Below are 144,179 nucleotides of genomic sequence, written 5' to 3'. Positions count from 1 at the left end.
CCCCAATTAAAATATCGGAAATTTATCCAATTTATAAGCTTTGAATTTCCCTCTTTATAGGAGTCCAGGGACCTAAGCACTTATTTTCTTTGGGTGTTATTTTAAACAACATATTTTTGGGTTGATACCTCACTCCCAAATTCTGTGTCCATGTATAATTTTACAGTAGTTGTAGGAACCTATGAATTGGTACCTCTTGGCCCTCCAGTGAGAGCTAGGTCAGATTAATCATGGAATTATTATTATGTCATGCATTCTAACAATCTGCCTCTGGAAGAAAGTCATGTCTGCTGCAGTACAATTATCTAAGACTGATAATACAGACCAAAGTCATCATAATAAAATTTATTTGGCATAGATCTTCACCGTCACAGTTCCAACCTAACATCCCACTTAGTAGGCACATGGGATTCTACTTAGCAGGACTACATTTTCTACCAATATAAAGGAAAGGGTCCTTAATGGATGCATTATATTCAACGTAATATAATCCTTTTAGCAAGAGAAGACCCTGGAGGTTGCTTGATGGAGATAGATCTATACCATGAGTACCACGCCTCCATCTGTTGGAGAGGGACCAGATTTAGTGGTGGTGCTTAGCAAAACCAAAGACCTATCCATGATCAGGGCATAAGTAACTCCATTTTCTAATTTCTCCACATTGAAAGTCCTTGTCAAATATCTGTGAGGTCTGGATGAGAAACTGAAATGGAGATGACAATCAGTAGTGAGCAGCAGCACCATCCTTCATGCACATCATAGGACAGGTGAGGCTGAAACCCACTGAAAGTGTGCAGAAATTTCTTTTGGTCTGAAATGTTCTGCCTATCCCTTGACCCTCTCCTGTTTCTCTTGAATCCTTTATGCATCCCTTGTTGATGTCTATGGTACACCCTACTTTCGTCAACTACCAGCCTCATCCAGGATCCTCTCTCAGAAGATGCCATTGCATATTTGAGAAAAATTTGAGGTCATCAGACATGGCTACCTCAGCCTCTTATGGACCCACCTCTAATTTCCCAGTGTCCTATTTTTACTCCTTTTGAAGCCCATCTGTATTCTGGATCCCAGAAATTCCTTAGCATTTTGAAATCTTCAATCTCTTCTCCTTGATTCTCCCTGTTTGTCTCTCTCTCTCTCTGTCTCTCTCTCTCTCTCACACACACACACACACAGAGAGAGAGAGAGAGAGAGAGAGAGAGAGAGAGAGAGAGAGAGAGTGAGAGAGAGAGAGAAGCAATTGCGGTTTTGTCTCTAAGTCTCCTATGACAACACAATATTAACTAGAAGAAGATACAAAAGTAAAGCAGCAATCCAGATTGGGTAGACCTCATTAAGGAGGGAATACAGAAAATAATAAATTTTAACATTATTGATGTATAATTTATATATTGTTAATTACATCCATTTAAAGAGTACAATTCAATGAGTCTTGAGAAACATATGTATTGTGAAATCACCACCACAATCACGACATAGAACATTTCCAAAATACCCCAAAATTCATGTACCCCTATGTCATTCATTCCTCCCTTTATTCCTGGCCACAGGCAGCTACTGATCTGCTTTTTGCTGTTACAGATTTGTTTGCTGTTTCTAGAATTTTATATTAATGCAAGCATACAGTATGTGCTTCTTTGTATCTGGCTCCTTTCAGTTAGCACAATCACTTTGAGATTCATTCATATTAATGTGTATATTAGTAATTCATTCCTTTTAATGGCTGAACAATATTCTATTGCATAGCTTTGCCACAATTTGTTTATTTATTCACCTATTGATGAACATTTTTGTGATTTCCAGTTTAGAGCTATTTCGAATAAACTGCCATAATCATTATGCTGATACTTTGCGTGGGCATATATTTTCACTCTTTAGGGTAAATATCTAGGAGTGGAATGGCTGGTGGTATGGTAGGTACACTATATTACCTTTTTAAGAAACTGACAGTTTCTTACAGTTCCACCGGCAGTGTGTGAGAGTTCTGCGTGTTCCATATCCTTGAATATTTAATATTACAAGTTTTATAATTTCAGAGAGTCTAACATTTAATATTACAAGGTTTTATAATTTCAGATGCGGTAGCATCTCATTGTGCAATAATTTGCATTTCCCAGGTGATTTTTGACCATAATTTCATCTGCTGATTGCCATTCTTTTGTGGAGTGTGTGGGCAAACCTTTTGCTCATTTAAAAAAAAAAAAATAGGCTGTCTTATTATTGAGTTGTAAGAATTCTTCATATATTTTGAATACAATTATGTTGTTAAATGCCTGCATCGAAAATAATTTCATTTTGTGACTTACCTTTTCATTTCTTAATGGTATCTTTGGAAGAGAAAAGCTTTAAATTTTGACAAATTCCACTTGTCTTTTTTTCAATGGTTTAACCTTTTTATGTACTATCTGAGTAATCTTTGCCTGCCTCAAGGTCCTGGAGATTTTCGATTTTCTCCTATGCAGCCTTCTTCTTCTTCTTTTTTTTTTTTTTTTTTTTTTTTTTTTTTTTTGTAGTTTTAGCTTCCATATTTAGATCTATGGTACAAAGTGATTCCAAAATAATATTTTATGATTACAAAGTTAGCAAAAAATATTCTGGGAAAAAACACTGAGAGACTCACCATTAATTTTTTAATGTTTGTGCTTCTATTTCTTGTTTAGTTTAGTTTTGTCTTGGAGAAGATGTGAAAGTAAAGAAGAGGTTAGGTTAAATATACGGTGTAAGCACTTTGGGTTTGTTTGTTTGTTTGTTTTTTGAGACTGGGTCTGGTTCTGTCACCCAGCCTGGAGTGTACTGGCAAAATCTCAGCTCACTGCAACCTCTGGCTCCTGGGCTTGAGTAATCCTACCACTTCAATTTCCCAGGTAGTTGGGACCACAGGGGTTTGTCACCATGCCTGGCTAATATTTTGTATTTTTGGTAGAGATGTGGTTTCATCATGCTGTCTAGGCTGGCCTTGAACTCCTGAGGTCAAGGAATCTGCCCACCCTGGCCTCCCTTGGCTGGGATTATAGGCGTGAACCACCGCACCCGGCCTGGTTTTATTGAAATTTTATTTTACATGATTTTTATAAGCAGTTTTTTATATCCTAGCATATGCTGAGAACATTGTCCCACAACCTCTCATATTTTTGAAACTATAATTTGAAATAGATACAGAAAATACCATCTTATTAACATGCAAAAATGTATTTAACCAGTCCCCTTCTTTGGTGTTTATCTTGTTTCTAGTTGTTTGCTATTATAAACAATGTTTCTCTGAAAATCCTTAGATGTAATTCTTGGTTCTCTGGTTATTCTCTTAGGTTAAATTATTATATGGTACTTTTACTGGCATAAAGAATGAGAACATTCTGAAAGTTTTTTATTTATATTTCTAGAAAGAATGTACCAATTTACAGACCTCCCATTAGTTTGTGAAAGCACCACAGCACCCTCCCCAACTGTGGGCATTGCCTTTGGTTTTCATCTTAGCAATTGTGTTAACAGAAATTAATAAATCATTCTTGTTGTCATTTGTATTTCCTTGACTTTCATGAGCCTGAATATTTTTTCTCATATGCTTTTTGATGATGTTTCTTCTTTGCGGATTACTTGTTCAAGTCCTTAGTCTATTTTTTTCTAATAAGATTTGTTTTTATTGAGATTTTTGTTTTATAAGAGCTTTTTATATATGAACCAATATTAATCTATTAACATATGCTAACCTACTTTCGCCAAAGGCATTTCTAATACTTTTTGTCCATTTGTCATTTAATTTCATGTATACGATTTCTTTCTCATTTATTTATTTATTTTTAGATAAATGGTATTGTGTATATTTGAGATTTATTACATGATGTTATGGGATACAAATAGATAGTAAAATTACTACCATGGTGAAGCAAGTTAACATTATCTATTAAAGATCATCTGACATAGTTAATTTTGAAAGTGTGTGACAAGAGCAGCTAAAAACTACTTATTTAACAAAAATCCCTAATACAATAAAATTTTATTAACTATAATCCTCATGTTGTACATTAGATCTCTAGACTTATTCATCCTATGTATCTGCTACTTGGTGTCCTTTGACCTACATCTCTGTATATTTGATACAGAGAGAATTCTTTTAAGATTGCTCATATGAGTGAGATCATGCAATATTTTTCTTTGTGACTGGCTTATTTCATTTAGCATAATGACTTCCAGGTCCATCTATATTGTGGCAAATGGCAGAATATCCTTCTTTTTAAAGACTGAATAAAATAATAATATTCTTTTTAAAGTCTTACTCACATATATATATATATATATGTGAGTGTATATATATAGCAGAATATTTACAAATGGTAAAAAACTAGTATATATGTGTGTATATGTATATATGTACATATACATATCTATACATGTACATATACACAATAGACACACATATATATTTTAAAAACTGTGTTATATACACATACACGTATTTTAATATATATTAATTTCTCCAAGAACCTTCATACACTGTATAATTTTTTTAGCATTATTATTATACTTTATGTTCTAGGGTACATGTGCACAACGTGCAGGTTTGTTACATATGTATGCATGTGCCATGTTGGTGTGCTACACCCATCAACTCATCATTTACATTAGATATATCTCCTATTGCTATCCCTCCCCCCTCGCCCCACCCCACAACAGGTCCCGGTGTGTGATGTTCCCCTTACTGTGTCCAAGTGATCTCATTGTTCAATTCCCACCTATGAGTGAGAACATGCGGTGTTTGGTTTTCTGTTCTTGCGATAGTTTGCTGAGAATGACAGTCTCCAACTGCATCCATGTCCCTACAAAGGACACAAACTCATCCTTTTTTATGGCTGCATAGTATTCCATGGTGTATATGTGCCACATTTTCTTAATCCAGTCTGTCATTGATGGACATTTGGGTTGGTTCCAAGTCTTTGCTATTGTGAATAGTGCTGCAATAAACATACACACATATGTGTCTTTATAGCAGCATGATTTATAATCCTTTGAGTATATACCCAGTAATGGGATGGCTGGGTCAAATAGTATTTCTAGTTCTAGATCCTTGAGGAATCGCCACACTGTCTTCCATAATGGTTGAACTAGTTTACAGTCCCACCAACAGTGTAAAAGTGTTCCTATCTCTCCACATCCTCTCCAGCACCTGTTGCTTCCTGAGTTTTTAATGATTGCCATTCTAACTGGTGTGAGATGGTATCTCATTGTGGTTTCATTGCATTTCTCTGATGGCTAGTGATGATGAGCATTTTTTCATGTGTCTGTTGGCTGCATAAATGTCTTCTTTTGAGAAGTGTCTGTTCATGTCCTTTGCCCACTTTTTGATGGGGTTGTTTGATTTTTTCTTGTAAATTTGTTTGAGTTTTTTGTAGGTTCTAGATATTAGCCCTTTGTCAGATGAGTAGATTGCAAAAATTTTCTCCCATTCTGTAGGTTGCATGTTCATTCTGATGGTAGCTTTTTTTTTTTTTTTTTTTTTTTTTTTTTTTTTGCTGTGTAGAAGCTCTTTAGTTTAATTAGATCCCATTTGTCAATTTTGGCTTTTGTTGCCATTGCTTTTGGTGTTTTAGACATGAAGTCCTTGCCCATGACTGTGTCCTGAATGGTATTGCCTAGGTTTTCTTACAGGGTTTTTATGGTTTTAGGTCTAACATCTATCCATCTTGAATTAATTTTTGTATAAGGAATAAGGAAGGGATCCAGTTTCAGCTTTCTACTTATGGTCAGCCAGTTTTCCCAGCAGCATTTATTAAATAGGGAATCCTTTCCCCATTTCTTGTTTGTGTCAGGTTTGTCAAAGATCAGATGGTTGTAGATGTGAGGTATTATTTCTGAGGGCTCTATTCTGTTCCATTGGTCTATATATCTGTTTTGGTACCAGTACCATGCTGTTTTGGTTACTGTAGCTTTGTAGTATAGTTTGAAGTCAGGTAGCATGATGCCTCCAGCTTTGTTCTTTTGACTTAGGATTGTCTTGGCAATGTGGGCTTTTTTTGGTTCTATATGAACTTTAAAGCAGTTTTTTCCAGTTCTGTGAAGACAGTCATTTGTAGCTTAATGGGGATGGCATTGAATCTATAAATTACCTTGGGCTGTATGGACATTTTCACGATATTGATTCTTCCTATCCATGAGCATGGTATGTTCTTCCATTTGTTTGTCTCCTCTTTGATTTCACTGAGCAGTGGTTTGTAGTTCTCCTTGAAGAGGTCCTTTACATCCCTTGTAAGTTGGATTCCTAGGTATTTTATTCTCTTTGAAGCAATTGTGAATGGAAGTTCATTCCTGAATTGGCTCTCTGTTTGTCTGTTACTGGTGTATAAGAATGCTTGTGATTTTTGTGCATTAATTTTGTATTCTGAGGCTTTGCTGAAGTTGCTTATCAGCTTAAGGAGATTTTGGGCTGAGATGATGGGGTTTTCTAAATAGACATTAATGTCATCTGCAAACAGGAACAATTTGACTTCTTCTTTTCCTAATTGAATACCATTTATTTCTTTCTCTTGCCTGATTGCCCTGGCCAGAACTTCCAACACTATGTTGAATAGGAGTGGTGAGAGAGGGCATCCCTGTCTTGTGCCTGTTTTTAAGGGGAATGCTTCCAGTTTTTGCCCATTCAGGATGATATTGGCTGTGGGTTTGTCATAAATAGCTCTTATTATTTTGAGATACGTTCCATCAATACCCAATTTATTGAGAGTTTTTAGCACGAAGGGCTGTTGAATTTTGTCAAAGGCCTTTTTCGCATCTATTGAGATAATCATGTGGTTTTTGTCTTTGGTTCTGTTTATATGCTGGATTACATTTATTGGTTTGCATATGTTGAACCAACCTTGCATCCCAGGGATGAAGCCCACTTGATCATGGTGGATAAGCTTTCTGATGTGCTGCTAGATTTGGTTTGCCAGTATTTTATTGAGGATTTTTGCATCAATGTTCATCAAGGATATTGGTGTAAAATTCTCTTTTTTTGTTGTGTCTCTGCCACGCTTTGGTATCAGGATGATGTTAGCCTCATAAAAAGAGTTAGGGAGGATTCCCTCTTTTTCTGTCGATTGGAATAGCTTCAGAAGGAATGGTACCAGCTCCTCCTTGTACCTCTGGTAGAATTCAGCTGTGAATCCATCTGGTCCTGGACTTTTTTTGGTTGGTAGGCTCTTAATTATTGCCTCAATTTCAGAGCCTGTTATTGGTCTATTCAGGGATTCAACTTCTTCCTGGTTTAGTCTTGGGAGAGTGTATGTGTCCAGGAATTTATCCATTTCTTCTAAGTTTTCAAGTTTATTTGAGTAGAGGTGTTTATAGTATTCTCTGATGGTAGTTTGTGTTTCTGTGGGGTCAGTGGTGATATCCCCTTTATCATTTTTTTATTGCATCTATTCGATTCTTCTTCTTTTCTCCTTTATTAGTCTTGCCAGCAGTCTATCAATTTTGTTAATCTTTTCAAAAAACTAGTTTCTGGATTCATTGATTTTTTGAAGGGTTTTTTGTGTCTCTATGTCCTTCAATTCTGCTCTGATCTCAGTTACTTCTTGCCTTCTGCTAGTTTTTGAATGTGTTTGCTCTTGTTTCTCTAGTTCTTTTAATTGTGATGTTAGGGTGTCCATTTTAGATCTTTTCTGCTTTCTCTTGTGAGCATTTAGTGCTATAAATTTCCCTCTACACACTGCTTTAAATGGGTCCCAGAGATTCTGGTATGTTGTATTTTTTTTCTCATTGGTTTCAAAGAACATCTTTATTTCTGCCTTCATTTCGTTATGTACCCAGTAGTCATTCAAGAGCAGGTTGTTCACTTTCCATGTAGTTGAGTGGTTTTGATTGAGTTTCTTAGTCCTGAGTTCTAGTTTGATTGCACTGTGGTCTGAGAGACAGTTTGTTATAATTTCTGTTCTTTTACATTTGCTGAAGAGTGCTTTACTTCCAACTATGTGGTCAATTTTGGTATAAGTGTGATGTGGTGTTGAGAAGAATGTATATTCTGTTGATTTGAGGTGGAAAGTTCTGTAGATGTCTATTAGGTCCGCTTGGTGCAGAGTTGAGTTCAATTCCTGGATATCCTTGTTAACTTTCTGTCTTGTTGATCTGTCTAATGTCGACAGTGGGGTGTTAAAGTCTCCCACTATTATTGTGTGGGAGTCTGAGTCTCTTTGTAAGTCTCTAAGGACTTGTTTTATGAATCTGGGTGCTCCTGTATTGGGTGCATATATATTTAGGATAGTTAGCTCTTCCTCTTGAATTGATCCCTTTACCATTATGTAATGGCCTTCTTTGTCTCTTTGATCTTTGTTGGTTTAAAGTCTGTTTTATTAGAGACTAGGATTGCAACCCCTGCCTTTTTTTGTTCTCCATTTGCTTGGTAGATCATCCTCCATCCCTTTATTTTGAGCCTATGTGTGTCTCTGCATGTGAGATGGGTCTCCCAAATACAGCAAACTAATGGGTCTTGACTCTTTATGCAATTTGCCAGTCTGTGTCTTTTAATTGGACCATTTTGCCCATTTACATTTAAGGTTAATATTGTTATGTGTGAACTTGATCCTGTCATTATGATGTTAGCTGGTTATTTTGCTTGTTAGTTGATGCAGTTTCTTCCTAGCATCGATGGTCTTTATATTTTGGCATGTTTTTACAATGGCTGGAACCTGTTGTTCCTTTCCAGGTATAGTGCTTCCTTCAGGAGCTCTTGTAGGGCAGGCCTGGTGGTGACAAAATCTCTAAGCATTTGCTTGTCTGTAAAGGACTTTATTTCTTCTTCACTTATGAAAGTTAGTTTGGCTGGATATGAAATTCTGGGTTGAAAATTCTTTTCTTTAAGAATGTTGAATATTGGCCCCCACTCTCTTCTGGCTTGTAGAGTTTCTGCTGAGAGATCTGCTGTTAGTCTGATGGGCTTCCCTTTGTGAGTAACGCGACCTTTCTCTCTGGCTGCCCTTAACATTTTTTCCTTTGTTTCAACTTTGGTGGATCTGACAATTATGTGTCTTGGAGTTGCTCTTCTCAAGGAGTATCTTTGTGGCGTCCTCTGTATTTCCTGAATTTGAATGTTGGCCTGCCTTGCTAGGTTGGGAAAGTTCTCCTGGATGATATCTTGTAGAGTGTTTTCCAACTTGGTTCCATTCTCCCCGTCACTTTCAGGTACACCAATCAGAAGTAGATTTGGTCTTTTCACATAATCCCATATTTCTTGGAGGCTTTGTTCATTTCTTTTTACTCTTTTTTCTCTAAACTTCTCTTCTTGCTTCATTTCATTCATTTGATCTTCAATCTCTGATGCTCTTTCTTTCAGTTGATTGAGTCGGTTACTGAATCTTGTGCATTTGTCACGTAGTTCTCGTGTCATTGTTTTTCATCTCTATCAAGTCATTTATGGACTTTTCTGCATTGGTTATTCTAGTTATCCATTCATCAAATCTTTTTTCAAGGTTTTTAGTTTCTTTGCGCTGGGTTCATAGTTCCTCCTCTAGCTGTGAGAAGTTTGATCGACTAAAGCCTTCTTCTCTCAGTTCTCAAAGTCATTCTCCATCCAGCTTTGTTCCGTTGCTGGTGAGGAGCTGCGTTCCTTTGGAGTGGGAGAGGTGCTCTGATTTTTTGTATTTTGAGCTTTTCTGCCCTGCTTTTTCCCCATCTTTGTGGTTTTATCTGCCTTTGGTCTTTGATGATGGTGATGTACTGATGGGGTTTTGGTGTGGATGTCCTTTCTGTTTGTTAGTTTTCCTTCTAACTGTCAGGACCCTCAGCTGCAGGTCTGTTGGAGTTTGCTTGAGGTCCACTCCAGTTAGGCTACTCCCAGTTAGGCTCTCCAGTTAGGCTACTTGGGGATCAGGGACCACTTGAGCAGACAGTCTGTCAGTTCTCAGATCTCAACCCCCGTCCTGGGAGAATCACTACTCTCTTCAAAGCTGTCAGACAGGGACATTTACATCCGCAGAGGTTTCTGCTGCTTTTTGGTTAGCTATGTCCTGTCCCTAGGGGTGGAGTCTACAGAGGCAGGCAGGCCTCCTTGAGCTGTGGTCGGCTCCACCCAGTTCGAGCTTCCTGGCTGCTTTGTTTAACTACTTAAGCCTCAGCAATGGCAGGTGCCCCTCCCCCAGCCTTGCTGTCTCCTTGCAGTTGGATCTCAGACTGCTGTGCTAGCAATGAGGGAGGCTCTGTGGGCATGGCACCCTCCAAGCCAGGCGTGGGATATAATCTCTTGGTGTGCTGCTTGCTAAGACCCTTGGTAAAGCGCAGTATTAGGGTGGGAGTTACCTGATTTTCCAGGTGTTGTGTGTCATGGTTTCCCTTGACTAGGAAAAGGAATTTCCTTCCCCCTTGCGCTTCCTGGGTGAGGTGATGCCTCGCCCTGCTTCGGCTCTCACTCATTGGGCTGCACCCACTATCTTGCACTGACTGTCCAACACACCCCAGTGAGATGAACCTGGTACCTCAGTTGGAAATGCAGAAATCACCCATCTTCTGTGTCACTCACGCTGGGAGCTGGAGGCTAGAGCTGTTCTTATTTGGCCATCTTGGCGCCAACCCACTGTATAATATTTCTAACCTGCAGAGGTTTTAGATTTGTACAAAGTCAAATCTACTAAATTCTTGCATTATATTGTCCACACTTCAATAACATAGATGTTTAGATATACAGCAAACTAATATTTCTTTTTGATTTTTTTTTTTACATTGTAATGCTCTAACCCATGTATGATTTATTTTGGTATGAGGGAAGAAGGAATGTGTCTTAATTGTAGTTCTTTCAAAGCAGAGCCCAAGGCAAAGTTTGCATGTTCAAGGTTTGAGGAGAGAGGAATCCCAGGGCATTAAGAGTGAGAGAAAAAGGAAAGTGAGGAAGGGAAGGAGGAGACAAAAATCAAAGATGGCATGTCATTACTGAGAGGGCCACAGCTTAGCAGGAAACAAAGCTATGGCAGGATGTCAACAGAGGCTGATAGAACCAAAGCATGAGTCCAGTGGCACAGAGAGGGAATGAGGAGTGAGGAATCTGTCATCAACTCTCTCTTGCAATGGTTAAAGTTTGCACTTCTGAGCTGTGTTTCCTGAGCACTCCAAGCAGCTGCTAAGAAAGTTTGGGTTCCATGGACTCAGCTGGGTCACCTCTGGGTTCTAAAACTGCTGTGGCTCCCACTGTGACAGACAGGAGCAATGGAGGATGTGCCCAGGAGGCAAGAGACAGGGGCTGTTAGGAGGTGAACAACAGCAGCAGACACCCTTAGGGGTGGAGCCTGGCAATCCAGGTAGGCTTCTGTACTTAGGCTACTGGGGATGTAACTTTCATTGCCATTTATCCTATAATGAATAATCAACCCTTTCTTTACCAATTTGAATTCCAACTTTGCCATATTCTAAGTTCTTAATTATATTAGGGTTTATTTCTGATTCTATCTATGAATGTACAAATGTATAGTTACAACACTTTTTAGCTCTCTGGTGGTACAATTTCCCTCATTCATTTTTTCAAAGCGTTTTCTCAGCTATTTTCATAAAATCATGTGTGTAGGTAAAGTTATAATAATTTTAACTAGTTTTATAAAACAATTGAGGATCTGCATATAAATCACATTGAATTAATATATCTCTTCATGGATTATCAACATCTATAATACTGCGCTATGTTTTACTTTTCATGAATACAGCAGAAGTTTCCATTTATTTAAGTTTTTTGAGGTCTCTCAGTAAAATTCTCCAACCATTTTTTATGTAGCTTCTGCAAAATTTTATTAAATTTATCCCTAAATATTTTAAATTACCTTACTCTGGTGAACATGACTTTTTTTTCATTGTGCTTTCTAATTGATAATTTATTGCATGCAGTAAACTTTTTTATATTAATTTTATAACCAACCATCTTCCTCAACTTTCTAATTAGTTCAAATAATTTTTTAGTTTATTCTCATTGGTTTTCTAGGCAGATAATCGAATTGTCTGTAAAGAATGATCATTTTTCTTTCTTCTCCAATAGTAACATTTCTTATTTTTTTCTGCCACTTTTCATTGGCTGTAACTTTAGAATATTATTAAACAAATAATTGTGATAACTGTAATCTTTATCTTGCTCCTACCTTTAATAAGAATGCTTCCGCCATTTTACTTTTACGTACGATGTTGGCTGTTGGTTTCAGAGAGAAATCTTAAATCCTATCAAGATAATGCATTTCTATTACTAGATCACAAAGAGTTTTTTCAATTGATCATCAACATTCAATTTATATTTCTTGTCTTGATTAGACCTACCAGAACACTGTGTGTTTTACTGTGAAAAGGATGTTCATGTTTTTAATCCAATGTTTTTAACTGGACTCTGGCCTGCCGCTTAGGACTCAGCTGCTTCTCCGGAGAGGGAGGTTTTGCTCTACCCTGCTACACAGGACACTAAACCCCCCTGCTTTGGGTCAGGCAGGCCATCTACAGTCTGACATTGCTCTTTCCGATGAGCTATTAAGCACCCACACAACGTCTCAATTTGTGTTGCCTCAAAGTTATGGTCTCCAAACCGACATTGCTTACCAGCATAGCAGGGTCACCTATTTACACTCAGGCTTAGAGTATTTTTTATGTGTTTGTTCCTTAGTTAGTTAAGGGGACACAATGACATTGATTTATATCTATGATCCGTGCTAGCTGTTTCTCTCCTCTTCAATCTTTGGACACTGGTGATTCCAGCCTCAACATCTCCCAATGATTAGCTTACTTGGCTTTTTTTTTAATCTTGATATAAAAACTCTGTGGATTCTCATACTTCCTTAATATAAAATATGATTTCTGTTTCACAATCTAGTTTAGCTGATTTCATGTATTGTGGAAATTTCTTTTTTATTTTCTGACAGTCAGAAACACATTTTCCCTCAAGGAAGTGAGTAGGTACAGGGGACTCCATGGAGCCGTTCGAATTCTCAACTGTGTTTATACCTTCTGAGGTGCCTCTCCCCATTCCCAAAGTAGCCAGTCTACCTCTTTATCAATTTCCTTATTTCATTCCCACCATCAACCCCCTCTTTCAGCAAATGAAACTTGCCTCCTACTTCATTGAGAACACCAAGGTGAGAATTCCCATTCCTAAAATCTACGACTAATTCTGGAGTCCTCCCTCCACTGTCCCTAGTTGACACCCTTCCCTACAGTTTCATGCAAAAAAGATTCACCTTTCAAGACAAGACCAACTCCTTCATCCATCTTCACCCATTCCATCATCTCTGTATCATCCACCTCTGCTGTATTAGCAACCTCTCCCTCTTTGCAGGCTTGGAAACTTCACCTTCCTTTAAGTCTTCAATCTAGATTTAAATCTCTGTATCTTCTCCCTACTTTCTCTCTCTCTTTCCAGTCATAAATGTGGAAACCCAGCAGTCCCTTTGCTGGCTCATCTTCCCCTGACTCCATCTTAAATGTTGACACCCTCTCTTGACTCCAGGGTTTTACTTTTAGCACTGTTTTTATTTCATGACACATTGAGTGAGATTTCTCCCAGGTAATCGCATTCACTCCCTGAACTTCTACTTGTCTATGTGCTGCTGACTCCAGTGTTCTCATTTCTATTTCAAAACTCACTCTTAAATCTCACACTGTTTATTGGACCACCTCAAAACGACATAGACAAAACCCCATGATCAGAGTCCTCCCTCCTCCACCAAATCTGCCCTTCTACCATCTCTCTTATTGCCATGCGTGATATCACTGTCCACCCAGTCACTCAAACCAGAGTGGGAGCCACCCCAGTCTCTCCCTCTCCCGCACATCCAGTCAATGCCTCCATTCAGCCTGTCTTTGCTCCTTGAATTCTCCTGTGCCATTCTTCTCTCTCCCACAGTCCCTGCCGCAGCTCTGACCCTAAGCATTTCTCTTGGAACTCCTGGTATAGCCTCTCTACTCTGAATGTTTTTCTCTTTTATGAACCAAGCTTTTTCTGACCTCTGGGTTTTCTTTCCCACATACTGCCCACTGTTCTCTCTCCTTAAAACACTTGTCTGCCCTGATCTTGACCTTGTCAAACATTCCTGAACATAATCATCAACTGAGACCTTCTTTTAAAAAAAAAAAAAAGAAAAGAAAAAAAAGTAGTTCTATTTAAATCACTTCTGTACTTAAAACCTTCTAACAGCCCTCCATTGCCCTTGAGATACAGTTTAATCTCCTTAGTATGGCATACGGATTCTCTGCTCTAGACCTTTCCCTCGCCAAACTTCTGCCCACGTCCTGTGTTCTTGTCACAGAAAATTTCTCATATCACCCCATCTCTGTCATCCACATTGCTATTCTATGTTATTGTGAATGTATCTTTACCTAATTTTTTTTTTTACTGGTAGTGCTTCTACAACCTCCTCCCCTACCTAAGTATCTAGCAAACTGTCTGTTTATGTTTTTTAAATGATCCCAAAAATCACCTACTACTTCTTTTTTGCACTCTGGCATAGACTTATGTCACAGCCTTTTTAATGGCCAGATCTGTCTTCGGATCTGTGTGTCTCCCTGTAAATAATAGTACACAAGCTTGTTATGGCCATTTCCTCATTTCTTTATCCAAAACTACATTTCTTTATTGAAAAACCATTTTTAAGCACTCCGTTAAGCATTATGAACACAAAGATTAATAATAATATAATCTAAGCTCCCAATGAATACACACACAGCGAAAGGCAGAGAGACAAATATACACAGGTAACACAGCAAATACCCTGATAGTGATATTCACCATCTTTTTATCTTAGGGGCACAGAGAAAGAATATCTAATTCCGTTAGTATTGCAAGAGTCTCAAAGTGTGCGTGACACATTTGCTTGGTAAATATGTATAGTTTATTGAGGGCATCATAGTTTGTTGGGAAAGAGAGAAGGAGTGAGCAGCCAGCTCATGTAATGTCCCAAAGGAAGCTCCCCGTGGACTCAATCCATTTTCTCTCCAATCTGTATCTTCATCTTCACTCAATTTTGCATCTGGATCATCCATCCCTCTGTAACACAAGGGGCCCAAGGCAATTGTCAAGGGGGAGAACAGCTAATCTATGCTCTGCCAGTAAGTCTCTGGAAGTTCCTGCCAGCCTCTGCGTCTGCCTGGAGCTCACACCCCTGGCTTGCAATTGCAGCCAGCAGATGTATGTTAAGAAACAACTAACCAAGCCATGGCCTTCAGCCACATGGTGGAGCGCGGTGTGGTAACAACACCCACTGTCCATCTCTGTAAGTATCTGTAATCCCAAAAATTATGGAGCCAAGATGATTCAAGATGTTCTCTGGACCATGAGCACCTGAGGAAACTATAAACACATAGTCCTCAACCCCTTTGAGCCCCAAATGCTTCATCTGTCAAATGAGGATAATAACCTTCTCAAAGTGCTGCTGTCCAGAACAATGTGATCAAAAATGCCTCACTTAGTATCTACCACAAAATAATTGTAGCTTCTTTTCATTGAAGGCATACTCCATGCTGTAAGAAGAAATGTAAGACATACTTCCCTTACGTGGGTTTGATTTTGGGGTTTTACTGTTCCACTTCTGTTTCAATGATGCCTATGACTTCTACCTTCCCTTTGCTTAACACTTGTATTCTCTTCAAGACACACTGAATATTGAATTCAAGGGGGCCATAATTATCACCATCACTTACAGTTCTTTGTGATCTTACCAATGAATCTAGAAGGGGATTCAGGTTGGATTGATGGCCTGAGCCGGCTGGAGTTTGCTGTGACTGGATTCACTCCTGATGCTCTAAATTCGCATCTGAACACTTCATATTGCCTTAATCCACATGCTTCACTTGGGATTCTACTCAGCTGTCCTTACCACAAATGACCCTGGTTTGTTCAAATATAACACCAGCATTGAGAAGAAGGTGACTGGCGTGATTTTGTCCCTTATTAAAAATGATTCACATCTTCCTTTGTAAGATGAGGCAAAAAGCAAAGACACAAAGTAAAATTGGAAAAGAAGGGGAAACTGAAAATGGAAAGTCAACATGGCAAGAAAGCGGGAGATGTAGTCACTGTTAGTCTCTACAGGATACGACCTAGGGGACAGTTCCTCCACCTCAACCACAAATAGAATATGACAATTCATCTCCTCAAACATACCAGAGGACTGCTGCCTCCAGCAGGAACTGGATTCCCCACAAAACTCTAAGACACTAGCAATCAACTCATTTTCTGGGCTACTTTTAACAAATCATTGAATTAATTTCCTTTCTAGTTCTTTATGAGAAAACTAAATTACAAATATCACCAAAATGTTCTTTCCCCACTGGCAAATTCCCCTGAGTTTAGTGCTTGAGTTTCTATGACTCCATTTGGAGTAGGTTTTAGGAGACATGCATTTTATTTGTAAAGGAAATATTCAGTACCAAAGTACTGTACTCTCTGTAGGCCAAATATAATCTTTTTCTTTCTTTCTTTCTTGAGTTCCTTCTCTACTCTTCTATTCACCCTCTGATTTAATGCTACCACTTTCCAGACAGCATTTTTCATCTTCAGAAACATTTACAGACTTTTCAAAATAAATGTCAGTCCCTGAAATGCAAACCCTGGGACTCAGATGGGCCACTTGGGGGTAACTCCTCTGCATCGTACAGAAATCCAAAATTTTACAAGCAGCCTCTGGTTATAGTCTTCCCTGAGCCTGGGTCCAGCCCCTGCCCCACCTTATCCCAGGTCCCTGTCTTAGTCATCTACTCAGGCAGCTATAACAAGATACCATAATCTGTGTGGCTCAATGACAGAAATTAATTTTCTCACAGTTCTGGAGGCTACAAGTCTAAGATCAAGGTTCTGGCCAGTTTGATTTCTGGTGAGGGCTCTCCTCCTGGCCGGCTTGCACACCATGTCCTCACATGGTAGGGAAACAGGGAGAGCAAGCTCTGGTGTGTCTTCCAATAAGCATGCTGGCCCCATCAGGGATGCCTCCTTATGGCCTTATTTAACCTTAATTATATCCCCACCCCAAATATAGTCATCTTGGGGGTTAGGGCTTCAACATATGAATTGTGGGAGGGATGCAATTTAGTTCATAGCACTTTCCCAGGAAACAAAGTCAAATGAACACAAACACAGCGGATGTGTATTTCAGTCAATTACACAGTACCAGAAATGAGCTATGAAAAAGGTTTATCAAGTTATATCATCCACCACTACTGCTACCACTCAGCAAGGCTGACAACACTTCTCTTGTATTTCAAAGCACTTTAGGGGAGTTATTTTGCTAGGCTGACTCTAACTCCACAACCTTGTCACCTGACACTGCCTGAGAACCTTCATAATAGGCTAGATGTGCTCCTTCTGCCGACAACACACTCTTCCCTCTCCACTGGAACAGCTGAAAACCTCTTCACTAGTCTAGCATCTGTCCTTGGGTGCCTTCCTTTGTCTCTCTTCTCCAGGGGCCTTGTGCATGCCACGCTTCTTTCTCTCAGGCTGAAGTCCCCCTTTCCTCTGTTGCAACCTTTTTAGGTGGTGGAGACCATCTTATTACCCCGCACAGTGCTAGCCAAGAGCTGGCTACCGGGTCCTCTGCAAATCACTGCTCCTCAGCCCTTCAGCTCTGTGTAACACATCCACAACCAGCTTTTCCTGGCATGGTGACAGACTTGCCATACCTCTGTGTGGTCTGCCTTGCAGGCAATGCTCTACTAGGCTCTGGTTTAAGAGGGTTTCTCCATCCCAGTGTGATTTTTCACATCCATTGCTATGGGAGAGTGACAGTAGCTGGTGTGGATACAGGCAGTACCACGGGAGGCCTGCAAACTCCCCTTCGTTTCCACACCTCCTGTCTGCCTGGGCAGAGGCTGCAGGGAGTGGAGAACATCCCAACCAGCGGAGATGTGATTAGGTGACGAGGGAGCCTGGTTGTCACTCACTGCCTCTCCCAAGCTTAAGGAAACTGTCAGCTGAAGCTTTCCCTTGGGGCCTGGAGTGGAGTCACTCACAGGGTAAACACTGTTATCAGTCTTTTTCACTATAACTCTGTGGACCCCTCACACACACACACACAGTGGAGGATATAAAACCAAACTGAGAATATGGTGGCTGGAATGTGTCGGGTCCCCGTCAGACAGCTCTCTAAGAAAAGCAGAGAGGAAAAAGAAAGAAAATATGGGACTTCTAATGAAGAGGTGCTTTAATTCTTCTTACTGCTTCTATAATACACACACATATGCATGCACTCACATGCACATACACACACACATCTGTCTATACCACCAAATTTGTTTCATATATTTTCTTCCTTTCTTCTTCTTTCTCTCTCTCTGTGTTTCTATTTCTCTGCCCCTTCCTTCATTCCTTCCTTCCTTCCTTCCTTCCTTCCCTCCCTCCCTCTCTCCCTTTCCTCCCTCCCTCCCTCCCTCCCCTCCTTCCTTCCTTCCTTCCTTCCTTCCTTCCTTCCTTCCTTCCTTCCTTCCTTCCCTCCTCTATTCCTTTCTCCCTTTCTTCCTCCTTCCCTTTCTCCATTCCTTCTTTCCTTTATTTTATGGCCTCAGCCCAATCACCAAATGTTTGTTCTACATGCTATAAACTACTTGTTTTGCATAATTTTTACTAAAGTTATACTCATGGAAAATCTAAGTATTGCACCAAGAATAAAGATGCAATCTTAAGGAAACACTAAGTGGGCACTTTCCTAAGTTCTATGTTTTGTTTCTTTTAAAAGCTGTACATTCTTTTTTAAACCAAGTCTACAGTGTAGGCACACAGTTTAATGGGCTCGAAGTCAGTGTGTCTGGGCTGAATTCCCAGTTCCAGCACTTCTAGATGTGACCTTGAACCAGTCACTTAAGTTCTCAAAGACTTCACTTCTTCACCTCTAAAAATAGTAATAATAACATAAGCTAGCTCATTAAGTTATTGTGAGAAGAAAATTCACCAAAACATGTAAGGCACATATAACAAAGTGGCCTTTAGTAAGTGTTCAACAAATATGATCTATTGCTGTGATATTAGTCTTACATTTGTATTGAATATATATTATATGCCTAAAACCAGGCAGGTGAGGTGTATGAAAATAAGCTAGTTATTGTTGACTTTTTACCAAATTGGTTGACCCAAGGGAGTGTTTTGGAGTGATGTGCACCACACTGCTGGACACCCATGGGCTTCCCAGTGGTGTGGCATGTGATACCAAAGTCTGAGAGCCACCATTGTCATGACCGGTGTCTGCCATTTTGAGCATCTTGGCTTTCTTCCCATTGAATTTCAGACTCCTCATGAAAAACTAGTAGATGATACAAGTTATCTACCAGGGCAAGAATCTTTCTTCATGAAAATTGTGCTTATAAAAACAGTGTGAGGTGCTTATAAAAATACTGGACTTTAACGTATTCACACCTTTCCATTATTCTCAAGGGCAGCCTTTACTCCTTTCTTCTTTTCACACTGCAGCCAGACGGCAGATAATTTCACCAGGACTCCTCAAGGCATAGCCCCTTTTTGCACGGATTTAAATACAATGGGAAAGCAGTAAATTCCTGTGGAGTGAAACCACCAGGCTAACAGGCCCACTGAGGGAACAAACTTTCAAACCAACCAGGGAATTATTATTTCTGTCTTGACACTGTTCTGGGCAGAAGGCTTGCTGCTATCACACACTCTTTCTATGGTAGATGTCCAATTGTACTCCCTCAGTGTCTAGAGACTGCCCCACTATACAGCAGGACATCCTGCTTGGGCAGCATCTGGGCCCTGGCCTGGTTCTTCTCGGGAAAATTTCCACCAGCACATCAGCTACCTCCTCGGTGATGTACAGCCCCATCAGCACCACTGCTCACCCAGGGACAGGCCATCAGTCTCCCAAGGGTATAACAAAATGAAAAGTAGCTTCTCATGCCAAATAGGAGTGGGACTCTTGGCCAAAGGCTCATGTTATGTCAAAATCAGGTTTAATAGAGAGGCTCTACAAGCAGTTACCCTTCCTCCCCTCTTACATCAGCCAAGTTCTGCATATTCACAGAGCACTGCAACATCAGTTATTTCATCTGATCATCTCAACCACCATGTATATTAAGTAAGATATGTGTATCAATAACAATGATAGTGATAATAATTGTAACAAATAATAAAAAACTTTACTGGGAGCTTACTCCATGCCAGTTACATGCCAAATACTTTGTATGGATTACTCCATTGTCATAACAACTGTATGATTATCCCTGTGGAAAGATGAGGAAACCAAAGCTCAAAGAGATTAACTTGTGCCCATTTTACAGATGAGCACTCCAATGACTAACCTGGCAAGTGGTATTCTCAGGTCAAGAACCAAGCTCCTCAAGGCCCTTTCTAAGGACCATGATTTTTGATTTTTTTTTTTTTTTTTTGGCATCTTCAAGTCACCTGGGGAGTCTGAGGCCAGTTTGGTGCAGCTTTCAGGGTTCACTGTCCCAACCTCAAAGAGGTCAGTAACAGTGGTCAATCAGCTGCACCCATAGGCCAATATTGCTGCACAGACACAAACACATCTCATAACCAAAGCAAAGGACATGATCCCTGCTGGAAATGACTAATAGGGATCTTTTGCCTCTGAGGCAAAAGCTGGAATCTACAACCAGTTAGCGCCAGTTTCACTGGCATGCTCTGTCTACATAATACAGACTATGGCATTTGGCAATGGCTCTTAAATTTGGCACACTCCACATTCCTCCTGGACCCACAAGATAACATAACCAAATGTTTTCTGATGCTGTAAGAAATGAGTATTTTGCAGGTAGGAGGAAATGCAAACATGCCCCCTACAGGAGGCTCACTCCTTCCAATCCCAAGGGCAAAATGGCTCACTTCCTTTTGACCCTTTCAAAGGTTAAATGTGAGCAAGGGCCCAGATAAATAGTCACAATGCAAACAAAGTCATGTAAATAAATGCATCTCTCATCTATGCAGGCTGGTGATGCCAAATATGCCATCTGCATAATTTCTCATGATGAGCTGGATTTTTTTTTTCCTGCATGTCCCAAGCAATGAGAATATGACCATGTTTGTGCAGACCAAGGCATGCATCATTTGACATGAAATATTTTTAAAATTTCAGATCCACAGGCAATCAGTGGCATTTGTGCTTTTCTAAGTTAGGTTAAAGATGGAAGAAAGAGAGAATCTCACAAGAAAGTAATAGGGCATGTGTTCAGGGCCTGGGAGGGTACTTGCAATGTATTGTGATTTGGAGTTGGTTCTAGTTGTATCTGTAATCTGAACACCCTCACCTTGCCTGTTTATTCATATTCATTTAGCAAAGGCATTATTAACATGATTTATTCCTGCAGTTCCTAGTAGATCCAAGATGGGATCCAGGCATCTGGGTCATTTTTCAAACAAAACAAAATGAAGCTTCTAGGTTAAGCAACAGCAAACATTTTCTGCAAAGAGCCAGATATTTTTCATGTTATGGGTTATGTAGTTTCTGTTGCAAAGACTTGCCTCTGCTATTGCAGCACAAAAGCAGCCCTAGACAATATGAGAACAAGAGGGTATGTCTGTGTTTTGATAAAGTTTTATTATTATGAAATCAAGCAGTGCACTGAATTTGGCTTGTGGGCTGTAGTTTTCTGATTCCTGTTCTAGATGACCCTTATTATCACTAACTGTGCTTGAGATCTGCTTGTCCAGAAAATATTGTGACTTTGGAGAGTGCTTCACAGGTGCCACTCTCTATGGTGGAAAAAGGGGTTGCTTTTGCTTTTGGAACTTTTTCTCAATCAATATAATAACACTGCTTTTCCCCATCCATGCAATAGGATAGAAAACTACATATTTTTAAATCATTCCTTCAATGCAATTGATGTATGCTTACATTGAATCCGTTCAAATACTTTTCACAGATGCATAACGTAAGCATCAATCTTTTTGGAAGTAGAATTTTACCAGATATACAGTCTAAACAAAAAAAAATCAATCTAATTATAGTCTAAGTTTTTCTGAAATCAGGAAAAAATGAATATTTCTGTTGGTTACTAGATGTATCATTGTATTTCAGGGTCTGACATAGAAAAAAGGTGTACATATATATGTGTATATATGTGTATATATATGTGTATATATATCTGAATATATATAGGTATATGTATATATATGAAGAAAGTTCTTAAATATCAAGAGTAGGCCTATGCTCTTAATTTTATTATATTATTATATTTGATAGATTTTTAAAAAATCAATTCTTGACTATAAACTCTGAATTCTAGGATTCTGAAAAACACTTAGCACTTATTAAAGGGTAAGTTCACTTCAACAAATATTTATGAAATAACAATTTTGGGTCTACTATTTCAATTCTTGAGTGGCAAAATTGTATAAGAGAAATAAGAAAATACCTATAGCAGAAGTGAAAAATACCATAATAAGATCTCACAGCTATAGGAGCAATTCTTCTTGAGTGGAAGTAGGGTAGAGGAAATGGAAGGAAAAGAAAGTGTCATGGGAGCTCAGGAAGAACCACGGAGAACGGGTGGCATTTGAGCTGGGCACTGAAGGATGAGTAGGAGATCGGCATGCAGAGAAGGGGCAAAGGAGAGAGTGTTCTAGCAAGGGCACAGAGGTAGGAATAGCACTGTATGTTTAAGGAGTGATGTCTAGGCTAGTCAGACTTTAGTGCAAGGTGCCTGAGAACAGTGGAAGAAAGGCAGAAGACGCAGCCAGAGCCTGGAGTCACATGGTGAAGCACTGTTGGTCACACTAAAGCTTTGGGATTTCTCTTTTTTTTTTTTTTTTTTTTTTTTTTTTGACACGGGTCTCACTCTGCGACCCAGGCTGGAGTACAGTGGTTCGATCTTCGCTCACTGCAACCTCTGCCTCCTGGGTTCAAGCGATTCTCCTGCCTCAGCCTCCCAAGTAGCTGATATTACAGGCATCCACCAACGTGCCCTGCTAATTTTTGTATATTTTGTAGAGACGGGGTTTCACCATGTTGGCCAGGCTGGTCTCAAACCCCTGGCCTCAAGTGATTGTTCCTCCTCAGCCTCCCAAAATGTTGAGATTACAGACCTGAGTCACCATGCCCAGCTAAAACTTCGAAATTTATTTTAAAAGGCTGAGGGAAGCTATTTAGGTTTCAAAGCAAGGAGCTGACTTGATCTTAGATGAGTTTAGAAAGCTGATAGCGGGCTGAGTCAGAGTGGGCCTTAAACCTGCCCAAATGTTCACAATTTGCCCCCAAAACAGGAGTGGTTCAACCTTACCCTAGGAAGCTAAACAAACTCCCCAAATGCCGGGATCCAGGAAGAATACAGGGAGAAGGCCCCCCACACCTTATCACCGCACACTGTCTAAGAGAAAGCTGGGTGCACACCCAGGCCCAGGGCCAGGCTCTGTTCCCTCTCTCAAGAACAGCATGGACATGGATGGAGAGAAAAATGTTGCAGGGCAAGGAAAACAAACACACTGACCAACCAGTCTTTTCAATAGCCTGAGAAACAAGCTTTTAAAACACAAGACTCTGCTAGTAGCAAAACAGCTGCTACGGCCATCACACACTCTCAATGCAAAGCCACTCCAAGCTACCTCTGCAGATGTGCACAGTTTACAGCTGAATATGCATTTACACCACCGTTGCTTCCTCAGGCAGGAGGAACTGGACTTGCTGCCTACCTTTGGCTCCACTGTTTTTCAACATTTTGTTTTAAACATCCTCATTAACAGAAGATGCACAGAGTTGTTGCGTGATGTGAACATTTTACTGTCCAGTCGTATCTTAATAAATGCTTTTGCTTCCTTGCAGATCTGCCCTGCCCATGTTTGACACCTGAGTCCGAAGCTGGCACCTCATCCATTTCCTAGCCCTGCCTTTTTGCTTCCCGGGCTCCCTTTCCAGTGCCACCGTCGCCCTCTTTGCACTTCCCTCGCACTTCATCTCAGAAGCAGACTTCAAGGAGATCAAAAGAGGCTGCTCCTCAAGGAAGAGCAGGGGTCCTGCGGCTAGAAAGCAGGGGGCAGGTGAGCAGGTCTCTCCCACACAGGAGCCAGCACACCCGGGGCAGGCAGGCAGGCACTTAATAAGGGCTTTGAAATGGATTCTTTCAATAAGCACGTATAGACCATTTTCTGCACATCCTACGAAGTCCTAGTAAGGCACAGCCACGATAAGAATTTGCTCTATGGTGTTGACTGCGATAGCGTGGAAACGAAGAGGAGGATCATGTGGCTCTCCTTTTAGGAAACCAAATTTCTAAAACTATGCAAGAAGAAGAATAGAATCCTTCCAGGCCCATTTACCAAGAGGGAGACCTTCCTCTCTGCCGATGGTCCGGAGGGTCACCCTGGGTCTCAGCAGAGGAAAAGCCGTAGGCCCTGGGCCGGAGTGCATGTCTGCTAGTCTAAGGGGAGAGGAGAGGACCAGAAGCACCAGAGCACGTGATTTATTTCTGGTCATAAAGGAATCAATTACTGTACTAGGAGAAAGCAGCAATTTTTTTTTCTACTCTGCTTTTGCAATCATCTTTCTTCTCCGTTTTTATTTCATTCTCATTTAGCTATAACTGAGGAGTACTCGGTTCACTCTTCCCCATTCATTTTCCATCATGTCATTTTATTTTACATTGAGAACCCATATCCTTGTTTACATGTAAATAACTCACTGTTATTCATGCTTATTTAAAAACAAATAAAAAGAGACCACTAATTATCAAAATTGTTTGAAATATACCATTTTTGGCAAAAGATCCCTTATTACTATGGATCACTTTTCATTATTTAAACATGGTTTTTTGCTCTTTTTCTCTCAGGGATTGAATTTAAAGAACTGAGCTTTGGAATAGCTAAAGAAAGACTGAAAACTCTTTGGGTATAAATCAGAGGAAACTACTAAAATGCTAAGTATCATGTTGTCGTCTACTATTGCTTTTTGGTAATGGAAATACAGCTTGGTACGCTCCTCAGAAGAACATCCTTATATTTTTAAATTGCAAGTGTTCAATTATGTGCAAGGGTCAGAGCAAAACTGATGTGAAGGAGCTCAATTTTAAAATCCCTTTAAAAATCTGGACAAAGGATGACATAGTATTAAACTAAAATGTTTAAAAACAAAAAGTATTATGCGTGCCCCATGGTGGAAGATCAGATTTTTATTAATGCAAGTTTTAAATGCTGATTAATCCTCTTGAGAGTCAGTTTCCCAAAGCATTGGATTGTATTCAAGTCATTTTCAAAACGGCACATCACTTCCAATATTCTGAATATTAATTGAACAACATTATAACTAAGGATACAAAGCAAGATTTAAAACGTGATTACAGCTGCCAGTGCTTACATCTAAATAAGTCATTGGAAATTCAAGCATTAAAGAGAAAAATGTTGTAAATCGGTCTTAGCAGAACAGTGAAGCTCTCTCTCTTAGCCGTTTTAAAAAATAAATCTGATGCTTTAGGACCCAAGAGAGCTTCAGCTATGACTTGGCCTTGTATTTACATGGGCAATTTCTGATCAGAATTCAGAAATCAAAGGTAGATTTTTTTAGTTGTGATTCGACACCGCATCAAGGACATTTTCTTGGGGAAGAAGGAGAGGAAGAGCCAGAGAATATTATCCAGTTGATAGAATCTTCACATTTCCTTATTTTCTATTTCTATTTCAGTCTCTGTCCACACTTAAAAATCAAAGAATTAGCCTGACTTAATCAAACAAAATATTACTGTGTTTTCAGAACAACTTATTCAGCTCATAGTCAAGCAACTACAAGTAACTAATGACTTATTTTTACAATAATCAATTTTTGTCTAAATTCAACTTCTTTTATCTCTCAAATCTAGTTTGGGGATTGATAAAATCCTCATCTCTCCACCAGATGCAATATAAAATACTGGCTTCTATTATAACCATGGGGAATTTTAGTTTCGTTTTGTTTCTTTAAATGGTTGCTGTGCATTTGAGTGATAGCTCTTTGTTCGAAAAGATGCAAAAGCCACTCTCACATCTAAGTCTAATGAGATAAATGGCATTATGAAGGGAATATTAAAAATTTACAGCCCTTTTTACTAAGTTTATTTGTCAGCCGTACATGCTGAATATTGCATAGCACACCCACACCTCCCCCCCCACACGCACACACAAGCATACAGTCCTAACGATGAAAAAGATATGAGGAGATAATGATGCAATCATAACACGTCTGATGGAGTTTGCATATCTTGGTTGCTGTTTGGCATGTTATTTAATTGTATGGCGCCAAACTGGCAGAATCACACAATATGTTAGTGTAAAGGGTCCACAGTTTAAAGGGAAAATCTAGGAGTGTTGACTATACACTGTCTAATTATACAACCTTACTGTCCCAGAATGTGATTTCAGAAACCATTTCTGACATATGGGAAAAGGGTAGAACAGCTGGTCATTAAGGTTTTCTCAAGACTATTTAGCAACACACTTGAATGTAATTAAAGTGAGACACTAAATACTGCACTTGTGGTACAATGTATTTTTAATTTTTATGGCATGTGGTAAAAGTAAATAGATGCAAAGCATTCAAGTTTCTCCATTCGGCATCCAACTTGTCAAAGACACACTGTCTGGCTGATTCCAAGCAGGGTCCTGGTGTTAGTCATAGACATCCATTTGGGGTGTTTAAGACTGTCTTTAAGGGACTGAATTTGGCAATACACAGATGAAATGTCAATTTGGGACCCTCAGACAAAGCACGAGGTGAAATTCATTCGTTCATTCATTCATTCATCCAACACAGCTGGGATTATTTTAAGTGGGCATTATTTCTGCCCTCGAGTTGCTTGCTGCTTACATTGCTTAAAAAGTGTGATAGATGCTCATTAAAGGGTGCTATGACAGCACCAAGAAGGAGTCTGGCCCACACTGAAGGCCTCCCCTGAATAAGAATTATTTTAGTCAGCCAAAAAATGGTGACAGTCAGGAGTAAGAAGTACGAATGAGGGCAGAAAATAGTCCAAGCAGAAGGAGCAGCTAAAGCAAAGCCTTGGAGACAAAAAGGAATATAATATGAATAAAATCTTGACCTTTATTGAACAATTTATAATGTTCTGGCACTAGGGTAAGGCCTTGACATATATTGTCTCATTTAATCCTTACAACAACCCTATGTGGTAAGTACTATTATTTTACTTTACAAATGAGGAAACTAACAGGCTAGTTTGTGGCAAAGGAATTAGCAGGTAACTGAACCACAGTTCAGGCCCAGGTTTGTGTGAGTTCCAAGTCAATATCTTTTCTCCAAAAGCCCCTTCCCAATTGACATATGTGTATACTGCATGTGTATTTAGCTTTCAAAGAAGTTAGAGTGTAAATACATTCATTCTTATAAAAACCCTATGATTAAGAGAATGAAAAGACAAGCTGCAGACTGGGAGAAAATATCTGCAAATCACATATCTGACAAACGATTTGTATCCAGAATATATAGAGAACTCTCTAAACTCAACAGAAAAAAAATCAGCCAATTAAGTAAATGAGCAAAAGATACACGATGGCAGATAACCAAATGAAAAAATGCTCAACATCATTAGCTATTAGGGAAATGCAAATTATACCACAGTGAAATACCAATACCTGTGTTATAATGGCTACAATAAAAATAATGACAATGCCAAGTGCTAGCAAGGATGTACAGCAACTGGAACTTTCACACATTGCTGGTGGGAGTGCAACATTGTACTGTCACTGTGGAGAGTGTTGGCAGTTTCTTAAAACGTTAAACATACACTCACCATATGACCCAGCAAACTCACTCCTAGGTATTTAAAATAGAGAAATAAAAACTTATGTTCACATAAAAACCTGTATGTAAGTATATAGAATAACATTATTTATAATCTTCAAAACCTAGAAACAATCCAAATGTTCACCAGCCAGTGAACCAATAAACTGGAATACTGCTCAACCATGCAAAAGAATGAATTACTGGTAAAAACTACATAGATGAATCTCGAAGACATTATGCTAAATGAAAGAAGCCAGTCTTAAAAATGTTACACACCGTGTGAAATCCTCAAAAAGGAAACCTCTATTAGAGGGATAGCTGCCATAGGTTAGGGTAGGCGGAATGGTTTGACTTATAAAGGGCAGTACGAGATAATTTTTCTGGGGTGAGGGAAATGTTCTGTATCCTGATGATGGTGGTAATTACATGAACATATACATTTTTAAGACTCATAGAACTACACATCAGAAAATGCTAATTTTACTGTATACAAATTAAAAATAAAAGTAAAACACCTTATGAAGTAGGAGTTTTAGTCTGGGTTCCCCAAAATAAATCCTGAGATAAAAATATTAAGTGCTAGAAATTTATTTTTTAGGTGAACTCAGGAATCAAAAGTGAAGAAATGGGAACAAAGTGAAAAAAGCGAGACAAAGAAAGGAGAAAAGCCAATAGAGCTGCCTTAATGGGTGGCTGCTGTGGGCAATTTGAGCTTCATTGTGCTGAGAATCCTCTAAGAAGCCATGTGAAATATGTCTCAGAATCATTCCACCTGGTCGCAAGTTAAGTCCCCCTTATCTCCATCTTCCTTTTGGTTGAGGGTTGCCCCTAGGAGCATAAACTCTTATGCTTCTAAGTTTTGCAAATGCCCTGGAGAGTTCTTATGCCAACAAGCAGACAGACCCAGGCCCTTGAAGTGGGAAGATGTCAACTGTCTATTGTAGCTCTAGCGAATTCAGGTGGGCTAAGGGATACAGGAACACCATTACTAGCATCTGCCAATGAGATATTAGTAATGGCTGCTCTACACAGATGGTTCTGCAATTAAGTGCAGGGAAATTTACCAAACAATGAAAAGAAATGTATGCAATGTTAACAACAAAACTTCTAGTCATCAGGGAAAATGCTTGCAAAATGCTAGGTATCATACTAGATTTGCCAGACTTCATATACGGCCATAGAATACTTCCCCAATGGCCTTATGAGGTAAACATCATTATCCCCAATTTACAAGTAAGGAAACTGAAGCTCTAGGCAGTTAAGTGGCTTTCCCAGGCATACAAACACACACAATACTAAGAGGTCATAAGATCAAGTCTGCCCAAAATAGAAGCCCATAGTCTTTCCCATCATGCTAGGCTAGTGCCTTCCCTGATTCATGTTGCCACATAGCATCACAGAAGGCACAGTAATTCTGAGGAAGTAGTGTACAGAATGGGGCAATCATGAATTGTGATAAAAAGCCAGACCTAAGTTACTCCAGGGCTGAGGTCTTGCTTATGAGAATATCTGAGTCTTCTTTTTCTGGCTGTCTATGGGCATTTTATTACTCATTAGGATCTCTAATAGATTGTGGCCGAGAAAAACAAAAAGAGAGAGAGATGAGACTCAAACCAATATACTTTATACCTTACACAAATGTGTAGAAAACATTGAAACTTTGGATGATAAGAAATTGAAAATTGGCCTTGGATAATAATTATTTTTACTGCTGCTGCCTTCTCCAGCTGATTTCTAGCTATGACAATTGATCTTGTAGCTTCAGCCTCCTTGACACTGCTGTTGGAACTATACCTTTTATTTTCTTAATTGCTTCTTAATGGGTACTCCTTCATCCCTGAAGATGACTTTGCTGACAAAAGGACATGAACTTGGAGTTGTTTTCCACAGTAGGAAGAATAATATTACAGGGAGCCATCCACATTCCCTCACTCTCTCCCAGTCTCTATTGTTATCATAGTGGCTGGACACAGTTAGAGGATATAGACTTTTGGCCAAAGAACAAAGAAACACTAACTGACCCACGTGGGCATTGAACCCCTGACCTCATTAGCATTGTTTTCTCACCACCTTGGCTAACAGACAGCCCAATTATGAACACTGAATCAAAGAGGGAAGTCACCTCTTCACCTAGAGCCAAGAAAAGCCTACAACTGCTGGTTTATTAAAAAGAGAACGTTTCTCCAGTCAAATAATCACAGAATGGACATCCACAAGAGATTTCTTGAAATTGTCCCTTCCTTGAATGGCTCAGTTTAACAAGAATTGTTGACAATGTAGTCTAGTATGGAAGGCAATGAAGGCTTTGAGAGCATCACTCCAAGACAACGAATGTGCTGAAGTGTACTGGAGTATACTTTCTTACAAAGATGCCAAAGACACATGCCCTGTTGAATCTTCTGCAGTTGTGATCCCCATTCCTAGCTCCCTCTTTGAATCCCTTCCACACTGTAAGTCCTGACACTTGAAGCTCTGTCTGGGAACAGAATTATTCTTTGGAGTGTCTACTGAGGGATCTATGGCAGACAAACTTCAACAACGAGTTTGACAATGGAAATTACTCTTGTTATTCTATGAAAACACAGACATTCCTCAAAGTGGTTCTTAAAACTTCCTTGTTCTGAAAGAGAAGAGATTTGTATGATTTATGTTTGGGGGTACATAAGCATATGTGTCTATGTAATTGTTTAGGAATTTTTAAAATATAAGCTGAATTACATCTAAATAGTTCTTTTTTTTTTTTTTTTCATATAAACTGAAGTTATTTCATTGAGCTCTTGTGATGCAATGACTGAATTGGTCAATTAAGATGTGATGCTAGTAAAGCCCAAAATAATGGCATGACTCTTAGACCAGTTATAGCCATGGGCCACAACCCTAGCTAGGGCCAACCAGCTCACACATGGTGTGATTTACATAATGAGGACAAGGAGAGAAAGCGCATGGACGGTTCATTGCAGAAACATCGTCTCTACTGGGAAAAAGAAAAAAAAAGGCCAATTCTGATGGCATTGGTTTAGCTTTATACTATGCTCATATGTTAAGGGCAGCACTAATTAATGAATGAGAAAACGCATGCCCAGAAGCTAGATTTGGCCCATACAAAGGTGAATCACAGTTCCAGATTCCAGACTGCAGCTGTATTTCAGAATATGGTTTACTCTGTAGAGTATATGTTGACCCTATGTATTTAGCTGCTAATGCTTTCTTCCCCTCTCCTCAACATGAGACAATAATTAAACTTCCCCCATGTCCCACCTGCCAAGCATACACATAAAATTTACAGCCATCACAAAGCCAAAGTCATGAGTTGATCCTGACCCAATTTCGTAGGCATTACTATTATCTCAAAATCCCATTCTCCTCTACTTCCAGGTGCAAGGAAAATTACACAGCTCTGCCCTTTGAAGTTAAGTGTGTCCACTGTAAGTAGCTTGGGCCAATGAAATGTGAGCAGAAGCATTCAAAACATTCAAGTCCTTATATTCAACTCTCTCGATTTTGTGGTGGCAAACCTGGGCCTCCTGTTGAGATGTGAGTACTAGGAGTGCTGGTCCCTAGTCATCCTGGGATCCTGAGTGACAACAATATAGAGCAAAGATGGCCCTGACCCTATACTACCATTTCGATGTTAGGATGGGCAAGAAATCAGCCTTTGTGTTTTAAGCCACTGAGAGTTTGGGGTTGTTCCCAAAGGCTAGCCCAGTTGCCTCACGAAAGAAGAAAGCACTTCAACCTCTCAGTCATTCAGACAGTGGAGATCAGGTGCCTGAAGTCTTGGGAAGAGTTCTGGGAACCTAAATGCTCACTAAGGATCTCCATTCAATACTGGCCCTGATATATGACTAGTTTTATGCCTCAGTTTTCCCTTACCATCAGCCCCTCTGATTGGGGATTTGACATTATTCACACCTAGCTTTCTCCAGCCCTGCCATAACAGCAATATCAATATAGTTTTGGGTATCTCCTGCCTGTCACCTGTACTCGGATTCCATCCCCTGGCATGAATTTAGACCCCATCTCAGTCTCTCCTGGTTTGCAAGCTCCCTTCAGATCTTCCCTGTGCTGCCCTCATAGCATGCAACCACAGGCTCCTCACTCCCTGTCTGCCTTCCCACTTCAGGGCTTGGTAGTCCGGTTGTTGATGCATCTCATGCAGAGCCCACTTGAGTTTTGAAGACAATTGCTTTTGCCATGTCCCAGGATATGGTTAAGTTATATGTATGAGCCCAGGCGAACCTGAGAAGGATGAAGTTCCAGAACTAATTCCACTTCTACAGTAGAGTGGGTAGGGAGCAGAGTCTACAACAGGTCTGAAGGAAGTCTAATCCAACAGGTGGCATGTGGACTTAGGTGGAAATTAGAAAAATGATTGGTGTCAAACACAATGTGGCATAAAAAGGGAAGTTTTAGCAGGAAACTAAATTGAGGTCAATACCAGGAGGCGCAGAGAAGCAGCCAACGTCAGAGAAGTGTGCAAGGCAGCACAAACCCTCAAATGGATAGATGTTGGAGTACCAGTTGCATTTCTGAGATAGCTAATAAGACTGGATCCAGCTCTCAGACCCAAAGCAAATGCGAGCACATGGCTCAGAAACAAGGCCAAGGTCAACAATTCAGCTTTCTAGACCAAGGTTTGGGGGATTGGAATAACAAAAGACTGTGCTGTCATTCCTTAAATTGTTCATGGGCAAACAATGTTTGTCCTGGAGTTTGGGAGAGGATGTGCCTATGCATAGGGGTTAAGGACGCTTGACATAAGACAAAGAGGCTGAGAACCAAGCAGGACCTAAGAGACGTCAGAAGTGAAGCACATTTGCAGCATGGTCAGGCCACTGTGAAAAGCAAAGGCTCAAAATTTCCAGATTGAAACAATCTGATGTGAAAACTAACAATTCAAACTCTTGCACAGATGTTGACAAGGCTTTCAATCAATGGAACCTTTCTGGATTGGTAGAGGGGGTGCCAAGTGTGGACTTTAGCATATCCTGAACCCCCAGGGTATATACATGGGGTAGTGCTACTAGCTTAGAAAATTGGGGTGGAGGGATGAAGAGAGAGTACCAGTCTCTATTAGCTCTGTCTGCCAGTGTTCAACAAGAACTCGCCGTCTGCCACCAAAAATATAGGAAGATTTGGATCTTTTCCTTAAGGAGCCCTTATTTTTAGTACCAAAGCAGTAAATACAGTACTGTGAAAGCATTATTAAACAATTGGTACTTTAGTGTCAACTTGCATTGATGTGCCTCTAGATACCACAGGATTGCAGAGAAGAGAGAAAGGAATGCTAGAAAAAAACGAAGAAGTCTTCACAAGAAGGCAGATTTTGCATAGGCCTCAAGGAAGGGTAGAAATTGGATAGAGCAAAAGGAAGGGTATATTCGACAAGAGAAACAGCACAAGTAAGGTCCTAGAAGTCAGGTGTGCTAGACAAGCAGGAGGCCAGCCAGGTGGAGAGAACAGGGGTGTTGATCAGTAAAAATAAGGTGGGGCAGGTGGGCCATCCAGAAAGTAGCAACACTTGCCAGGCAGAGTAGTTTAAACTTGCTAGGGTAGAAATTAGAAAGCCACAGAACAATTCACACAGAAGACAGCGGTCTCAAAGCAAAGGAAGTGGTTGAAAAGCAGGGGGCCTAGGTTAAAATCTGGGGAGACCTTGGGCAAGTAACCACACTGCTCCAAGAGCTTGCCAAGGGGCAATAGGATGAAGAAATAAACTCTCGATGAATGTGCAATTTCAACTTCAACAGACACTAGCCCCAAAACGGTGTGAAACAACCCCACCCTGGATTGAGAACAAACCTTGGTTTTTAGCATTTGAAACCACTGTCTTTCATACTTGAAAGCATCAGGGCCTTCATAGAAATCAACACTTCTTGACTAGCCCTCTCTAGCACCTCCATTACATCATCGCCCCTCTCGAATACGTAGGTATCTCCTGTCACCCTGCGCACTGATGCCATTCCATGGAGTGAGCAGAGTGACTGTGTCCTGAAATCGCGTCAGTGATAGGCTGGACACAGACACTTCCACCTCATCGACCAAAGATTCCTGTTCCTGGCCACCTACACAAATCACCTTCCCCTGCTAGTTTGGAGCCACAGGACAAACCAGGTCCTCCTTCTCCTTCCTGTTTTCAAAGGCCAGGCAGGAGAGATTGAAACCTGCCTGGTGGACCAGAGTTTAGCAGGACCCTGGGAACCTTCTGAGAGGGAATCCTCCTAAGTTCGTGTTTGTTGACTTAAGAGTCCACAGTCTCTAAGATATACAGATCTAAGTTCTGAAAGTCACTAACACTTTATGTGATAGACATCATGTAATTCGGTTTAAAATGAAAGTGGAAAAATCCGTCAGTTGCTTGACTATTTCATTTTTACCAACTTACAAACATCGGAACATTTGGGGAAATGCTTTTAACCCAAATGTCTTTGGCATCGTGCTGACTCACAGTCACACTTGGTGGCTACTTTTGATAATTTGGGGGTCACCTCACAGAATGATATTGCACTTTACAGGTATTGTGTTTTTTACCAAGCGAAAGTTTGTGGCAACTCTTTGTTCAGCAAGTCTATTGGCACCATTTTTTTTTTGAGCATGTGCTCACTTTGTGTCTTTGTGTAGTTTTGGTAATTCTTGCAGTGTTTCAAATGTATTATTATTGTATCTGTTATGGTGATCTGTGATCAGAGATCATTGTTATTATTATCATTGTTTTGGAGTACTAAGAACTGGGCCAATACAAGATGGGAAACTTAATCAATATATGCTGTGTGTGTTCTGATTGCTCCACTGATGGGCTGTTCCTCATCTGTCTTCCTCTCCTTGTACTTCCTTGTTTTAGGAGACACAATAGTATTGAAATTAGGGCAGTTAACAACACCACAATGGCCTCTAAGTGTTGAAGTAAAAGAAAGAGTTGCACATCTCTCACTTTAAATCAAAAGCCAGAAATGATGAAGCTTCATGAAGAAGGCATGTCAAAAACCAACATAGGCCCAAAGCAGGGCCTCTTGCACCAAACAGTTAAGTTGTGAATGCAAAGGAAAAATTCTCGGAGGAAATTAAAAGTGCTACTCCAGTGAACACAAGAATGATAAGAAAGCAAAACAACCTGATTGCTGGGATGGAGAAAGTTTGAGTGGTCTGGATAGAAGAACAAACCAGCCACAACATTCCCTTAAGCCAAAACCTGATTAAGAGCAAGGCCCTAACTCTCTTCAATTCTATGAAGGCTGAGACAGGTGAGGAAGCTGCAGAAGAAAAGTTGGAAACTAGCAGAGATTGGTTCATGACATTAAGGAAAGAAGCCATCACTGTAACATAAAAGTGCAAGGCGAAGCAGCAAATGCTGATGGAGAAGCTGCAGCAAGTTATCCAGAAGATCTAGTTAAGATTGACTCCAATTTTGACAGAGTTTCTACTATAGATAAAATGCTATCAAACAGCATCACACACTACACAGAAATCTTTCATGAAAGGAACAGTTTACTAATGGAGCAAACTTCATTGTTTTCTTATTTTTTTAATTTTCCACAGCCACCCCCACCTTCAGCAACCACCCCCCTGGATCAGTCAGCAGCCAACATTGAGGCAAGACCCTCCACCAGCAAAAATATAACAACTCACTGGAGACTCAGATGATTGTTAGCATGTTTAGCAATGAAGTATTTTTAATTAAGGCATGTACATCTTTTAGACATATTGCTATCTCACACTTAATAGGATACAATATAGTGGAAATATAACTCATATATACTGGGAAACCAAAAAAAAAATGTGTAACGTGCTTTACTGCAGTGGTCTTGAGTCAAATGTGCAATTATCTCCAAGGTAAGCCTGTACATTAGTAAGAGGGGGCACCGGCACCATTCAAAAACTCAGCGCCAGCTGTCCTCTATTGACCAGAGTTGATAGTAAGAGTTGCTGTTACAAAACTGGGCTCCTTTATAGCTGTGGAGATGATAGGATGGCTGTAAAACAGAAGTCAGGTGATGGCAAGTCACAATCAGAAGCAAGCTGGGTGCAATAAGAGTATAAGCATCAAGATCAGCAAGGGAAGCAGGACTGAGGGCCACGGAGATGGTTCATAGAACTTAGCGTTCTAGGAGCAAACTATAAAAATATATACAGCCAACAAGGGTTCTGTGTAGTTTATATGACCAAAAGAAAATCAAGGATGGAGGAGGAAGGGATTGAGGGAAGCTGCCCCAGTAAGTTATGACTCCTTGCCCAGTTTCTGGATCTGAGGCCATCACCTGAAGGAAAAGTCAGGTCCCATGAGGAAGGACCCTGCAATACCATGGCAAAAATTTACAGTAATAATTCCCCCAAACCCTTCCTTAAAACCACATGTGTGGCTACTTGTTCAGGTAACCACACATTAGGCAAAGGGGGATATTTGAGAACTGTCAGATATTTGAGAACTTTCAGATATGTGAGAACTGTCAGATACGAGGTCTGAGGTGCCCAAAAAGGAACTGGGGGTCCAAAATGTCATTGTGGACCCTTTTAGAACAGGAGCATAAAGAGACAATGTAGCGAATGGAGCCCTAGCCCAGGGCTGGCTCACAGTGAGTCCACTGGGTCAACGGATCCACTCTGTGGTCATTTCCTTGTCTGCTCGTGGTGCAGCTGGAATGGACATACTTGGTAGCTGAAACTGACATGCTTGGTAGGTTCCTTGGTCTGTGGAGTATGAGCTATTGTAGTGTAAGCGCTAACTGAGGGCAGAGGTGTTGCTAGTAAGGGAAAATATGAATGGGTCGTAGAGGAAGGAGATGATGAACACCAGTTGTAGCCTCAATACCAGTTCTTGCAGTGGGAACTGCAGTTAATTTTCCCAAGGAGACCATTCAAAATCCTGGAGGGACTATTTCCAGAGTGGGCAAATTTATCAGACAAATGAAACATATCTGAGTGGCTCAAGGGGTGTACTATACAGTGTTTACCATGAAGTGTACTCAGAACTGCACACACATACGCACATACTCCTTAAAGACCAAGACACTTATTCCCCTCCATTAGTTCACAGGTGAGTTCCTTTCTGGGGATTGCCCTCAACTGAAGACAGCAGCCTCACCAAGGTTATACTGCCTTCCCCGGAGCAGCTCTTCATCTATTGCCAAGAGCTACCTTCATGACTGGCTCAGGCTGAACACCCCTGCCTCACTCGGAGCCAGGAAGCATAAAATTCCAGGGCACTCTTGTCTCAATTTGGGACAACTCCAAAGAGCCATCCTAACTCTAGAGTTCACTGTGAGATTGGCCAAGCCTCTGTTAAAATTGTATCACAGTTCAACTATTGCCTCTGCCCAATCCTGCTTCCCTTGGTCCCTTCTGACAGCATTCCCCAATAAGCCACATGCAGACAAATGCCCATCTCAAAGTTTGTTTCCCAGAGAACCTCCCCTAAAAGAGTTAGGGGCCAAGTATCAGAGATCCGGGCAAATATGAAATATCTGAACAATCAGAGGACAGGGTCTATAGCTGGTTCTGGGCTGCCCAAATAGTGCTATACATCGTGCCATCCATCTTCAGAAGCAGATCAACCCGCCTTTGCCCAGGGCCAGAGGTAGCCCTGAAGTGTGGGTGGGCCTGACCTAACCACATGAAAATCATGTAGATTCTCCAGTGATTCCCAGTAATGTCCAAGGACACACAATAATATCCGATGATGACCCCATAGCATCACACAGGCAAGGCCCCAAGGAATCCATGTGTAACTCTTTGAACCAGAGTTGTGGGATTTTTCTCAAATGGAGAGGACTCCTGTGATTAATTTCTTGGGAGCTTTGGAGGCAGCCCTAAAAGTCAAAGCACCCAACGCAGGCTTGCAATCAGCCATTCAGAGGCATTAGTAAAGCAGGGTCCCTCTCATCTAGGAGAGTCCCAACAAGCACACCTGGATACAGAATAGCAGCGCTTCCCCACAGGTGGATCACAACCCGCCCACGTGAATGGGTTACAGATGTGCACCGGGAGATACTGTTCTCTTAGTCTGCAGAGCAGGGACACAGGGCCTGGAGTAGCCAGAGAACCCTGCAGTGGAATCAATCTCTTCCAAACCTTCTCAGAAAGTACCCCTAAAGAAGCAAGATCTGATGCTGCTTGCCCAGTGAAAAACTTGGCAAAGCATCAAGTAGAAGAATGAAGGGTATATAAGAGATCAATTTGTGAATTCTCTGGATTTTATATAGATTTCTCCCAAATAATTCTCCATAGAGCTTTATGATTTTTCTATCCTGTGGTCCTAGGGACCAATTAAATTGGCCATCAAATCTTATTATAAAAAAAATTCACCTGAAAGGATGTCACCTGGGGAAGCATATACCCTTGAAAAGGAAGTGCTGAGTCTATTTCAAACCAAACTCAGGCAGGCTTCTGCCTTCCTGAGGTGAAGGCTGCGTGGATATTACCCAAGAAGTGAGAAAATAATTCTTTCTCACACTACTTATCCTTTAAGGCATAACCAACATACTTTTGAATTTTCCCAGGCATTCTTCTTCCCACTTTGCTTAATGGCACCATATGGTTTCATGTCAGAAAGAAGTACCAGTTATCTTCTTTCTCTTTATCTGCTGCAGGGCAGTGTCTGGTAGCATTGTCTATCCAGGTAGAGAGCCTCAAGGAGACTCGGGCGGGGGTGTGCGTGGGAGACATTGCCTTTGGCAGGAAGCCATGCTTCCTAGGTGCCCATGTACCTGGGCTTTCCACCATGGCCTTGACCAGGCCACTTGACATGGTCCTCGGAGAGATTCAGCTGGGAAACGTGGAAGTGATGGTTGTTTAGGGTGAGCTACTTTGACACTCAAAGAGAAAAGAAGCCCTGTAATTACCAAGAGCTGCTGTTGTGACTGGCTTACACTGAATGACCCCAGCTCACCCCCCAAACCCGGGAAGTTTCTCAGTTCTTTTGTGTGATAGGTTTTCTCCTGTGTTTGAGTCAGAAGAAAATTCAGGCTCCAAAGAAAAGTTACAGCAGCTCCTCCAGGCTCACCAGCTTGGCTTTGAGTGCAAAGCAGAAACTGTTTAAGATTTGCACCTCAAAGAAAGTACCAAGTATTTGTCCTGGTATCCTGTTGCTGGGTGTTAGGCTGAACAGAGAATGGGATGTTAAAGGTTTTTGTGTTTACCACCTCCTGGATTTTTTATGACAACTTTACATAGTCTTCCCCAGTTACTGAACTCATACAGATCAGAGCAAGGTCTCTTTGCTTCCAGTTTTCTCCTCCTTTACAACAGCAAACAGATTCTCCTGAGACTGGAAACATTTGTTTTCTCAGCCCACTAACTCCAACTACAGTACATTTCCTCCTTATCATCACTATTTAGTCTGTAATTATTCCAGTCTACTAACTCCCATAGAGGTTGGGGAGAGCCGTGGCTAAATTGCATAAATCACTGATTTTGGGTCCTTCATTGTCACTAATAAACTCAGGACATGGCAGTTACTAGAGGCCCAGTGCCTCAAATTCAGCGTACGTTTATGCTTACAACCTGGGGAAGGAAAAAGAAGCTGCTGGCAAGGACCTGCCATGAAGGTCAGAGGTTGCATTTAACTGCATTGTGATTGCAGAGTCTATTTGTTCTCTTGTCTGAACTTGTTAATAACAGGCTAATTTGGTTAAGTTATGAGAATGGCATCTAAAACAGTACATAAATGAAATTCTAATCAAGTCCAAACCCACCCATTCCCGAAACTTCAGACCACTATATCTCAAGCTACTCTGATGTTTGACTCTACTGGGAATGGAAGGTAATCAACCTAAAATACAATTACTAAAAACATCCCATCCTGAAATATTTTCACTTAACCTCACATACCAGAGGTATCTTCCATTGAAAGGCCAGTGAACATCAGCAAATGGAGGTGGCATGGGTGATGGGGAAGACCTTCGGAGTATGTCCTCAGTCTCAACCAGAAATCACACTGGTTTGCAAACCTGCACTAATTTCTAGGGCTGGCTAAACTGTCTAATTAGATGTGCACATGTAGGGGCACTGGAGGGAGCAGTCATCTTCCTCACCAGCTAGTCAAGACCCCAAAATTACACCAAAGTTCTGGAAATACAGAGAACAAAAATATCAAGAGCTGCATAACCCCACTGATGTTCTAGAATTATTTATCATTCTGAAAACTCTGCATTTCTCATTTCTCTTCTGTGTCTTAAGTGGACCCATGCATTACAAATCTAGTTGCTGTAGATGGTAAGAAATGGTGTGTAGCAAGCGAGGATGGGGCTGTGACTTGGCTGTGACTTGGCTTTCCTAAGGTGGGTAATCCACCTTAGGAAAAAGCTGGCCTATGGAAAAAGCCCCTGCAGGGCTCCATGGAAGTAATTTACATATGCTCTTTAGAAGTGCCCCTCTCTTCCTAGCCTTTGGGGATGTCACAGATGGCAAACAAAGAAGGCTCACTGAACCCCAACATCTGGTCAAAAGTTTCTACCTGAAGAAGGAGAGTTAAATCCCTTATTTGAGTGGTTACATACCATTCCTGGATCCTCCATCCCCTCTGCTTCAACAACAATTATCTTGAAGTTTTAGACAGATTTTGAAAACATTTGAAACTCAAGACTAGCAGTCTCAGGATAACATACTTCTTAACACAGAGATTTACATGTTGGAAGAAAGTCAATAAGAGAATCAACTTTGGGGGAGGAGGAAAGGAAATTTAATGAAGAGAAAAGGAGGTAGGTGACTAAATAGTTCAAGTCAGACTTGTATTTTATTTCCTATCCTGTACCATTTCTAAACTAATATTTTTATACTTTGGGTCTATCAATAAGAACTGGTTAAAAAAAATAAGGAGGGAGGGAGCCTTAAATAAATGGTAACACTAATAGAGACCCAGGGACACAGCCTTCTCTGAAATGCACAGCTTGCTGCTCCACATATAGTATCTTGAAAAATCTTTACTGCCTTCAAAGATACAGCCCTTGGCACCCAGCACTATGCCTCCAAGTTTAGAATGTGGACCTCCATATTTATGTTCCCCAGATGGTGGAATTTGTAAATGCACCATGGGGTGCTATTGAAATTAATAATTTAATTCATTTCAGTGATTGTGCCTTGATTGCTAGTCATTATGGCAATAGCAGTTAGCAGAGTCTCCCGGTACTGGGATGTAGCTGAAGGGTAATATCAGGGAGAGCAATTCCTCTGTCATCCGATTTCAAATGCAGTCAATCCCTTCTGAATGGGGAATAGCCAAAAGTTTCTGGAATGAAAATGAAGGCAGCATCAACATAGATGAAGGTGGCTTCAATTTATGTGATTTCAAAAGTTTGAAATCAATCCTCTAAGGAACACTGGAATGATTTGTGATTGTTTTCGCTTGCAGAAGAAAAAGATAAGAGGAAACCCAATCACCACCTCCAAATACACAAATCTTTCACTCTGTGTCTGTGAAGAATCTGTATCCAAATAATTGAAAATTAACTGCACTTTTATTTTATATTCCCACTTGTCTGCTTATCAAGGGAATATACTGGCAGCTGGACTAAATGACTTTTAAGTCCCTTCCAGAGATTCTCAGAGATTCCCTCAGCCTATGACTGGGGGGACAGTGGGGAAGTAGTGACTGTGCATTTTCTCAAGGGAAGAATTTGCTTCTCTCAGCCTAATGATCTGGAAGCCCAAATGTGCAAGAGGGAAAATTATTGGGCACTGGCACACATAAGTATGGCCAATGTGAAAGAACCTGCTGGAATTTTTCACTCAGGAGGCTGTAACTGCCTTGGATTTACACCGTGCCTTTTCTTCTCTATGAAGCCTAAACCATTTTTCATATTTCCCTCATAATCCTCAAACTTTTTCTTTATCACAGAAGGCCTGATTTATAGATTCTCAATCAATAGCTAAAGAAACTAATATATGAATAGTAAAATAATCCAAAAGAAGTTAGAAGTAGTTTCCTTTCCCCTGACTCCCAGGCCTTTGCTCCATCCACTACCTTTCCCGTTTGGGATACACCATTTCAATCAACCCCCACAGCCTGAATGAGCAAGAAAAGAATCAGAATGCTTTCCCACATCATTATGGACTGAATGTTTGTGACCACCTCTCACTCCTGCTTAAATTTATATGTTGAAGGCCTAACTCCTATCATGGCTGTATTGAAGATGGGGCCTCTGAGAAAGTAATTAAGATTAAATAAGGTCATAAAGGCACAACCCCAATCTGATAGAATTAGTATCTTTATTATAAGAAGAGACATGATATTTCTCTTTCTCTCTCTCTTTCTCTCTCTCCTCTCTCTCTCTCTATCTCTTTTTCTCTGCCATGTGAGGAAGAGCACCCTCACCAAAAAACAATCCTGCAAGACATTTAATCTTGGACTTCTAACTTCTAGAACAATCAGTTGAGCCACCCAATTTATGGCATTTTTGTTATGGCAGCCTGAGCAAATTAATACAGATTTTAACATCAGAAGTGGGGTGCTACTGTAACAAATACCTGAAAATGTATGTGGAAGTGGCTTCGGGCCTGGGTGATGGGAAAAGGCTAGAAGAGTTTTGAGGTACATGCTAGAATCAACCTAGATTGCCTTGAAGGGATTTTTGGTAGAAATATGAAAGTTAAAGCCAATTCTGGTATGGGCTCAGTAAGAAAAGACAGGAGGTACAGAGACAGCCTCTATCATCTTATGGAATATGATAAACAGACCATTAGAAACATGGATGTTAAAGGCCATTCTGGTAAGGTCTTAGATGAAAATGAAGAGCAGGTTATTGAAAACTAGAAGAAATGTGATCCTTGTTATAAGGTGGCAAAGAACTTGGCTGAATTGTGTTCTAATGTTTTGTGGAAGATAAAACTTGCCAGCAACAAAATTAAATATTTAGCTAAGGACATTTCCAAGCAAAGTGTTGAAGGAGCAGCTTGGGTTTTCCTTATCACTTATAGTAAAATGTGAGAGGAGAAAGAAAAATTGAAGGAATTGTTAAGCAAAAAATGAACCAGAATTTGAAGATTTGGAAAATTCTCAGCTTATATACATTGAAAAAAATAAAAGGAGAAAGCTTGTTCTGAAGAGAACACTAGAAGTGTGACTGAACAATTGTTTAATAAGAGATTAGTATGGGTGTAAACCACGAATTCGATCAGCCACCTCAGCAAACCCAGGAATAGAGATGGGATTATACCAGCAGAAACTCTGCCAGCTGGACTAAAAGATTAAAGAGGATGGAAAAAATGGTAGGAGATGAAAGAAACTGCCAGACTTCTGGGATTCTACAGGGCTGGACAATAGAGTTATCTGGCCAATAATATGCTTTATTCTTCAAGAAAAGGAAAGAATGATCCCAAAGGAAATTCAGAGATCATCAGGGCTGACACTTCCAGCACAGGCCCAGTGGGGCCTCTTCAGTTTTGGGGAACCAGGTTGCACTGTCAAGAGCCACAGGTGCAGGGCCATGGTCTGGTGCTATGAGGGCGAGGCTGCCTCCATGGAGCTAAAGGGTACCCTATAATTATGTTGGGTGATGCTGTTGCCCCAACAGACCTGGAGGGCTGAGCATTGAACCAAAGACTGTTCCTGAGCCTTAACATCTAATGAAATTTGCCTTGCTAGGTTGTCAACTTACTTGGGAGCCATCACCACTTTCTTCTTCCTGATTTCTTCCTTTTGGGATGGGAATGTCTATTCTGTGCTCTTCCACCATCGTATTATGGAAGCACATAATTCATCTGGCTTCACAGGCTCAGAACTGGATAGAAATTTTGACTTAGGATGAATCATAACTTGAGTCTCACTCATCTGATCTAGATGAAGTTTAGATAAGACTTTGGACTAGAATCAATGCTGGAATGGGTTAAGACTTTTAGGGGTGCTGGGATGGAATGAATATATTTTGCATGTGAGAAGGACATGAATTTGGGTGGGGCCAGAGAGCAAATTTTGTGAACTGAATGTTTCTGTCCCTCCCAAATTCATATGTTGAAGCCATAACCCCCAGTGTGGCTGTATTTGGAGGTGAGACATTTAAGGAAGTAATTAAGGTTAAATGAAATCTTAAGGGTGGAGTCCTGATCCAATAGGATTAGGGTTCTTATAAGACCATATACCAGAGAGCAACATCCTTACACACGCATGCACACAAACAAATCCACCCCAATGAAAGGCCAGGTGAGGACATAGGGAAAAAGAAGCTATCTCCAAGCCAGGAAGAGAACCCTGACCAGAAACTGAGTCAGCCAGAACCTTAATCTTGCACTTCCAGCCTCCAGAACTGTGAGAACACAAATCTCTATTGTTTAGGCCTCCCAGTTTATGGTATTTTGTTATAGCAGCCAGAGCTGACTGAAACACACACCCTTCCCATCAGTACTAATCCTGCACAAGCCTCCACACTCAGATTCTGCTGCCACTGCAGAGAGTGAAAGGGACAGTTTGGAAACTGAGGTGGAGCCAAGACACATACAGTCACTCCTAACCAGAGGGCTGGGACTTGGCAGCCAAATAAAGACCAGATCACTTCTCTCTTTTGCTTCCCTCTCCAGTCTAGTGTGGATCAAGGAGCTCTCAGGGTGGAATCAGGATAAAGAAGCGTTAACTACCTTTTTGTTCCAATCTGGTTTCAAGGAAAACTTTAAAAAGACTGTGGATTTGGAAGAGTGGCAACAAAAATGTGCCCTAGTCTTGTGTTTTAGGGGCTTCACAGTAAATGTCCCTGATGAACTAAGTACATGGTAGTTACAAGAGAGATGCCTTCAGTCATTGTGCTAAGTGATTAAGGTGAACACTATATGAAAGAAATGCCCAGGATTCCCTCTTAATCCCTCTAAGTACCTCACCTCTTGCTTTCCTGGCAGTTTGTACTTCTGGAGTAGTGCTTCTCACACTCGCCTCTCTGTGTAGTCTGCAGGCTCTGAGAAAGTGTGCCCCACTCACCTTCAGTGCTATCCCCATGACACCAGCATGGGGGATTCACATGGGGAAGAGGCTCACTAAATGTTACTAAATTATATTCGTCTGATTGGTCAAAGTAAGAGATATCGCCACTTTGGGAGGCCGAGACGGGCGGATCACGAGGCCACACTTCGAGAACTGTCATCATAAAGAACAGAACATAAGACAGAATTGGGCCGGGCGCGGTGGCTGAAGCCTGTAATCCCAGCACTTTGGGAGGCCGAGACGGGAGGATCACGAGGTCAGGAGATCGAGACCATCCTGACTAACACGGTGAAACCCCGTCTCTGCTAAAAAATACAAAAAACTAGCCGGGCGAGGTGGCAGGCACCTGTAGTCCCAGCTACTCGGGAGGCTGAGGCAGGAGAATGGCATAAACCCGGGAGGCGGAGCTTGCAGTGAGCTGAGATTGTGCCACTGCACTCCAGCCTGGGCGACAGAGCCAGATCCCATCTCAAAAAAAAAAAAAAAAAAAAAAAAAAAGATATCACTAGAACTGAATAGAACTTGTTCATCAAAAAAAAGAGGCATGAAGAGCCAAATCCCCCTAAGATATTTCAGTGGTCCCAGACCCTTTCCTATGTGACAAGACAGTGACGTTCAGGTGGCATTTCTCTCAGAAATGCAGGGTGTCCTCTACTCTCAACATCGAGGGTCTTGCAGGATGGGTGGGGACTTTGAGCCACTGCCTTTTCCCTCTTCTTCTTTGCTCTCATGCAGTTGTTATTGTTGCTGCTGGCGTTTCACAAATCATCACTTATTCTTGAAAATGCCTTCCTGTGGGCCAGCAAAATATGTAGCAGAGAGAGCCTTGGACTAAAAGTTAAGTGAATTAGGTCTTAATCCCAGTACTTTCCCAAACTCTCTGTGTGAACTTGGGCAGATCTTTAGATGCCCTTGGTCCCAGCTTCCTCTTTAAGGGTGGCATGATGGAAGGGGAGTGGATTTGTGGATAGAACAAACATGAGTTTAAATGCCAGACTTTCCTGTTATAAGGTATGTGGCCCTAGGCAAGTGACTTCACTCTCTTAGCCTCAATTTCTTCATTTCTACATAAGGATAATACATGTCCTACTATATAGTGTTGAATAGAGCTTTAAATATGCTCGTGTATGCCAAACACTTCGCAGAACACCTGGCACAAAGCAGGCATCCAAATATGCTATTTGCTTCACTCTTCCATAAAATGGGGCTTAATCCTCTGCTCTTCATACAGTTGTTTAAAGGATCAAATGAGATTGTAGGTGATAAAGATCCCTGAAAACTGCAAAATACTACACACTTGTAAAGTAGTTACATGGAATTAAGAGAAACAGAACATAAATGACTAGCTTCTCTTGGATTATCCTCCAATATCCAAAGAAAATTGCCCAATATTTTCAAAGTATTTAAAAAACAATTTTAAAGAAGGAAACGAACATGAATTGCTTTATAATAGAAGCCATGGTGGGGGTTGGGGGAAGGAGGAAATGAAACTTCAAGTGTAGTAGGCTATGGGCTGATGATAGAAGTGGCTCTGAGTCATACCTATGTCCTGGTCCATCAGCAAAGTTTCATTCAACCCTAAACTAAAAGTATCAGAAGAAAAAGACTGGTCCAATTACCATTTTGGTCTGTCTTTGGTGTTTCATGTTCACTGGAAAATCTGAAGATGGATAATGGCTAAGTGTTTTTGTCGTGGCCTCGTGCTGAGTGTACCTGGCATAGCAGAACACCTTGGTCCTCCTGTATTCATAGGACAGCACTTTCCAAACTGGTGTGTGGAATGCTATTCCACAGAATGTTACAGGGCTCTGCAGTCCAGTAAGTTCAGCAAAATCTTTATTCTACTCTCAGACAGTCACAGGTCATATGCATAAAGTAAAGGTCCTGAGAAGTCCTAAAGACAGGTATATTTGTATAACCCAGAATTTCCCAAACTAATTAGATTGAAAGACTTTCCCCCTTCCTTCAGTCTACAAAGTCATAATTAATATCAGTTAGAACAACATTCTCTAGAAACACAAATACAAGAAAAGATTTGTCTGCCCACCTGTTCTACTGTGCCGGGACCACAGTCCATATGCAAGCAGAGCATGGTTGGAAGGCAACATCAGCTTCAGGACTTTTGCTAGATAATTGTGCTTATTCCTGCATCAGTGTGGTGAGCTTGGGATGACACTTTGAGGAGCTGAGATCATAAATGCCATTTCAATGTAGCAAATATTCACCACCATGAGCCCCCGCAGAAAGTCTTGAGCAAGGGAGCCCTATATAACCTCATACAGTACCAGAGCACATTCCTTTCCTGGGTTTAGACATCATGATTCCCCATAACAATGGGAGGCTGAGGAGGGGGAGGAAACAAAGGTACTTCCGTCATTCCAGAATGAAACAACAAATGCATCAAAAATCAATTCAAATCACTTGTTCTCCCTCCCCTTCTCAAAACCATTCCAGATCAAAATGTTGGTAAGCCTGCCATTGAGAGAAATCTGGCATCTTCAAGGTGGTTACACAGTTTTCTGAATTCACTCTCTAAACATGGTTCTAGCTTAAAGGGCAAAAGCTTAAATTGAGCAGGAAAAAATCACGCAGGATAACCAGGCACATGTTTTACATCCTCTTTTCCCAGCACCCTGCCGGGGCACACACACACACACACACACACACACACACACACACACGCTCTTATTCTTCTATTTATTTTCCTCCACTATTCATATTCATTGGCATCATCCTTTCCTCCCAGTGATGATCTACTCCATTGTCTTTTTGCCGCATAATTCAATTCAAGACAATTGTTTCTTATCCACTGTGTGCCAGGCACTGAGCTTAGAGTCATCCGTTCTCGGAGTCATCTTGGAGCAGAGTCATCTTGGACACCGCCCCCTTCTGCACAGTGTCTAACTGGTCACAAACTCCTATCAATGCCACTGCCTCTGGTCCAAACTCCTATCAATTCTGCCTCTGAAATTTCACCCAAATATTACCAGATCTCTTTCCTTACTACTCTCTCCTTATTTCTCACCCAGAAAATTGCAGCAGCCCAATGTGTCTCCTTGTCTTCAGCGTCTATCCATTTCCAAACTAGGCCAGACATAAATCTGATCATGAACTCATCATGCAAATATCTTCAATGGCTCTGCATTTTCTACGGAAAATAATCCCAACTTTAGACAGTGGTCTAAGGGGTCCTTCAGAGTCTAGCCCCCAGTTACCTGTAAAATTCCAAGTTTCCAGGACTCCTGCCTTCTTCTTTACCCATTTCATACCTCCCCTAACAGTAATGCCAGGTCTAATTCAACACTCTAACATCAGTACAAAACCAGGACTGGCACATTCAGGTACTCACCAAATCTATGTCCAGTGATATGTGGCACAGATAGATGGATGGATAGATGCAAAAGATGTTTCCTATTTCAGCTGCAATAGAGAAGTAAGTGTATGCTTTCCTACTGCTGCTGAAACAAATTACCACAAACTATGTGGTTTAAAACAATACAAAGTTATGCTATTATAGTTTTGGAAGCCAGAAATCCAAAATGAGGCAGCCGGGCTGTGTTGCTTCTGAAGGCTCCAGGGAAGAATCTGTTTGTCTTTCCCAGTTTCTAGAGGCTGCCTGCATTTGTTGGCTTATGGTGCCCTCCATCTTTAAATGCATCACTCCAACCTCTGCTTCCATAGTCTCACATCCTTCCTCTCTCTGCATCTCTGACTTTGACACTCCTGCATCTCTCTTATAAGGACCCTTGTGATTGCATCATTGGGCCTGCCAAGATAATCCAAGATGCTCTCCCTATCTCTTGATCATTATTCATATCTGCCAAGTCCCTCTTGCCATTATTCACAATTATGTGGAGCCATTTTCAGCCTTTCACAGTGAAAAGTACATTTTTAAAGAGAGTTTATGATGGGTGTCACATAAACTGCCAGGGGAAGTCATAAACAGGTGAGCCTGAAGTGTGCCTAGAAAGGCAAAGAAAAGCATTACAGATGGAATGGTTCTTAAGCTGAGTTTGAAGAACAGACAGGTGTTCTAACTGGACAAAGGGAAGCAGCCTATCCAACTGGAGGCACAGGACACAGCACAACAAAAAGTAAAGACGCTTGGAGGTGGGGGCAGCAGGTGGGCATGACTGAAGCACAAGGTTCAAATATTGGAGGTGGAGGGCAGGATCTTACATGCCAAGCTGATGAATTTAGAGTTTAATCTGGAGTCTGCATGGAATCATCAGTAAAGCAATCAGGGATATGTCATACTGTGTTCTAGAACAGCATCATCCATTAGAAGTTTCTAAAATGAATGAAATGTCCCCTATCTGCACTGTTCACTTAGCCACATGGGCTACTGAGTACTCAGTACGTGGCTAGGGTAACTAAGAAACTGAATTTTAAATTTTATTTAATTTTAATAAATTTAAATTTAAATAGGTGTAGGCAGCTAGTGGCTACTGTACTGGATAATGCTATTCCGGACATATCATCTGGAGAGTGAATTGAAGGTAATTTGGAGGTGCAGGAGACTGAAGGCAGGATTCCAGAGAGCATCTGCCCAGATGAAAAGTGATCACAACCTGAACCAAAACAGGAGCAATAGTAATCATGTTTGGTGGAAACATTAGAAGGAAATGTCTAATGTAGGATCAGGGGGATTTGGTTGATTGGATCTAGGCATAGTCAAGACTTGGCTGCATCTCTGTTTCTCACTTGGGTGGCCAAACGATGCCATCTACCAAGCAAAAGAGGCAGAGTTAAAGGTAAGATGAAAATCTTAATTTGTTAACAAACCTAATTTTTAGATACCTATTAGTAAAGACATTCCAAAATACCTATGTGTCGAGTCCATGAGAGGGAGATCTGGAATGACGAAGTGGGTTTGGAAACTACCAGCAGACAGGTGATGGCTAAATCCCAGGGCATAGCTCATTTTGTCCAGGAGAAGTAAAGAGCATAGAAAAGCCAAGGCCAAAAGACAGAACCACGAGAAGCACCCGCATTTAAAAAACAGCAAAAGTTGGGAAGCATAAATTAATAAGCTACAAGGAAAGATGCAAGAGAAGGGGTTGTGGGCTCCCAAAGAGGGAACAGACTCCAAAGGAAATCGTCAATTTCCCTTAGCGAGGTCAAATGTGACAATGACTGACAAGCTGCATGGGATTTGAAATGGCAGGACAGTTTCAGTAGTGTTGGGGGTGTGGACGGGACAGTGGAATCCAAAGGACTTATGGGTGATTGGAGGAAGAAAGTGGGGCACCATCACAGATCCTTCGTATTAACTCTGGTCTCTGTGAGTTTGACTGTCAATAGAGAAAGAGGAGCAGAGCAGGAAAGAAAGACGAACATGAGAGTAAAAAGACAGGTGAAACTTGCACCCATTTATAAGCTGCAGGAAAGAAGACCAAAGTGTGGGGGAAGCTACAAATGCAGGAGAAAGAAGGAAGGGACATAGAGGGGCTGACAGCTATCCAGACCAAGCAGTCTTGTAGTTTAGCTTTTCATAAAACAAAAGAAAATAGAAAAACATATATCTAGATTCCATTTTTTAAATCCCCATTTAAAAAGTAATTGTATGTGCACAAATAGTACAGTGTGTTGTCAAATGTAAGCAATAGCATAGATATTTATCAGTATGCTTTCCCTACCAGGCCATTTTGGGAGTTCACATTTAATTAAAGTATGTCTGGTATTTCTATCAAAATCTCTGCCGGGGAATGACTGATGGAGCATTCAGAACCCCTGAGAATCAGCCCCTTGCCACTGGCTGAGCAGAGGACAGAAAGGCCTTCTTTCCAGATGGCTTCAGAGGAGAGTTTATGCAGAACAAAGCTACAAGAAGATAAGATCAGTACACTTTGCCCCCTCAGGTTCCCCATTGTTCTACCCCCTGCTCCCATAAGACACATAACAGTAAACCCTACTGTTGCATCAGAGTGGGACATCACGGTTCCCACCTGCGCTCACCTTCCCTTTAACTCAGAGGAGGCCAGCTGGCTTAGAGTTGTCCCTTAGAAGAGGCCTCAGGGAGGGTCAGGGGAACTGAAAGGGAAAATGGGGGAGCAGGAGGGAGCAAGAAAGAGGAAGATGGAAATCCACAACCCAATGAGTTGTGGGAGGGAATGTCAAAGTAAACCAAAATTTATGTTACCCATTTTAGATTTTGGCCTTGGGAGTATCAAGGATACACAGAGAGTTAGATGATGTACTATGGGAAGGGTGACTCTAGGCCAGCAACTTGCAAGCTCTTGGAGAAAGAGGAGGAGTAAGGGTGAAGGGGAGAAGAGGGGAGAGGAGAGAGAGAAGGTGGGAGGAGGTGGCAGAGAAGGCCAATGCAATTGTGTTTTGCTATACTCTCAATTCTTCACATATCCCCCATCACCAGCCCACATTCCCAGTCAAATGCCGGGATTAAAAATCTGTTAAATGTTTATGTGACTCTCATGGAAGCTTTCCTTCTCTTTATTGGCACTCAAAATGGTGGCAGCCTAGCCCTGTTTATTCATTAATGCCTCTAAGTCAATACTGAAGAATAAGTCAGAGGACTAGCAAATGGCAAAGCCAACAGCTCTTTCCTATGTCTCCAAGGAAGAGAGAATGTTCAAGACAGTCCATACTCCTTTCTGTCAGAAGCTAAAAATACAGAAGAGAAAAAACGAACTTCCAACTAGTTGAGAAATTTTAAAGGTAACTTATCATTTTCAGATCAGGAAAGTATGGCCCAGAAATGCTAAATGAATTGACTAAAGAAACAGGCTAGAGCCGAGGTCCCCAGATCCATATTTAATTCCCTTTCCACTGACTCAGAGGTTTTCAAACTGTTTCCTGGAGGTATTGTGGAGAAGGGGACAGCCAGGAGGAAGCCCAGTCAAATAGGCAGACTGCTTTCATAACAGTCAACCATAGTAATTCCCTTTCGTCTGACACACACACACACACTCACATACACACACATGCACACACACATGCACGCACACACACACATGGCTTTTGCATAATATTTCATTTGAAGAAATTTTCTGTTACTAAAACTAAGTTTTAAAAAAACACAGTTGCCATTCTTATGTTTTATGTACAACAAGACCTCAGGCCCTGCTCTATAAACTCATTGTCAAATACACAGGCTTGTTTTCAATATGAGTATGATTTATGACTGATGAGGGGCCTGGGTGAAAAACAAGAGTGAGAATTAATTCAGGATGATACTATATGACAAGCGGACCATCACTAGGAAGTGTATGACAATAGTTGCATACACTTTTGCAAGCACTGAAATCACCCAAAGAGCTTGTTAAAACACAGATTGTTGGATCTCACACTAGAGTTTCTGTTTCAGAAAGTGTGGGGTGGTGCCCCAAAATTTGCATTTCTAACAAGTCCCTAGAGGCTGCTGATGCTGCTGGTTCAGGGACCACACTTTGAGAACCAGTGGTACAAAGTACAGACTGTTGAATGGAGTTAGTTCTATCACGAGGTCCTCATGATTCTTCAAACTGAACTTTCAGGGTAAAAGAAGGACTCCTTTTAGAGGCAATATTATTCAACCAGTGAAAATAATACCTGGGAACTTTGTAAGACATGAAAAGGTATTTATAAGATTGAATAAAAAATATGACCTCAATGAGAAAATGTAATAGGAAGAAAAGTGAAATGTGCTATTTTCTCTGCTGTATAAAACAGACATTGACCTCTAGATTTTGTGCAGGTATGGTGGTTGGTGGTTAGAGTAGAAACAAATGTGTATCCTAGTCACTTGTTCATATAAAAACCATTTATAAACATTGGAGTTTGGAGTAGAAATAAATCTCTATTTATATGCATATGAGTATCACATGCACTCATTCTTTCCACAAATATTTACGAATTCCTACTATATAACAGGCACTAGGGGAAAGACACATGTTCATTGCCTTTAGTCTGGTGGAGGAAACAGGAAGTGAGATAAGAGCTAAGAGAAGTGTATGGAAAATCCTACGAAGGGGGAACCATTTGGTTTGGTAGATACTGAGCTCTATTTGGAACGGTGTGTATTTGGGTTGTATATGTCTGTAACTCATGAGGGAAACCTGGGTTGGAGATGTAGACTGGCCATCCCTATCTATTTATGGGTATAAATGATTTCTCCATGAAAACAGGTGTAGTGTGAGAAAAGGAACATTAGCATTTATGGGTCAGGTAGAAGAGGAGTAGCCAGTAGAGAAGAGTGGGAGACTGACTGTGGACTAATAGAAATGTAAAGATAACATCTACAATTAAGGGCATATTAATATTTATGTTTTGAGCAATAATAACTTATTTACTTGAAATAATATGTCTTTAGTAGTTTAGTCAATATGCCCTGTGAGAAAAAGCTAACATGCTAAATTACTCATAGTATGTCTTATACTTCCCGGTTAGAATCCAACCTCACTCTGTATTTTCATGTATCCTGGTGTCTTATGTAAGTAAACAAAAGATAATCCCTCACAGAAAACTCTAAAACCCTAATTAATAATTTTCCTAATAGTTTTATTCTTAGGGCCATTAGCTTTCAGTCATTTAGTCTTGAAATGCCATTGAAAATTACAAAGATAAAATACTACTCTATAATATAAATGAACAAACCATTGATACTACAACATGGATTAATCTTAAACGCATTTGCTAAGTGAAAGAAGACAGACCTAAAAGGCAAATACCACATGATTTCATTTATGTGACATTCTGGAAAAGACAAAACTTATAGAAATAAGGAACAGATCAGTGACTTTCAGGGGTGAGGGGTGGAAATTTTAACTACAAAGCAATAGCACAAAGGACTGTTGAGAATGATAAAAGTGTTCTGTATCTTAATAACAGTGATGCTTACATGACTCTATACATTTGTCAAAACTATAAAACTCTGCACCTCAAAGAGTAAATTTTACTATATGTAAATTTAAAAATAAATAAAAGTCTTAAAATATAAATCTTTAATAGTTACCACTTCAAAGGATGCTATGGTTGAATGTGTCCCCCAAAGTTCATGTGTTTGAAACACAATCCCCAATGCAACAGTGTTGAGAGGCGGGACCTTTAAGAGGTGATGAGGGTGTGAGGGCTCTACCCTCTTGAATAGATTAATGTTGCTATCTCCAGAGCGGGTTTTCTATAAAAGCAAATGCAGCTCTCGTTTGCTCTCTGTTGCACTGTCTCATGCCCTTCCATCTTCTCCCATGGGATAACACAGCAAGGAGGCCCTTACCAGATGCAACCCCACAATGTTAAACTTCCCAGCCTCTAGAACCATGAGCCAAATAAACTTCTGTTGTTTATAAATTACCCAGTCTGTGGTATTCTGCTATAGCAAAAGTAAAATGGACTAAGACAAAAGAATCTTATTTAAAATAAATCCAACTTGTCATTTTATGATTAAATCATCTACACACACACAACACACACACACACTCATTCCTCTTTGTAGAAATTCCATACAAAGTTATTTATTCGCTAGTAATCTTACTCCAGGGGAGTTTGGTTGACTTTCCCAAGACAGAATAGAAGGTAGCTGTTCAACTCTTTTTCCTGAGGTGCCTCAAATTTCTACTTGTTCATTAAGAGAATTCTCCAGAGACAGATGTATTACAGCACTTTGAGAACTATATTCACACCCACTGCTGAAGAGTGAAAAGAGATAGCTCAAGGTTCCACTCTGTGAAACAATTTAGTGGCTAAATGTGTTACTTAGGAACTAAATCCAAGCAGTTACTTAAAAAGAAGCAATTAAACATGGTGACAAATACTTCCCAGAGTATATGGGTATTTAGACTTCTGCTTAAGTCTCCCATCCCTGCATCAGTGCACACATTACACTTCAAGTACACATCTCTTTATACACTCTATTACCTCATGGCCATTACTTGCGGGTGATGAATGCTGGTGTTCACAGAACAGCGTGCTGATGCATTTTTTCCTGCCATTGTATGTAACATGTTTTCTAATTCTTTTGCTCTATTCAGCATTTGACCCCAACGATGGGGGATTATGGTATTAACTCTCTACCCAGCACACATTCTTTACAGACTCTCACTAAATACTGTAAGCCTGCTGCAGAGAGGAATAAAAGTGAAAGCATACCGTCTGGTCTTAAGCTGAGCACACAGAGGGTCGTGATCCAATTGGAAGGGAAGCAGAATTTTTAAAAAGAAAGAGGTTTGACCAAATTTTAATCCATGTCATTTTCATTTCTCTTACCCTGTGGATTTGGGTGATTTTATTTACACTGTCAGCTTGAGCCTAGGGATTGGAAATCAGGCTTTTATGGAGATTATTAAAAGTACATACAGTACACTAAAGGTTGGGCTAACTCTGATATATGCTGCTAAAAATATGAATGTGAATGCCCTGGTATTAGAAGCCACAGGCGTACATTTCATCCTCCTTAGAAGGTTATTCTTGGGAGCTGGCCCTGCTGCAGTGGTAATGAGATGCAGGCTGTCAGGATATTTCTAATAGGTAGCAAATGATCAGGGATGGAGATGAATCAGCATTACTCAGATGAGAAGGTAGCTCTTTATACCATTAATTCCAATCCAAAGTAATTCCACCATCCTTCTCCCAAAAGAGACGGCACTGTAATTGTGGGGGAGGGGAAGAGCAGAGAGCTAAAGCTCCAAGGATTTATTGATGGGTTGGACACGCTGCAATGTCATCCAAGTTTCTAGGATGAGTTTCGCTGGGTTTGAGCTTCTCAGATGCATCACCAGTAACTTTCAGTTAGGTAATGTCATATAGGCTTAGGTTATAAAGATAATGCTCTACACCTCAGTCAGAATGTTGAAGATCTCAATGGATAAAAATGAAATGGTTTATCAGATCTCAAAATACTAGAAGCATTCAATCTTTAAAGAGGTAGATTTAGGATCTCAAAGATGTGAAAGCACTATTTTACAAAGCAGTTGACTATGAGGGCTTTGTGTCCTTGCCAGGTTGTGTATTATGACCATCAAAATAGGCTTAAACAGGTTTTAGGAGATGCATGGATAACAACTCCATGATGGATCACTAAGACAAAATGGGGTATTTTAGGGACTTATTTCCAATTATTGGGGGCCAATAGCATTCCCATGCCTACTTCATGGTCTCCTCAGGTGCCACTGATAGATCAAGAGTCACTGCTATGATGAAGCTTTGAAATGTGTCAAATACCTAGCAATTGAGAGGAAGGTAGATGGCAGGAAATTCCAAATCTTTATTTCACCTGGAGCTCTCAAGTCTCAAGACCAGAACAATAATGTTCAGTTTAAGGACTGGGGTTGGATGCAGTGGCTTATGCCTGTAATCCCAGCACTTTGGGAGACTGAGGTGGGCAGATCACCTGAGGACAGGAGTTAGAGACAAGCCTGGCCAACATAGTGAAACCCCAACTCTACTAAAAGTACAAAAATGAGCCAGGCATGGTGGCACGTGCCTGTAATCCCAGCTACTAGGGAAGCTGAGGCATGAGAATCGCTTGAGCCTGGGAGGCAGAGGTTGTAGTGAGCCCAAAATCACGCCACTGCACTCCAGCCTGGGTGACAGAGTGAGATTCTGTCTCAAAAAAAAAAAAAGAAAGAAAAGAAAAAAGACTGAGGTCCATGCCTCTTTGTCACCACCTAGACCACTCACATGTAAAAATGTGCTACCCTGCCAAACACCCAGGCCGTGAAAGGGAACACAATGAAAGGTGTCCCTTCAGTGATTTCACTCTTTGAAGCCTTAGTTCTGAACCACTTGTCCTATCTCACTTATGTTTTACATCCTAACTTGTTTATCTTTTTGGCTTCAGAGCTGGGATTTATTTTCCTTTTACAGCTTTACTCACTCACTACCCTCTGAACCCTGCCAAAAACAAGCCACTCTCTGACTAGAATGTTTTCTTCTTAATCTCTGATCCTGACCCCTGCTCTGGCTGTACCACCTTCAGGCACACTGAGTAAACATCCCACCTGGCCCAGCCTTCCCCATGGGCTTCACTACAACAGCGTGCCCCTGGCCCCCGAGAATAGTTAGCTCACCAGGTGTACCCCAGCCCACAGGTATGATTTGTTTGAGGATACCAGTAAACTACCACCAGAAAGAAGTACAACGTGTCCTTTTTGTGTGATAGCACACAAGTTTCTATGACTCTTGTCCTACTGCCCCAACCCTCCTTCATTACTATAAAAACATAAACATATACGTTATGTTATTTTTTTCAAATGAGGTTTCACATGTTTTACTTACTGAATTTGCACAACAGTTCTATGGATCAGAAAGAGTAAATATGACAAGTGATTTGGCTCATATTACAACCAGTAAATTATAGAGCTTAACTCACCTGGTCAGTGCTTAATCTACTACCCGTGTTCCCTTGGGCTGAGCACCTCTGAAGGATAGGGATCAAATCCATATGGTCACTCTGCATGGAAATTAATAAATAATGTTGGTGGGATGATGAAGTTGATAATAATTATGAGAGTCATAAATATGCTTTTTATCTTCATTGTAGACATCAATTTCACTTTCCTGATTTTCATACCTATATGCCTTTGCACACATTTCTTCCTGTACTTAGGAAGGCTTCCATTTGCCCTGTTTGCCTAGAAAATCCCTCTTCATCCTTTAGAAGTTGATACATACATTACCTCCTCTGCAAGGCCTTTACCTATCACTGCCCACCCCCAACTTCCAAACAGCTAGTTGTGTCATATGTTAATGGTGTCAGATTTAGGAAATAATTATTTCATTATTTGTTTATATATGTTTCTCTCACCAGATTATGGACAAGACCAGGAATAGTGTCTTATTCCTTTTTCCATTCTAAGATCTGCCACGGTGCATGACACACTATAGAAACTCAAAAAGTTTTTTTTGAACCAAATGTGATGATGATGATGGTGATGATGATGATGGGGTAGGGGGACAATTTCACTCTTTCCAAGAGAAAGAGCTTTCCCAGCTTTTAGAACCAGTCTTTAGTTTAGAACAGTATATTAGTCACGGAAATCAATGCAGGCCACTATCAAATACAACTTCCAAAGTATTATACCTCGAGACAAGGTTATTTCTTACTCATGAAGATATGGTGTGGGTTAGATAGATACCTTCACTGGGTGCCCCTCCTCCAAGTGACAGCTCTGAAATCTGGGATCCTTCCATTATGTGGCTCTCCCATCTTCACATCCTTTGCCTCCAGCTGTTCAGATGGGAGAAAATATAGAGCAGACACACCAAGTTTAAAATGCTTGTTCTACAAGTGACAGTCATTGTTTCTTCTCACATTCCATTGGCCCATGTAACTGCAGGGTCGCCTGGAAGACGTAATCTTCCTACGTGCCCAAGGAGAGACTCAAAAATGGTGAATGCTGAAAGTCTCTTGCCATGGGTTGCCCTTCTGAACACCAAATATTCATTTCCCACTTTCTCTCACAGAACACACTCACCCCACGCCAAGGGAAACACCCAAAGTCCCATTCGGTCACCACCTCCAGATCAATGTCCAGGATATCTGGGTGAGGCACCATCTTTCTTATTCATTAGTCTGACACAGCCCCTCTCAGTGCGGTGACCTTCATATGTAAAACATTAGTTATCTGTATTCCAGATCTCCACCATCATAAACCATACCATAATGGTGGGAAAATGACGGGAAAACTACAATAAATAGTACTATTTGTAATGGGAAATAAGAGACAAGACACATCATGGTCCTTGGCAATGCTGAAACCTTTCTGTGCCAACATGGGAAGCTCAGATACTCTGGGTGTGGTGGAGATGTGTGGACTTGACTCTGGGAAGGACTCCTGTATTTGTTCTTCTCCTTAGCTACATGTGAAGTAGGCTCAGGGGAACTCATTTTCCTTCAGAGCAGTACAGTTCTAGAAACCTGACATGTGCTTGGTCTGCAATGTGTTGGGAACTCAAAAGTTGTTTTAAGCCTGGACCAAGCAAAGGCCTTTTAAGTCCAGGCTCCTGGTTTCATCGTAATACAACTATCAAAATGTTAGATGATGTAGATCTCTTTGCTTTTAGTCAGTTCCAAGTGCCAGTAACTATACCTAGAGTTACTTTCTAAACATTGTTATCAAATTTACCTTTTTTTCTTTGTGTCTTCACCTCCATGCCTTTTTTTCCCCAACGTAATTACCTAATTACATTGAGGCTATAAGAAACAATAGGTGAGAAGACCACACGACTAATCTGATTTTCACCTCAAATGACTTCATTCAGTTGAGAACTTTTGCTAGATATTTATCACTTAAAGTCATTTTTGGTGCCATATCTTACTGTTTGAGTCTAAAAGAAATTTATTTTTTCCAACCCTACGAGGCCAAATTTCTTGACTCTGTATTCTACTCTATTTCTGCTTACAAACTCAATAATTATTTCCTGAGTCATCTCTTTTTTGTAACTTTCTTGTAATACACGAAAGAGATATTTCAACATTAGCCAATACCACTATTAAAATTCTGTTTGCTAACCATTTCCCCTAAAGGTATATACCAGGCACATGGACTAACTTCTCATCAATAGTAGCAATAGTTGGATTTATCACTACGTAACATGAATCCCCATCTTTCCATTTTCTGGTATTAGTTTCCTTCCTGCCAGATGCTGTATTACTAAACCAATGATAAATACTTGGGATTGTGTAAAGGTCAAGGAATATGGTTTGGTTATGTCAATATCCCACTTCTGGTACCAATTTCTATATTACAGCAATAAATACCGGTTGCTGTAACAGCAGTCTCAGTGATTTCACACACAAGTTTATTTCTTCCTTACGTAGCTATCCAATGCAAGTCTAGAAGCTCTCCTTGAAGGCTCTCTTCCAAGCGGTGACTCAGGAATTCAAACCAATGGCCTCTTAGCTGACTGTAGAAGAGGAAGGAAAACTGAAATATTCTTTAAGATGCTTTTAAGGGACATGACTAGAAGTGGCTTATATCCCTCTGCCCTAATTTTTTTGACTGGAACCCTGCCACATGGCCTCAAAAAAACTGCAAAAGGAGAAAACGAAGTCTTCCTGTATACTCTGGAATAGGAAATGGGATTGGTGATTTTTATGGCTATCTGTGTTGTGTTACAATATGTTATTCATTTACTTGACTCCTCGTTGATGACTGAACAAACTGAGAATATTATCTTTCTTATCTTTCTTTTCTCAGTCACCAACTAGATGCTTCAAAAATAACATTTTCATATTAAAAGCACAGGTCCAACTTACTTTAAAATTACTTATGAGTGATTTTTTTTTTTTTTTTTTTTTTTTTTTTTTTTTTTTTTTTTTTTTTGAGAAGGAGTCTCGCTCTGTCACCCAGGCTGGAGTGCAGTGGCCAGATCTCAGCTCACTGCAAACTCCGCCTCCCGGGTTTACGCCATTCTCCTGCCTCAGCCTCCCGAGTAGCTGGGACTACAGGCGCCCGCCACCTCGCCCGGCTAGTTTTTTGTATTTTTTTTAGTAGAGACAGGGTTTCACCGTGTTAGCCAGGATGGTCTCAATCTCCTGACCTCATGATCCGCCCACCTCGGCCTCCCAAAGTGCTGGGATTACAGGCTTGAGCCACAGCGCTCGGCCATGAGGGATTTAATGCAAATAAAATATTTCCCATTTAACAAATGAGACAAAATGGAAACACTGACAGGTTTCAAGGGACCCACTATGAATTATCCAACAATCAGCAACATGGTACTATGGCCAGGTAAGTTCGCCTGGCTCAGATAGTTGCCTAGACGCCATGAAATAGAGTTTCTGGCTTCCCAAGGTCTGTCTGTCCTTGGTACACATGGAACCAGAAGCTCCCAAATACTCCTGTGGCATGATATAATGGTACTGAGAGGCAGGAGGACATATGGAAGCCTGGGATTAGAACACGTTGGCTACAGAGTGTAAGGATTCTACCTCCAGAGGCAAATGGCCAGGACCATGGGCAGGACTAAGGGCAAACTCTAAAAGACACAACAAAGGAGCCACTCGTCTGTGACACCAGCCCAGGGACCCAGGTAACAGACCAAACCCGTCCTGCAGCAAGACTCAGAGACCTTGCAAAGACCAGCAAAGACTTGGAGGTAACAAGCAAACCCAAGGTCCCCTGTCCCCACCACCATGAGGGTACATCCACCTCCTCCCCTGAAGGATATTTCTTTTTCTCTCAGTTTGCAACGTTTGCATTCTTTCCAATTAGTACATTCATTCATTGACAAAAAGTCCAAGTTGCTTTTCTGGTTCTTCAGCTTCTCAGGCTTCTGGTCTGAATGGTCATTGTCTGGACAAACCAGGAGCTGGGAGCCTACTAGCTGGGCCACTTGGCCTGGCAGAGGTGCCTTCAGGTGCTTACCTGCTCCCTTCAGATACTGGGTGTTTCACCAGAGCCATGGACAGACCAGAAGGTAAGGTGCCATGGTCACTTGGAACTTAGCAGCTTGCAGGAGCACCTCGGGAGAGGATGTAAGTCTTCAAAAGATACTTCAAAAACAAATGCTTTCCAACATTTGGGCATCACATCCTATGGAGCATGAAGCATGTGGCAGGACAATTATGGTGGGCTTTCTGAAGTCATGGAAAAGACTAAAAATGGCCCGTTTCTCAGGACATAAGGAAAAACAGGCACTGAGACAGTGGAAACCAAGAAGTAAGCCAAAAAGAAATGGAGGCATTTCTGCTTTTCCTTACTAGTTCCTTTCTACATTAAAAACCAATTTTACTAGCATTTTGTCATCCAGAGTCTTCTGTAAACAAGCACTTCCAATTTCTCAAGCCAATGAAAATGGAGATTCATAAAGATGTTTTAAGAATTGCAAGCCTGAAATGCCTTGGTACATCATTAATACAAATTAAATATGATCTGCCTTTTTAAAAACCATTGCGTAATAATACTTATGAAAACTGGTAATTAATATTTAGAATGTTTAGAACATCTACTTAAATATTTGACTTACAGGCCAGTTTTGCTATGGAATGTGCTAAGAACTGACTAACTAGCATCATGAAAATCCATGTACTACAGAACTCAAAAGAGAAGATCGCATGCCAAACCTGATAATTTATTAAATGTGTGAACTGCACCAGGTCCTTTAAACTCTCTGTGCCTTGTTTTTCTCATTTATAAATGAGGACAATGATATCTCCCATCCCTGGTTATTAAGCTTCAATGAGATGGGCATGTGCCCATACCTAGCACATACTTGCACAAAGGAGGCACTCAACAAATACAGCTGCTATTGTTATGATGATGATGATGATGATGATGATGATGATGATGATGATGATTTTTAATACTGCTACTACTAGCTGTGTGAGCTTATTTGAGTTCCTAACCCTTTCCTTGTTGTTCTAGCCAGCCTCTGCTCACCCTCGCATTCTGGCCTTGCATACCCACTGTGGAACTCTAAACATTTTCCCAAGTTCTGTTATCAGTCCCTCCTTTTCTCACTAAAATAAATAATAATAAAGAGTTACTTGAGAGTGTCTGAGACTCTTTCAGAGTAACTCCCCCTCCAAAGAGACACCTCCCTCTGCCCTTGTCTTGGTTCTTCCCATCATTTCCTCTTCCTCTGGGTCAGACCTGGATAAACTTGCAGTTTCCTTCCTTCGTGCTCTCTGGAGAGCTGAGTGCTGCACACTTGAAAGCCTAAAAACTTGTCATTTCCACCTTGAACTAGTGGCTGACCTCGCCAGACAGCCTGAGAAATGAATTAGTGTCCTTAAGCGGAGGCAGAATATGAACAGTGACCCAGCTCTCCTAAGCAACCACAGAAACTGTCAAGCAGTAGTTAAAAGTTCCCTTTTTCCCAACCCCTTTAATTATGTTGAAAACTATGTCATATTGTTTTTGAAAAAGTTAATGAAATAGTAGGTAAAGGTGAACCAAGGAACATAATTTACTTGGATTTCCTTGCAAGCTTTTGATAAGGTCCCTCATAAAAGGCTATTAAGGAAAATAAATGACCAGAAGGCTGTGAGCAAAAGTCTTTCTGGTGTATTAAAAACTGGTTAAGCTATTTTAGAAGGAAGAATCCCTGATGCTGGCTACTTCTTGGAGCAGGGAAAGGTTAATCACAAACTGTCCTTAGTATTAGTATTTGGACTTCAGATATTTGAATGATTTATAAAGGAAAAAGCGAAGTTGGCCAAAGACAAAAAATTATTATTATTTTTTACTTTCTTAGACTTTTATTTTTTTACAACATTCTTTTCGTTTTATTTTTTTAAGCTGACAAATAAGAATTGTACATGTTCATGGAGTACATAGTAATGTTTTGGTACATATAATGTACAGTGATCAGATCAGGGTAATTAGCATATCCATCACCTCAAACATTCGTCATTTCTCTGTGTTGGGAACATTTGATACTATTCTAGCTATTTGAAACTATGTATTATTGTTAACCATAATCATCCTACAGTGCTATAGCACACCAGAACTTATCCCTCCTGTCTTGCTACAATGTTTTATTCTTTAACAAATCTCTTCATCTACTCTTCTCTCCCCCTTGGAATTAACCTTTTTTTTTTTTTTTTAATTTAAATGAGTTTTAGGGGAACAGGTGTTGCCTGGTTACATGGATAAATTATTTAGTGGTGATTTCTGAGATTTTGGTGCACCCAACATCTGAGCAGTAAACTCTGTACCCAATGAGACACAAAATTATTACCATGGTCAAACCCCCAAGTTTTTGGTATGAATGCAGGACCCTAGTCCATCAATAGGAAAACCTTTCAGAGTAAGATAAAAATGCTTCTCACTTGTGTGGCCCCAGTCCAGCCAGGCCTGAGGCTGGAGGGCAGGACACAATGATCTTGCGAGTGTCCTTCCCACCCTTCCAGCAGATGGTAGTTTAAGGCCATGAAAAATTAGAAATGAGTGGCATGGGTGGAAAACATTGAAGCAATATGAAGATATTATTTTGCATGTTTTTCATTCCAAAATTGTAAAAGAATAATTCTATTGGTAAAGGAGAGCCAAAGCAATGTCATGGGGACTCGGGCATTAAGTCTATTTCCTGTGTAATTTTTGTATTTGACCTGATGCAGCAGAAAGTAAACAAGAGATACTGAGACCTGTTTACTGCCTATTTACTCTATGGGCAATGGGAAGAGCTACTTTTTTTTATGAAAGAAGACCTCTTAAAGTGCTGATAATCTAACAACACGTTTATTCTCATAGGTATTTTCACCACTGCTCTCCCCCTTCCAAATATTTTCACTGTAAAATGAGACAGAAGAAATCATACCAATATCTGGGTGTTGATGACATAAATCCCAGGTCCTCTTCCAGCCATGGCCCTCATTAATCTTTATGACACTTTTTCTTGAGCCTCACCTGTGTTTCTCCAGGATCAAAAAGTCCTGAACACAAAAGTCGCACTGCAAAATCAATGGCAAAAATAATTCTAATCTAGGTTTGCCAAAGCTGCTGCTCTTCTGCCTAGTCAAGTACTAAAGTACTCTAGTTCATACATAGGGTGCCATTTATCCAGTAGGAAAGCATTTATTTTGAGAGACAGAGACTATGTGAAATAAGATGTTAGACATATTAGACATTCCCTCTCGAAGAATCCAGCAATAGACGCACACAAATATAATTATTTATATTTTGGCAAAACTGCAAGGGCAATTTAATAGAGAAGGGATAGGCTTTTTCAACAAATGGTAGTGGAACAATTGAATGTCAATATGCCAAAAGAAAAAAGAAACAAAGAAAAGAAAGAATCGTAACACATACTATCTACAAAAATTTACTAACAATGGATCATATATCTAAATGTAAATGTAAATTACAAAATTTCTAGGAGAAAATCTTTGTAACATTAAGTTAGGCAAAGAGTTATTTGATACAACATCAAAAGCACTATCCATAAAAGAAAAAAAAATGGACACACGGGGCTTTATCTAATTTACTTTTTTATATTTGTTCTGCAAAAGACACTATTAGGAGAATGGTGAAGCAAATCACAGATTGGAAGAAGACATTTGCAAATCTTGTATCTAAAAAGGACTTGTATCTATCATATATGTATTATATATATATATATATCACTTTTATGTATCACTTTTAGGCCGGATGCGGTGGCTCATGCCTGTAATCTCAGCACTTTGGCAGGCCGAGGCAGGTGGATCACAAGGTCAGCAGTTTGAGACCAGCCTGGCCAACATAATGAAAACCCGTCTCTACTAAAAATACAAAAATTAGCAGGGCATGGGTGGTGCATGCCTGTAGTCCCAGCTACTCGGGAGGCTGAGGCAGGAGAATTGCTTGAACTTGGGAGGCAGAGGTTGTGGTAAGCCGTGGTCCCACCATTGCACTCCAGCCTGGGCAACAGAGCAAGACGCTGCCTCAAAACAAAAACAAAAACAAACAAACAAACAAAAAACACTTTTAAAAAGCAATAATTAGAAAACAAAGCCCCCAGTTCAAAGAAATGGGCAAAAGATTTGAATAGACACGTTACAATAGAAGATATGTAGACAATAAATAAACACATAAAAAAGTTCAAAATCATTAGTTGTTAAGAAATTACAAATGAAAACACAATGCAATGCCAGTACAGACCTACTTAAATGGCTAATTTTTTTCTTATTTATTTAATCACACCAAGTATCAGCAAGAGGAGCAAATGGAATGCTCACATATTGCTGGCAGAAACACAAAATGGCATATTTTGGCAGATTCTCACAAAGTTAAAAACACATGTATTACATGACCCCGTAATGTCACTCCTAGATATTTACCTAAGAGAAATAAAAACTTAGTTTTATATAAAAATCTACAAATGTTAATCTCAGTTTTTCTCATAACAGCCCCAAACCAAAAGTCCTTTAGTGAGTCCAAGAATGGATAAATAAACTGCACACACACCTACACCACCCAGCAATAAACAGGAGCAAACTCCTGATGCATGCAACAGCAAAAGGGTGAACTTCAACAAATCTGCCAAGTGAAAGAAACCAGGTATAAAAGGCTAGGTGTTGTATAGTTCCATCTACATAGCACTCTAGAAAAGATCTGAAGAACAGATCAGTACTTGCCCGGCCTTGGGAGTAAGGAAGGGGGTTGGATATCAAAGCATGACCCAGGACATTTGGAAAGCAGGAGCTGGCACTGGGCGAGGGCCTGGGGGTGGTGATGGAGCCGTGCTTTATCATGGCCGTGTGGTAGATCCATAGCTGTGCATTTGTCAAAACCCTTAGATCTGCACACTCCCCCAAAAGTGAATTGTATTGTTTTAAAATTTGAAAAAAAAATTAAGGCAACAAAACCCAAAACCAAAACAAACCACAACAAAACAAAAACAAAGGCTGTTATGATAAAAGCTGGATTATCATTTGTGTATAGGTTTTTATGTGAACGTAAGTTTTCACATAAGTGATCATAATAATACATTGTATTTACATTTCATATGGACAAACTTCATTTCCTTTGCAAGAAAACTAGCCCAAATTGGGGTGCAATCTGAAGTCATGTTCTGCTGTGTCACTAACTGCCTCAAATGACACTGGATTCCTGACCTTCTCATTAACTCACGCACACAGAGTGGTCAAGCAATCTTTTCCAGACTACTCTGCTTGTCTCCAACTGTGAAAAGGATTATTTGATGTTCTTAAATATTGCCCTTCACCTTTAACTGTACATAATAATTATGTTACCATGATTGACGCTAATGACAACAAAGCATCTACACTACTTCCTAAAGCTCCAGGACAGGACACCTGTGTTTTCAAGACAGAGTACCAAGACGAGAGTTGCAGCCTGCATCCACTGGGTACCAGTGATGTTGGGAGACTCAGTTGGTCCTGCGAAGCACCATAGCCACCCTGCATACACCAAAAAATGCTGGGGATAATTAAGTGGTGATGTATTTTTTTTTTCTTAATATGATTTTCCAACTGAGGAAAGGGAAAGATACACAAAGATTATAGTTATTCCCCAGTGTCTGTGGAGTACTGGTTCCAGCATCCCCTCCAAATACCAAAATTCAAGGACACTCAAGTCTCTGATATAAAATGGTGTGGTGTTTGCATGCAGTCTATGTATATCCTCTTATATACCTACTTACAATACCTAATACAAAGATCTACAGTACAGACACATCATATATTTTTTCTGGAATATTTTTGACCTGCAAAATGGTTGAATCTACAGATGTAGAACTCACGGACATGGAGGGCTGACTGTATTTCGGAGCAAACATTAGTTATCACTGAAGAAAGCAAGCACATTTCACTAAAAGCCCTAATACTTATTTCAATACAATCAACCCAGCTGAAGATCATCATGTAAAAAAGTTATACAGCAAGACTCTTTCTGTTACAAATATTTACTGAGGTATCTGAGTTTAAAGCCACTCAGAAACTCAGAGCAGGCCCCATTCCCAGATAGCCTAACTACCTACTCAAACTTCAGGACCCGAGTCATAAGCAAGAGCTGAAACAAAAGCAAACCTTTCATTATTTCCAACCAGACCTAGTGACATTAAACCTTTTTCTCAGAAGCATAAGAAGCAAGAATGAGCAACTAAATTTTAAAAATGGCAGCTCCTCAGCTCCATTTCCCCAAAATGGGTCAGGTGGAAATTAATGGCTCTTTCTTCTGCATTATTAGTCATTTGTGTGCTTTTACAGTGCTGTACTTAACACAGTCTATTGTCATTAATTGTCATAGACTCATCCCAACGTGCAGATGTCCTCAATGGGTTGTGAGCTCCTCGGTGGCAGGGCCAAGCATTATGATATCTGTTCTCCCAGAACCTATTGAGGGTCTGGTACATAATGTGCAACCATAAATGTTTGAAGAATAAAAGAAAGAAGGAGGAGAAAAGCAAAAATGTAGGGGAAAGACATCATGAGAGGAGAGAAAGAAAAGGAAGTAAGAAAGGTAGGAAGAGAGAGAGGGAAAAAGGAAAGGTAGAAAGAAAAAAGGGAAAAATGAAAAGGAGGGAGGGAGTAAGCGAGGGAAGGAGGGAGGGAGGGAGGGAGGGAGAAAGGTAGGGAAGGGGAGAGGAAGGAAGGAAGGAAGGAAGGGAGGGAGGGAGGGAGGGAGGGGAGAGGAGATGGAGGGAAGAAGAAAGGAAATAAAATGCAGAAATTAGGACACATAGGGTGAGTTGAAAGGCAGAGAGGTGTCTGGTGTGGGAAGGTGGCAGCCATGGTTCAGCCTGATCATCTGGGGCCTGTTCCCCAAATCTGCCTATGCTTGTGTGGCCAGTCCACTTTCCCTGAGATCCCCACCACCCTTTGTCCCTCCTGCTGCAACCCCGGGGATGTCAGAAGCCATTGTGCAGTTGAGCACAGGGCCAAGCCAGCAGCTGAGGCAGGAAGCAGGGCTGGAGCTGCTGGCTGGAGTTGCTGGGTCCGTGTGTCCTGCTCCCTGCTGCAGGCCTGGGTGCCAGAGCCAGAGCAGCCGGGTCAGGGTGACGACGCACTGCTGGCATGGCCAGGCTCTCACAGGCTCTCCTTTCCAATGGCCCGGCCGGCATTGCTGGGGAAACGGGAGGGGCCGGGCAGCCAGCAGCCCAGAGTGAGAACTTCCCCTTGCCAGAGCCAGCTGCTGGCTGCCATCTGGGCAGGGGCAGTGCCAGTTTCCCAAATCTGCCTTCCCTTTGGAAAAGGGGGAGAAAACTCTGTGCTGAGAAGATAGCTTCTTCTCCATCCTGAGGCTCTCAGTTAAAAACCCAACAAAACCAGCCTTTGAAAAAGGAAGGGATGAGAAATGCCACATGTTGGGCTGTTTCCAAAGGAATTTGCCTTTCCTGGGGCCTTTACTTCCAAAAAAAGTCTTTATTCATGCGCAAGATCCCTTGTTTCTTTCATTTCACTCCACAATAACCTTTCATTTTAGTTTAAAATTAAATATTTAAACAAATAAAATGCGGGTATCTGTGAGTCCTTTACACTGGTCACATAGGAATTGTTCACCATAAGCTGGGATTTCCCTGAGAGCTGTGACTTAGCCTTCCTCATTCATTCTGTAGCTTGAGTAACCCAACACCTCATCTAAACTGGTGCTCCCTGGATGCTTTCTGAAAAGATGCAGTCATTCATTCACTGGATGCCTACTGAGCACCTTCTCAGCATCAGTACAGGGTGGTCGCTGAAGAATTACAGATCTGGTCATGTTCTCAGAGTTTGGGGAATGAAAGCAAACCTTCCCATCCTTCTGGATGTCAGGGGAATGGACACTTTAGCTACTGTGTGTTGGCCCTAGTGTGTCCTGCAAAGGATGCCAGCCCCGAGACCATGTTATTTGCTGTGCAACTACTATATTCCTAGGAAACAGGTGGGAAAAGAGTTGGCACCTGACAGAGCACAGAATCAGGGAGACCTTCTACAAGCCCCCCAAACAGCCAAGCTGTATCCAAGGTGAGTGTCAGTATTTTCAATAAGCCTCCCACCATGGGCACTAATAAATCAGAACAGATGCTGGCTGGGACTGATCAGTGCTGTTACCTTTGTACATCCTATCCGAATGTGAATATTGGATTTATTGTTTACCATCCCCTTACCTTTCAGATCCTTCTTTTCTGTCTTGATATCTTTCTTCTCAGTGAAGGACACAGCCAACCCAACTTCCCAACATCACAAATACTTGTCGAAAATTGCCTGAGTGGATGGGCGCAGGGATAGAAGTCCCTATGCTCCATGAAGACCCCAACTTGGCAGAGATCCTCATGGTGGGGCTTCAGATGGACTCCTCCATCTTTGCTGACATCTTCATTCTGAAGCAACTCTAAACACACCTATTATTCATGTAATAGTTGGAAGTGGCAGGCTGAAAGCCAGGGAGGTCTCAAGAGTGAGGCTCACTCTCTGAAATACAGGATTTGGTCTCCCAGCTCTGAAGCCTTAATATTTAGCTTACCTAGGAGAAATCAGGCCCTAAGAAAGACTAGTTCACATTGCCAATCTCATAGGAAAAATATCTTGCATTTTAAAATGCTTCCTAAGTAGTTTTACAATGAAAGATACATGTAAACACAGCTTGAGTCTACAGTGAACACTCCTTTGATGAATTTAAATTGAATGATACCATTTGAGCCTCACCACATTGCCTGAGATGGCCAGGGCAGGCATTAGTAGTTCCTGTTCCATAGCCCCACAGATGTAAGACCTTGTCCAAGCTGGTGGAGTACGTGTCAGCTAGACCAGAACGTGAGTCTTCTGCCATCTCATTCAGTGCTCTTTCCAGAAGCCAAGTGACTAACTGATAATAGAAACTTCAGCATCCTAGTGAGGATGCTCACTGGAGAAATGAAATGAAGATCAGAAGTTGTCCTGATGGATACATAGATGAAAACACAGAGGATCTGTTGATGAAGAGCGCAGGCTTTGACTCCTGGCTCTTCCTTGCTGGCCCAATGGTGTTGGGCAAGTTAAGACTCTCTGCAACTCTCCTTCCCTCTGTGTTCTCATCCATAGGAAGAAAACAGCACCTTTCTTTTAAGATTGACGTAAGGACTGAACTAGGTAAAAAAGGATCTGTACTTCCGGGTCCAGCCTAGGATATATGTTCCATATGTGATGATAATTTTTTTATTTTTATCACTTATTTCTGAAAAGGTAACTTCCACCCACCCTCAGCCTGGAAAGGCTGTTCTTGACTGCTTTGTGCTACCCAGAGCTCCTGTTATTTGCTGTCTCCTTCATGAGGTGGGAGGAGACATTTATTCACATACTGGTATTTTCCTGTGTTAATCCTACCTATGCCCCTCCTGGGAACATTTGTTATTCAGCACTGACTCTCTTCCAGTCATCTCCTAACACTGAAGAAATATTAATTCATTTCATCCTCATAATAACCTTGTAGGTAGGAACTATTATTATCCCCATTTTACAGGCAGGAAAAATGAGGTGCAGAGGTGAAGTCAATATGTAGCAAATGGCAGAGCCAAGATTAAAACTGGGCAGCCCAGCCACAGAGCCTATGTGTTTATCCACTAAACCTGATGGTCCTTATGTTCAAACAAGAGGTAGGCCTTGAATAAAAGAAGTTTGTGATCTTGTAGAAAAGGTGGATTGCAGGTAGGATTCCCTTTTAAGCCTCTCAAATCTCACTTTGAAATCTATCTCCTACTCTCTACCAAAAACCTGGGTAGCACTGGGGTCTCTTCCTACAGGCTTCTTGAGCACTGAGACTTAATAAGCCAGAGCCAGGAAAACTGACTGATTTGCCTAAAACTCGTTAGCCATAAATTCACAAAAATTCACTTTCTAAATGAATTTTTTGAACCATAGCTTTGTGGCAGGCCCTGGGCTAAGACATTACTAAGAGGGTATTTCCTGTCCTCTGAGAACCTACACTTATGGAATACAAGACAGTTGCTGATGCACATGTGGAAATGCCAAAGGTCTGACAGTGATTCAGATAGACTCTAAAATCATCATAGACTTGGAAAGGCTCTAAAATGATCATCATCCCTTGGAAGGACCTTTGTGTGTGCACAGTCTGAAGGACTGAAACCTACTCACACTGTATAGGCAAACCCTGATGGAAGATGAGGGAAACTTACACAATCATGAAAAGTACGGACAGAGTGAAAACAGATCTGTTCTCAAATCCCAAAGCCTTGAGCCCAGGGGATATCTCCTGGTTTGCAGAAGTTTCAGCACAAATAAAGGAGAATCCTACTTCAACACACTGGCAGAGAGGCAGCCAGTGTGAAAGCACATGTACAGTAGCTTCAAGAAGGGTTTTCATAGAGGTAGGAATGCTAGAGTTTCTATAACTCTAGTTATAGGGAAGCTAGGGTGATTGAGTTGCATCATAACCAAGGCCCCATCAATACTTTGTCTTTGAATAGAGCTGGGTGTTTCACATGTACCCTTGCCTGGGCGCTCATCAGGTCCCCGGGAAATTCTCAAGGCAGGCATTATTAGGCACACTCTATGCAGCTGGAAATGGAAGCTCTGAGAAGCTATTTTCTCAGTATTTATGGCACTGAGACATCTTCCATCTCCAAACTGAGGGTGACCTTGGTTTCTCAGCCAAGTGGAGACATCCAGGGACAGCCCAGGTCTATAGACATACTAAGAGTTTGCCATTTTCATCCAAGTCACCAGGATCCAAGATGATCCTAAATAGAAACTTTTGTAGACCAGACCAATCCCAGCCATTCAGAGGACAAAACACCATACCCACAAGCCTTTAGGTCTCCCCCACTAAAACCAGGCTCCCATGCATAACAGGCTCACGTGAAGATCTCACAGGGGGATATGCTGTTGATTTTTTAAAAAATAAAACAACGTATGAGTTTTATCTCTTTATCTCCTCAGTCCAGAGGGAAAAAAAAGAGCACAATCTGTCCTCCCAGTGGGACATCCACCTGATTAGATGTCATAAAACAGAGTAGTCCTTTAGTTAATAATGGCTGGAATACCTCCGACCCACAGTTACTGGAAAGAAAAAGAAACCTAACTACAGATAAACGCCCTAGGGTTTCAGATCCGTTTTGCAATAAGCTGTTATGAAGGAAACCTGGCCCCAAAAGATAGTTTGAATGCAAAATAAAGATAGTTCACATGCTTTGAAGCAGGGACAGGGCTCCTGTGGAAGCACCAGAATCATATTTTTGGAGGATCATTATATTTCCTGCTTCAAACTTTATTTGGGTCCCACCGTTCTTTTATACAACTTCTATTTTTGGTCATCAGAGGCGCCATGTCCTGCCAGGCAGGGGCCTCAGCAGGGCAGGTCTGGGCAGAAGGGGTAAGGATTGGATGCCTGGAGAGGGAGGAGCACTAGATAGGCAAGAGGCAGGCAAGGTTTGGGAACAGGTGTGACCCACAGAGCCAGACAGGCTGGAAGTAGGGCCTGGCACAGCCTCAGGGGAAAGATCAGGTGAGCACCACAGGTTTATGGAACAAGACTCTAGGTTCCAGAAGGCTAGTGAATTATCAGGAAGGGACTGGAATATGGGCACAGCAGAAGCAGGCAAGGACTCTCTGAGCTCTTCCATACACCCTGTCACAAGAGAGTGGGCAGGGGCATGAGTTTCAGCCCAGGAGGTGCAGGAGGCCTCTGATTAAGGCATAGGCAGAGGTGCTATGCTTTCTGGATGGTTCCTACAAGCGGGGGCCTTTAAAGGAGAAAATGAAAACACATGTGGTCTTAAAACATAGATGTATACTAAGGCTCCATCATTTGTCCATGGATTCATGGGTCTCCTAAGAACCAACTGCCATGCAAAAGTGATGGAAATAGACCGGAGAATCCAGAACGGCTGGCCAGTGTCTATTGAGAACCTGCTTTGTACTCAGCCCGGGAGGAAGCAAGGGAAGAAAAGGCAGCTGAGATGAGACACAAAATAAATGCAAGTCATGGTCCTTGTCATCAAACTGGCTGAAGGGACAAAACCAATCCTTGTGAAATAGCTTTGGGAGAACTACCTGGAGGAGACCTTCCTTCTCTTCGCAGTACCTTCCCCAATAGAAAGAAATTCACTTTTGTTGAAAAAAATGCTAGCTTTCCTGGGCATTAGTATCTGCTTGTGCCTTTAACTGGAAAATTCAGAAGACAGCTGAATTTCTTTGTAACAGAAAGAAGGATGTATTCAGTGAATGCTTGGGGAAGAGTTCAGAGAGAAAGAGAAGCAGAGACACCCAGAGGTCCATGGCTAAAGAGGACCTTTGAGGAGAGAAGGTGAATATCTTGGTCTTTATGGATAGTTGGGTGTTGTATCATGTAGTTTTCTCCTCCATCTCCCCGTGAAATCATAGTCAACTCTACATCATTCATTAATACCTTGTGGGTTGGGTCTGTTTTGAGGGGATGTGATAAAGCCCCAAATCCAACTTAAAAAGGTCATAGGCAAAGGAGGAAGAAATATGTTTCCTGTCTTGTGAGAAAAACTAAATGCACGAGTTACTTTGAGGACATGTTTAGCAATGCATTAGCAAATTTAGATGTGAAATATATGTGCTCAGAAAGCTCAGAGTTGGGAAAGTAATCTAAGGATTGGGGGGTAACCAAGGCAGTCTTCCTCAAAGAAGCAAATTTTGAACTAACTATCTCTTGGGAGATAGATTCAGCACACTGAAATACAGAAGAACTTGTATAATTTCACAGAGACCCAAAAATATATACACTGTTTCCTGACCTCAACTCAAGATATGGACATGTGCCCTCAGCTATGCCAACATCTACCATACAGGAAAGTACAGGCATGCAGCAAATCACATATCCATTACACATACCAGATAGCGTTTAACATCTTTCAGCCTGTGCAAAAGTGGCCACTGCTCCCACTGGGATGTCATACGAAAAGTGTTCATTAGTATTTAAACCGTGTCACTGCCGAAGTGCAAAAAAGTCAAATTTATAACACATTAGACATTGTTAGTGGAAAATGCAAATACATAGCAGAGAAGGTTGGGCACATGTCCCTTGAAACCATTATCTCACAAAGTTTATCCCAGGTCTAGGTCTTTCACAGAGAAAGGCTATTCAATCTCAAGCAATATCCAAGATCATCTTATCAAAGTCAGGACTGAAGCTTCAAAGGACATGAATAGTAAACTCGGAAAATAAAAAACACAAATAGCCAATGAAATGTATAGATATTTTAAATCCAGACCTGCTGAAAGTTAAAGGAATGTAAATAAAAATGATATGATACCATTTTTGCCCTATTTTCAAAAATTAGGAATAATAAAATAGTTCCTTGTTGGTTCAGATGGGGTATCTGTTACGAAGTGAGTAGGATTGCAGTTTGGTGCATAACCTTCGCAGGAGACCATTTCTACCAAAAGTCCTAGCCATGTGCATTTCCTCTAATCTGCAATTCCACTTCTAAAGTCATGTCTGGGTGGCATACCCATGTAAATGCACAAAGATGTGTATATAAGGATTTTCATCAGACTAGTCTTTAAAACACTGAAAAATTGGAGACTACCTAAATGTGTAGCAAAAGTAGGTTATTAAATAAAGTATAATACTCATTCAATGAAATACTATCTTACCATTTTTAGCAATAACGTAAGGTTTCATAACACAGAAAAAATGTCATAATACACAGCAAGATGTTGTAAATGAGTAAAACAGGTTCCACACAATATATAATATAATGCATTTTGTAGTAACAAAAATAGTTCATTTGTTTAGCTGTTAACCAAAATAAAAGCTGCATGACAGCAGTGGACCTTCTGGGTGTTAAATGCTATCTTGAAAAGTGCCTGGCATAAAATAGGGAATCAGAAAATATTTGTTAATTAAATGAATTTCTGCTTACTATGCAGCAGGCACTGTTGTAAATGCATGGCATAGTATCTCAGTTCTCACAGCAGCATCATGCTCTAAGTCTTTCTGGGAATTCCGCAGAGCCCTGAAGAAGCTGAGGCACAGAGAGGTTAAGCATTATGACCCAGGTCACCCAGCTAGTAAGCAGTGAAGCCAGAATTCAAACTCAGCAATCTGAATCCAGAGTCTTCATTCAAACACTTTATTAATAAATACATGTAGAGAAAATTCTGGAGGGATATACACCATTACCTCTTCAGCAATGATTTGGGCAGCTCTAGGTAGTAAGATTACTCAAGGTTTTGTTTTTCCTTCTTGCTTGACAGAGATTTCTAATCTCTCTCCAGTGCTGATGTAAAAATTACTTTCTTTAAAATGTATATAGATCTTACTTTTAAATAGCATGCTCTTTTCTTTAGTGGATGCTTTCTCTGGCTAGAAGCAAAAGAAAAGGAAAGCAGAGGAGAGGGTTTCTCAAGGAAGAGGGAAAAGATGAGGAACAAGCAGAGGGATCATGGTTCCTAATCCCCAGACCTGAATAACTATTGAAAGCTAGATTTTCATGTTGTAAAGCAAGGTAGAAGATTTCTAGAACTTACAAGCCTCTTAATTCCTCATGTCTGTACTGTGCTTTTCAACCCAACAGGATTCCAGGATGCTTCCTTGGGGTTGCCACTCACTTGGACAGACACGTGGTAGCCCAAAGTGGAGAGGTGGACAGCCTCTTGCATGGCCATCTCCACGAGGACACAATCACTCAAGTGCCATTGTCAACAAGTGTTTTTTGACTTCCTACTCTGTGCTGGGCACTGGGTGGGCATGAAGATTACAATTTCATTTTTTGTTTGTTTTTGTTGTTAGAGAGAGGATCTCACTCTGTCACCCAGGCTGGAGTGCAGCGGTGTGATCCTGGTTCACTGTAGCCTCGATCTCCTGGCCTCAAGTGATCCTCCTGCCTCAGTCTCCTGAGTCACTGGGATTACAGGCATGAGCCACTGTGCCAAGCTCATGAAGAAAACAAAAGATACAATACCTGCTTCAAGAAACTCAGAGACTGTTGGAAAGACAAACTGAAACACACAGCTAATGTACTAAGGAGCTAATAGAAGGACGTTCAGGAGGCTGCAGGAGCACACGGGAGGGCCTCTAATTCCTGCAACATCCTGTACTTAACTTTATCATAGAACTCATTTCATTTTTGAATGTATTTGCGTGCTTTGTGATCCATCTGTCCAATGATCTATTAACTCCTTGAGGACTGGCACTGTCTCTTATTCATTCTGCATCTCAGTGCCTGGAACAGAGTAGGTTGTTTAACCAGCAGATTTGCTCAAATAATTGTCTCCATATGGAGATGGCTTTGTAGGCAACTTCTACAATTTGGCTCACTGAGGATAAGGTCAAGGTAGAAGAGAATGCCTAGAAACCTCTCTAGCTCAGACAGAGTGAACCAGGTGAATAGACAAGAAGAGGAAGAAGAGAATTCTTGGGGTGACCAAATGAACACAAAGGCAAGACCCAGTTAAGAAACAGTTGGTTATATTCCAGTCAAAACAGACGTGGCTGAATGAAAGATGAGGCTGGGTGGTGAGCAGAGCTGAGTCATGAAGGACCTTTCATCCACACTAAGAAGTAAATTTTATCTTGCCAGTTAGGAGGATTCCAAGAAAAGAGGAGATATGGTAAGATTTAGTTACAGGAAATCAGTCTGGGAGCACTATGGAAAGAAGAAAAGGGGTAAATCAGAGGCAAAGAGGCCAGTTAAAACAGAAGACTACTGCAAGAAAGCAACCAGGAACTAACCAGGGCCTGGAGGAAGGCAGGAGCTTCACAGGTGGAGAGACAAAGACACCCCAACATTATTTTCCTCCTAGACAGCTTGAAATGATTCTCAGGCAGGCAGAACAGTTAAAACCTGATTGTCGAGTGTGGAAAAGGCAAAGTTGATCTTAAGTACCTAGCCATCCTGCCTGCTCAGCAGCACCAATCAATCCCCCGAGGTTTCACACCCCACTAGCACCTCGGAGCACACTCCCCCAACAGGCAGTAACGAAGACATCCAGGCAGCCAGAGAAACACTCAGAAGCAGTGGCAGAGGGGGAAAAAAGTGCATTACAGAGCCCAGCATCTGTGTCTGGCAGCTGCCAAGCAACCTCCATGTGTTCCTGCAGCTGTCAGCGTGGAAGCAACGGAAGACAGAACAGAAGGATGAAAAGAGCGTTCAGCAACAGGCTCTGAGTACCAGGCAGGTAGGCAGGCTCTGAGGTAGTTGAGGCTGATTCACTGGGTGTTCTGGGGAGCTGTTGCTTTCCGTAGAGAAGATTTGCCACACAGAGCCCTTAAGTAGCCAGGCCATTCCTAAAGCTGCGCAGAGGAGGAGACCTATCACCCCACCTGAGCCAGGCAGCCCAGGAAAGCTGAGACTGGACTGGCCACAGCAACCTCCTTGGTTTGATTGCAAGGCCCTGGTCTCCATCTGCCTGAAGGTGTAGTATGATACATCACTTAGTGTCCAATCAAATATGTGAATCAAAGGTAAGTACGGTGGGAGAATTACTTGATAAGTTCATGAAACTTTTCCCACCAAGTAATCAAAGAGATGACCCAGGGTCTCATCATTCCACCAAAATAGGGAATTACTGGTTTTGATGTTCACCTTGGGAGGTCGGGGAAATGGACTATGCTGATTATCCACCCACTCATCCATTCATTCAGAGGTTTATCAAGTACCTACCAAGTACATAAGAATATGCTAGGCTTTGTGGCAGCTGAGACAGAGAGAGAAGGTAATAATGCCTAGAATGTTTATCATGCTGTACAACTTACAGAGACTTTTCACATCTATTACTTTTTCACAACCAAAGTGAATATTCAGTCCATTTGCACGGGACAGGCATCCCAGGTATGTACAGCCATTGACTATTCTGATTGGCCAGTGCCGTTGTGAACCAGGTATTAAACACAGCATTATTAAAGACCACCTGCACCCACAGCACCGTGGTAAGGTCACATTTCCATTCTCAAAGTATCTGGCCTGTGACCACTTCCTCCTTAGTGGTACTTCCAAGATTAGAACACTGGAGGAGCTCCCACTAGAGTTAGAAGAGGAAGATATAAAGACATCTGAAATAACTTCAGGGCGACAGGAAAATGAGGACTTGAAAGCATGGACCAGAGGAAAAATAAAAATAAGGAAAAGATTGCGGGGTACTCAAGGCAAACTTGGTGAAGGATAGCATTTTGTGCTGGGGGTTTGACAGTTGACACAGCCTTGAAGGAAATTAGAGATTTGGACAGGGTTTCTGTCATGGTTGTTATGAGAAGAAGAGGCTCTAGAGACAGAATTTCTGGGTTCAAAATACAGCTCTCCATGTATCAAATGTAGATGATGATAATCACAGTATCTACTCAAGAGTTTCTGAAGATTAAGAGACAATCTAGGTAAAGCGCCTCACACAGAATGTGCTCCACAAACGGTCTGCGTTATTGTTTCATTTCCCTTTGTACATGGCAAATGGTATAGAGCTTCTGCAGAGGCTCCTCAGTGCCACCGGGAACATCTAGGATTCTGAGTTGCAGGCAACAGAAGTCACCTCTGGCTGATGATGATCTGTGAATAGCTAAAAAGAGAAGACTTTTATTGAAAGGTAATTCATAGAATCACTAGAAAAGCCGAAGAACCAGGCCAGAAAAAGGATGGGAACCAGACAGGTGCGGTGGCTCACGCCTGTAATCTCAGCACTTTGGGAGGCCGAGGCAGGCAAATCACAACAGCAGGAGATTGAGACCATCCTGGCTAACATGGTGAAACCCCATCTGTACCAAAAAAAAAATTCAAAAAATTAGCCGGGCATGGTGACAGGTGCCTGTGGTCCCAGCTACTCGGGAGGCTCAGGCAGGAGAATGGCATGAACCCAGGAGGCGGAGCTTGCAGTGAGCCAAGATCACGGCACTGCACTCCACTCAAGCCTGGGCAACAGAGCGAGACTCCGTCTCAAAAAAAAAAAAAAAAAAAAAAGCACAGGAACCAGGGTAGGTAGGCTACCAAGACCACATTCCAATTATGCTGACAAGCCACCAGGCAACAGTACTGCTGCTGGAGCTAGACAGAGCTCCACAGCAGCATGGACGAACAGCAGGCACTGCTCTCCCACCATCACAGGCACTGGCTCGTATACCCCCAACACTGTCTCTGTTATTTTGGGTTTTCTGTTACATGCAGCCAAACTCATATTCTCACAAACATTACTAAGAAAACTTGAAAACTTGAAATTCAGCCACTTTTCTCATCATCAACATACATTCCTACCCCCTGGAAAGGTAGAAAATTGTCTCTGTGTGATGGGACTTCTTTGGCAATGTCTATGTGGACCTTTCTCCACCTGCCTCAAACCCTCCTCTACCCACTGTCCCAAAGACTCCTGAAGGTCTCAATTCCTGCTGAAATATACATATCCCTCTGAGGAGTAGCACTTTATGTTGTTGTAAGTTTTTGAACTTGTGAAAGATGGAATTAAGATTGTTCTGTTAAAAAGGCAAAAAAGAATTTATAAATAAAATATGGCATCGCTACATATACATAAGCCTCACACGTTTGCCTAAAATTGGCCTGTGTGAGGCTAGATCCAAATCAAATACGAACATCATGATTCCCTTCTTATTGTTAATACCAATGTAAATTTTAATACACTTATGATGCTTGGGGTGGGCCTAACCACTTTTGATCCCAGGCAGAACTCCTACTCTCTAGGAAAGAGAGTCACCTGCATTATCAGGGTGAGCACCATGATGTTCTTGAGCCCCATGAAAGGAGCAGGACAGGGGAAGTTTTCCTTGGGAGAAGGAAAGTAGTCCTCCTCCTCCTCCTCCTCCTCCTCCTCCGTCTCGTCCTCTTCTTCCTCCTCTTCCTCCTCCTCCTCACTGTCCCAGATATCAGACTCTAACAGATAACACTGAGCCTTTCCTTGCCTTGTCCTTGACTTAGCAGACACTTTGATTTATCTAGCAGTTGCTTTTCTTTTCACTTTAGGATCTGGTCAATTTTACAGTCTTCAGTTGGCTCAGCCTACCTGTAAGTGAAGGAATCTATACGTGCTTTCTGTCTTCAGAGCTTTGGAGAAATATTTTAAGTGGTATTTGGTGATTGAAAGCAAGACATAATCACCCCAAGATATGGTTAGTCTTTGTAGCCCCCACCCAAATCTCATCTTGAATTGCAATCCCCATAATCCCCACATGTCAAGGGAGAGACCAGGTGGAGGTTATTGAATGATGGGGGTGGTTTCCCCCATGCTGCTCTCATGATAGTGAATTCTCACAAGATCTGATGGTTTTATAAGGGGTTCTTCTCCCTTTTCTTGGCACTCCTCCTTCCTGCCACCTTGTGAAGAAGGTGCCTTGCTTCCACTTTGTCTTCAGCCATGACTGTAAGCTTCCTGAGGCCTCCCCTAGCCATCCTGAACTATGAGTCAATTAAACCTCTCTCCTTTACAAATTACCCAGTCTCAGTCTTGGGTAGTTCTGTATAGCAGCGTGAAAATGGACTGATAGATCCCATAATGAAGAAACTGATGAAGGCCCCTCTAACAGTTTCTACATCACTGTTAAGCCACACAGTCTCACTCTATGTTTTAGAGAGAAATGGCCAACATCATAATTACGAACAGCGTAACTCTCCATACCATACCACTACGACGCCACTATCTTCTTCAAACCTCTCACTTAGTGGAAGATGGATGTGACTAAATTGTCAATCCTGTTGGGGTCTCTGGAGAGGGCCAATAAGTGGCAACCCTCTTAGCCTGCAATTGACAAACAAAGTAGATGGAAGCCAAAATAAAATCTTTATTACAATAAAGACCAAGCGGAAGGATACTGTTTAGTATTTGCTAAAGGAAGTCCAAGTCACATAAAAGCAAACAAACTGCCAGTCAACAGGTTTATTTAAATACCAGGGGTTTTAAATTCCCTTTTAAATAAAGAGCAAATGAGGACAGAAAAGAAACAAGATGGTTCTTTCATCGTTTTAATAGCTTTTGGGTTCTGCCTTGTGTAAATCTTTTCTGTCCACCTCAAACCCTCCTCTACCCAATGTACTAGACCTAAAAGATCACAAGCAAGTGTTAATTCATATCCATGATCTATAGGTATATGAAGAAAAATGTTTAAACGTACGTTTTTGTTCTTGCTTTTCATTTGGATTCCTCCTGTCAAGGTTCCCAGAATAATGCTTCTGGAACAGATGGAGAAGGCATATGAAACCATGCTGGGAAACCATGCTTCCAGGAATGGTGTTCATGTCAGCCGTGTTCTTCAACAGCAAGAACCAGAAGTGCCTACCACACCATCCTCTGGGCCCCGCACATGTGACCACCAGACCTTTAACACATGGTTCTTCCTAATACATATTAGAAATATTACATATTTGTTAATTTGGTGCCCACTTCTAGAGATCCCATATTTTTCACCTTAAGGCCAGCATGAGCTAAGAGCTCAAGGAATCTTGGTGGTGATGCAGTAACAGGAGTGAAGGTACATTCTCTACTTTGGCATGATGCTTGTGTTGGAAAGGATCCTGAGAGCAGTTACAAGGAGAGTAGCCACAGCTGCAGCCAAGGTGAACAGTGTCACCCCAGAGGAGCAAAACACTATAGATAGCCCAGAGAGACAGCTGCTCAAGAAGAGCACTTGGCAGGTATCTGTAGGACATAAGGATATGGTGGGAAACACAGACTCCAACAGTGCTTTTGTGGTGTCAGAGATGACTGTCTTATTAAGGATAGTGTGGTTGGTATTCCTCAATTATACCTCCAGACTAACAGAATCTGGGGGGAAATGGTCAACATCATAATTACCAACAGCATAACTCTCCATGCCATGCCACCACGATGCCACCATCTTCTTTAAACCTCTCATTTAGTGGAAGATGGGTAGACTAAATTGTCAATCCTGTTGGGGGTCTCTGGAGAGGGCTAATAAGTGGCATCCCTCTATGCCTGCAATTGATAAATAAAGCAAAGGAGTGGAAGATGGAAGGCAAAATAAAATCTTTATTACAATAAAGACCAAGCGGAAGGATACTGTTTAGTATGAGAGCCGCAGAATTAGGAGAATTGCTCTTTTAGGTACTGTCCATGTTGAACTGGGAGAGGGGGTCTGTTCACTGTAGATAGGAAGAGAACTCCTGCTTCTTGCAGGTGGCTCTTTCCCCAGGAGGAAAAGAGAGGGTTGGGTCAAACATGTTCCATTTATTTTTCCTAACTGTGCCAATCAGGCAAGTCACTTTACCTCCTGTAGAGGAAGTGGGTAAAGAGATGAAGAGGGTCCTGAATGCCACACCTTCTACATGGAAACAAACATCAGGAATGGAGGACAAGCACCTCTGTATCATTGCAAAGGTGAAGAAACCAACAGAGAGAAGTTAAGAGATTTCCCTCATGATACCCAATTAGTAAAAGGTGATGCCAAGCCCAGTGACACTGTGTCATCTACATATATGGACTCTTGGGGCAGGAGGGCTCCATCATCCCTGCAGTCCTCAGCCATTTCCCAACCTTCTCCATTTGCCATAACCTCACTTCACTTGGCTTTTCAGTTTTCACTAGCCTGCAACACTCTCCTAAGTTGATGTATAAAGCTAACTGATCACCATGACACAACACCATCATTGAAGACCCATATCAATGAAGTCAACTCTAAATTCTTCACAGCTCAACTTATTTGGAAAGGATGTTTGGGGGAACTTGGCAGGTGGTTTGAAATGCAATTTATCCTTCCGCTAGATGTCTAGGTTTTATTCTTAAGTAAAATCATCAAAGACCAATATATGTATGCTCTTTTTGTCTCAGCCTCATATACAGTTGATGCTAAAGACAAAATTACAGAATAAAATTATCTAATGCATTTATTGAAGGGATATTGTTGAGAATATTGTCCATGTTGTTATTCAATCCACTGAAATCAACATACATGTATACATGTACACACACAAATGCACACATGTACACCGTTTAGCCCTAAGAATTTTGTTTGTTTTTCTGATTAGATACGTTTTGCTTAAGGTCAGTATATTTAATTTTGTTGTAAACATGTCAATACATTATGTTTCCCTTTTTGATTTGGGCATCAGAAAACTCAAAACCAAATCTGTGGTTCAATGTCAGTTAAACAGTAAAAGATGCTAAAGCCTGTGTATCTGCAAATTCTCCCTCTTTTGCAATTCTCTCTCTTACCATGCCCTCACTCTGTGACATTGTCTCTGCCCTCTGTCCTATTTTTACTCTGAAGACTACAATATTTGTTTTCTATTTTGCAGTAGCCTATATATTCTTGCAAGAAATCATAAATTCCATGAAAAGACAAAGAAACAAATAAAATGCATCCTCTATTTTCTTTCATTGTCTTCAAAAAACTAATTTTAAAATTTTAGAAAAACACTTACTAAATACCTATTACCTGAGCTTTACATTTTAGAATCAATACATAACATTTAATTTTATATAAATTTTCAAATATTTAACAAGTTTTCTCTTCCATCTCAAATCAAATGTATTACAATTAGAATAGATTTTCTTTTTAAGTTAAGGTTGTTGACTCATAAATTATTACATTCTATTTTTCAACACAGTAATTATTGAAACTTATTTTCTTTTTCACTAAGCTAATTCACAGTGTTAAGCATTCACAGAACGAAGCGTTTGACCAGGTTAATTCTGTTTTATTTCTATAAACATATTCTAGATACAAAATCAAAATCATTAAATGCTTTACTTTGCCACTTTGTATGTTATGTAAAAACTATTGGCAGTTAGTAAATTTTGACAAAAGATTCTCACTAAACACATCTTCCAGAAGCTCTGTTGGCATCTGCAGCTACATTTAATCTCCTTCACATCTCCCTGCCTCTTGAGAATGGAAAGGATTTTTTTGGTTCTTGTTTTGGTTAGTGTTTTCCCCCAGAAATATCAACTGTTGCTGTCATTCTTACCAAAGGAGGTTATCTCACTGTTGGTCACATTAGCCAAGCTTATTTCTTGCAAAATATTTTTAATAATCCAAAGTCCAACCACTAGACCAGTTGTCACCAGTTTGGCCTTTAAGATTAAAAGTATAAAAGTGACAGAAAATGAGGCCACTAATTTTATTTCCTGTGTTTCCTTATTCTGCTGTTAAATACAGAGTGAAGAGAAACTGTTGAAGGCTTTTTAAAATTCTGGATTTTTTTCAATGTCAAATAATGTAACATTTATTTTCTAAAAAATAAAATGAGACACTTAGCCCTTATAGTCATACAGATTAAGTCAAACACTTGACATTTATTAATTCATTTCTTCATTCATTCATTCAATAAATATTTACTTGGCACCCACTCTGTGCTGGACATTGTCCTCTGAGGAATTAGGGGAAGAGCAAAGCCATGCTATGGGGGAGGCCAGAGAAACAGAAGCCAAAAGGCCTCACCCTTGGGGAGCCAACAGGTTGCTTTAGAAAACACAGAACATCAGGGTCTAGCATACAGCAGGTGCTACATAGATGCAAGTTGTAATTAACTGTACCTACTGAAATGATTTCAGGGCTCTAATTCAACAACATATCAACTCCTGTCCACATGAGTCCAGATCAATGAAAGAGCTGTGTGAGTTTCTCAGAAAACAAACCATTAGACCCTGATAATTTAAACACATCCGTTTTATCTCAATAAATTTTCAGCAAGTAGTCACCTCCTGTTTTTCTCCCCTAAGAGTGTGAGGTACTTTAAGTATGCAGGCTCTGGAGTTACACTATATAGATTTCTTAAAAAATTAAGTCATAACTTACATATAATAAAATACATAGACCATAAGATCTTGAATGTTCATTTCAATGCATTTTAGCAATTGTATATGCCCATATAACTACCACTTAAACAAGATATAGACCATTTTATCACCCCAGAAATATTCCTCAGGACCCTTACCAGGCAACTGCTTTCTGGTTTTTATTACTATAGATTATGTTTGCATATTCTAGAAATTCGTGTAAATGGAATCCTATAACACATGTTCTTCTTTTACGCCTGTCTTCTTTCACTCAAGTGGTGTTTTTCAGATGATGTTGCATTTGTCAGTGGTTTCTTCCTTTCTATTACTGAATAGTGCTGCTTTACACAGATAGACCATCATTTTGTTGATCCACTTCCTTGTTAGTGGAAATTTGGGTTGTTTTCAGTTCGGGGTTTTTATGACTAAGACTGTTATAATCATTTGTGTACAAGTCATATTGTGTAGATGTTTTCATTTTTCTTGGGTAGATACCTAAAATTTGCTATTGCTGGGCTATAGAGTAGACATATGTTCAAATTTTTAAACCACTGAATAGTTTTCCAAAATGATACTGATGATAGGTGCCATTTTACACTGCCTACCAACAACATACCAAACTTCTTGTTGCTCTACATGCTCACATTTTGTATTGAGGATCTTTTGTTCGTTTGTTTGTTTTTATTTTTGTTTTTAGATTTTTTTTGACAGAGTCTTGCTCTTGTCGCCCAGACTGGAGTGCAATGGCGCAATTTTGGCTCACTGCAAACTCCACCTCCTGGGTTCAAGCGATTCTCCTGCCTCAGCCTCCCAAGTAGCTGGGATTACAGGTGCCCGTCACCACACCCAGCTAATTTTTGTATTTTTAGTAGAGACGGGGTTTCACCATGTTGGCCAGGCTGGTCTTGAGCTCCTGACCTCAGGTGATCCACCTGCCTCGGCCTCCCAAAGTGCTGGAATTACAGACGTGAGCCACCGTGCCCAGCCAAGAGTCCTTTTTATTTTAGCCATTGTGATGTGTGTGAAATGGTAGCTGACTGCCTGATGACTAACAACTTTTCATCTGCTTCTTTCTATTTGTACATATTCTTTCATGAAGTGTCTTTTCAAAGATTTTTGCTCATATTTTGTCCTCTTGTCATTGATTTGTAGGAGTTTTTTATATATTATGCTTATGAACTCTTTGTCACATATATGTATTGCATTTTGTTTTCTCAGTCTGTGGTTTGACTATTCATTCTCTTAATGATACAGCAATCCTTACCGCTCCCTTCTCCCACTTAAATTTCTCTGGAGAAGGATGTAGAAGTGCAAACCTTTTAATATCACTAATCATCAACCTTCTCCTTTCATCATGCAAAGAAAGGCATTTCTCAAACTCTTCCTCTATCCACTCTCTACTCCTTTGCCTGTGCTCTTTGCTGAATTTGGTGTACCCTTAAAGTCTTCTATATTGCCCTCATCGGGATTAACTGCTTCATCCCCTAAACACACATAGTACATTTGTCTTCAAGCGGACTTCTTGAGTTTGGGTACAATCACATATCTAACCATGCGTACTTAGTGTGTTCAACTGGACATTCCCCTCAAACAATGAGCCTCCAAATGGAAATCTTGATTGCACCCCTTGCAAAGATATTCTCCCTTTAGGCTTCCCATGATGATAAGTGGCATCACCATATAACAGCATGATAAGTGGCACCACCATATACCAGAACCAGATGCTACATATATTTCTTAATCCAGAAACTTGAGTATTATTTGACTTTCATGTTCAATTCCTCAGACAGGGCCGTTGATCTTGCCACTCTCCTTCCCTGCAACCAAGGACCTTGAATGCGTCCACTTGTCTCCATCCTACTGCCACACCTTAGTCCCATTACCATCACTTCTCATCTAGATTCCCATTTTGGCTTTGTCATCTTTCTCCCCACTACATTCCAGCTATGTAGTTCTCCATATAGTTTCTAGAATGTGCCAAGATTTCTTTTCTCAGATCTTTGCATTTGAAATTCACTTTGCTTATAATGCTCTTGCCTAGCTCTTAATATATCTGGCTGAGGGCATCTCTTAAGAGAGGACTTTGACTTCACCAATCTGAAACAGCACCACATCACCCCACCCCACCTACCCTTAGACTTTCTAGCACACCAATTTCTTTATTACCTTTTTAGGATTTATCCCAAACTGTGATCTTATTTTCCCTGTTGCTCTCTCCCAGTAAGTTGTAAGTTCTGAGAGGGTGGACTCCACATCTTTCTTGTTCACCAGTATACCTCCAGGATCCAGCAAAGTGCCTTGCACATAGTAGGTACCTACTGAGCATGTGTAGAAGGAAGGAACGTTACCCTTACTAATTTAAATCTAGGGTCATGTCTTTTTCATTTTCTATTCATCCCAATACAGTTCTTTGCAAATACTAGTATAAATGTCTTCTTAGGTGAATTGCACTGACTTCCCTCAATGCTTTGCAATTTGCAAGCTGCCTTACCTTTCTCAAATCAGCTTTTTTGATCTCACTTCACATATTCTCCAATCTTTTCCTCCCATAGCTCATCTATATCCTAGGCCCAATGCCAAATGTGTTGTTTCTCTTAGAGATTTATACACTGCATATATAGAGCCGCATCTATAAGATACCAAATAATAGGGCAAGTAATTATAGGTGCATTCAGGCATTTTAGGGAAGAAAAGCCAGCAGCTTAACAAAGCTGGCCAATCAGCTCCATTAGACAATAGATCAGGTAGACATGTTCAGACACAAACCCTTGCTGCTTCCTGTACCTTCTTCTGCCTGTTATCACTCTCCCCTCTTTGAGGGTGTGTGAGTCGGATCCTCTCAGCCAAGTGGCAGATGGAGAAATTGTTTGCAATAGAGATGAGAATATTTTATCAGACTTCCTACAAATGGAGTCCGCTGAATTTTAATCTGCCAGCAAAGCACTGACAAAAAGAGGAGGAAAAGTCTCAACAGGACATCCTGTAAGGTCTCCTCAGGAATTAGTGTGTTTTTGGTCAACAGTCAGTCGATAGATGATAAACTTCCAAGGGCAACTCAGAGAGACCTGAAACAGATACTTCCCTGGTCCCTCCAGGAGGCGTCCTGTGAAGGCCACAGGGCAGAAGGGAACCTGGGTCAGGAGCCAGGAAGTCTGTATTTCAGACCTTGTTCTGGCCCTGACTCTTTAGGTCACCGCCTGTTGGTGATGTCACTTTTCAGTCTCTCGGTTACTCCATCTGTACAATGGAAAGAATATATCCTATTCTTAGCAACTGAGTGTGAAGATGCTTCAGAAAGGAATATGCCGTCAAGAGATGAAACAAAAATTGTTCGTAAAATGGGTATTTTTTGCTCTTTTCTCACTCAGACAACTCCCCAGCAAGCTCTAGATTATAATAATAGCCACTGATATTTATTGAGCAATTACTATATGCCAGGTATGTGCAGAGCAAATAAATGTACACAAAGTATACTTTGTTGCACATTGCATGAATTATGTCCTTTAACTGTTATTAAACCCCAGGCAGAGAGATAATATAAAGGGTACTAAGATATCTGGAAATCAGCCTGTCTTATTAACAGATAGGCAAAAGTTTTCCTATCTAAGTATTGCCTAGGGCCTGACCAGCAGATGCCTCTGGAAACCAAGGGTCATGACAGGAAGGGTCATATGCCTCAGGAAATCTTCACAGGCAGATTGAAATAGGGAGCCATGCAGCCATGCTCAGAAGCACAGTGCTGCCACCTCTGAAGCACTCCTCCCTCACCTCCTCCATCCCAAATACTATACACACACACACACACACACACACACACACACACACACACACACACAAATACATACACAAATAATAAGTCTAAATTTCTTGAGTCCTGACTATGTGCCAGAGATTGTGCCAAGTGTTTTACACATATTATCTCAATTACTAATCACATCAACCCATGGAATAGATATTATTTTTAGCCCCCAGATGATGAATTGGAGACAGAGAGAATAACTTGCCCAGGATCAGAAGTAAGTGGTAGAATTAGAATTTGAGCCCAACCTCACATATACACCATGGAATACTATGCACTCATAAAAAAGAATGAGTTCATGTCCTTTGCAGGGACATGGGTGAAGCTGGAAGCCATCATTCTTAGTAAACTAACACAGGAACAGAAAACCAAACACTGCATGTTCTCACTCAGAAATAGGATTTGAACAATGAGAACATAAGGACACAGGGAGGAGAACATCACACACTGGGGCCTGTGAGGGGGTGGGGGGCAAGGGGAGGGAGAGCATTAGGAAAACACCTAATGCATGCAGGGCTTAAAACCTAGATGACGGCTTGATGGGTGCAGCAAACCACCATGGCACATGTATACCTATGTCACAAACCTGCACTTTCTGCACATGTATCCCAGAACTTAAAGTAAAATAAAAAATGATGTGACCTTAAAAAAGAAACAGAATTTGAGCCCAATCTTTCTGAAATCCAGAACCTACTTTTCTAGCCTCTACGCTGCTTCTTGGTGCATTTTCTTCCCATTTTAATATTTTCAAATTTTTATGACTGATATGCACACTTAATATAGTAGCAGAGGTTTGGTTTTTTATTTTTCTAATCCTCAGAAAACAAATGGCTGTAGTAAAGTGATGGTACCTACGAATGGAGAAAATAGACCTGGGAATATATGCACAGCAGAGTAGAAGGGGCCCAGAACCGGGAGGCAGAAAATCTGGTTCTCAATTAGGCTCTGCCAGTAGCAGCCATGTGACCTGAGTCAAGCCTCTTGGCCTCCCTGAACCTGTATCTCCTGACTTAAAAAAAATGCAGAAATTGAGCTAAATGACATTACAGTTTCATGCCCCTTCTAAATAGCTATATGGAATCAAATGCAAGTGAGCTCATATACATTTATTCTCCTACCTGGAGCTTGGTTTGTGCTTCAGTGGCTTGGGGGTTTAATCTTCATACACCACAGTAGAGACTAAAGGAGTTTCATGCAAGGTCTCTGTCCCAACCGTGCTGCACATTCCTCTCCATCCCAGGCCCTTTCTGTAGCTCTCTGAAAACACAGGCCGGATCCAAGGCGCCTGTTCCAGCATCACTTCTGTTTACCCCACCATCAGGATGGTGTCATTTAGCCAGAGCCATCATTCATAGTCACACCAAATGGCCCATGGAAGAAAAGTTGGTTATACTCGAAGAACAGATGACAAGTGACAGGCTCCGCTCCTGATTTTCCACAATAACAGAAGAGACCAGCAACTGCCATGGTGGTCCAACACCCGAACAAACTACTCCCTTCCAAGCAGACACGGCCTGCCCATATCTGCTTCTTTACAGGGATTAAAGAGCAGTCCCTTGTCGCTAGTGAAGCTCTGCATCTCTGTCTTTCCATATATATCAACTGGGGAGCCACAGACAGCTAGCCCCACTAACCTGAGTTCTGCTGCCAAATGACTTTTATTTTGCGAATAAAAACAAACCCCTTCAATTTTTAAGAGATTTTAACTGTTCTCATTTCCCAAAAATGGCAAGAATGTGAGGTAATGCCTCTATTAATTGGCTTGATTTAGCCATTTCACAATATATGCATATATCAGAACCTTATATTGTATGCCATAAATATATACAATTTTTATTTGTCAATTAAAAATTTGAAATACTTTAAAAATTAAATATATTACTTAACTTCTCTGTGTACCCAATGCTGCCACGGTGAGCAGACCTGACATAGAGCGGTGGTGAGAAAGGGCTAATGGCCAAGAATGCAACGGAGACAAGGGCTCCGGAAGGCCTCAGCCAAAAGGAGCAATGGGAGACAGTTAAACTCACCTTGTCAATTGCCAGGCGGGTCCGCATCTACGCCCCTTTATGTTGACGAAGGAAAGGCAAAAGGAGACTTTCCCAGAAAACAACTGAACATTCGTCTGCTGCCTACGGGATTCACAGAAGTTCCAGGAGTCCCAGCAGTCAATCGAAACAGAATTATGAAAATGTTTCCAGCCTGCTCTGAGGCAGCTATTTGATTCTAACTTAAAAGCTCTACTAGAAAGGCCAGGTTCAGTATGTGCTCATTTAAGTCTTTTATTTAGCATTTATTAATTTGAAACATGTAAAATGGTTGACATTTGCAGATCTGTGACTTACAAAAGTGCAGAAACCACATGGTTCAACCTGATCCTTTATGCAAGCCACTGTCCTGGGTGTTGAAGATATAAAGATAAGAAAGCGTCTGTCTTCCAAGGGCTACCAGGAGACAATCCCATAAAGAATTAGTTGCAAATTGGGTGTTTTGGTGCTATGGAAAAGATGTATAGACAAAGGAAGGGGGTAGAAATTCAGAAATTCAGTGTTATGAAGTAGAAGTTTGCTTCTTTCATTAGGAGAAGTCCAGATCTGATGGAAAACGCACCAAGCCCCTCTTCTTGCCATCTCAGCATCTGTAGAAGGACCAGTGAGCCCAGAATCTCAAAGCAAGCATAAGAGCACAGTGAGTTCCGAACCTGCCAACCTTGACTGAATCTCTTTAGCATTTGTTATTTTTATGGGCCCCTGAATGCTTCCTTTGAATATTAATTGTCTTCAATTCTTTAAGTATATATTAGTTATTACATATTTTTGATTAATATTTGATGGCCGCTTAGGCTGCCAAGAGCTCTCATAAATTTCCCAAGTGGATATCTGACACTAGGTAAGTGTGGGAGACCCCTTGTGCAGAGCAAAGACATCAATCATTTTAAGCCTCTGACTCCACACCTTAATACCCAAAGATATATTGCTAAGAAGCCCATAACAAGTCATTAAAAATGAATGTCTTGTGGCAGTTTTTATGCCTGCAGAATTCAGTGAGAGAGGGAAGGGAACCTGAAATGTTGCAGAGGCCAGATAGCTCACTAATACTTGTTTGGACATTTTTTAAAAGATTCCTCCATTTCTCACTCCAGAACCAGCTATGTAATTTGTGGGGCCCCAGTGCAAAGTGAAAATGCAGGATACCTTGGTCAAAAATTATGAAGTATTTGGAGATAGCAACAGCAGGGCATTAAACCAAGCATGGAGCCCTCCTAAGCATGGGGCCCTGTGTAACTCTGTGGGTTGCACACCAATGAAGCCAAGACCCTGCCTCTCTCTGCCCTCCCGAGGACCCTCCTCTCCCTCATATCTCCCTCTGCCTGAAACTTAGTTCCTATCTATAAATGCTTTTAATAAAAACAGCAGCAACAATAATACAATATTTAATGAGATACTATGAGGGGCACTCTATTTTCATTAACTCATGGAATCAAGAGAGGATTCATATCACAAATCCTGTAAATACTATTGCTACCCCCATTCTACAGATAGTTAATTTCATGTGTCAATTTGACTTGGCCATGGGAAGCCCAAACAAGTCTCACAGCATCTGAGCAAGAAGCAGAGCTCAAAGTCAAACCCAGAACTTTCCACTGCATCACACATCCCATGAAATGACCCAGGGCGATAAATGGAAACAGAGCCTGGAGTCAATCTGATCTGCATACTTTGAATGTGTGCTGAAGCCACCGTCTAACCTCATCAAATATGTTAGTATTTGTTCATTGTTTACTGATATTCCGATCAAGTCGAGAAATTTAAAGTGAATAAACCCACCTCCATAAAGGAAGTTGATAATGGCTGTGATTCCAGTTTCCCTCTTCTCCTAGATTCCCAGGTCCCATTAAGATTCTTACGGCTGCACAGGGGACTTTTCTTCTTGTTTCCCTGTCTCTGGCCCCTCTACCATCTAATCAGCCCTAAGGAACACCATCAATCTTGTTTATTGAGCTCTCCAGCACAGAAACCTTTACTTGCACTGAAAATGTAGCCCAGAGTTTCACCAATCTTACAGTTAATAAACTACAGTGTAACTTCAATCTTTCCTGCTGTGGTCTAAAACTCTATTTCCCAGGGCCCTGGTCTAGTCACAAATATAACCTTAGAACCATGGAAATACAGCCCAATATAACAACAACAGTGACTGAGAATTTCTTCTCTGCCATGACAAATCCTCCCACACTTCCTACATAGCTTCACCTGCTTCCCAAAGCTGTGCATTCTTCCAGCTCCTCTGACTTTCTCATTTACTTCCCTATACTTAGCTCCGTGTTAATTATTTGACCACTGGTTTTAGAACAGGGGTGATTTTACTCCTTCCCTCCTCAGGGACATTTGACAATGTCCAAAGACAGTTTGGATGGTCCCAGCTGCAGGGGTGCCACTGGCATCCAATAGAGAGAGGTCAGGGATGCTGCTGAACCTCCTGCAATGCCCAGGACAGCCCCCCAATGACAAAGAACAAGCCAGCCTAAATGCTAAGTGTCAGTCATGCCACAGTTGAGAAACTCTGATTTAGACCCAGGGTGGCAAGTTTCTGCCACAAGTGCTCTTCCTCCCTAGTTTCCCTGTGTCCTTTGCTGTCACATCTAGTTGATCAGGGCATTCATGCCCTCTGAGCCCGGTTCTGAAGTTAGAATCCTCTGAACACAGAGCTCCAGGCAGCCTTTAATGAGTGATGGGTGCTGAAATGCAAAATGAACTCGATTGGCCATCCTTGCATTAAACACTTCTTGTGTTGGCCTTGTTTACCGATTCACACAGTAAACCTTTTGAAGCAAAGATCAAGTCTTCTATACTCTTCGTAGTCTCCAATAGTGCCAAGGCAAAGAAAGGAAGTGATGGAGAAAGGGAGTGGAAGAGAGAGGGAGGGAGGGAGGAAGCAAGGAAAATTAAAGATAAAATCAGGGGGAAGAGGAAATAAAATTACAGAAGTGAAAAAGAGTGAAAAATAGAAGAAATAAAGTTCAAACCAGGCACTACTCAGATTAACTGAAGCAGCCCCGCTCTTTCAGGAGCTTATTTTGTGTATTCTTGAGGAGGCTCTACAAAGTAAAAGGAGTCAACACCACGAATTTCCCATAGTCAAGAGACTGACCATGAAAACCCAGTCACTTTGTTCTTTTGACAATGCAACTCACTCAGGCTCACTGTAAGAATTCCCCGGTTTCCCCCAGTCCCTCCCCACCCCAAGTACCAAGCTTTCCTGCCAAGTGGTGAGAACTAGCTGTCATCAGGTTGTCATCTTTCCAAAGGCCACACGGGGCACCCCGAGGAAGCCGGATTCAAGTTCTTCTCCAAGGTTTGTCAGCCCTCAGCTTGGTGGGGATTGTAGATTAAGGCAAGGGCATCCATCCTAGTTAACACCATAATAAATGGCCAACAATGCTGCCATTTGGTGACGATAAAATCCTACATAGTGTGTCTTGTTGATAGTCTTGACAGATAAATTCTGAGTGTTTTTACAGCTTAGATCTTCAGAAGAGATTTGGCAGGCCCTTAGTATTTAGGGGTTTATGCCATTAAAAATGACACAACCACATGTCTGTTTTGAACTTATCTCTAATAAATGTGGACGTGTAAGCAAAAATTATCATGTATACAAAGGGCACGCCTCAGAAAATAACAAGCCTTATTATTGAGTAATCAAAGTGATCAATTTGTTGGAAAAAAATAATCTTTGAAGGCACGTATAATTTTTGGCACTGTTCATCTGGGGATTTTTTTCCCTCAGAGCATTGCCAACTAAAAACCCAAGCACAGTTTGTGCTTCAGATGCTTCCACCCATCTCTACCAGCTGAACTCACCCTATCTAAGGTACAAAGCGTTTGCTCAGTGAAGCTTCCCATGCTCAGCTCCCACAGAGGCCAGACTTGCAACCTCTTTCCACTGATTTTTTTTTTAATTTTCTTGAACATATTCCTATTCTCAGAGTCCATCTGTTAAGTTTTTCAATCAGTGGCATATCTGGGACCCCATGCCATGCAAAATTCCACAAAGTACCCTTCTTTGTCCATTGTAAAATGAAGTGATCTCTACCTCCTCTCTGCAAAAGAGAGCTGTTTTGGGGAGCTCCTGATCCTTGGAAAGAGAAAATGCAGATGGCAGAAAGAGAACATCCTCCTTCTTTGGATCTTTACTTGGTTCCTATAGTACTGCCTTTTCCATAGGGCAGACTAGACTGACGCATGTAATGCAACCTCAATAAACAACTGAGCAACAGTATGTGGATACTTCATGAAAGTTTAAAAGAGTTAACTGAAGTGGGGACTACATGTAAATTCAGTGTTTGTAGAGTCATGGCATTTTCTAAGAAAATTCTAGGAAAGAAGTCATACGACCACAGTCTTCACCTTTTCCCTAGCAACTTCTAAGCAGCTTGCTTTGTGCCCCTTTCATTTCCAAGCAACTAGGTCTATCGGGGCCTGGTGGGGGCAATGGCTCTGTTTTTGCTACTACTGCTAAAGCAAAGGCATCTTCCGTCACCTTTGCCTCCTATAGAGAAGAGCCTGGTTCTCATGTTTTCCCTCATCTCAATAGCTCAGGGCTTTGCTAATCTTGCTGAACACTTCAGTTTTTAGATGGTATATCAATGAGGCATTCAAACAGAGCAGTTTATACACAAAAATTCTGTCTGCTTTGTAAAAGATTATCCTTTTATAAACACTCTGCAGAAAACATAAAAGCAAATAAGGGGCAGCACATAGAACAGGAAAGATGTTAGCAGGGAGATTAATACTGAATGGGTCGAAATGAATGGCGCTTACTAAAACGAGGTCCAGATACTTTGGCTGCAGTGAAACATAAATAATGGGAATGACACATCGTTTATTCGGGATAATGAGTTGATCCAGAGTAGAGGCCTAGGACAAGAGATTAAAGATTAAATATCCATCTCCTGATGAATATCAGTAGCCAACTTTAACCTTTTCCTTCCAAAAGTACAATTTTACTTGAGCCATTCTATGTTCTTATGCTACAGTACAGAAATAGGATCCTCAGAAAGCAACAAATGCCACTTGCATCACTTTCTTATCCTGGTGGAAAATATTGTCTCACGTTTTAAGATAGGAAAGGGAATTTTATTTCTAGGCTATAAACCTCTAGATAGTGATTTTTAAAAATAGATTCCTCCCCCCACCTCATATTCTGCATTTGAGAAATCTAGTTTAGGGACTCTTCTCGCATCTCCTCATTAACATCCATTCAACAATAAAGTTTTTCAAAAGAAAAACAAAAGTGAGACTGGCACAACCCAACACAGATTTCACATCACCAGTGAGCTCTATAGAATGATAAAATGAGACAAGCATTCAAAATCTTCTCGTCCAAACTCCTCATCCCATCGGTGAGGAAACTGAGGCCCGTGGCCAGGATGTGTCCCGGCCAGAGTCCCACAGCTAGTTAGAAACGGAGCTGGGACTAGTACCCGAGGCCTTCTGGCTTCAGGCCCCGACTCTTTCCACTGCACCCTGCTGCCTCTTTATCCCCTCAAGTTGGAAATAATGACCAAAGCAGCTTGCTGGAAGAGCCAGCACCCCACATGCTAAATTAAAGCCCTGAATTCATGAAAAACTTAGACTATTGGAAGCTCTGAATACATAAGAGTTGGAAACAGAAAAGGGGGATGGGAGGAGCTGGAGCAGCAGGGAAAAATAGAAGAAGAGGATGCAAAAGGAACAGACAGCAATCACAGATGCCCGCGATGCCAGACCACAGGCTCTGCCACCTGGGTATGATTCTGAAGCAGTCTATTGGTGGCCCTTCCCTCTCAAGGGGCGAGACAACCCATGGCAAGAAGGAATTTTGTCATTTGCCCATTTCTTGGAATAAGTAGCTGCCCACTGTCAACAAGCCAAGACCAAGAGAGTAGTCTGTGGCTGGTAGATACCAGTGCAGTGGGAGAACAACAAGATTCAAACGTGGCATTAAAAAATAAAAGAAAGAAAAAATGAACTGAAAAACCCAGGCCACCAACCAGGTGGGAGCAGGAGACCATCACAGGTTAATTCCACAGCCACTCACGTACAGAGAGCAAGGTCAGAATTTGGCTGGCATCCCATGTGATATTAGTTTGGTGGTTTCAGTGTATGCTCCAGGGAACATTTGTCTTGGTGCCAAACCAACATGCATGCATGGCTGGCAGGCTGTCCACTGGAGGTCAGGGATAAGGAGCTGTGGAAGTGTATCTATTTTCACTTTGCAAGTATTTGCATGCCAACACCTCGGCCATTGCGGCTCTTTGGAGAAAGAGGGGAATTAATGCTTGAAAGTGAGGCTGTGTTCAGACATCTTACTCCACATTGGGGTGGTGGAGCTAGCAGTTCCATTCCCTCTATCCTCTTGCTTGGGTGAGTATTCTGAAGTTTATCACTTTGTCAGAGGTGAAAATAATTGAGCCACTTCCTAGATAAGAAAGGTATTACTGGGACCACCCGCCAGACCTTCTTAGCAGGTGAGAATTCTTTTTGTGGTTGCCATGTGTATCACAGGTTTCCACTAAGATGGGGTAATCAAGAGACAAAAAACAAGACATTCACAAGATGTGCAAGTGTCGTTTAGGAAAAGGAAGGATGTGTTCAGTAGAAAGCATTTAAGAGGGGTTCTGAAAAGGAGGCCAGCATTCATTCAGATCTTTATTTGAGCAGTGAGCATGTTTAGCCATAAAGACCCAGAAAGGAACACCACCACCTGGCCTCCCTGTATTAAAAGAGTTTCCAAAAGGAGTACTCACTAGTAAGCAGACATACTTTAATATTTTTACCAAGAGATATTAAATAATTTGGTGCAAGTAATTATGGAAACAAGAAGAGAGTAGCTATGGGTGGAAAAGGGAAGAAGGTGGTAGAAGGACTTCCCAAAAGAAGCATCATGCTTTCATTGAATCATTTCATGATGTCCAGCCCCAGTCGAGGTGATGGTTAGCAGCAAAGAGCAGCAAACAATATGGTGCCGTGCTAGGGATGATGTCAGGTTAGAGTCAAAAGAATGATGCTATGTAGACCTTGACCCTATCTACAAAGAACTTCCAGTTCAACACTCTTGGTACTTAGAAACACAACCCACATTTCCCAGGTGATACCAATATTCCCTTGTGGATGGGGTCTGTTAGTAGATCTGAGTGTGAAAACACTGTAGTCTACAAAGTGAAGTCATTGCATCTTTACTTTTCCAGAGACAATTTAGTGATTTGAAAAAGCCAAGATGGCTGCCCTTAAATTAATCCCTGATGGACCAATGGTAAGTTGAGCTTGGGAATTTCCCCCAAACTGGCATTTAAAAATGTCTCTCTACTAGCAAGTAGCTATTGAGGCTTTGTAGAAACTCCTTAAATTGCCTCTTTTCCCTCCTATTACCAAATTCTCAGCAAATTATATGGTCATTTTCATAGCTCCCAAATGATGTACCTATGTGGCTGTGAGACCAAATTTGTCCTTAGGACCAAAGCTACTGATAACCATTAGGGATCTTGATAGATCTTCATAGGCCAAATCCCTATTATGTTCCGAATATATTCACTGAAAAAAACCTCAATATTTTCATAGAGAAGTGGGAAGAGTGGGAAAGAAGACATCTTCTTTTGTGTCTAAGACAAGTAGTGAATGCTGGAGGTCCTAGGTCTCAGGTATGTTTTCCTAATTCTGGGCCTGCTTCTAGGTGGTTTTTGTTCAGACTGAAACTATCTTTTTTTTTTCTAACAAATTTACTAGTTTCCCTTACTGCATGCTCTGCAGACTTACACTTCCAATTCTAGAGTAGAACTGGAACATTTTTGTGTGAAGTCAGATAAGTGTGTTCTCTATTGATTTGTTAGCGTATTCTTCACAACAAGAATGGACTCATGTTTCACACATTCTAGGGACTCGGTGTCAGTTTGACGAGGAAGAAGAATCAAGAACTGAAGGAGAAAGGGCCAAGAACCCCAAGAAAACCAGGTTACAAAACAGTTCAAAGTGGTACATTAAGTGGTACAGCTTCATGCAGACAGCACTGATATTTAAGGGGTCTTAATGGGACAGCAAAAATCTCCAGGGGTGATAACCTGCCTGCCATGACAACTTCCCTTCCCTCATTATGCTCTAGGCCAGTAGTTCCCAGTCCTAGCTATATATTAGAGTCACCTGGGGAGCTTTAAAAAATATTCCCATGCCCAGCTCTTACCCAGAAATTCTGACTTAACGGATCTGGGGTGGAGCCTGAGCATTGCATCTTAAAACATTCTCCTGGGCATTGCATTGCAAGCCATTGTAGTGGTCTGAATAAAGGCCCCCCAAAATATTATATCAGGTCCTACTTCCAGGAACCTGTAAATGTTACTTTTTAAGGCAAAATTGGGTTTTTCAGATGGGATTAAGTTAAGGATGTTGGGATGGGGAGATTGTCTTCATTACTCAGATGTGCTCTAAATGCAGTCACAAGCATCCTAATAAAAGAGAGTCAGTGGGCGACGTGACACACACAGAGGGAAAGGTGATGTGAAGATGGAGCACAGAGAGATTTGAAAGTTCTGACCTTGAAAATTGGACTGATGTGGCCACAAGCCAGGTAATGCTAGCAGCCACCAGATACCAGAAAAGGCAAGGAAAATATTCTCTCCTAGAGCCTTGAAGGGAGCATTTCCTTGCCAACACCTTGATTTCAGCCCAGACATTCTGATATCAGACTTCTGAACCTCCCGATCTATGAGAAAATATGTTCTGTTATTTTAAGGCACTAAATTTGTAGTAATTAGTTATGACAGCCAAAGGAAACTAATTCAGCCAGTCAGCAACAGCCACTGTAGTTCTACTGGCCTCTGCTGAAGTCCTCAAAAGGCCTCAGTGCTACCTCCAAGTCTTGGCACTTGCTTTTTCTCTACCTATAGCACTCTTTCCCTTGGTCTTCACTTGGTTGACTTCAGGAGGCTTTCCCTGACCCAAACTCAGATCGTGCTTTTTTTTTTTTTTTGATTTTGTACTTGTCTTTCATAGTACTTATCACAGTTTTTAATGAGCTATTTAGTTGTTTATTTATTCAATGCCTTTCTTTCCCACCAGAATAATAAACTACTCTCTGAGGACTCCACTTACGTCATTTTATACATCGCTATATTTTCAGCACCTAACATGGTGCCACACACATAGTAAGTAATCAATAAAAACTCATTAAAAGAAATAATGAATGAACTAATAATCTTGTAACACATAGGACTGAACTCCAGATAACAGTCAGGGATGCCAGATCAGAGTCTATCTCCTGGGAGAGGGAATAACAAGGTCCGGGAAGAAAATCTGGGCCCCAAATAAAAAAAACTCAGTGCTGACTGTACTCCAGACTCTGTGGGAGAACTGGAGTGGTAGGGGAGGGTTTGTGCAGGGGTTTGTATATGAACACTTGACTCCTGATTCGAGCAGCCAACCACACTTCCAGACTGCATTTGGTACAGGTCATGAGGATCTTGATACAGTACCAGGTTTGACAAGTATTGGCTCAGGAACTGGAAAGGGAAAAGAAAAGAGGTGAAATAACCTTAAGACCTGCAGCAGAACATAACTGGAAACATGTAGGCACTGACAAATACGTGGACCAGGCAAAATCGATCCATCCCTGTATCTGCATAAAAGACAAAACACTAACTGAAATCCATCAGTCTCCAGGTGCTTTAGTGTGTTCCCACTATTCATCTGTCTCCAATTTAAGAACAGCCCCTTTTGTGATATTTGTGTATGCATCTATTTTTAAAAATCACTTGAGTAAATCCAGAACATGAAGTAAAATCCATTGTACTGTTCCTTACTGACTGACTGCTTCTACTGTAGTAAATAGATGCCAAAGGTAAAAGTGAATGGTGCTGGATGCTGATTTTCAGGGTCAGAAAACAAGTTGATTGTCTTATCAGAACCCCACAAGCTATTCCCTCCCTTCTCTGGCCATTGCTTGGTGAAAAAGCAATGGCGAGAGAGGCAACTTTGAAAATCTAGGAATTCCAGGATTGCAGATAGCAATTAAACAAAAGGGCAGAATTAAAAGCCCTATCTTCCGCCAAAAAGGTAGAATGATCAGGTAAGGGAAGAAGAGGCTTGGTAAGGCAGAAATGCTTGGAGGAAGATTTCAGTTAGGTTCTTTTCTTGCAAGGAACAAACTCAACCACTCATACGAAGAAAAAAAAATGATGCTTTAACCATGGCTGTTGTTTTAGTTTGGTTTGTTTTAACTCCTCCAATTTGACCTCAAGAACATGTTGACTTTGTGTTTGTGAATGTAAACATTTCAGTCAGAGTTAACAGCAACATCAAAAACTTTTCATTGAGAAACAATTTTCTGGAGCAAGTTCTATTGTTTTCCAGCATTTCAGCATTTCAATTTCATAGTGTTTTCAGTGTTCAGTCTCTGGGCACTGTATCTCTGGTTTTTAGCAGTTCCACTATGATGTACCTAAGTGTGGTTTTCTTCATGCTTACTTTGCTTGGAATTTGCTGAGCCTCTTGAATCTTAATGTCTTTCATCAGTTTTTAGAAAGTATTCAACAGCTATCTCCATATTTGCTGCTTCCTCATTGTCTCTCTCCTATCCTTTCGGGATTCCAATTACACATATGTTAGAACCATTCACTATGTCCATATATTTATTTTGCTCTGTTCCAATCTTTCAATTTTATTTTTCTCTCTGAGATTTAATTTTGCTATTTTCTTTGGGCCTATCTTTGAGTATACTAATCCTGCCTTCTGCCATACGCAGGCCAAGCTCTTGCTAAACCTGTCCAACAAATTCTTAATGTCAGCTATAATATTTTTAGGTTATATAATATCTGATTGATCCTTTTACATAGACTCAAATTCTTAGTTGACCTTCATCTTTTCATCTCTTTTGTATGTATTTTTCTGCATTTTATTTAACATATGTAAAATAGTTATTTTAAGGCCTTCGAGGTAACTCCAATATCTGGATCATCTATAGGTTTGCTTCTATTGCTTTTTAAAAAGTTTTTAGTCATGTTTTTCTGCTTCTTCACATGCCTCATAGTATTTAATTGTATGGTGAACATTATGTGTAAGATAATCTTAGAGACTGCTGTCTTTGTTATTTCCCCCAGAGCATTTGTGCTTTCCTTTGAAAAACAGATAGGGAGAGGGACTATCTATCAATCACGTCCATCCAATCAGAAATTGAACTGGCTTAGAGCTAGATTGCAGCTTCAGCTAGACTTAGTTCACTTCTGCTTTCAAAAATCTCAAGGACATGTGTGTTTGTTGTAGCTATTCGTCTCAAGGATTTTCCAAGTGCTTTGAGGCAGTGAGAGAGTGAGATACTTAACTCGGCTTTCCAACTCAGCCTCCTAGTCTCTTAGAATCCCCTCCCCCAGACCCCAGCACTCAGCAAATGTCCTTTGGGAAAATTAGCTAAGGCCTTTAAAATCCCCCGGATTCCAGCTTATCAGCATCCTCTGCAGGTTTGTCTTTTCCTGGTAGAGTCCCTCGGTCTAGCCAACCTTGACCAATCCTCAGTCTGTGAGCGCACTTGCAATTGTCCCCAGGGAAGGAAATGGTCAGTGACCTCAGCTCATCTGTGAAGGGAGCATCTCTCTGGAATTTTAACTTATCTATAACTTTTTGCTTCCTACATCTCCCATGTCTTTAAAAATATAATTTTTGTAATTTATCCCATTTTTCTAGTTATTACAGCAGAAAACCACAACCTGCCTCAACCTTCTACTCAGAAACACACAAGCCCCCATTATTACAAATTAATTCCACAAATAATTTTCTATATAGAATAGTCAGGCTTTTCCTGGTACTTTTGCATTTCATTCTTATTTTACTAACATGATTTTCATCTAGTTCAATTTTTCACCATGTATATTTACAACCAAGATGTGGTTTATTGATCAGTATCTTTGACCATATGAAGTTCCATCATTCATAGCATCTGCCATTGTGAGTTTTCTTTCATGTGTGACCATAGAATTTTCATCTGTGACCAAGTTTAATTTTACACCTTCATATTTTGCATATCTAAACTTAGTCAAGATTACATTCTTCAGACAAGTTTTAGACGGTAATACGTTTTACCAAGTACAGTGTGTACTTTCAGATATTGTAATTTTTATTTTGTATTGATTATTTTTACCAGTAACATCTATTACAAACTTAATAAAAAGATGATGGTCTGTACTTAAGTCTTATTTAATCTCTAAGAAAATTGTGTGCAATTCTTCTCTGATATTCTAAAAATTTTGTAGTATATATTGGTCTATTCGGTGTGAATTGTGAATTGGTCTATTGCATTCTTAACAAATTTCTGGCACAAGCCTGTCTTTATAGAGTAATAATGTCTAGTGTTGGCAGTGAAGAAAGCAAAGTGATGAAACTGAAGGAGTAAGCTTGTAATGGCAAGATCAACATGCCTTGCATCATGACTGGAACACAAAGACCTTGGTTGCTGAAACAGCTCTAAGGACTTGGGGTTGACTCTATCCCACCTTGCCATGCCCTTTCTTCTCTCTGTGCCTCTGCTCTTGCCTCCACTCTCAAGAAAAGGCTTCCTTTGATTAGTTATGGTTGTTCTCCTCACAACCTCAGATCTCTCAGAGTCCATTATGGCTGGCCCCTCCGTATCATGGTTAATTCAGATTTCATTTCTGTTATTAATCCTTTCCTCTCATTTGGTATTATGTCTGGGTTCACATTCCTAAGAGAAGGAGCATGACTAGTCCAACATAGCCAGAAGCCTATGAGGGCCCTAGTTCAGGGATCATGCTGAGAAATCTCTCTAATCCATTGTTTCTCAAGGTATAATCCACTGTTCACCTTCAAATCTGAGGATCACCTTTCCATATTCCACAGCCCCAGGCCTTTCCCTTTCCCTCAGCCATAAGGGAAACCAGGCAAGAAGCTGCCAGGGATCCCTGCAGCCCTTCCCCCACCCTATACCATGAGAAAGCATCCTGGTGTACCTCAAAAAGCTGTAGTATCAGAATAGTTTGGGTTCAAATTCCAATCCCTTTCCTCTAAACTGATTGTGAGTTCCTAAACTCTCTGAGTCTTAGTTTCCTTGTCTGTAAAATAAGAAAATTAAACTGATAAAAACAGGTATTATATTTGATCTTCACCAAAAAGCCAAGAAGTGATAAAATAAGAACATTATATCTGCCCTCAGAAAGAAATGGCATCTATAAAGAGGCTGGCACAGATAAATATTAGTTCCTTTCCTTCTGAGGGCAAGTCTGTAGCATCACCTTCATTTGCAGAGAGGAGAGTAGAATAATAGTGCCTGGCCAGAACCAAACAAAACACACAAGATGATCCAAGGAAATAAATGAATAGATTTGCCAGCAAGAGACATTGTTATTTTTTCTCCCTGCCAAGACTTACTTTCCCAGAGATACTGCATTTCTTTGGATAACTCCACAACCACTCAATCCAGATATAGTGTCTCAGGCAGGCAACATGTTTACAGTCAAAATGCTCACTTCCACTTGAAGTTTCCAATCCCCTGCTGCTACTTTCTGCAAACTTAATCAATTCATTGTAGCTAACATTTGTTCAACCTCATGCAGCAATGGGAGACTGAAAGAAACAGGCTCTTGTAAATTAATAACATTTCAAAATATTGTCTTCTCCCAAGAAAACATTTCTTGTTTTTTTTCTTAAATTAACACTCCATTTGGATAACTTTAAAGTTTCAAAAGAAAACAAACAAGGAAGTTCCAACTAATGCTGATTGTCTTTAACTATTTCACTGCCATCCATCCAGGCTACCACTCTTATTATCCTAAGCATTGTCATCTTCTTAATAGATATGCAATAGACCCTCCACCTATCTCCTTTGCAATGCTTAGGTAATTATATCACATATGGTCCTAGTGCGAAAATGCCTGCCACACACTCCATCAGTCAGCAGATTAAGATGTGCCTAAACCCTAAGTGATAATGTTGTCTTGGAAAATTAGAAGTGCAAGTGCCATATTCAAGGCAATGATGTGTAGCAACGGGATATAGCAGATTTTCTTTTTTATTGGTTTGGTTGTTTCACTACCAAGACACAATTACATTGTCTAAGACTAATGTAATAATAGGAAGACTAAATAATAGGAAGAATGGCTAGGAAATGGCCCTGCAAGCAAATGTCACCTTATCCCAACAGATTAATCCAAGGGATTCAGATTGGGGCATTCTGATCTGTTGGCCTGGTTAACAGGCACCAAGGATATGTGTAATCTATCAGGGGAAGCCCCTACAATGACCAACATGCGTGAAAGAACATCCTAATAGCTGTTCTTCCACTACCTGCCATGAGTTGTGTATAATGTTTCCTTACCAAAGGGGCTCAATAATATTCTGCACAGATGTAAAATGTTCTGCACAGATGTAAAATGCTGTTGTTGTTGTTGTTGTCATGAATAATGTAGTAGAAAGAGCTTTGAGCCTGGAGTTAAGTGAGCTGAGTCCTAATCACAGCTTTGCTCATAAACTGATCAACTCACTTCCTTGGGAGTACATAAGAGAGTATACAGTGACAAAGTAAAAGACCCAGTATTGGGAGACGCTTCTAGGGGAATGCTTCTACAGGCTCTGTGAGACTCTGTTAAAATGGCCATCGTTGTGCAGAGTTATCACACAATACTCCGATATATTTTCTCTGGTTTTACTCTAAAGTCTTTTCATCTTTTCGTATGTGCTGATAATAATTCTAAGATTCAAAAATGTGGCACAAGCATAGTTTGAGGACACCTGGTTAAATCAGAGAGATAGAAGGGAGCAAAAGGGGAAAACTAAAATGCAGACATTAATCACTAATTCAGTACTTTTAACTTCTAAGAAATGTGAGGCATCAATGTTTTCAGAGATTCCTGCCAACAGTAATGCTGAGCCAGAGGCAGTGGCTCGCTCCTGTAATCCCAGCACTTTGGGAGGCCAAGGTGATAGGGTGGCTTGAGCTGAGGGATTTGAGACCAGCCTTAGAAACATGGCAAAACCTCATTTCTTGAAAGAAAGAAAGAAAGAAAGAAAGAAAGAAAGAAAGAAAGAAAGAAAGAAAGAAAGAAAGAAAGAAAGAAAGAAAGAAAGAAAGAAAGAAAGAAAGATTAGCCAGTCTTGGTGGTATGTGCCTGTAGTCCTAGCTACTCAGGAGGCTGAGGTGGGAGGATCACTTGAACCTGAGAGTTTGAGGCTATAGTGAGTTGTGATCACACCACTACTCCATCATGGATGACCAAGTGAGACCTTGTCTCAAAATAACAAACAAACAAACAAAAAACAGTAATGCCAAATATAGGAAACCAATAAAAGCTTCTATGACATTAAGGAAGAAATACTTGGTTTAATTCTGTAAAGAAAGCAATGGTTACTTATGAAAAAATATCTCCACTGTGTCTATGATAGGCATGGTAATCAGCACAGTATTTAATATATCAGATTATTTTTATTGTAATCTTTATTTGATTTTGCTCAGATGAAGAGAGTACTATAGCATAATCTCTCTCCATATATATGCATATATAAATTATATATATTATTGTTCAAATAGAGAGATACAGATACTAGGATAGAGCATAATCTCTGTCCCTCTGTTTCTGTCTCTCTGTCTTTCTAAATATATAAAAATATATGCATATATAACATATAATGTTAAACATGCAGGTATTTGAATAAAAGTTTATATGTATATACATCCATATGTACGTATGCATGTTTGAACAGATGTACATAGAGAGACAGAGAGCATAGACAACTGGATACCTACTAGTTACCAATAGCCTTTCTTTTTACTAAAATATTGCAGACTTTGTTGAATAGCAATATGTCTAACTGAAAATATTTAGGGCATTGCTTGCAAATAGGGGTGGCTCTATATCTAACTGCTGACCCATGAAAGGTAAGCAGAAATCATGGGATGGAGCTTCTAGGGCAGCATGTTGAAAAGCTGGGCTGATTCAGTCTGCAAGCCCCATTTGCCCCGTTGCCTTCCCACTTTTCTCTGTCTGTTGCACAGATGCTGTGTTAGAAGAGGATTGGCCAGATTGTGATTTTGAAGTGACAAATCCATGCGAGGGAGGGCTAAATGAGAAGGTGAGGAGAGGCTGAGTCTCTGCTCTTACCAAGGTTTGCCACATCAATCAGCTTGGGATTACCCGCCTCTGTACACCTCACAATATGAGAAAAATAAAACCCTTGATTTTTAAGCCACTGATTAGGAGCCTCTGTTCTTGATAGTCAAATATAATTCCTAACTGATGCAAGAGGAACATTGATCCTTACCCTCAAGGCATTTATAGTGTTCTGACAAAACAAGGTAGACATTTAGGTTTGACCTAATTAAACAACATAGACTTGCATAGGAGTGAATGCTTATACAAATGCAACCTCTAAATCCTACAGGTGTTCAAAACAGAGTGAGAAGAGTGTGGACTAGAATTTTTGAAGAAACATTTTCATGGTGTGGGAGGGACCCGTGCTTGTCCTAAAGCTTGGGGAGACATTAATAACTAGAGATCTAGGAAGAGAATTCCAGGCAACAAAAACAGCAAGGATTGTGTCACGCAGTGAAGAAAAGCATAATTGCTAACTAGCTGACCCAGAAGGAGGAGGACAGACTATGGGACAGCTGAAGATGAGTGGAATAAGCAGTATGAAACTAGGTGACAGCAGCCTTGAAAATCCAACTGTGAAATTTGATTTATGGGCAGGGAGTAACTGTTCATCATTAATTCTTCATGTCTTTTTCTGGCCCCTTCGCTACTCTATAATCCCATGTTTTTAGTTGCATATAAGATAGTTCTACAAGATATCCCAATTGAACCTAGATTTAATTTGTCTGAAAATAAAACTCACCATTTTCCTTCACCAAGTGACTAGTGGCATTATTAACCATCCAGGCTTCTAGGGTAGAAATTCTGGAGTTATCTTGACTTATTTTTCCTTCCCCAACCCCTATATCCAGTGCCACCTAATCCCATCCTTCCTTCCTTTGAAATTTCTCTTGAATTCATTTATCTTTCTCCTTTTCTACCATCACCATCTGTGGCTCTTTTCACTCTGCTTCCCAAAAGAGTCTAACAAATCTCCCCACCACAGCCTTTCCCAGTTGTAGTCAACACTGCCAGAAAAATCTTCCTGAATGATTACTTAAATCACATTACCCTACCCCTACCCTTCAAAAACCTGGAATTTCCTCTGCTAAGCTTATAAGACCTTTGATATTACTGCCACCCTACCCATCTACCTTATTTCCTACCACGCAGGAACCTGAAACCAATGCTGTAGTCATCTGGACCTCCCCAAGACCCTCCCTCACTCTACACTCATTCCCAGTTCCCACCCATTTAGAATATCCACTGTCTCCCTTTTTACTTGTCTAAATACTATTCATTCTCAAGATTCAGCAAACTAACCTCTTCTTCCAAGATTATTTTAATCAACACTGATCTCTTCTTTGCCCAAATTCTATCCCATAGACAGTTTAGAGTACACAGTGTATTAATTCTAATTATTTATGTGTTTCAAGCTTGCCACCCAGGTAGATAATAAACTATTCTAAGGTCTCTGAAAACTGGAACCAGTTTGCCATCAACTCTTAAGATTGAGGAAATCCTATGCAACTCATCCTTGCTGTTCCCTGTGAAAGTCATCCAGTCTCTGCCAAATCATATCCAATGATATACCCTTCAACAGAGCAGATATTCAACAAATATTTATTCATTTAATAATTTATTAAATTTGTGTGATACTATGTTAAGAAAAAAATTCAGTAAATATTCATGGATCATTTGATAGAAACAATTAGCTGATTGAGGTTTACAGATGATGACATCATGAATGTATGTTTTAAGAGACTAATCTTTTTATCCATACCCATGACTGTTGACTCTGCCATGAGAGTTTCAGACACACTAAGCCTATATAGCTTATATTAATTACAAAAACTGAAGGAAGTTCCATTGTTCTACAAAATTTATTATGGTTTAATGACCACTGCTTATAGTTCAATTACTCCTCATTTATGCACAGATCTACTTTGAATTGCTGGACAATTAACCATACCATTGTTCAAAAGGCAGTAACTATTTTTAGCTAAAAATTGAGAGGTATAGAAGTAAACTAGGTGTTCCCAGTCAAAATTCCTAATAAACTGTGACAATTCATATCATCCCTTTTCATGTATTAAACCACTCAATATTATTGTAATTATTTCCTCTTGATTCAAAGGAAACAGTTCCATTGTCAGGCACAAAGAGAGTACCTAGTCAAAGGTAAATTTAAGAAAGAAGAATTATATCCTTAAAGAAATAACTCATAATCATCTTATAGATAATTGATACCTGTGCTAATTTTGCAAAAACAAGAAAACTAAACAATCAATAAATATATATTGTTTTTATATATTTGAACATTTATTATTACCAAATCAACTACATTGCTTTGTTTTAACAGGTCATAGGATACATCAGAAAAAATTCCAGATAATGTGTTTTTAAATTTTTCCTTTTATCTTGACATCACTAAATGATTGGGAGTATTCACCATTGAGTTCTTTAATGACAATATCCTTTTCTTTTACAAATGGCTTTGAAGTCTTCCACTGCCTGTTACAAGTATTTGGATACTTCCCCACCAAGGGTGGGCAGGAAGCCAACACAAGCCACCAGGTGCCAATACTACACCTGACAAATTAGCCACACGACTGGAAAAGGGTGGGTCCATCCTCCTGTTAGAGGTTCATTTCCTCTCATTTTCCCATGAACAGGAAGTCATTGGAATGGGAAAAAAAGCTTTCCTTAAAGACCCATCTGATCGAAGGTCTGAACTTGTTAACTCCCTGCTAACAAGCAACTTGAAAACAAGTTCAAATGAATCACAAGACTGTATTTACATTGACTTGTTTAACCCTGCTGAGGGCCTGGATTCTGGGATGTTGGGATCCATTTAACACTTGGGGTGAGGAGTGCGCTTGGATGTCATATGGAATAAGGACAGCTGACAGAGGAGGCGGATGCATGATAGCCCTTGCACAAACCTTGGAAACCTAAAAGACTGAAGACAAGATCTGACTGAAGCCACAGTTTAGGGACAGAACCCTGTTTAATTCACCCAACTCAACAAGGTGATTTGAAGAATTTGATCAGAATTGACCGATATTCCATAAAATGCTACACAGTATTCATACAAAACTTGATTCAGTTAAATCCTCTGAACTAATGAGTTGTAACTACCTCCTAAAAATAGGTTATAAAGCTTGATGAGTATAAAATAAAGCATAATAAAAGAATGTTTTCCAGCTGAAAAGTAATCCAAGAATAGAGCTCTACTTATCTTAACAGCATCCCGAGATAACTACTGTATTATATGTTTATAATGCATAAACAATTGTTAAAATATATTTTATATACTAGTTTTTTAAAAGTATTCCAAAATGACATAACATAATGTACAGTGTTCTACAACTTACCTTTTCACCTAACAACATGTTACTGACATCTGTCCTTGACAGTTTATACAGTATATTCATTCATTTTAATTGATATATCCAATCAACTCCCTTAATTTTTTGCCAACCAGATAGGTAGAAAATGGCAACATATACTTTTTTAAATTTTACATGTCTTTTGCCATTGAGGTTGAGCATAATTTTCAAATGTTTGCTAGACATTTGCATTTCTTCTGAGAATTATATTTTATATCTTTTGCCCATTTTTTGTTAGTTACATTTTTCTCATTAACTTAAAGGCATTCTTTGAATAATAGATAGTAACCCTTTTTTTCTGTCATGTATAATTCAAATATTTTGTCCCAATCTGTCACTTCTTCTTTAACTTTTTTTTTTTTATGAAGTCAAATCTGTCAGGTTTTCCTTAATGGCCTCTGGATTTCTCACCTTGTTTACAAAGACCTTCTAACCTAAGATTATTTTTATTAATTTATATTTCATTCTGATACTAGTATAGATTTGATTTTTATGTTTAGATCTTTATTCCATCTGGAATTTACTTTTGTGTATAGTATGAGTCCAGATGGAGAGCCAGTTGTCCCAATACCATTTACTGAACAGTCTCTATTTAGACACTCATTTGAAATGCCTCCATATTATCTGTTAAATTCCTCTATATTCTTAGTTCTGCTTCTGGGCTCTAGCCCTTTTGATTAGTTGATTTCTGTAGCACAACACTTGTGTATTAGATTTCTTAGGATGTGTAGCTTGTTTGGTAACTACTACACAAGTCTTCTCTCAAACTTCTTTTATGACTACTGTCATGTATTTCCCTTCCAAATGAATTTTTTTTTTTTTTAAATGGAGTCTCACTCTGTTGCCCAGGCTAGAGTGCAGTGGCACAATCTTGGCTCACTGCAACCTCCACCTCCAGGTTCAAGCAATTTTGGCTAATTTTTGCATTTTTTTTTTTTTTTAGTACAGATGGGTTTCACCTTGTTGGCCAGGTTGGTCTCGAACTCCTGACCTGAAGTGATCCACCTGCCTCAGCCTCCCAAAAGTGCTAGAATTACAGGCGTGAGCCACAGCCTGGCCCAAATGAACTTCAGAATAGGCTGCTTAAGTTCTATTAAAAATCCCATTGCATTTCAATTGATAAAAACTGAGTGAAATGTTACATCTTAAATTCATCTGATTTAAAGCACAATCAATGTTTCATAAAATAAAATCACACATTTTACAATCCTTTTACAAATTAAACTATTATAATAACTAGGATATACTAGTTATTATATTTTTTATGTCATATTATTTTTGTTATGTCATATCAAAACTTTCAGGGGATACAAATGGAACCACTTCCTTTTGATTAACTGTTCAGTCCACCAAACAGTAGCCTACTCTATGCTAGAAAACTCTAGTATGTTATGAGAATACAGAGATACATGTGGCATGATCTTTGTCCTTGAAAACTTACAACCTAGTTAAGAAAATAAAACATATATATATATATATACACACACACACATACATATAAGGCATATTGATTAATGCATATTGATACAAGGCAGCATATTGATTCCAGCTTATGAGGAATCAAATGAGTTACTGTAGAAAATAAGAGCACTAAGAGCACAAAGGCAGGAGAGTCAAGGCAGAGAAGTTAGAGTCTCTCTCTTATTTTACAAAAGAGAACGTTTAAGGCCCAGACATTTCAAATCACAGAGCCAAGTAGACAGAAAACATCAGGTCTGCTGATTCTCATCCCACTGACTTGTCTACCACATCAAATAAAACTCACACTTATCAGTGTCAGTACTCACAAACTGGTTTTTCAAAATCAGTTAAAAAAAAAAAAAAAAGAAAAGATTGCATTCAGATAACTCCATTACAGGGATTTCTTTTCATCTATATGACATCAAATACCAGATATTAATGATGTTTCACTTTTCAACCAGTGGTTTTGACATTAGAACATATAGCCTATATCTAGGTAATAAAATGGGAGGGTTTTTTTTTTTTTTTTTTTTTTTTGCCCCTTTACACAATTCATCCCGTTCTCATATTTTAAAGCCCTCAGGTAACAAACCCTAAGACCCACAGGAATCTTTACACCAGCAGAGAAGAGATTTATAAAACTCAACATCAAATCTACTTTTGATTTTCCCTTGAGTTTGTTTCTGTCAATGTTAGGCAGGTAACACATTTCAGCTTTTAAGCCATGGAGTGATTTTTTTTAGAAAAAAAAAAAGTGCACTCACAGCTTTAATCTTATATTTCTATGCATATCGAGTTAAATGTTGTAAAACTATCAATTCTGTCAAAACCTAGCAAATAGAAAACAAGACACCATGCAATCTTAATGTCCAAACTGACTAGTGATTATCAGAAATTAAATGTGCAGGAATTCCAAATCTTTTTTGATTTGAGATGTCTAGATAACTTTTGTTTTTCCATAATTGTATGAGGTTTCTACATAGTATTTAAGAATCAATTATATTGCAATTGATGTAATTAACTCTAATAATCCATTAAAAGTCAGTAGGAGGGCTATTCAAGTCAATAGAAAAGAAGGAGTATATTATGAAGGTGTTATTAACCTATACAGAATTTTACCAGACATTTTCTTTTCTTACATAATAAATACACAGTGGTTAGGAAGGCTGTCATTATAATTTAATGTGAACAATAGTCCATCACTTCTTTTCCTATGCAACTCTTAACTAATTCCATGTACCACGCACAAGTAAAATGAAACCTTTTCTAATCAGAGTACAGTCATATCAATCATCCATTACTCCATGATTAAAGAAGAGGTCCTTTCCCAGCTAAGTGGAAGAGAATTGGTTACCAGCAGAAGTTTCAGGCCCACCTTCTCTTTCAGTTGACAAGTCTCAGTTTCTGATGGCTGTCTGTACTTTGCAATTAATAAAAGCAAAAATGCCATCCAGAAAGTTCTGTTTAGAATACTCTGGCAACCATTAAATTGCCACTGAAAGCATGACTACATGTTGCCTTGAACATCAAGTGAATGTTTGAGCATTCCGATCTTTTGAATTAAGGGAGATACAAGCTAGTCACCTTGACAGCATTCCACAGGTCTACTCTACTTCCTCAGGAGTCCTGTTTGGCTCTAGCTATGTACCTCACAGACATCTAAAACAGTGAGCCTCAGTAGAGCTAACCCTACTGGGATTCCAGGTGGCAGAGCAAGTTCAAGGGTCTCAGCTCACTTCTCATTCTTTCTCCATTATTCCCAGTACAACAAGATGGAAATAAAAGTCAGGAGAGCACAATTAAATCACACATCACCAAATGGGCTGTCCTTCTCTGAAAGAACTTTCACCTCGCCCCAGTTCCCAGTTGTGCTTTTCCAATCTGATAATGAACAAAAATGTACTCTAATATTTGCATGAAAGAACACTTCATTCATAGTCTTATCCACTTATCCTACTATAGACTTCATTAGGAATACAGACTGTGTTAGCTTCTGCTGGTTTCACATATATATCATGGTAACTAGCCCTAGCTATGTGGACAGCAAGCATTATCAGGAATAATAACACTTCCACACAAAGAACAGCCATGCCTGAAAGAGTTATAGAGCCACAAGGGTTGCAGGGGAAAGAACACCATCCCTGGACTCAGAAGGTGGGATGAGTACAGGCTCTGCCACAAATTGGCACATACTGCCACAAACAGGATCGAAAGAATATCATTCTTCTGCCTCAGCCTCTGTACAATGGGTGGAGAAAGAACTCGCATCATAGGCCTGTTATTAAATTAGCCCCATTAAATCTGGATTAAATTAGACAAACATGTAAAATAAGCCTTACAAGAAGTCATGAAACATTACACAAACCTGGGATTGTGTTTGTGCTTATAGCATTATTCAAAGTCACAATAAGTTCTTAAAGCCAAGGGAGAAACGGATAAAACAGCAGTTCTCAAACTTCAGTGCACACGAGATTCACCTCGGGTTTCATTTCAAAGTACACATGCCTGTTTCCCAGGTGAGGCCGATTCGAACTACAGGCTGAGAGACACTGGGATAAGGGATAGGCTGAAAATTGATTCCTATGCATTCATCAGATAGTTTAAGTACTAGGAAGCCTTAGAGGATACAAATAATTACAAGATACTGCTCAAATGTCAGGCAACTCCGGCTCTACATTAGAGAGATGACAAATATCCAGAAATAGATAAAATATAAAGCTCTGGGTGCCAAAGCAGAAAAGCAGCCAATGAGTAACACCTCTTCTAGTTTCCCCCTTGAACCAGAACCTAGAAGAGGCTTCATATTCCCCGAAAGGAAATTCTGGTTCACTCTTAATCCTAGATAAAGTATACACTGTCAGTGCTTTCTGGTCCCTTAGGCATGAACCTCACTCCTAGGCCTCAAGAGTCAATGTGAGTACTAGAAGTCTCAGCCAGGAATCAGGGAGAGAGTGTGGACCCCATCCTCTCTCCTGGAAAACCAGGCCTCACCATGAAGTGGCATCTCTCTCACTCAGAAAGTTCATCTCTGATATTGAACAAAGAACCGTTTTCATTCTGGAGAACTCCTGTTTTCTGAGGCCTAGGTGCAAACTGAATAAACCAACCACAGGCCTGGGCAGTCACAGTGACTAGCACATGAGACTCGCCCTCTGAAGGATCCACTTTGAATCTCCTCCCTACGGCTAGTCCCCGAGAGAGCATTTGGGCACAGCAAAGCTGTGGCTTCAAAGTCACAGTAACTTTCTACATGCCTGAGAGGAGATAGAGAATGTCACCTTCCTTTCTTCTGAAACTCCCACTGTCCCTTTGTACAGGTTCAAGAACACAGAGAAAGGAGACCTGGTCCAAGAGACAAGAGGCCTGGGTTGCCTGTCTGCCCTACCAATAACAGGCTAGGAAACCATCTCTCTTTCTTTTGCCACATCCTTTTCTAAGGAGGAAAATTCAGGAGATTAGCATCTACTCCAACTACTTCATAAGATGAAAAACTCTTTTGAAAAAGTAAAACATGGCCGTGTGCAGTGGCTCATGCCTGTAATCTTAGCACTTTGGGAGGCCAAGGCAGGTGGATCACCTGAGGAATTGGAGACCAGCATGATCAACGAGGAGAAACCCTGTCTCTACTAAAAATACAAAAAAAATTAGCCGGGCATGGTGGCACATGCCTGCAATCCCAGCTACTCGGGAGGCTGAGGCAGGAGAATCACTTGAATCCAGGAGGCAGAGGTTGTGGTGAGCCGAGATTGCTCCATTGTACTCCAGCCTGAGCAACAAGAGCGAAACTCAGACTCAAAAAAAAAAAAAGGAAAAGGAAAACATGTTCCTGAGATATAAGAAATTAATATCAAACCCAAAGTACAATAGTCAACCTTGGAAATATCCAGTTTGATTATGAACATTGTGCCTCAATTCTCTAGATAATGTTTTGTGGCTTTGCTTTGGAAGTATAGGCTGGTCCTCTGATAAGTCACCAACACTAATTCCTTTACAGATAAAGACATGCAAGACTAGGTTACTGGAATTCTCTATGTCTTTCTCTCTCTCTCTCTCTCTCTCTCTCTCTCTCTCTCTCTCTCTCCCTCTCTTCATCTCTCTATCTCTCTCTCCAGGCCTACAAAAGCTTGAAGTGCTATTGCTCTGGCCAGCACTCTCCCACCCCCAGCCTCCACCTGCCCACACAGATCTGGAGGCACCCAAGAACATATGACCCCAATCGCATTCATGTGACACCTTTGTTCAGCGCCAAATTCACTTGAGAGGGGAAAAAAATACCTCAACCAGGAAATACATCTTTTACAGCTATTTCATCCTCCCCTCACGTGGCGCTGGAATATCGCTTTAAAGAACATTCTTGTGGCATTTCCAGTTCTTTTCCTTTAGGACTGCAAACAGGAGTAGCCTATCCAAGGGGAAACTGCTCCCCAGCAGAGCCGTTCTTCAAAGGGGACTTCTTCAGGCAGGAAAAGGGAACGTCTGATACTGGAGCTGAATAAACAGACTCATCAAGCTGAGTGCCAGATTGGAAATCCAGGCGCTGAAACATGAGGCCTTCCAGCCGCACACCTCACGCATGCTATGGCTCTGTCTCTCTCCTCTCTTTCCTTCTCTCTCTGTCTTTTTTCTTCCATTCTGTAATCTTCTTCACTCAAGTGACTTAGTGGTCCTGGGCATACAACCATCGTTTTTCACAACTATTAACTGACTAATCTAATCAGCTCCAGAGGTTTCAAAGGCCATTTTTGAATTACAGACTCTTCTACCATCTCTACTCATGCAGCTCACTCTGTCTCTCAACACTCACATCTCCCCACAGCCAACAACCTTCCTCAGAGTAGCTCCTTTTAGGGCAGGGCAGATTATTCACACACACAATGTTTCAAACCCTGGGTGTGTGGCTGGTAGAATCCTAGAGCTTGATGGAAACTCCAAAGGTGTGTGTGTGTGTGCGTGTGTGCGTGTGCGTGTGTGTATGTGTGTGTGTTTCTTCAGGAAAAACTACAAATTTGTAATTTCAGAAAGATCGTAGTCTACCCTGGACCTTGAAAGAGTTCATCCCCATTTACAGGTTGGTTCAGTGGCTCACAGTCTAGAGTAGAAGTGCTTCCAAATAATTAAACTAAGTTTTTACTATAATTAGTTATTCTACTTGAATAGCTGCTCACACCAAATTCCAAGCCACAGGTCATAGCAGGCTTAAGCTTAGAAACCGTAATTTATATTGTCCATACTGGAAAATTTCAGTTTTTCTTTTAAATTTTAAACAATTATGCCAGTAAATGTTGTGATTATTCAGATAATCTGGACATTAGTTTTAGTTGTTATCTATACCAGCAATCCCCAACCTTTTTGGTACCAGGGACTGGTTTTGTGGAAGACAATTTTCCCACAGACCAGGGTCGGGGGATGGTTTCAGGATGATTCAAGCACGTTAGAGTTATTGTGCACTTTATTATTGTTACATTGTAATATGTAATGAAATAATTATATAACTCACCATAATTAGAATCGGTGGGAGCCTGAACTTGTTTTCTTGCAACTAAATAGTCCCATCTGGAGATGATGGGAGACAGTGATGGATCATCAGGCATTAGCTTCTCATAAGGAGCATGCAACTTAGATCCCTCACATATGCAGTTCATGATAGGGTTTGAGCTCCTATGAGAATCTAATGCCACCACTGATCTGACAGGAGGCAGAGCTCAGGCAGTAATGCGAGTGATGGGGAGCAGCTGAAAATACAGAAGAAGCTTTGCTTGCTGGCCCACCACTCCCTACCTGCTCTGCAGGCCCAGATCCTACCAGGTCACAGACCAGGGGTTGGGGACACCTGTTCTATATTATACATCTATCCATACTAACTCACGTAGACAAAGACAATTCCCTGTGAATTTCCCACCTCACAATTTCAGTCCCATTAGGATTTTTTTTCAAATATCCAAAACAGGCAGAGGGGTTCACATTTAACATTTTGTTCTTAATATCTAAACCCTTTCCTAGATATTTCCTTGAGGAAAAATTATTGGATGATAAATGTCTTGGGGAAGGTTTGTAAAACTGTATAGCAACTAATTTAAAAATGAAAAACCAGCTCTGCAATTTACTTAGTTTCTATCCATAATTGACTGCTGGCTCATTCGTTATTATACTTTGTGACTATCCCATATAAAATGTCACTTTAATGAGCCTTATAAACCTAAGTTCCAACAGAAACAACAATAACAAAGAGTCAAGATGAAAAGAATGGTTAAGTAAATATCTGGTCAGTAAGGATCGCTGAGCTCCAAAGCATTTTAATTTTTTTTCCCCATAATAAATGCTTAACCTCAACGATTCAGCCATATCCCACTCTCGTCAATATTTGTGCATAGAAATTTGTCTTTTAAAACACAAGCTGAGCCTCACACTGTGATTCACATTTTCAGAAAGTTTGTTTATTCAGAATTTTTTTTAGTAATTGCTGTGGAGTAATCATAAAGACAATCCAGTTGTCCTTGTTGTTGTTAACCAGCAACAACAAATGTCCAAAGTAACCATGAATTTATAAATTTATTTTAATACTTCCTTAGACCTGTGCGTGTCTATCTTTGGAGAAAGAGGAAAAACTCTAACTCAGCCACCCAGAGGCTGTCTGACAACACCTGGGTATTTGGCAATAATTCACAAAAAATAGATTTTTCATTTTTTAAACGATTTTTATATAGGCACTGTCATCCAATAATTACCTGTCAAACTAAGAAGAATAAAGGTCACTGACTCTTTTTAATCATGAGGACTCTAAAATGCACCTCCTCTCCATTTGACGTGCATAGATTAGGTTCTCCATTGTGCAACCATCGGCACAAACATCACCTTAGACATGCAAGAGGGACAAGGTGGGAGACGTTCATTTCAGTTACCTTTGCCCAGGCTTTATTTGTTCTGCAGATAAAAAACTTTGGACTTCTTTACCCAACCAGTCATCTTGCACAAACAGTAAACTCCCTCAAAATTTTCTGTTCCCATGGGACCCTTGAGAAAACAAAATGAAAAAAAAAAAAAAAAGCATGATTGAAATCTACTTTCTTCGGTCAACATCCTAACATTGAGCAATTTCTTCACATCTTAAAAGGGACTGTCCTGGCGTCAGAGTAAGAGTTAGTGAACTCCCTATTGATCAAATAACTGGAACCAGTAGTAACCAGAGTTAGAATTCTGAGATTACAAACACTTGTTCCGTAACCATTTCCCGTTCCTCCCCAGAGCATCATGAGGACCTTATTCATGTTCAGTTCACCTTTGGAAAGCAGTGGTTTCTAAATTTTTAGATCACATATCATAAAAATTTTCGAGCATGTCCATGCTATGTATTTTTATTTATAAATTACATATGTATTACTCTATTCTATGCATCAAAAACACATGCACCAAAAAAAAATCTAAATTTAAGATGAAACAAAACATTGAAATAAATAGAAGGTTAAATATATTCTTTCTGTACACCAATGGATCATTTTGGAATGTTCATGAGGTTGGATACCCTAAATCTGAGCCCACTGCTTTAAGAAATGCAGTGAGCTGTCATTCTCCCAAATCCAATCACCACTTTGGCCTAATCAAAAACCTATTTTCAAGAAAATATCTGCTATTAGTCATTATCATCTTCTGTGAAAAAGGACCCATCATTATAGTGAGGCTTCCAGCAGTATCTGCATTTTAAGTGTATGTCTAATTATGAGAAGAAAGCTTTATTTTCTTTTCATGTAATGTCAAGGATGCCAAAATAATTCACAATATTTGGAGGATTGAAAATGTTTCCTGGTGGCCCTGATCTTGGACAAGTTGGGAAGCTCCCCATCAATGTACATACCTGCATATAAAGTGGCAGCAGCAAACTTAGTAATTACAAAGGTTTTAAGCAAACTTAGTAAACAAAAAGGTTTTAAGAACAGCAAATTGGTTAGAAAAGGTAAGGTTAACATGTTGGGTAGGAAATTTTTCTGAGTTGACGAGTTAGATAAAGACTTTCATTAATTCAATTAAAAAATCATTTTTGTCCCAAATAATCAACCACAAGCACTTGCATAGCTCAAGTACTTACATTTTTCATGAATTTATGAAAATAATTTTCCCAGGGGAAAAGATGAGCGATACTCTAAATTATTTTCATCTTAGTGGATATGAAGTTGAAAATTTTTTTAGAAGTCTGAATTATCCATCAAACATATGCATTGATCCAATTCACCAAGTAACCGCAAAATAGTCTACTTGACTCTAACTTATAAAAACAGAAGGAAAGTGGAGAGTGGAAAGAGCTGATCAGCTGTTGAGAAGTGTCTCTTATGTATGTATGGGTACATATACTACACATACACATATATATGTAAACACATACATGTAAATTTGTATGTACGGAGAAGCTCCTGCCATTCAGTTTACCATCTAGTTGGGCAAATTGCATACCCATGAAAAATTATAAAGTGATTTATCAGCAGGCACAAAATAATACAGCATAAAACATATCAAACATCTATGTGCTGGCAGAAAAGAGTGGCATATAATTAAAATCTGATTATTATAAATTTCCAGAGAAAAATGGGGGCAAACATTTCAGAAAAATAAATTGGCATGATAAATGGAAAGAAGTTTAATGTAGCAAATCACACCCTGAGGACACGGGTTTCACTAGTGTGAGAAAAGGACCCATGCGGAAAAAGTATGAGCTATGAAATTAAAGTTAATGGATTGATAAAGGACAATTGATATGACAAGCCAAATTTTAGTTTTGCTTGAAACATCCAGGTAAGTAAGGCAACATTCATATTGTTGTTGTTGTTGTTTTCCTTAAAATATCCCATAATTTCCTTTTATGCTATGTAAGACAGCATAAAGATACCAACATAAGAAGACACAAAATAATACTAACCTCATGTCAGGGAACGGAACTTGACATGTGTGCACAAGAATTGTGCATGCTCTTGGACCTGTTCAACCTTTGACCTTTGTTTCTGAAATATCAAGGTATCTCTTGTGTCATCGTGAACCTCCTCACCTGGCCCCCCAAAGTTGTACCACTGAATGGACATAAACTATGCCAGAAACGATAAGACCTGAGATGTGCTGAACACCACCAATTCTTCTGTCAACATTCCTGTCCTGAAATCTCCTTTCACTTAACAAACTTAGATCACTTTGTGTTTATGGCACAAGAGAGAAGAAAGTGGAGGCAAATAAGCAATTACTTCTCTCCAAAAGATAATTCTCAGAGGGAAACTGATACCACCTGTCTAGTTTATCATGCACTGTCTGGGTTCACTTTTTTCTTTGTCATTGTCACAAGCTTCTCCACCTGCGTATTACCCAAACTGCTAACAAGAACAGAAGCTCATCTGGAGCAAAATCTGACTTTTCAATTTCTTTTATATTCCCTATTATGAGTCAACGAATTCAGTTTCAGCCCCCATGCACATCAGGAACTCAACATGCTTGTTAAGCAAGAGGTGAACACCCCAGTTTTGCTCAGACTGTGTTTTAAAGAATGCATTAAAAAAAGAATTCATGAATGAATCAGCTCATCAAGGTGATCATCAAGTTATGGATCAGATACCCACAAATTTCACTCAGTTTGGTTATGGAAAAAGTCAAAACGACCAAACCACAAATGACCAGAATAGATGTTTTGCACGTTTCATAACTAGACTTAATATTGAAATGTATTGCAAAGCAGTTGATTGTGAAAACTGTCAAGTCAAAGCTAATTAAACTAGATTTTAACCTCCATAAACCAAGGGGAGTGTGCCCGTTTTGTCAACACGTTGCACCAGCACATAGAATAGTGTCTGCCACACAGTGGGTGCTTATGGCAGCTTCGCATTAAGATGAACACATCAATTCTTTCCCTAGTTGAATATACAAATTATTCCCTTCTTGTGATACCGAATCTATTTGTCCAACTACTGGATCCTGGGTTCTCCCACGATTGCTTTGGCATATACAAGAGGGAAGAAGTGATCTGTATGACTTGCAAGGCTAGGTTTAAGAATTTTTGCAACTTCCACCTGGATTTCTTGGAACACTTGCTTTGAGCAAGTCTGTCACAAGAGAAGCAGCCTGATTACCAAGAGACCAGAAAGTTTGCTAACCACGTGGAGAGAGAGAGAGAGAGAGAGAGAGAGAGATTCCTGACTAGCCCAATGCCAGACGTATGAGTGAAGAAACACTTAGATGGCTCCCGTCTCAGCTACAATCTGACTACAACCAAATGAGAGACAAGAACTGCCCACAGGAGTCCATCAGTCCCAAAAACCATGATTGTTAGTAATAAATTGTTTCATTAAGTCACTAGATTTAGGGTAGCTTATTACACAGCTATAGATAACTGAAACAGTGTTAAATGTTTATTGAATAAGTAAATGGATTGATGAAAGAAAGCCACTTAGAATAAAGGGTTCCCAAAAGAACCCAGTGAAATCCATTAAATAAATTATTTAGGTGATGTCAACAACAGTAAAGACTATCAGAAAATTGGACAACTCTGTGGGTAATTAAGGCCAAGAGGAAATCTGCTACAGAATAGAGAAAGTAATTTTTTTGAGAGTGGAATTTTCCAAATTCACTAACCATCTTGACCATATTCATTAGATGATTGCTCAGTGCCCTACTTCCCTTTCCACAAAGTAAACTCACGATTGCATTTCAGCCATGATCCTAGGTACAAAGGAGAAGAAAACATATTAACCAAGAAGGAACATGGGGAACCAGGGAAAATAGACTTTGGGGAGCCTGATCTTTCTATGAAGACTCTCACTCTTCTCTCTCTTCCTTTAATTTTGTAGAAGAGACTTTGTGCTAGGTAATACTGTGTAAAGCAACTAAATATAGCCAGAGATCAGGGTGGGTGGGAATGGAAACAAGAGGCTAAATGTTGGACACTAGCAGCTCTTACCTCATCACATCCCCCATAATTGTGCCATTATGCACACAGAGCTCTTCAGCTGGGTATGGTCACCATTTCGTAATGATAAGAAGATCAGTTAATGACCTGATCCACATCTTTCATTGTTTTGATGGTTTCAAATAAGTCTGAGTCACTCTACCATCATTCTTACCACAGGCACAATTGCTTTTCTTTTTTCTTTTTTGTTTTTTTGGTGAGGAAAATAAACATCAAGAGGATGTATTTAATCTTCCTTGGTGTTTTAACTTTGTGCCTTTTCAGATGAAACCACATCAGGGTCTGGTCCTCTCTTTTCTGAGTATCCATTTATTATGGCAGAATAAGTCATTTTCAGTGCACAAACCCCCCGTACCTCCTTCTCAATTACAGAATACTCCCCACCCTGCCCCAACATGAATACACAAACTCCCCATTCCCAAAGAGATTCCAATTTTGTCAGAGCCCAAATGTTGTGTTCAAAAGAGGTGCTCTTGCAATCACTGGAAGATGGAAAAGGAAAAGACATTTTTCAGTAGCCACAGGCGGGTTTGTAGGCATTGGCAGATGGCACATGGAATAAAATATAGAAGTGCTTTGACTAACTCTACACAATCAACTTCACAATGCAGTTTAAAACAAAAAAGACATGATTGACAGTCTCCATGGATCCACTAAACCGACCATCATGAAATTTTTAAAATTTGTTTGTACAAACAGGATCCAGAGGAAGCTCAGGGTCACCTGTTGGGCAAGCAGCCCTTCATGGTCACTCTGAGCAGGCAAGGGAGCAAAATGGCTTTAACAGAATTTAGGGCAGTCATTAAGAAGAATTATCAGATTTGATGGACAAAGTTCTTGAAATCTAGCTTCAACACATGGGAAAATCTTATTTCCTATTGAATCTACTGTCATTTTATTCAAATCAATTCAAAATGATTTATTGTCTGGTATTGTCTGGCACTGAGGATGGAGAATTGTAAGATCTGTCCTCAAGGAGCTTTCCAGAGTAATGGGTTATGGAAGTATGACACCTGAATTTCCCGTAAGAAGGATAAGGACCACGTGTGCCAGGCATTTTTTGTTGTTGTTGCTGAGACTCAGTAAGTGCCATCTCTGACCCTAAGCTCCTCCCATATCACAAGGACTGAAAGCCTGGAAACTACATTTCCCAGGCTCTCTTGCCCATGGAGTTCTTGGTATAATCTTCCATTGAGAGGTGCTCTTGCAATCACTAGAAAATGGAAGAGAAAAAGACATTTTTCAGTAGCTACAAGTGGGTTTGTTACGCATTGCAGATAGCAGACATGGGGCTATGTGTCAGCTTCTGAGCAATCTTCTGAGAATCATTCACTTCAGTGCTGTAGGCAGCTAAGACCATTGGTGGCAACTTGGCTTCCCAAGGATTCCAACACTTCATATTTCCTGGAGATTGACCTTCACTCCCAGCCCTCCCAGTGATTTCGTAAAACCTCTAATTCCATATGTTGTATTCCTTCCTAAGGTACTAAAATACTTAGAGAATATTAGTCAGAATGGAATAGATATATTTCAGTCATAAACACCCTCCCAACTCTGAATAGAATAACAAAGTTATTCTTTGTTCGGGACATAGGCTGATTGGCTTCCCATCTTGTACCTAAGATCTCTGTGGAAGAGGAAGACAGTACATAGAGAAAGCATCCTAGAATAAAGGTGACACAGTACTTCTACTCACATTCCATTACAAAAAAAAATAAAAATGAACTGGTCTCAAGGCCCCAATTAAATTGTAAAGAAGGGTGAGACTATGGTCTTCCTCTGTGCCCAGAGGGAGGAAATGGTGTGATGAACACATTGCATCTTATCAGGTTTCTATTTTTTTTAATTAAATCTGATGGTTATATTTGATACTAAATGCTGTGTCCTGTAACAAAATTCTAAAATATGTGGCATAGACTTCATAGTCTAGTAGTGTTTCTAGAAACAGTTATAATAGACTGGATGGCTGGAGATCCATATCATGGAGTGGAAAAACACTTGGCAACATTGTTGCATTTGGTAACCTGAAAGACCACATGACTCTTGAGCTTGTAGGTGAAAAATAACATATGTTGGTTGCTATTGACTGCTTTTGGGAACACAGCAAAACAATAAGAGGCTATCAGGAAATAATTAACTGGTTTTTGAGCAGATAAAAAGGACAAGCATCTACTTCTGGAGCTCCCTTTTGATATCAACTTCTGTATTAGTCAGGGAAAGTAATGTTCACTGCCATAACAAAACAATCACCAAAAGCTCAATGGCTTAACATCTAAAAGTTTATTTCTTACTCACAAAAAGTCTAATCTGGATATTCCTCTGAAAAGGGATTCAGCAATCCAGATTTCTTTCATGTTATGGTTCTATGTCTTCTGGCATCAGGGTTATCCTGGCATTATCCAGTCAGAAGATGAAGAGAGGGAAAGGAGAGAGAGAGAGAGAGAGAGAGAGAGAGAGAGAGAGAGAGAGAGAGAGAGAGAGAGAGAGAGACTGAGAGAGAGAGATTGTCTCTCTGGCTGAGCAATTGTTTCCTAGACGGAACTCTACACTGTGGAAGGAGAGGAGGATAAATCTTCATTGGTCAGCTAGCCATTTCTGCATTGGACTCTGAAGTTTTCTTTTTGTTTCTTTTTTGCTGCCATGTAATTTATTTTCCCCACTTTAATAATACGGTTTCCTCCATTTCTTTCCAACTTCTCTTCCTTTTTCTTTTGACATGCACTTTCCCTTTCATCTCTTATTTGATCTTGCTTGCTTTTCTCTTTTATTTTACTGCTAATAAAATTAACTATAGCATCCTACTCTCTACTCTGAGTAACTTCTAAGCATGAGGTCGAGAGAAAAAGATGGGGCTGTCATCTTGTGGGAGGAAGTTACTTTAGTACTTTTTCCTGCAACTCAAATACCGTCTGATTCTGACTGTTAGGAGTGATAGGCATTGGAAGGCAGACGTCAAAACAAATCTACATGACAAATAAGATATTTGCAAGAATGTTGATGTTTTTTATGCTTCCATGATCCAAGTTCTTCAGTTTTTCAGGTTTCATGCTGGCTTTGGAGTAAAAGTTTCCAGTGTTGAGTTATTTTCTCTTTATTCAATTATTAATAGGGACCACTCGTTACTGCTGGATGAGAATGGCAAATGTGATTGAAATCATTTTCAACTCTTTAACAACACAATTATAATATTTAGACACTTTTCTTTCATTTATAGATGTAACTCCTATCCATCTTTAGTTTGGGGAAAGAAATACACATTTTTTAAATGTGAGATTTGAGTATTTTATCATATGCAAATGCCACATCCCCCATAAGAAGCAACCAGCACAAGTAACTATTTCTTCCCTACAAGCTACCTCACCCTATACTTCACTTTTTGGTTTAGGACAGAAGAATAAGGCTTTACTTCCTACCCTTTCAAAGTATTCCCCACGTTGAGTCCAGGATCAGTCTGCTCAGAAATTTGAGTTTTCCAAAATGGAGGTTCTTCAAAGAATTAAAAATAAACCTTCAATATAATCCAGCAATTCCCCTACTGGTATATATCCAAGAAAATAAAATCAGCATCTCAAAGAGATACCTACACTCCCATGTTCATGACAGCATTATTCACAATAACCAGGATATAGAAAAAACCTAATTGCCTATTGACAGATAAATAAATTGTGTGATATTTACACATATATATACATACATATATATGCATATATATACATATGTGTATATATGCATATGTATGTATACATACATGCATATGTATGTATGTATATACTGGAATACGATTTGGCCTTTAAGAGGAAGGAAATCCTGTCATTTGTGACAACATAGATGAACTTGGAGAACATTATGTTAAATGAAATAAGTCAAACACAGAAGGAAAAATATTAAATTATCTCACTTATATGGGGAATCTAAAAGAGTTGAATTCATAGAGGCAGAGTAGAGTAGCAGTTCTTGGGGACAAAGGGGTAAGGGAAATGGAGAGATGTTGGTCAAAAGATACAAAGTTTCAGTTATGCAGGATGAAAAAGTTCTAGAGACCTAATGTATATCACAGGGACTGTAGTTTATAATACTGTATTGTATACTTGAAATTTGCTAAGAGAGTAGATCTTAAGTGTTCTCACTGCGCACAAAAATGGTGACTATGTGAAGACATGCTTATATTAATTATCTTGATTTTAAAATCAACTCACTATGTATATGTATATCAAAACCTCACACTGTGCATCTTTTTTTTTTTTTTTTTTTTTTTTTTTTTTTTTTTTTTTTTTTTTTTTTTGAGGCGGAGTCTTGCTCTGTCGCCCAGGCTGGAGTGCAGTGGCCAGATCTCAGCTCACTGCAAGCTCCGCCTCCCGGGTTCCCGCCATTCTCCTGCCTCAGCCTCCCAAGTAGCTGGGACTACAGGCGCCCGCCACCTCGCCCGGCTAGTTTTTTGTATTTTTAGTAGAGACGGGGTTTCACTGTGTTCACCAGGATGGTCTCGATCTCCTGACCTTGTGATCCGCCCGTCTCGGCCTCCCAAAGTGCTGGGATTACAGGCTTGAGCCACCGCGCCCGGCATTGTGCATCTTAAAAATATACAATTTCAATTTTTAAAAAGAAATTTGAGTTTTCTAGCTTGAATTAAATCTATGTTGAGCAAGACTCAACCCTCTCAATTTCACTTCATTATTTGGCAAAGGGTCCTAGTAAAGTCACAGCATCCAGCACCTTTCTATTTCTGTGGATTTTTTTCCTCTTTTCTGGTGGAATATTGACATGACATTAGAAACCTGGAAACTTGACAAGCTTCTAGAAGCACTTTTGAGAATACGAGCACTGTTTTGTACATTCGGGGCAGCAAAAATAATACCAATACATAATATTTTTTATAATCTTTATATGTTTGTCAGACATTGTGCAAGTATTGTCCCATTTAATACTCTTAAAGTGTTAAGAGGCAACTATTATTATCATCCTTTTAAAAAAGTATTTTATTATACTTTAAGTTCTGGGATACATGTGCAGAACGTGCAGGTTTGTTACATAGGTATACACGTGCCAGGTGGTTTGCTGCACCCATCAACCTGTCATCTACGTTAGGTGTTTCTCTTAATGCTATCCCCCCCCACCCCCCACCGCCTGACAGGCCCCGGTGTGTGATGTTCCCCTCTCTGTGTCCATGTGTTCTCATTGTTCAACTCCCACTTATGAGTGAGAACATGTGGTGTTTGGTTTACTGTTCTTGTGCTAGTTTGCTGAGAATGATGGTTTCCAGCTTCATCTATGTCCCTGCAAAGGACATGAACTCATCCTTTTATGGCTGCATAGTATTCCATGGTGTATATGTGCCACATTTTCTTTATCCAGGTTATCATTATGGGCATTTGGGTTGGTTCCAAGTCTTTGCTATTATGAACAGTGCTGCAATAAACATATGTGTGCATGTGTTTTTATAGTAGAATGATTTATAATCCTTCTTATTCTGTAGATTAAGAAACTGAGGCTTGGAGAAAGTAAGTCAAGAAGATATGGCTCTTAAATACTGCCTTGAGAACTTCAACTTGACTCTATTTGACTAGAAAGCCTGTAACTTAACCACTCCATTTCCAGTCTATTTCCATAAAAATGACCCAAAGAGTTTGCATAATTATGATGGGAGTTGGACAAAGTCAATCAGCAGAAAAGAAGAAAAAATTGCAAATTCTTGTGGAAATGAATCATAGCAATAAATAATTACCAACATTTCTTGAGTACTTACTGTATGCCAGGCAGTATTCTAAAGCCTTCGACTGGACTAACTCATGGAATCCTCACAATGACCCTAAGAGCAATGTGGTGCTGAGAAGAATGTATATTCTGTTGATTTGGGGTGGAGAGTTCTGTAGATGTCTATTAGGTCCGCTTGGTGCAGAGATGAGTTCAATTCCTGGATATCCTTGTTAACTTTCTGTCTCATTGATCTGTCTAATGTTGACAGTGGGGAGTTGAAGTCTCCCATTATCATTGTATGGGAGTCTAAGTCTCTTTGTAAGTCTCTAAGGACTTGCTTTATGAATCTGGGTGCTCCTGTATTGAGTGCATATATATTTAAGATAGTTAGCTCTTCCTGTTGAATTGATCCCTTTACCATTATGTAATGGCCTTCTTTGTCTCTTTTGATCTTTGATGGTTTAAAGTCTGTTTTATCAGAGACTAGGATTGCAATCTGTTTTTTTGTTCTCCATTTGCTTGGTAGATCTTCCTCCATCCCTTTATTTTGAGCCTATATGTGTCTCTGCATGTGAGATGGGTCTCCTGAATTCAGCAAACTGATGGCTCTTGCCTCTTTATCCAATTTTCCAGTATAAGTCTTTTAATTGGAACATTTAGTCCATTTACATTTAAGGTTAATATTCTTATGTGTGAACTTGATCCTGTCATTGTGATATTAACTGGTTATTTTGCTTGTTAGTTGATGCAGTTTCTTCCTAGCATCGATGGTCTTTACATTTTGGCATGTTTTTGCAATGGCTGGTACCTTTCTATGTTTAGTGCTTCCTTCAGGGTCTCTTGTAGGGCAGGCCTGGTGGTGACAAAATCTCTAAGCATTTGCTTGTCTGTAAAGGATTTTATTTCTCCTTCACTTATGAAACTTAGTTTGGCTGGATATGAAATTCTGGGTTATTCCAAAATTGACCACATAGTTGGAAGTAAAGCACTCCTCAGCAAATGTAAAAGAGCAGAAATTATAACAAACTGTCTCTCAGATCACAGTGCAATCAAACTAGAACTCAGGACAAAGAAAATCAATCAAAACCGCTCAACTACATGGAAACTGAACAACCTGCTCCTCAATGACTACTGGGTACATAACGAAATGAAGGCAGAAATAAAGATGTTCTTTGAAACCAATGAGAACAAAGATACAACATACCAGAATCTCTGGGACACATTTAAAGCAGTGTGTAGAGGGAAATTTATAGCACTAAATGCCCACAAGAGGAAGCTGGAAAGATCTAAAATTGACACCCTAGCATCACAATTAAAAGAACTAGAGAAGCAAGAGCAAACACATTCAAAAGCTAGCAGAAGGCAAGAAATAACTAAGATCAGAGCAGAACTGAAGGAGATAGACACACAAAAAACCCTCCAAAAAATCGATGAATCCAGGAGCTGGTTTTTTGAAAAGATCAACAATGACCCTAAGAGCTAAGTCCTATTATCTTTCTCTTTTTTTCAGGTAAAATTGAGGCACAGAGAAATTAAGTTACAGGATCACACAACTAGCCATAAAGTAATTGAAATAAGAGCCTCATGAACCTATTTGTCACCCATGGAGATAAAAATGGACAAACTGGAAATATAACTATTGTAAGTTCTTCAGCATGGCTTACCTTCTGTGATTTGCTCACATGGTCAAAACCGTCCTTAGGTAACAAGCATGCCATGCTCTGGCCCAACCTCTGTCCTCATCTGAATGTAGGAAGCTTTGGATGATGTCTGCGTATCCTCAGAACAGTCTCCTAACCATTCCTCTCTCAACCAGACCCGGAGGCATCCAGTGCCAAGGAGCTCTTCTGTCCTATTGAAAGCAGAGAATGGTTCTCTCTGAAATAAGTACAAAGAGCAAGCAAATTTAGTCAGTTTATGCAAAACACAAAATGGCATCTGCCATCTGGAAAAACACACTAAAGCCGTGAGCCGTCAAGCCCCTTTCATGACTTTGGCATGTAAAATCAACATTTTTTTTAAGTCTGAAAGGTCCATGTGAACTTCCAGCTTCATTAAATGTAATTCACCCTGCCCCCCAACCCCGATTACTGTTGCTGACATCCACTCACCCATCACACATAGTTCCCCATTTTAAAAAATTAGATACGTAAGTAGATAGATAGACAGATGATAGATAGATAGATAGATAGATAGATAGATAGATAGATAGATAGATAGATAGACAGATATTTTTTACTAAGTGGTGAAAAGGTCTCTGAGAGATAGGCTTACCAACAAAGGATTTTTAAAGAAAATAATAAAGAAATATCCTTTATAATTACCTTCTTTTTCACGTTTAAAATGGTTTAAACAAATAAACTTGCCTTTGTGTTGCCTATATAAACTTGGAAACTAGTTTGTCACTGACATTGCAGAGGCCCAAGATTGGGGGTTGATACTGCTGGTGTCTCTGTGATCACAAACTCCTGATCTTGCCACCATCTGCACCAACCTCAAGGAGTTCAAGACAGATGAGAACAAGAAGGGCTGCTTAGGTTTTGCCTTAGTGCCAGGCTAAGTAAGCAGGGCATCCAGGCAGAAATATGTCCAGCAGACAGGAACAAAAATAAGGTAAGATGCTGTCAATGCTTCGTTAAGAGTTATGTTTAGGACGGGCGCGGTGGCTCAAGCCTGTAATCCCAGCACTTTGGGAGGCCAAGACGGGCGGATCACGAGGTCAGGAGATTGAGACCATCCTCGCTATCACGGTGAAACCCCGTCTCTACTAAAAAATACAAAAAACTAGCCAGGCGAGCTGGCGGGCGCTTGTAGTCCCAGTGACTCAGGAGGCTGAGGCAGGAGAATGGCATAAACCCGGGAGGTGGAGCTTGCAGCAAGCTGAGATCTGTCCACTGCACTCCAGCCTGGGCGACAGAGCGAGACTCCGTCTTAAAAAAAAAAAAAAAAAAAAAAAAAAAAAAAAAAAAAAAAAAAAGAGTTATGTTTAAATGGGAAGGAATTGAGACCTGAAAAGTCACTGATGCAGTGTCAGGGGAGGGCTGATCAAACCAAACGCACTGAGAAGGAACAGAATCACCACTGAGGATGAAGTTATCCATGGTCTTCGAATCAAGGAGTCTGGGGCACGGTCAGAAATAGTGATCAAGACAAGAACACTGGACCAAAACACAAGGAACAGTAGCTAACGTGCAATAAGGGATTCCCATGGCCTAGCTACTTTACATCCATTAGATCATTGAGTGTCACAACAATTATAGGAGGAAAGTACGGTGCATATGAGAAAACTGGAGGCCAGAGAGGTTAGGTCACACTGCTAGAGGAGGTGTTTAGATTTAAATGCAGATAGTCTGATTTCAGAGTTTATCCCTATAACCATCACATTTTACTGCCCAGCATATGTATGTACAACCCAAGACTAGAAAGATATACACCATAGGCTGCTTTCTCCTGGTGACAGAATAACAGGTAACTTTTATTTTATCCAATGTATTACTCTGTATTTCCATATTCCCTTTTTTATAATCAGAACTTTTCAAAGGTTACTGGGATAAGAAACTAAAACTTGCTTAATGGAAAAAAGAAACAGAAACTTCATGAATGAAGAAAACTTGGTTTTCTTAGGAGCAGAAAACCATATAAGGCCAGAGGTTGGTGTCAGGATCTGAATAGTACCTAGGATTAGTGCTGGTGCTGTTCAGAAAAGAGTCTGCTGCTGTCTCTTTCCATGTCAATCCCATTCCAAGGCCGAGGATCTGTTCCCCAGGTCAGATAATTGGGAGTAGGGGAGGGATTGTGGGGGGCCAGGATGAGGAACGGTTCATTTCTCCAGGACTGATCTGATCAGAGCATCAGATTCTCCACTTCTTTTCTTAGTCAGCACAATCTATCTATGTGTATTTGATCGTGACTGTCTCATTCCATCATCCTCTGCCACATTTAGAATTGCCTGGTGACACTTGCGTCAAAATGACTAGTCTTTTGATCATTTCTTTCCCTTTCAGATTTAGGGAGATGTGCTGAAGTCTTCCAGAAGTGAGCATGCTGCTCTAATAGAAACAGATGTGAGTTTGGAATCCACCGGACCTCACTTAAACCCTTAGCTCTGTTGCTTATCAGCTGTATGACCATGGACAATTTATTTCACCTCTTTGATCCTCAGTTTCCTCATCCGTAAAATGCAAGATGCTAGGAGGATTGGACTGGCAATATAAATTGTTGTTGTTGTTGTTGTTGTTGTTGTTGTTATCAGCAACAGTAATAACATTAGATACTATCACTCATGAGTTGCAGCAGAAAACCCATTCCTGCCACTCCTGGATGGTTGCCAAGTTGCTGCAGAAATGATGTGACAATGGACTCCAATATATTATTGAAGTGACATTCTCCAACTCCAGGGCCCGAGGAGCTTGCTGCTATCACAGAAGCTCCTTTAGGCCAGTCTTTTGAGTGTCACTTACACCAGTTTGGAAGTAATCTGCTTGCTCGCCCTTCCAGCAAAGGATGTCATGATCAGCTAATGGAAAGTGACAAGAAGGGATATAATGAATGAGAGGGAGTTAAAGTTTGGGATAAAAAAAGAGCCTTGTTCTTTTGGGGAATGCACAATGCTAAGCATACCATGTTAAATCGTGCGTGTCAAATAATGGACTAATTAAGAATCTTCATCCATTTTTTTCACATCTCATTTTTGTTGTCCTTTGAAAGATGTATTTTCAAATTAGCTCTTAGCTCTTTAAATAAGTACCAACAGGAAATAAAAAGACACCTTGTCTATCAGAGAAGCAAATGATAAACTGAAAAGAAAATACATGGGAAAGGAGATGGAGGTTTTGTGGGAGATGCTGAGAAGTTTTTATCATCATAGCAGCAACTTCTTGAATAATGGAATTTAATAACATATAATAAACTATGATCCAGGAGAACTCTGATTCAATCCCACTAATTGTTTGAGCCAGTGAAAGGAAGGCAAAGTTTACCATGCCAACATGCTGCTAATGCCACTGAACACCGCGGGGAACAGACAATTGTTCCCAGCTGCCTACCTCCTCACACAGAGGGGGCACATGGTCCCTGCCCCAAACACCGAGCTGAATCTCCAACTTTCAATGACAATCCTAGTTCTAGGACCTTAAAGTCACAGAAATGTAATTTTTGCAATCAACAAACTATTGTATTAAGCAGAGAATGGAGGGGTAACTAGATACAAAGCCCCCAATTAGATTATAAAGAATAATAGCCAATATGCTTTCAGGCTAATGCCAAAAAGTACAAAAACCTATTATAAATTTAATTGTGCACATGATCATAAGCACTATTTTTCTACTTACATAGTTTTGCTGTATTAAGGTAGACTCCAAATAAACACTTTTTTTCATTGTTATTGAAAAGGGTGCTTTTTTTCTTTTCACTTTGGATCATTTGACCAATGTCAAAAAATAGGAAGGTATAATTAAGAAAAAAAAAATATTTTTCCTGTCTTTACTCAGTTTTTATTTAAGTATAAAAATTAAGAAAAGGAATTGAGGCAATTATTTGGATAATACAAGTCTCTCCTAAAAGATGAGGTTTCTAATGAAAATATATTATTTTCACCTGAATTATTCAGATAATGCCCTTAGTTTTCTACTTTATTTTATAGGTGTGGGTCTGTCTGTTGATAAAAAAAATCCTTTGTAATCATCTTAAGTGATTCTTTAGGTTTTTACGACAATTAAATATATAGGGGTTTTGGTACATAAATCTTATATACCTCAGGAATAAACCATCTAAAACTCTACAGAACATTTTGCAAAGCAGCTATTTAAATTATTAAACCAAAACAACAACAACAACAAAAAAAGCAAGAATAAGTATTAACTTTTCTTTCTCAGAAATGTTCATGAAACCCTAATTACATTTGGCGGTAGAAGGAGGAGTGAAATACCTTTGTAAACTGATAGTCTAAAAACAGGAAAATTAGTATTGTGCCACGGCTATGAGCAGCTAATAAAGAGAACATGGTTAAAAGAGATTAAGGTTCAAATTAAGGTCAGAAAAGAGACTGATTGAGGAAAACTGCCATGTTCCATTGCATGGCAGTTTAAGTGAGACAGTTTCCCCCTGAATCAGCCTTAGGTTGAAAAATTACACTGTTGGGGTTAATAAAGAGGCCGGGCATTTGTTTGGACTGAGACTTCAATTAAAATGTTATTTGGGGTAGCCAGAGCTAATGTCTTGCTTAGAGGTAAACTGAACTGCCTTTTAAGAGGATGGAAAAAAAAAAGAAGATGAAGAAGAATAAAAAAGACCACCTAATCTGTCAAAGACCCTGAATAACTGGCAGAAAGAATTGTGTTTGCTGGACCTGTGCCCAACTCAGCAGTGAGCATTCTTAAAGGTTTTGCGACATCATCTGAGGCAGCTGAGGTTTTCTGAGTTTTTGATTGTTGCACTGGGTGAAGAATCTAGTGTTCAGCTGAGCCTTTTTGAGACAAAGAAAAAAATCTGGTTGGTATAATATGCCAAGTTTGGGCTTTTTTTTAATGCCACAAAAGGGGTGGGACCAAGAATTCTGGGTCTTAGTCTCATGACTCTTCCCCAAAGACAAAAATTGATGGATACAGTTAATTGAATTTCTCAGTCCACACCAATTTGCCCACAGTTAGACAAAAATCACCAAAGTTTGCTTTCATTTCACTTCTTTAGAGCGAGTGAAAATCCTTCCTAAATAAGTTCCTCTTCCTCTACATTCACTCCTATATTCCGTAGAGATTCATTCAGCATGTTTACTCTGGACAGCATCAAGCATATTTTGGTCAACAAAACACACACATTTCCCAAATTTTATAGGGCTTATACTTTGAGGAAAGGAGGAGCAGCTGATAAGTTATATATATATATATATATTTACAAACTGCTAACATTAAAAGAAACACCGTGATGGAGATAGATTCCAGTTCTTTTCAGTATTTTTCTTAACCAATCCTGTGAGTAGCAACATGAAGACCTCATTGCAAGGGCAAGGGGTGGCTAAGGCAGCTGGTTAATGGCAGATACAAAATACGTGATTTTCTATTGGGGAGTTGAATTTGGGATCTGGTCACGGAGATAAAGAGATTCACAGAAAGAGAGGTGGGACAGCCCCAAATAGCGTGGATAAGAATGAAAATTAACTTAAGAATATGGACGTGATTGGCATTTTTTGTCCAAACAGTGATACAACAGAGAAATGGACTGATAGCTATAGAAGTGCCGAACCAGAAAAGGTCTCTGGGGTAGGGAAAGACACTATCTCATCGAAGAAGCGGGACCAGGTAACAGCACATAGAGGGGTGCTAGGGTCCGGAGAAGACGAAAGGAACCATTCTTGTCCCTTGTTTCCCTCATGCTGTTCAGTTTTTTAACAAAATTTAGAAAATGAACACTGTTTGGCTTGATCCCCATTCCAATTGGCCCCAAGTCCAGTTTTTTATTGAACTAAAGAAGATGTTCATGAAAGCATAAGTCCCCCCTCTCCCAATTAAAACAAAATAAATTTGCTAATCAAGGACATTTAATCTTCAGAATATTCTTGAAGAAAGTAAACTTTGTTGAAAGAACAGTGGCAGGCAGTGACTTAAGCTACTCTGGAGGCTGAGGTAGGAGAATCGCTTGAACCCGGGAGGCGGAGGTTTCAGTGAGCCAAGACCACGCCATTGCACTCCAGCCTGGGTGACAGAGCAAGACAAGACTCCATCTGAAAAAATAAAAAAAGACTACTCCACACACAGCACACAGAGGCATAATGCAAAATGGGAATGATAACACTTTGAAAACAAAATGCCAATAATGAGATCATTGCAAAGGGAACAGGGAACCAGCAAGCTGAGAAGTAGTAACACAACGTCCACGAGTGCTACGTCTGTCCAAGTGGTGGCAAAATCTGCCAGGCCCAGATTGACTTCATTAGTCATTTAGAAGCACATAGATCACAGAAAAAATTCGCCTCCTCCTCACTGAGAAATAATTGATCATCAGTATAAATAGAAAGGAATTAGAACACCAATTCTTCAAAGCATAAATATTTCATTCACCAACCAGTTGTGATTTCGCCCGTGGCAATTAAGAAAATATGCAATATTACCACTGGACAGGTGTGAATGTAATCAACTTTAGCAGAGAATCAAGGTGGATAATTCATATTGAATACAGAATTAATGCACAGATTATATTTTCTCAGATGTAATTAAGGAACTTGGGGAGAAAGAAGCACAATTATATAACCCATTTAGCCCTATTCACAGCTCTGTTACTCCTTCAGATCTACTTGCACCAATGTGATTCTCATTCAGCAAATATTTGTCAGGTGCTTTCTAGATATAGGACACCATGCTAGACAATGGGAATTCTACACAGAATAACCTTCTCTCTTAACATCCTCAACTCATCTTCGGTCCTCTCTGTGCCCTTACCCAGCTTGGCTTTTCTCCAAAGTATTTATCACTATCTGACATCATATCATATCTGTATTTGTTTTTTGTTCATTGCATCACTTACTAAAATACTAGCTCTAAGAAGCAGGCACTTTGACTGTCTTCCTGTGTGGTGTACCCAACATTTAGGCCGCATTAAGAGCTCAAAGAATGCTGTTGAATAAGGAAAGCTTATGTCCAAAGAGACTATTCATTTCCATTAGGAAAAGCAGAATAAAAGAAAACTATAGTTATGAGCATGTATAATTAGGGTTTCTAACCTAGGAAATGAGGGAGGTCTTTCTTGAACAAATGACTTTTAAGTTGGACCCTGAACAATGAGGAAGAGCATGTCTGGAGAGGGGGTTAGGAGGCCTTTCAAGGAGAGACACCAGCATATATAATGGTACTTGTGGGGTTGAAATAAAGGGGAAAAGACCAGAGATATGGAATCATGCTGAGGAAAGGGGGAGTCAAGAGATGAAGCAGAAGCCATGAACAAGAGCCAGATTATCCAAAATCTTGTAGGACATGTTCAAAATTGTAGACTTATTCCAAGAGCAATACGGAGAGTTTTAAGCAGTGACATGGCCAAAGTTGTTAATTCATGAATCTCTCTGACAAGCACAAAAGGAAGCATTTTCATGTGAGCATTCTGAAATTGGGTATGAGAAGCTGCTGGAATATTTCAGAATATAGAGAAGTAGAAAAACTTAACTGTATTTATTGAGTATCAGCCAGAAGCACCTGATTATAATAGGCAATGTGGGGAGGGTGGTGACCACAAAAAGTTAGCAGCCTTTGTTCCTGAAGAGAATGTAGCCTAGCCAGCCTGCTACCAAAAGGCAATACACACCCGTGGAAAAGTTAGAGGAAACTGAGAAACCACAGATGAACTGATTCACTGTCTCTTTCCTGACTGCCTGAAGGCCATTACTACCACAAAAGGCCCTTCCTAGTGTGGCAGGACAACACTTTGCTACCTCCACCTCCACCAGGTCTACCCTGGTTTTCTGAATTCCAGCAGCAAGAGGCCACCCCAGGCCCCCCAAACATGGGACAGATATCCTCCATGCCTTTGCATGAGCTGCCTGTCATTCTATCCCTCTTCACGCTCACAACTGGTCTTCTGCCTAGGACCCAGCATGAGTACATGACATGTGCCAGGTGCCCAAAAAATATCTGTTGAATAAATGTTAGGGATTGAGCTAAAATGTCACCCTTATTCCACCTTTCTAGTGCATACTTCCTGAGTGCCTGCTTTGTGCCAGGCACAGTGTTGAGGCCTTTCCATGCATTCTGATTTCATCTTCACAACAATCTCGTAAGGCAGATATTGTTACTATCCCCCGTGTACAGACAAGACAACCAAACTAAGGCTCAGAGAGGTACAGAGGCTTGCTTAAGAGTTCTCTCACCTTGCAACAGGGACATAAACCCACTTCTGCTCCTCTCCTAAGCCCCCAGTGTGACTAATTACTTGCTTATGTTCACCTCTTTCTTGAAGGCTTCCTTGATACTCCAAATTACCATGAACCTAAGCCTCAGGACTCCTAAAGTATTTTGTGTCAATGTGTGTCCATAGCCATCCTACCTAATTTCTTCTTGGCACTGTTAGTGTCTCTGGTGGGTCTTGATATCATCAGTGTTAAGTACAGTTATTTGGCACTTGGTAGAACTGTAAATTAATATTTTTCAAAGAATAAGTGAATAAAGAAATCAGCTCAAAGCAATCTAATATAAACTCTAAATGTGTTCTTTAAGAAAACTAATAAAGAAAACTTTTTTTTTTTTTTTTTTTTTTTTTTTGAGATAGTCTCCCTCTATAGCCCAGGCTGGAGTGCAATGGCATAATCTCAGCTTATTGCAACCTTCGCCTCCCAAGTTCAAGCAATTCTCCTGCTTCAGCCTCCTGAGTAGCTGGGACTATAGGTGTGCACCACCATGCCAGGCTAATTTTTTGTATTTTTAGTAGAGACAGGGTTTTACCATGTTGGCCAGGCTGGTCTCGAACTCCTGGCCTCAAGTGATCCACCCACCTCAGCCTCCCAAAGTGCTGGAATTACAGGTGAAGAAAACATATTATGCATGAATCCAACAGATAGAGTATGATCACTCCCATTAACAAGAATTCTACAGTCCTTATCCTTGCTCTTATCTCCACCCATTACAGCATTCCTTTAAAGAATGGTTTATCTGGTGAATTGAATATTTGTTTTATTTTCAAAATTAAAGGTGCCAATATTATACCATTGCATAAAGAGAGAAAAGGGAATCACGAAGACATTTATAAGACTATTCATGAGTCATGGGTCTATGCGCAAGCCTAGAGGGCATACAGTTAAGAAGCATATAGGAAAGAAACTGTTCACTGCCAACTCTTCTCCCAAGGAGAATATGAGAGGTAATGCTTTTTAAACTTGAAATATACTTCTCAAGAATATGTAATGCAGACATGCAAAAGGTGAAATACTACAAACCAACCACTCTACAGCAATTGTCGTCTCCCAGATGAGATTACTACACTAGAAACAACATGTTTATTGGCTCACAAAAGACATGTCACCTAACAATTCATAGTAGAGAGTCTGAGGAAAATAACTCACCCATTGTGAAGTCAATGTTCAAATCAATATCCCTTGGGGAGAAAAATATTGCTCATTCATAGAGATTGATTTTTCTTTTCCTTAAGAAAATTCCCGAGGGGTAAACAACATTTTTTTTCATAGTGAATATAACTAAACAAGGCAATGTTAAGGTCTACATTTTCCTAGCCTCATCAGCATGATACTCAAAAATCATGAGTGTAATTATAAATGCCTTTTGACCTTCTGAAAAATAGATACCAGTTCCATTTTTTTAAATTTCATTTTAATATCCAAGCAACAGGATTTCAGAGACAACTTGATGTATGTTCTCTGCTTTACTAAACAACACTATTATAAGTGAGATACTTTTTGACACTTTAAAACAATTTTAAAAATTATATATAAATGAAAAAAAACTGGATCTTACATTTTTTAACCTATGAATTTTGAAAATGTTCTTACTGCCTTCACCTTACTTTTCCACTCCCGTTTGTACCCCTAAACAATTAAAAAGCATACAGAAGCCATGGATCTTACATTTTCCAAAGGCCTTCACAAAAGCAAGATGTTTTCATGGGCAAATGGAAAAGAAGGCTGAATAAATTCATTTTATATTTAGCATGTTGGTTCAGACTGGTGAATATTTAGATTATTTACAAGGCTACAGTAGATTATAGTGTTCGATACATAGACTGTCTTCTCAGGCCACATGTGTGACCAAAAGAAAGCTTGCCTTCTACCCTTTGAAACTCAAAAGTTGCATAAGAAAGGACAGATGGATGATTTGGGGAAAAAAGAAATGTCATTCAATTAATGTTTGTTGAAAAGGGTGTCACAGATCATTGGCAGAATTTCCACTCATTGGCAACTCCCTGAAGCAGCCAAAGATTAATTGAACACCCAGACTACTGGGTTCTATGAGGAGAGGAGAACAATAGTGTGTTGGTGATTACAGAGGCTGAAATGTGGAACCAACAGAAGTATAGCTGAATGAACCATCTTCCTCATGCAGGAAGAGCTCCCTTACAGCCAAACGATCTTTGTTCTTTATTCCTGGGATAGAGATGGATTCATATCATACCACACTCTTGTACTCTATTTCTCTTTCTAAAAGAATGCATTTTTCAAGTGGTTTAAACATAAAATTAAGACCAAAGTTCATTGGTTGGCATAGGTTCATGACCTACAACTTGACCTTAGGAAACACTTAAACCACACTGATTATACAGATTTTTCTCATCTAATGGTATAATATCTATAACTATATGCATCTGGTAACATACTAAATGCTGTCTAGAACAACAAAGCAAAGCAAACCAAAAGCCCACAATTTAAAATTAAAAAAAAAAAAAAGATCTAAGCCTACCTTTGTAAACATTTGCTTCTGTAAGAAGTTAAAAAAAAAAGAAAGAAAAGGAAAAGAAAAAAGATCCACCAGAAGTACCAAAATCAAATATTTATTAGTCTTTTAATTTTCTACTTATTTGAAATTCAAAACTAATTTTCATGCTTTGATAGGAATGTGGGGTTGTTTATCATTTCAAAAGCACTTCTCCTTTTATCACAAATCGAAGAAGAACTAACATTGAGAAACAAGGAACCAGAATATTTAGAGAAACTGGGAATAAACTACAAACTAACACGGGCAAGGGAGAGAAAATATGATCCTCTCAAAAGAATAATGTAGCAACAATCAGAGCACATCTGGGATTTGATTTAAACCAATCTGGAACCAGATTGGATCTCCAAGCTGTTCTGTGTACACACATGCACACACACACACACACACACACACAGACACACACACACTGAGATTTCCAAAAGTGAAATTTCCAGAAGTTATCCTAGAGAGTTAACCCCAGAAAGGACTTTACTGGCAGACACAGGCATAACTTTACTCCTTCTGTGATGGCCCATGAGTGGGGTCTATGGCAGTCTGAATAGACGGGCCTTTCTGTCGAAAGATTCTGCCTAATCCTTCCCACCAAAGCAGGGTTCTAAAGGTGTCAGCAGGATTTGGCTGACTGGATCATTAATGGAGCTATGGTTAATTATTGACTGATTAGGGATTTACCTTATCTTTCCGTCAGGAGGTGGCTCAAGACTTAACGGTAAGCAATTTAGAGCCAGAGTGAACCTACACACATGCCTTTTTCTTCTTTCCCTTTGGGCCACTTTAGCTTGCCCCTCCCGGTAATTCACATTCAGGGCCGAATGGCCAGTCCTTACAAGGCGTGGGAGTCCTCAAGAGCACCGAAAATGAGAGGGGCCAGGTCCACGTGACAAGCGTCCAGAGACAGAGGCTTAGAGAAATGTGCCTTTTGCAAAACAGTGTTTATGTCTCAAGGTTTTCCAGTTAAGTCCCTCGGAGAAAAAAAAAAAAAAAAAAAAAAAAGCACTTGCTTTTTGTCTCTAAAAGTTCTGGTGATGCCCGTGGGTGAGAATCCGCCCCTCACTCCCCAAGGCCCCTTGGCAAAGCCAGGGAATGAGTACAGGCAGCTCAGGCCCAGCTGCCCCAGATAAGAGGTGGCCCGTGTTAATGCACAGGCTTCCTCTGCACCTCAGCAGGGCCTTCCTTTTCTAAACAGTCTCCCTTTAATGTTGGTGAATGTTGTTTTTCCATTGACTCAACATCTCGCCTGGTGGTAAGCCGATGGGGAAAGTTGCAGCGGGGGAGGGTTAAAGTGGGAGAGAGTGATGCCAAAGCAAAAGAGCGGGACGGTCAGCCAGGTTTCCAAACAAGCTAGACACCTGCTTTGGAAAGACAGTGGTGGAGCTTAGACTTCTGGCTCCCTCTTCACTTTGATCAGCCTTTTGTTCCCTGCAGGTCTGTGATGGGCTCCCTGCCCCTCCCCACACCACTGCCCCCTTCACCGGGAGCTACTTCAACTTGGAAACCATCAAATATTCATAGCTTTTCTCTATGAATGTAACTGTCTTATCTGAAGAAAAGGGAAAATAGTTACTGGAATGAATGAAAGAAGAGAAAGGAATTCTAAGGAAGAGAAGATGGAAGGAAAGTAAGTGAGAAGAGGAAATTTGGAGAGAAAAACAAAGAAAGGGGAAAAGAGAATAGAGGAATAGAAATTAAAGGTAAAAAGAAAAGAATAAAAGGATAGAACAAAAAATAAAGAAAAGGAGGAAGGGCAAAAGAGAAGGACTGCAGAAAAGTGAAGTCCGAAATGGGAGCTTTTCTCCCAGAAGCTCAGTTTCTCAAGCCACAGGACCGTCCTGGGGCTGAGGATGAAGAACAAGGGCTTCTCTGGGCAACCCCAGGTCAAGGGGCATTTTCAAAACCAAATCTTGATTAGAGCCAGCTAAATGTTTTGACTTGAGGGAGACACTGAGGATTATAAAGCAAAATAGAGCAGCATGAGTAAGAAAGAAACAGGAAAAGAAAGAAAATTTAAAAAAACTCATGGGGACACAAAGGGAATGATAGAAAACACTTCTGAATCAGCTAGTCATCTACTAACAAGCTGTAAAGATCTCCAATGACAAGTTGTCACATTAGTTTAGTGAAACTGAAGCAGTACTTATCCCCTTTCCTGTGCTTAATCTCTCCCTGCGTGCCACAAAAACATGCTACCACGTTTAATAGGATTAGTTTCGTTCACTTTCTCCCCCCACCCCTTTTATTTTTTACAATTCTATTTTCAGCAATACAGGGATCCTTGAATTCATCAACTTCCTGTGGTGCACAGCAAAACCTGGCATGCATGGTTTTTACCCTTTAAATACTTTATTTTGAATGTGAAAAATGTAATTTAACTATTTCCTATCTTTCCCCCCAATAGCCATAGCTTGGGGGTGGGGGAAGGTGTTGATGGTAAAAGGGCCAAGACAAAAACAGCGTTCTCGAAAAGGGCTGACACAGCCCAATCCCTGCAGAAGCTACGTGCCCTAAGGGAAATTGCTCTAGCTCAGACTACAGGCAGACCTGGATTCCAATTCTGGCTGTGCCACTTACTGGCCTTGCGGCCTTGAGCAACTGGTGAAGCCTTCCCCAGTCTCAGTTCCCTCATTCAAACACAGGGATAATTCGTCTCTGGGCTGTTGGGAGAATTACATACACTATACTTTATTTCCTCACTTCTAAGATTAACTTTTTCTCGTATTTTATGTTCCTGAAATCAGTGTCTCACAGTCCATTGTGCATTTAAGATCCTCATGTTTTCCTTTTCTCCTAAAGGCCATTTTTAAATGGTGTATTTTATAATCTACTGTATTTTGGAATCAAGAAACGGGAATTGTGGGGTGTAAAGCACCTGTCCCAGTCCTGAGGCATAGCAGTGCTCAGGAAGTGCTGGGAGTATCTATCGCCGCCCATTTTCACTATGCCTGCTGCCTCCTTGCCGCATTCCCACGGAAAGATCACTTTGGAATAGGAGAGAAGAAGGTGTTGACACTTCTGCCCCTCATCCAGATCCTGCTAGACTAGAGTTACTAATTGAGGTTTCAGAGATCTGCCTAAATCAAACACAGATCATAATTGCCCATACTGGGTCAGAACCAGAATCCTTCGGTCCACTCTGCTCCCTCAAAGGGTCACCAACTGCCATGCTTAGCAGTGTCTTGCAAACAGTAATTATCTGATGAATTGAATTATTCCATTTTCTTTGAGTCCACTTTGGGTTAAGCACCCCCTCCCGCTCTCCGCAGCAACACCGTCAGAAGATTAGCAATGGAGAGAGAAGGGGATGAACTTGCCTGATGGTGGTGGGAAAAGGACGGTGGGGCAGAGGACAGGGACCCAGAGGAGTGAAAGGAGCAGCAGGGCCTAGAGAGGGGACGGAGGAAGATGGAGCTGGGAGGAAGAAGGAAGCTGGCGTGAGAGGCGCTGTCGAGGCGCTGCAGGGGGGCACACACCAAGGCGCAGCCCGCACCTCCAGTTGGCTGAGAGGGCGCCGGGGACCCGCACTGAGAGTCAAGGCAGACCTGCTTCCCCACCCATAGCGTCCCCCGGGAGAGAGTCCGGACGCAGGGCCCCCGAGGCTGCGGGTCCAAGTCCTTCCGCCAACCCGGGATTAGCTAGTCAGCCGCTTCAAAAGTCTAGGCGAGAGGAAGCCCAGACGCGTCGGCCTTCGCCGGGGTTGGAGCAGCTGCCAGATTTAGCCTCCCGCCTCGCCTTTTCTCCGGCCTGCCCCTCCGCCCCTCAAACAAGGCTTCCACACGCCTCCCGCCCCGCCTGTTTCCCGGGCCTCCTCCGGGGAAAATGGCACTCTTCGCCCACCCAACATCCCTCTATACC

Source organism: Rhinopithecus roxellana, chromosome 8 (genome assembly GCF_007565055.1).
Source record: "Rhinopithecus roxellana isolate Shanxi Qingling chromosome 8, ASM756505v1, whole genome shotgun sequence".
Lineage (NCBI taxonomy): Eukaryota > Metazoa > Chordata > Mammalia > Primates > Cercopithecidae > Rhinopithecus > Rhinopithecus roxellana.
Note: the sequence above shows the minus strand (reverse complement) of the source record.